The sequence below is a fragment of the Gobio gobio genome, assembly GCF_949357685.1.
Source record: "Gobio gobio genome assembly, chromosome: 6".
Classification (NCBI taxonomy): Eukaryota; Metazoa; Chordata; class Actinopteri; order Cypriniformes; family Gobionidae; genus Gobio; species Gobio gobio.
This window is the reverse complement of record NC_137102.1, coordinates 10,781,152-10,925,330: the sequence shown is the minus strand read 5'-3', so window position 1 is coordinate 10,925,330 and position 144,179 is coordinate 10,781,152. Positions and strand designations below refer to the sequence as shown.

The 144,179-nt window shown below is 38.8% G+C and overlaps 7 protein-coding genes across 16 annotated transcripts; 4 read left to right on the top strand and 3 right to left on the bottom strand.

Moving 5' to 3' along the window:
- Positions 1-31,361: 31,361 nt before the first annotated feature.
- dsela (dermatan sulfate epimerase like a) lies at positions 31,362-37,053 on the bottom strand. Its single transcript, XM_079819237.1, has one exon. It carries the CDS (start codon positions 36,267-36,269, stop codon positions 32,685-32,687), a length of 3,585 nt encoding a protein of 1,194 aa, XP_079675363.1. The 5' UTR covers positions 36,270-37,053; the 3' UTR covers positions 31,362-32,684.
- Positions 37,054-37,180: 127 nt separating this feature from the next.
- Positions 37,181-47,171, bottom strand: tmx3a (thioredoxin related transmembrane protein 3a). Of its 5 annotated transcripts, XM_079819232.1 has the most exons (17): positions 47,046-47,171; positions 46,862-46,919; positions 46,374-46,413; positions 46,131-46,254; positions 45,317-45,362; positions 45,131-45,211; positions 44,898-44,997; positions 44,587-44,664; positions 44,424-44,490; positions 43,674-43,763; positions 40,354-40,455; positions 39,637-39,694; positions 39,481-39,534; positions 39,313-39,369; positions 38,185-38,314; positions 38,024-38,092; positions 37,460-37,826 (listed from the first exon to the last, which is right to left on the bottom strand). In XM_079819232.1, the coding sequence occupies exons 1-17, from the start codon at positions 47,065-47,067 to the stop codon at positions 37,602-37,604; spliced, it is 1,401 nt and encodes a 466-aa protein (XP_079675358.1). In that variant the 5' UTR covers positions 47,068-47,171; the 3' UTR covers positions 37,460-37,601. The 5 variants fall into 5 exon arrangements, with proteins under 5 accessions (XP_079675359.1, XP_079675361.1, XP_079675360.1 ...); XM_079819233.1 differs by lacking the exon at positions 43,674-43,763 and having other exon boundaries at positions 37,181-37,826; XM_079819235.1 differs by lacking the exon at positions 43,674-43,763 and having other exon boundaries at positions 37,183-37,826; positions 46,839-46,919; positions 47,046-47,152.
- Positions 47,172-48,251: 1,080 nt separating this feature from the next.
- tesk2 (testis associated actin remodelling kinase 2) lies at positions 48,252-93,007 on the top strand. Of its 2 annotated transcripts, none has more exons than XM_079819228.1 (11): positions 48,252-48,324; positions 56,234-56,521; positions 63,028-63,149; positions 69,345-69,393; positions 83,771-83,917; positions 84,614-84,696; positions 86,052-86,136; positions 86,238-86,321; positions 86,469-86,555; positions 89,165-89,306; positions 91,019-93,007. In XM_079819228.1, exons 2-11 carry the CDS (start codon positions 56,306-56,308, stop codon positions 91,936-91,938), a joined length of 1,935 nt encoding a protein of 644 aa, XP_079675354.1. In that variant the 5' UTR covers positions 48,252-48,324; positions 56,234-56,305; the 3' UTR covers positions 91,939-93,007. The 2 variants fall into 2 exon arrangements, with proteins under 2 accessions (XP_079675354.1, XP_079675353.1); XM_079819227.1 differs by having other exon boundaries at positions 48,293-48,823.
- toe1 (target of EGR1, exonuclease) lies at positions 92,993-100,857 on the bottom strand. 2 transcript variants are annotated; one of them, XM_079819231.1, is made up of 8 exons: positions 100,672-100,846; positions 100,319-100,442; positions 100,173-100,213; positions 99,966-100,062; positions 98,502-98,660; positions 97,927-98,186; positions 97,671-97,833; positions 93,167-93,876 (listed from the first exon to the last, which is right to left on the bottom strand). In XM_079819231.1, exons 2-8 carry the CDS (start codon positions 100,430-100,432, stop codon positions 93,232-93,234), a joined length of 1,479 nt encoding a protein of 492 aa, XP_079675357.1. In that variant the 5' UTR covers positions 100,433-100,442; positions 100,672-100,846; the 3' UTR covers positions 93,167-93,231. The 2 variants fall into 2 exon arrangements, with proteins under 2 accessions (XP_079675356.1, XP_079675357.1); XM_079819230.1 differs by having other exon boundaries at positions 92,993-93,876; positions 100,319-100,857.
- An 819-nt stretch (positions 100,858-101,676) lies between these two features.
- On the top strand, positions 101,677-107,187 carry LOC307127292 (uncharacterized protein). The gene is made up of 4 exons (XM_079818425.1): positions 101,677-102,118; positions 102,245-102,398; positions 105,443-105,615; positions 105,697-107,187. The coding sequence occupies exons 1-4, from the start codon at positions 101,969-101,971 to the stop codon at positions 106,069-106,071; spliced, it is 852 nt and encodes a 283-aa protein (XP_079674551.1). The 5' UTR covers positions 101,677-101,968; the 3' UTR covers positions 106,072-107,187.
- selenop2 (selenoprotein P2) lies at positions 105,798-112,296 on the top strand. 4 transcript variants are annotated; one of them, XM_079819791.1, is made up of 7 exons: positions 105,798-106,083; positions 107,361-107,423; positions 108,165-108,189; positions 108,340-108,588; positions 109,818-110,030; positions 110,216-110,324; positions 110,419-112,119. In XM_079819791.1, the coding sequence occupies exons 4-7, from the start codon at positions 108,368-108,370 to the stop codon at positions 110,698-110,700; spliced, it is 825 nt and encodes a 274-aa protein (XP_079675917.1). In that variant the 5' UTR covers positions 105,798-106,083; positions 107,361-107,423; positions 108,165-108,189; positions 108,340-108,367; the 3' UTR covers positions 110,701-112,119. The 4 variants fall into 4 exon arrangements, with proteins under 4 accessions (XP_079675917.1, XP_079675916.1, XP_079675915.1 ...); XM_079819790.1 differs by having other exon boundaries at positions 105,940-106,154; XM_079819789.1 differs by lacking the exon at positions 105,798-106,083 and adding an exon at positions 107,002-107,251.
- A 260-nt stretch (positions 112,297-112,556) lies between these two features.
- On the top strand, positions 112,557-117,904 carry elovl8a (ELOVL fatty acid elongase 8a). Its single transcript, XM_079819034.1, has 8 exons — positions 112,557-112,779; positions 112,938-113,004; positions 113,284-113,471; positions 114,322-114,402; positions 114,531-114,587; positions 114,682-114,796; positions 117,244-117,371; positions 117,469-117,904. The coding sequence occupies exons 1-8, from the start codon at positions 112,777-112,779 to the stop codon at positions 117,634-117,636; spliced, it is 807 nt and encodes a 268-aa protein (XP_079675160.1). The 5' UTR covers positions 112,557-112,776; the 3' UTR covers positions 117,637-117,904.
- The last annotated feature ends 26,275 nt before the right edge of the window (positions 117,905-144,179 follow it).

Here is a 144,179-nt window from a genome sequence, read left to right as displayed (position 1 = left end):
CCCTTTCATTACCCGCATTGCTCCGTAGACTATAATACCCATCAAAATAGGAGTCCCTCCTTAGTAAGACAGATAATGCAGACCTTAAACATATCTAAACGCACAGAAATGAATGTGTTTTTTACCTACACTGTTAAGGCCTTTAACGTTACATGACGTGAGAACAGTTAGTTATTTCGGTTTGAATGTTAGCAGGGACTCACTAACTTTAATCATAACTTAATGAGTATGACAACTAAAAAAAATCCTCTCAGGATACCTGGAATCAGTGTTAAGAGTATCCCAGACACATCGTTTTTTTTTTTCATTTTTGTGGCATGAACACCATCAAACCGATGAGAGCTTTGGATTTTCCAATGTTTCTCTATGGCGCTGAAACCTAAAGATGTCCGAGTTCCGGTCCCAGCGCAACTAATACTCAACTGCCATTGGCTCATCTGCGTTTGAGAGGAGGGGCTTACCGATAGGTCAATTTAATCAGCCAGTGTAATTTTATTTACATTTATTTTATTTACGCTATTTAGACACGTTTTAAAATGTAACCCATCCCATCCCTAAACCAACCCATTTGTGTGTTATATGATATAAAATACAGTATATAACGGGCAGATGCGACTGCAGGCACAATTTATTCAAAAAGTACAAATATTCCAAGTGTTCCAAGTGGCCTAACTTTTTTTTTTTTTTTGTGTGAAGAAAATCCCCAAAAGTGATCAGCGTCTCCATCCGCAGAAGATCATGCACACATTTCAAAAATTGCCGCCCGAAAAAAACGTTACGTCAGATTTCATGCTGAAATTGCATTGGCTCTCGTATGTCTCGTGACCAATTGCGTCATTATGTCAGTTTTGATTGTAAAATGTCATTGGCTCTCGTATGTCTCGTGACCAATTGCGTCATTATGTCAGTTTTGATTGTAAAATGTCATTGGCTCTCGTGTGCCTTGTGACCGATTGCGTCATGCTAAAGTGCGTTGCCATTGCGTTCACGGAGCGGCGGGATCATCATTTCAGCAATTAAAACATTAAGATCAACTCTGTTTCTTTACCGAAAGATATCATATGACTTCAGAAAACTTGGAATGCAACATGAGTTAAAGAGCACCTATCATGGCATTTAAAATGTTCCAAATATTGTTTTAGAAGTCCCCAACAACAGTTTTGCATGCATGCAATGACAAAAAAGACTTTAGTTTTCTTATAATATGCATTTATTTTTACCTGTTTTGACAGCGATTCTCAAATGATTCCTTTAGTGATTCACTTTTCAAAACCCCGCCTTTACGTGACGCTAATCTGCGGTGATTGGTCAGATGACCCAGTCAGTTGTGATTGGTATAGTCTGTGCAGATATTTTCGGAAACGGAACGCCCATCAAAGTCTTATAATGACAGTAATTTGTTAATATGTGTCAGGAGTTATGAATATGAAAACCGCGTCGGTACTGTTTGATTGTAATATGAGCCTCAGCTGATCTCATTCATAAAAAAACTCCTCTATTCTCCTCACGAAGACTCACGACAAATCAACATCCCTCAGGGCTTTTAGTTCAAAAGTGTGCAGATGAGGAGACATATTGATAGATTCTCATATGTCTGTGTCAAATTTCTAAACAGAGGAGTATTTTTTATTCAATACTTCCTCAAAATGGGCAGAAATAGCCTAATCATGAGCGATTGAGTCTCTTATGTGTTGTTTTCAATTCATACTGGCAGCCGGAGGGCGCTCTGTGCACATGTAATCCATATATGGTACAGACAGACGAAGAAGATACCATGTGCCATAATAAAAGTCCATAATAAAAGCTTCCTGAGATCGCGAAACATACATTTGACGACTAATAATAAACACTCAATCGCGACGATGTATGGTTTGTCTTCAAGCCACTTAGTCTTCAAATGCTCATCCTTGGGCAGATGAAAAAAGTTTGCTTTTGAGTCGCACTTCAGAACACAGTGTCTCGTGGCCATGATGTTTTCTAGTTTTCACTGGCGTCTTGGAGCGCAATAAGTGGGCGTATCGTATTCAAATAACTTGACAAGTTGACGTCATCTAGTCAGAGAAAAAGCTTCGGTCTTCTAACGATTCTTAAAAATGACTCCGAGTCGACTCTTACTTTTGAAAGAAAATAACTATATATACGGTGCACTGTCATATTTCAAGCTATCACAGGATGTTTTTGTTCACTTAGATCTATGTTACACACTACATGAAAGGTAAATTTCAAAATTCCATGGTAGGTGCTCTTTAATACTTGTATACTGTTTTTAGTCAGTTTTTGCAATAAATACCTGTGACTGTACTTTTATTTTACTTTTATTTTATTTAGTTTTATATTGTTTATAAGTGGGTAGGTTTAGGGTAGGAGTGGGGTTAGTTGCTCCAAAATATAAAAGTAGCCTATAAATATTCATAAAATCATGTCTGCTTTTACAAATGCAAAGAATTAAATGCGTCTTGATCTGACGCATTGGGCAAACAGCCTGCGTGTCGATATAGTGATCATTGTGATGTGAAAGGCACTTGACCATGCTTCAAATTTTGATGCCTTGGGAGTGAGAATGGGTTGCAAATACATATAGTATTCATAAAACAGTAGGCGAAAAGTACTCAGACGGCCTACTAATTCTTCCAAGATTCTGAAGTGTGTATCCGATGGACACTTTACTATCCCATGAGGCCATGGAAGAGATTTGTAAATGGCAGTAAAGTGGACACCTGGTGGTGTAGAACATAATACAGTGACAACATAACACACCATAGATAAGTAGATGCCGCATTCAACCGCCCCAGGCACGCTGGTGTGTCCGCTATCTTGGAATGGTTAACATGATGCTGTTCACATCACTCACATTAACAAATCAATTAATTTTCATAGAAAATGTCACAGCACTGTGCAGCCTATGGCTGTAAAAACCACCGATCTATAAATTCCAGAAGAAATGGAATAACCTTTCAAAGGTGAGAATGTGCTGGTTTGTGTTTTTATGTAGGCCATAACTCAATCTGCAATACCCATGTGCAGAATTATAACATTATTAGTAAACGTTGTGAAAATTATATGTTAATGTATATTGCAGATATACACTACCTGTCAGAAGTTTGGAATCATTATGATTTTTTAATGTTTTTAAATAAGTATCTTCTGCTCACCAAGACTGCATTTATTTAAAAAAATAAAATAAAAATGAAAAAAACTCTAATATTGTGAAATATTATTAAAATGTAAAATAACTCTTTTATATTTGAATATATTTTAAAATGTAATTTATTCCTGTGATGCTAAGCTGAATTTTGAGCATCACTACTCCAGTCTTCAGTGTCACATGATCCTTCAGAAAGCATAATATGATGATTTGCTGCTCAAGAAACATTTATGATTATTATCAATGTTGAAAGCAGCTGTGTAAAACAATTTTTTTAGGATTGATGAATGGAACGTTCAAAAGAACAGTATTTATCTGAATAGAAAGCTTTTGTAACATTGTTCTACCGTTCAAAAGTTTTGGGTCGGTAAGAATGTTTTGTTTTTTGGGAAAGATATTTAAAGAAATTAATACATTTAATCAGCAAAGATGCATTAAATTGATCAAGTGACAGTTTAGAAATTTATAATTTGCAAAAGCTTTATATTTCAGATAATCCTGTTCTTTTGAACTTTCACTGTTGTTAGTTGCACTCAAATCATCCTTTTTCACATTACTTAAAAACTCCTGAACTTAAATTTACTGAGTTGTTTATACTAAAAATTTGTATTTTCAGCTTTACTTAATAAGTGTTTGTTCGGTCAATTTAACAATGCTGAGTGAAACAAACAAACTGGGCAGCAGATCTGTAGTTCCCAGCATGCTTTGCAAGGGACTGCATTAGGAGAGTACATTTAGGGATTAAAGTGTTATTTTATGTTTTTCAGTAAAGGGACAGATGTTGTTAGTTTATGTTAGTGTTTAATGTTCAGTTATGTTGGACATTTAGAGGAGTTTCTGTCATTTTGTGGTTACCATTATGCAGAAGAGTGATGCCTGTGTTTATGTGTGCACTCATATTCACCTATTTATTGGATGGAATTCCTGCTCTCAATTAAATTGAGTTTGTCCAAGGAGTTATTTTTGCATTTTGTCTCTAAAAATATGCTTGTTGTTATTTAATATTTTTCCACTTGTAGAGCAAATAGTTAATTTAATAAGGTAAATTAAATCAGTAAACATGTTCAACTTACACATTTAAAGTTCATAAATGTAACATTATTAAGTAAAATGTACATTTAACTAATGAGTAATAGTGACAAATCTAAATTGTTATATTTACTCAAAGAAGCTTTTGTCAGCTTTACTCGAATTTCTTTTGTTCATTCAACTAAATGGTTAATTGTAGAAACTACTCAACACACTTGCGTGGAACCACTTGACACTTATTTTCCAACATAAGTTTACACCAACCTCAGTTTACAATCATTAATTGAGTATTGTGAAACAAAGAAAAATGGTGTCATGATATTCCGATGCATATTTCGTGATTTTAAAGGGAGCACGTGTGCATGCGCAGTACTTCAGAATCTGACCACCTTTTTTTTAGAGAAATGCAAGAATAGAATACAAACAACATAGATTAAAGAGCATTAGAATTGGACAAAGCTTAAAGACTACTTTTGGGGGATTCAATTAAAGGTTTGGGGAATTTCATGCACTACTTTACGATGCAATCATAAATAATTAGATCAAATTGAAGTTGTTCAAATAAAGGACTATTTCCAGTTCATGATTATTCATCTTGGTTTGGTCATCTTAAACGAGTAATTTCCTCTGGGTTTGAGTGCAATGATTGGATAGCATTATAGACAAAAGTGTGAGGTTAATCATAATAAATATAATGCAAAATAAACTAAATCATATTAAAATGAAATTAAATCAGTGTGATTATTGCTCTGGCAGTTTCTTGAGCAGTGTTCTGCTCTTCATTTATCTCATGACTGGCAACACCAGGATGTCACAGGGTGTTTTGGTGTTGATTCATGTTTCATGTGTTTAGTTCATCACGTTTACTGTCATGTTTCTAAGTTTGTCTTGTCCTTTCAGTTTCCTGGTTTTGTCATGTGTTTCATTGTCATGTGATTCCTATGCCCTCATGTGTTGTCGTGTCATTGTAACCTGCTGTGTAGGTGAGGTTTATGTTTATCCATGTCAAGTCTTTGTTTTGAGTATTACCAAGTCTTTCTTTTATATTTTGATATTTTGATTAAACTACACTTGGGTCCAACAACTTGCCTCCAGTGGATACCGTGTTACAGAATAACAGACCGCCATTATGGGCCCAGCAGTTACCATTGCCCACCCTTGTCAAGGCCAGCGTCCCATTGAGGACTACGTCAGAGACTTTATTCGGTTCATGGATTTGTTGCCCTGGGATGAGACCTTGCTTAAGAGGTGCTTTTGTTCAGGTTTGGACTCTGACTTTGCAGCCCTCATGCCATCAGAGGAACACCCCTGCACCTTTTGGCAATACATTGACTTTGTTTTGTTTTTAAGTGGTCATGCTCCAGCCCACGTCCATGCTCCAGCCCACGTCCAGGCTCCAGCCCACGGCCACGTCCAGGCTCCAGCCCACGGCCACATCCAGGCTCCAGCCCACGAGCCCGCTCCAGCCCACGAGCCCGCTGTCCCGCCCAAGAAAATTTTGGGGAGGGGCAAGGGGTACATGGAGGCCACGAAGGCCACGCCTCTGTGGCCCCCTGAACCGCCGTTACCGCCATGGCCTGTTGAACTGCCGTTACCGCCATGGCTTGTCGAACTGCCGTTGCCGCCAGGCCTGTTAAACTGCCGTTGCTGCCATGGCCCACGCCACAGGGTTCAGGTCCACCCACACCACAGAGTCCAGGTCCGCCCAAGCTCCCAGGCCCGTCCAGGTCACGTCTGGGTCCGGTGCCCCTGCACGGGCCTGGCCCACCTTCCCTCCCCCAAGACCGCCCCCCAAGACTTTTTGTTTAGACTTTGTTGCTAGGCTATTGGTGTTCTGATGTTGTTACCTGCTGTAGAGGTGAGGTTTATGTTTAGCCATGTCAAGTCTTTGTTTTGAGTATTGCCAAGTTTTTGTTTTATGTTTTGATATTTTTGATTAAACTGCACTTGGGTTCAACAACTTGCCTCACCAGTGGAATATTGTTACACAGGACAGCGCAGATGACTGCCTCGCTTAGATGTTACACATTAAAATAAAAGATGACAATACATGGTATAGGGTATCATGTAAATCCAAATTAATCCATTGACAATAATGCAGCCGGAAATCCGATTACGCTACTAATCGGAGCCGGATATGACAACACAAAGACTGTGATAAAGGCCTATAAAACGAAACTATCAATTTTACTAAAATATTTGTTCTTGGACATTTAATTTAGATTCAACATAATGTGGTTAGTTTGAGCGTTTCCTCTTGTCTCATTTTTAATTTAGTGATTTAAACATCTGCTTGAAAACTGTGGACAAGAAATGTTTAAATGTTACAAATGTAGGCCTATTAGTAGTAAGGATAGAAACATTATCCTAGATGTGTAAATGTATTGTTCATTGCTAGGTTATATTATACCTATTGTAAAGACAACCGATAGCCCACCATACAATCCATAAATTCATTTTAGCTCAATGGCCAGAAAAACTGCAGCAATGCCCTCTGCGGATGCCAATCATCATAATTATTATTTATACTGATATCCTCATATAATCCTCGAGAACTGTAGCATGAGAGATTTGTTCTTTGTCCTGTACAACATTTTCACTTGGGACCTTTAAATTTGTTGCACTGAACCAAAAGGCTAGTGTGCATCACTTTAACTAGAGCGATGCTTAATTCTCATGGGAGAATCCGTCTACCATGACAGCTTATATACTGCAAATGACAAACTCATGTCTTGCCCTGCACATCGTTTGAGGTCTCGGCAACACTGTGATGGATCCTGTTTTTCACTGATCAAGCCTGAGGATCCAGGCCACAGCTCCCTTTTGATTCATAAAGAAATGTTTTTCGTGACAGAACACTGTAACTATCCAACAGGAAATTATCAAGGAGAATTTTTAGCACCCTGAAGCATACTTCAACATGTAAGTTCAAAAACATACATGATGTAACTTGACAAAATTTCTCGGTTTTTGGATTAAAGGTGCACTATGTAAAATTTTTTCAGTAAAATATCCAAAAACCACTAGTCTAGTGTTACATATTTTGCTCAGTTGAGTACTTACAATATCCCAAATGTTTCCAATTATTTGTAAATTGCTATTTTAACCAAGGAACCGGGACGTGTGAGGGAGTCGCCTGTCGATTGCATCATATCTGTGTTACCCTCGGATTCCGGTTTTATTTTGCAGAAACGCTTTACTCTCACTGCAGTGTGAACAAGTGTCATAGCAGCCGCCAAGAGAACGCACAGAGTAATGTCGTAACACAATTTTCAACACACTCAAATGTATCTAAAATGATAAACAGAGCTGCGTTACCTCATACTCATGACCGGAAAAGCGGAAATGGCGACTGTGGCATAATAAAAGTCCTGCTGCTCGCGAGGCGTGTGTTGCATTCATCTTATTAACAATCGCTCCAGCGGCCTTGCTCAGCTCCCACAACACTCAGTCCTGCTCTGCTTCACACTACAGTAACATTAATAATCGCATCCATGAACATGATTTCTGCCCGAGTCCTATCCCGATGCTTTTCCACCGGCTGTGAGGTGAAGACCACATGTGCCAAGATTCTGCGTTCAAACTTGCCGTTATCAAGCTACGTCTGTTTTGAAAAGGTGACCTCTAGCGGTCGGAAAAGTTACATAGTGCACCTTTAAATTTCTTCTTATGATTTATAAGATCTATAGAATCAAAAATTCTGTCATTATTTACTCACCCTTGTTTTTTCTTCTGTGGACATCAATCATTGTATGGACAAAAAACACTTTTTTTTTTCTAAATATCTTCTTTTGCATTCTGCAGAAGAAAGAAATGCATTAGGGAGAGTCAATAATGGATCAACTATCCCTTTAGTGAAAGGAGGATATGCCACAATGATAAATACCATTATATGTGGCATTATATAATTGATTCTATTATATATATATATATATATATATATATATATATATATATATATATATATATATATATATATATATATATATATATATATATATATATCCCTGCTAATCCCATCATGTTCAATTTACTTGTTGTACACCACACTCACACTCTAAGTAGCCTGCTGAAAGAGAGAGAAACACTGCATATGAAGGTGTAGGGAGAGGAGATGAAGAACGAAAGAGAGAGAGAGACAGCTCTCGTGAGAAGCAGAAAAGGAGGGGAATGCAAAGAAAATGGGAGGGGGAAAGGGGAGGGACGCACACAACAGAGTAAGATCGCCCCTGGCCCCCTCCAAGCTCTTGCTGGCATCTCACGCTTCATTAGTTTTCAACCATTATGAACAATATTTGTCATCTTCTTTGCCCCCTGGAGCTGTTAGTTTACAAGCCACCTGATAGAAATAAGTACAAGACTTCACATGGAATTACATGTGCCTCGCTTTTCTCCCTTTTTCCAAAGGCCATTTCTCAGTTTCCCCCATTTTTTATGTTCTGTCTTCTGCATGAATATTTTGTCGAGGGGATTTAGAGCATTTGCCCCGTGGTCTCCAGGGGCAACATTTGCCTGAGCTGCACTGCGCGTTCTGCAGCGGAGGGATGTGACGGCCCCGTAGCAGCTCAATTACAGTATAATCTCACTAATTAAAAGTGTAACCAGCATGAAAATCATCTCAGTTAAGGGTCAGACAGGCAAACACCAATCGCTTCTTTGCTGGAGCCACAGCGTTGTGTTGCGTTGCCCAAATCTCACCACTGACATTTCTTGAGCTCTATTCATTAGTCCGCATCAAAATTCCACCCACAAAAGAGGCTAACAGAGCGTACAGTGCCTTAAAACATAATTGATTTCATAAATAACCTTTCGCTGTTAAAGGAACTCCATCCCAAGCCCTGATTTGCTCATGTTATGTGCTGTACTGTAAGATGGAGCGATCCAATGTGGGTGTGCTAACAGATGGAAACCAACTGTTCTCTGTATTTACTCCCTAAGCCTGAACGTATCAGATGATCAATAAGACAGAAAAGCCATTATTATCATATCACAGTTCATAAGATTATGCTCTTCAGGATAATATCTTCTGCCTCTGCAAATTGATTGAGGAAATCTATTAGACTTGTCGCTTGGAGCTGCTATGAACTTATGAAAATGTATCTATTGGAATAACAGCCTATCCTCTGGGGTTTGTGCACCATCTTCCAATGCGATGACACTTACTTGATTTACTCCGCACGCTCGCTGTTGATTCGGGTTGTGAGGAATAGGCATTTTAAGACATGTCTTTACTAGCTCCATCTGCGAAATCACGCTTCAAACTATTCTTCAGGATTGATGTTATTTTGCTACTGGACCAAATTTGATTTAAAAAAGGGAATAAAATGTATAATTTCATAATGAAAGCCTATAATTTGGCATATTTCCTTAGCAGAGCTCTGAAAGAGGTGGGTAGCATCACAAAATGGAGAACAAATTGGACGAAATATTAAAAAAGATGAAGCGGTCTAGGAAAACCATTGGTCTAGAATTGGAATTGTCCTATTAGCATGCTGAATAGTCCTCAGATTTCCAATCAAAATGTCATATAGGCAAATGCAACAGTCACATTTCCAGAAAGAGAAGGAATAATGTAAAATTCATGACGTACAGATCAGAAGACACATTAGGTTTTAATCTTCACTGTTCCACCAGACGGCTATTGCTTTCATTCATGTCGCTGAGGATTTAAAAGCATCTATTTCTGAGCCTCATCTCATGCTTTTACATAAATGTGGATGAATATGTATTCATATTTCGAGCTAGAGTGGACTAATTGCATGTTTGCTATACGCTAAGATGCTAAAATGCAAAACATGCCGAACCCACACTGAGAATGCGCTTTGAACAGCGTGGTTTTGAAAACATTGATCAATTTAAGATTCATTTGTTTACATGTCATGGCACAAAGCATCCATTTTCATATGAAAATGACAGAACAAAACTGACACTGAAACATGATTCCCTGCCAACACGCGTACACCTGATGTGGCAACTTTTCCAACACACAAAACTAAAGCACATGTGCCAGCTTTCTGTGACAATAAGGCAGCTTGTGAAAAGATTTCATTTTCACAAGTTGGGTGAGTCATCACCTGAAGGGCCCTGAGTGCCGCAGAGCAGATAAAGTCCCAACCGTTACAGATGGGCTTTAAAGGAGTGTATGAATCCCCATTGCAGGTGAACCGCTGGGTTCTGCAGCAGGCTCGGTTTTATCCACAATATTCCTGTGGCTCCTGATATTTACACGAATTATGGCCGTGACTGCAAGCAACTTGTAAACAATCAGTGAATTTTTGACATAGCCTACACTCACCTAAAGGATTATTAGGAACACCATACTAATACTGTGTTTGACCCCCTTTCGCCTTAAGAACTGCCTTAATTCTACGTGGCATTGATTCAACAAGGTGCTGAAAGCATTCTTTAGAAATGTTGGCCCATATTGATAGGATAGCATTTTGCAGTTGATGGAGATTTGTGGGATGCACATCCAGGGCACGAAGCTCCCGTTCCACCACATCCCAAAGATGCTCTATTGGGTTGAGATTTGGTGACTGTGGGGGCCATTTTAGTACAGTGAACTCATTGTCATGTTCAAGAAACCAATTTGAAATGATACAAGCTTTGTGACATGGTGCATTATCCTGCTGGAAGTAGCCATCAGAGGATGGGTACATGGTGGTCATAAAGGGATGGACATGGTCTGAAACAATGCTCAGGTAGGCTGTGGCATACCCAATTGGCACTAAGGGGCCTAAAGTGTGCCAAGAAAACATCCCCCACACCATTACACCACCACCACCAGCCTGCACAGTGGTAACAAGGCATGATGGATCCATGTTCTCATTCTGTTTACGCCAAATTCTGACTCTACCATCTGAATGTCTCAACAGAAATCGAGACTCCTCAGACCAGGCAACATTTTTCCAGTCTTCAACTGTCCAATTTTGGTGAGCTCGTGCAAACTGTAGCCTCTTTTTCCTATTTGTAGTGGAGATGAGTGGTACCCGGTGGGGTCTTCTGCTGTTGTGGCCCATCCGCCTCAAGGTTGTGCGTGTTGTGGCTTCACAAATGCTTTGCTGCAACTGCCATGTGATTGGTTGATTAGATAATTGTATTAATTGAACAGGTGTTCCTAATAATCCTTTAGGTGAGTGTATATGAGTTTTCTTTTTTTCTGTTTATCTTGTGTGGAATGAGGTATAATCCTATAGCATTGAATAACCTCAAAAACCTCTGGAAATCTGTTCACATACACAAAAAACAAGACATAAGCAAAAAGTTTCTCTAATTGGCCAAGCCCTCTATAAAAACACAAAACGAGCAGTAAAAAATGTATAGAAGAACAGAAATTATACAGACAAAGAAATGCATATTAATGTACCATGAATGTTGCCAGCAGCAAGCCAGAACTACACTTCCTGGACTTTACAATTCAACCATGCATTGACAACATAATCAAGAAACAATACCACACACACAGTACAATTCTGCACCTTCACCTGACATATCCAGCATTTGAAGTTTTCCTGTGTGATTTATGTTTTGTATCTTGTATACATTTTATTGTAACAAATATTGTATATATTTGATAGATCAGGCTTTTAGGGCTCATATGATTTAGTGAGAATATGGAGCTCGCACTCAGAGGGGGAAAAAAACTAATTTTATTCAAAGGCCCACATTGAGAAAAGGTATGCAATTAAAATGTATGCAGATATGCAATTTGATACAAAAGTAAGATGAAATGTGGATTCCTTGTAATGTAAATCAATGAGATTTTTTTTAAAAAATGAATATGTTGTCACACTAAATAACTCAATGGGCCCTATTTTAACGATCTGAAACGCAAGTGTAAAAATGCGAAGCGCAAGTAACTTTGTGGGCGGGTCTCGGCGCTGTTGCTATTTTCCCGGCGGGATAAATGGCTCTTGCGCCCGGCGCAAATCTAAAATGGGTTGGTCTGAAGTAGCTTCATTATTCATAGGTGTGGTTTGGGCGTAACGTGAATAAACCAATCCGAGCGTCATCCAACATTCCCTGTAAAAGCAGGTGCGCAAGTTCCATAATGGATTGCTATTATTATGGCGTATTTACCAGGCGCACGCCAGGAGCGGTTCACAGCCGAGGAGACTGATGTGCTTGTAAGAGCAGTGAAAGACAGAGAAGTGAAGTTGTAATGTTGTACATTATGGTAAAGGTGATTTCACAGTCTTTTTTTTTTCAGTCTTTCAGTTTTTTCAGTTTTTCAGTCGATTTTTTTTCCTGGTTCTTGACGGACAAACCAATTTGTCAGATGTCCTTATATACATATATGTCTTGCCACTATTGGGCAAACAGGTCTTATCCTTAATTATTACAATTAGCCTGAATCATTTGTAAGCTAGATTTATGCCTATTTTTTCACATCTTCGTGGCACACCACAATGATTTCCGTCATCTCATGTGTTAATATTTTTTTAGTGTAACAATTTATGATTTGCAAAAATAACTGTTGCATCTGTGTAGATTACATGAGCAAAGTGTATGCGCGTTGTGCACGCTATACATTATGGTCAAGCATGCGCCCTTAAAATAGCATAATGAACAACGCGCAACGCGCCACTGACTTTAGACTAGGTTTTTTCTGGTCAGTGGCGCAATTGTTTAATGGAACAGCAAAATAGCACCAGGGATTGTTTGCGCCGGAACACGCCTCCTTTTTTGCGCTGAACCGCCCAGGGAGCGCAAGTGCATTCACTAGTTTAGCGACGTGCTTCTGTGGAGGGAAAAGCGCGCTTTGCGCGGGTGCAAAATAGGAATGACACATGCGTCGGTGTACAAAGTCAATTGCGCTGGGTGCAAGATAGGGCCCAATATGTCTTAAGATGATTAGATGATATTTAGGCTACATTTATTATTAAAGTTTTATGGTAGTTTTAAAGCAAAACATAGTTTAATGCAATGATTTAAAGATACTTTACGCCTTAAAAGTCTAAATATATTAATAAAATATGATACATATATTTAAACATGATTTTTATAAAATGCGATATATGGAAGTAAACTTAAAGGGTTAGTTCACCCAAAAATGAAAATTCTGTCATTAATTACTCACCCTCATGTCGTTCGACACCCGTAAGACCTCCGTTCATATTCGGAACACAAATGAAGATATTTTGGTTGAAAGCTGATGGCTGAGAAAGGCTTCAGATAGGCCTCCATTGGCATTCAGTACATTTACACTCCTAAGACCCATAAAAGGCACTTAAAACGTTGTTACAAAGTCCATCTCACCACAGTGGCTCTACAATAATTTTACGATGCGACGACAATAGTTTTTGTGCGCAAAAAAAAAAAAAAAAAAACACATTTATCCAACTTGTTCTTGTCTTCCGTGTGTGCCTCCACGACGCATGCGCGAGAATATGACGTAGCGCAAGCGTTCGGGAATCCATGAAATGCACACTTTAGCCTGATTTTGAGAACTACGCCGAGACCTAAAGCACGATCAATGTAGAATTCAACAGCTTAGATACGCGCGTCTTCCTCTGCTTGTAAACAAATCGCTTCTGGGTCATGTGTCCGAACGCCGTATCTGCGTCATATTCTCGCGCATGCGTCGTGGAGGCACACACGGAAGACAAGAACAAGTTCAACAAAAATATCTTCATTTGTGTTCCGAATATGAACGGAGGTCTTACGGGTGTCGAACGACATGAGGGTGAGTAATTAATGACAGAATTTTCATTTTTGGGTGAACTAACCCTTTAAGTTGATTCAGGCCAGTAATGTCCATCTTTCTTGAGTCATTACTGACAGTATTAAGGTGGACATTTTTACATTTATAGTAAAGTATGAACTGATTCATGATTCATACAATCATTCAGAGGGCAGAAGGCATTTAGAAGATTGTGACAACAGTTTTATCAGCAAAGTTGTGATCACGTTGAGGTCTTAAAGATGAATGTGTATTTAAACTGTCATTTATGTAGTAGAAATGTGAAATTACTTTTGAATTTGGTGCCTTCTAGACTGAGAAAAAACTTTTTTTTGACTTATGTAGATGAAAGACAACAACTCCCAGAATGCACTTGCTTCGCTGCCCTACGAGGCCACTCCCAAAGCCACGGCTATTGGTTATCACTTGCCCACCGCGGCACCGTCCCCAACATCGTTTTGATATTCATAGTAATAAAATCATTTTGTTCAGTTAGAGAAGTGTGAGTGAGCCGAACGAAAGTCACGTCATAGACGTAGCAGGAGTCAGATTTCATTCATCACGAGGATTTCATTCATCACGAGCTGAGCAGAGCTGAGGTAAGCACGGCTGTCATTCTTGGCACGTGTTCAGTCTGGCGCTTTATAAGATCGCATGTGGAAGCTTAACTTTCATAGGAATTCATTGAAAAGTTGAAACACTCTCTTTGCTCCGTACCGCTCCGTTATTAATGCCCGAGCCGAATGACCGTGTGCATTTACATTCTGTGAGTGAGATCTCTCTCCTGTGGGTGGGTTGAAAACATGCGGAACTAGCTCCTGTGGTCTTTAGCCTCCGGCCAAAAATCCTCTGATGACGCAAAATGACGATATTTGCGTCATCGGAGGATTTTTTCCAGAAATAAAATGCATAATTATCTCGTCTCAGGGGGATATGAGGGGGGAAAGTACCATAATTTGAATATACTACCAGGTTTCTACTGATACAACGCTTAATGCTAAACCACTGAAGTAACCCTTTAAAGGATTAGTTCATTTCAAAATGAAAATTTCCTGATATTTTACTCACCCTCATCTCATCCAAGATGTTCATGTCTTTCTTTCTTCAGTCGAAAGGAAAATACGTTTTTTGAGGAAAACATTCCAGGATTTTTCTCCACAGAGTGAAACGATCAGTTTTTTTTTTTTTTTGTATTAAAAATGATTATACCTTTAACCTAAATTGCTCATCTTGCGCTGATCTGCGCTCGCTAGTGATTGCGCAATCACGTCGGAAAGGTCACACTGGACGTAGGAAGAAGTACCGCCCCTAGCGAACGTGCAAGGACTAATACAAACGCCCTTTACTAAAAGACACTCCATCTTCAACTTCAAAATCGTCCGATATCATCGTTTTATCTTTTTTTTTGCTAAAGGGCGTTTGTATTAGTCTTCGCATGAGCGCTTTGTAAACAAGGGGGTGGTACTTCCGCCTACATCTAGTGTGACCTTTCCGACGTGATTACGTAATCACTGGCGAGCTGCAGAGCAGCGCAAGATGAGCAATTTAGGTTAAAAAGTATATTTATTTTTAATTGTTAAACTGATCGTTTCGCTAGATAAGACCATATTCCTGGTCTGAAACCTCTGAAGCCCTTTGAAACTGCATTGATTTGGACCTTCAACATTTTGGTTGCCTTTGAAGTCAATGGTGAGGAGAAAAATCCTGGAATGTTTTCCTCAAAAAACGTCATTTCTTTTCGACTGAAGAAAGAAAGACATGAACATCTTGGATGAGATAGGGGTGAGTAAAATATCAGGAAATGTTCATTTTAAAGTGAAATAATCCTTTAAGGTGCAGCCACAATAGCAAAGGTTTAGCGAAATGTCTGTTGTTTATACTATAGCAATGTATGAAGCACAGCTCAAACTTTCAAAACAAGCAGCCTGATCGTTTTTAATTTCACCTGTGAAATTCAAGTATCAAATATGAGAGGCTTATAGGGTTAAATATTTAAAATCTAAGCATTACATGTATAATATCTATCATCTTAACGTGAGCTTAAAAATATTGTGATACGTTCTGATGCATTGAAAGTGGTAAGGTCGCTCTTATTTTCAAACGCAGTAGGCAGGTCTGTTCGTCACACTGTGCATCGACAAGCTTGTAGTGCGTATCCTCGTAATTCTGGTCTCCGCAATTCCCCACTCTTAGCCGCACAGCAGGCCGAGGTTATGCTACCCGCAGAGACAGTGTAGGACATGAAACACTTTGAAAGGGAAGAAAAACACACTCTGAGATGGTTAAAGATGTATATGTCAAGGGGTTCTCGGGCCATTATGTTGTTATCAACTGCAATACATGGTTTCCTGCCATAAAGACACCTCAGGGAAGAGTAATAACTGCTTTAAGGCAAGGTTTAAGATATAAATATGTAGTGTCTCTGTTTGTTGGGTCTTGGTTCTCCTTTACATCTCCTTCATACGATGGATTATTGAGCCTCAGACACAATATATAAAGCTGTTCTGTTAAATGAAAAAAAAAATGTTGGCTCCTGTCTACATTGATCCTCATCACATTCCACTAGCATGGCTGCAAAGAGAAACGGATCACCCCATCAACTATATCACCTGTCTCAATGGCAGCCACTTCCAACATATGTGGTAAAAGCGACATTATGGCTCCAAAGTGCAATATTCACGGGAAAGAGTGCTCCATATGAGTGACCCACAACTTTGATGTGCAGAGGTTCCACTGAGTGAGTGGATGTGTTCAGCACTCATCACAGGCTGTGATTGATGGGTACACCGGAGTAGTTCTGGCCAGAGCAGTGCGGCTCTCACTCAAACGACTGCCATACCACAGCATCTCTGTTTACTCTTATGATTTACTAACGCTGATGCCGCCACTAGCTCCAAGTGCACTGCTGAGACCCGATGCTCTCTTCAAACGGAAAGCTTTTAGAGAGCTCAGTTTAAAGATCAAAAGCTTGTGATCCCCAAATTGCAGTGTGGTTGCTGTATAAATATTACCAACCGGTGCCTCTTTGTCATGACATTTTACATCTCACCAAATGCAGAGTGGTTGTCAGTGTGACTCATATCTATGATGCTTAAAGTCGGCATGAAACGGAAGTTGAAATGTTAATTTCTTCACTATTGTGAATTTGTGACATATGATATGAATGTTTCTTCAACAAGAAAAAAAGTAAGGCGGGACCAGAGGTTCAGTCATAATATATTATTACCCATCATTTTAAAATGAAAATTACCCCATGATTTACTCACCCTCAAACCATCCTAGGTGTATATGATTTTCTTCTTTCTGATGAACACAATCGGAGTTATTAGATGGGGGTTTTTTTTAAGAAAAATATCCATACTTAAAACTTTATAAAGTAAAATATCTAGCTGCCGCCAGACCGCCTTCCGTATTCAACATTCGCAGAAAGTGTAATGCCTCTCGCAGTTCTAGTGACACGTCATGCCAGTTTTGCTTTTTTGTAAGTTGAGATGTAAGTTTATAGTTAGATATTTTTCTTTATAAAGTTTTCTAGCGTGACTGAACGCATCAACCCCTATAAACATGAATGAACATCAGAAATCACGTTAAGATACAGTCCAACTTACCGAAATCCGTATCATGTCTCTCATGCAATCGCTCAATCAGTCACCTGACTCAGAAAAGCCCTTCATTGACCATTAACTTAATAGTCAGCAAGAGCACACTTGCTACCAAGTGGCCGGGGTTAGAATTACAGTTACAATTTAGACTGGATAAACCCAGCCTGATCTGCCAGCGATTTGATTTTGCCCGGCAACTCAGTCTTGAAACCCTTACATTCACTTCTATTGCTTCTGTTACACTTTTGCGGGAACCAATCACAGACTGGCTTATCCACCTGGCCCGCTATTGGAGGGATTATCACGATGACGGATAGAGAAGCGATGGGTCGTTGCCCGTTGATCACGCTTCTTGTGGTCTGATTGGTTGAAGGACTATCCGATTGCGCAGTACCGTCGCAAGGGCTGTGCCAAGTGTGCGACCGCACAGGGCCTCGCGCCTCACCAGGGCCTCGCGCAAAAGTAAAGACGACAGCTGACTTGAGGATGTAAAGCCAATAGTTAAAGTTCATGTTTTTGTCCTTCAAAATACTATAATAGTTTTTAAAAAAACATAGCTAAAAGAGTGTATCGTGATGCTTTATTATTCTGCTTGTTAAAAATGTATTATGCAGTAACTTGCAATAGCCTATTTCTCTGTGCGTGCAGACTGTGCGTGTGATGGTGATTAATGCGCATACATGTCAATCAGCGCGGCATCGCACGTCAAGTTCATAGAGATTTATTCCCAGTTCATTCAAATTTCAGATTTTGGCCATCTCTGACATGGGTCAAACCATAGATATTACCTACGAAGTTCAAGTAAATACGCTAGAAATGCGCGCTCATTCAAGGATGTGCATTTATTGCATGGACGGAGAAAGCGCGGACGCCTGCATTTCATTTGACGGTATGCACAAAAGGTTTTTTATTTAACACTATTAAAGTTAAATAAGCATAACATAACTATTACTCACCTGTCGGAGCATCAGTGAGACCAATGGCACCGCGGAACGAGTAAAGCCTACTCTATCTCTAGACGCTTTAAACGTTTTTAAATCTGAAAACTGCAAAAAGCAACGAAATTGTCAGACATCCATTTTGTTCATGTTCACAGAGGAAATACTGAAAAACAGCGCTGGTCCTCTCAATACTGTCTGTTTATAATTTTACCGACTGAGAAATCGCTTCTGATGATTCAGTGAGAGGGCAGTCCAAAGTAATTCAAGTGCATTCAGGGCGTTTTGCAAACGCGTTTGACCCATTCATAATTTAGAACATATTTTTAGCGTCAAAATGTGCGCACTGCCCAGTTCAGTAACACAGTTTAACTTCTTGAACCTGCTGTTAAACTGAATATACGATTTTTTCCCCTTAAATATCCACTTAAACAACACAATGGCAACAGAGTAGACCCCCGTTAATAGGCTATACCCCCGGGCCTCGCACATCACTTTCGCACAATTGCGTACATAGTCATTTGAATTATGCTTGTTTATCACGCCTCTTGTGGTCTGATTGGTTGAAGGACTATCCAATTGCGTACAGAGTGATTTAATTTATGCGCGTTTATGCTGGCGTGTGCAGTAGAATATACAGAGCAGACTCCCCAGACCAATGTTCAATCTTAAATTGAGCTTGGTCTGGTGATAGCCAGACAAGTTACAATCGATCACCCTTTGTAATCTGTCAAAATGCTTTGTTTTTTTCCATCCCTGCTATAAAAATATCGAAAATTTTCAGACTTGATTTTATCCATCTGCAATGGATTGGATTGTTGTGCTTTGCTATTGCTTTGACCCCATGTGGGTGACAGGTTGCCCCACCCTTACGCCAGTGAACACGTCATCAGAGAATAGATGTCGCTGCCAGAAGGAGAAGTTTGATTAAAGATTGAGGGCACATCATTTGTTTAATTTTTTATAATGGTGATCACTGATAAATCAGTTAATAAGCACTGAAATATTCCATTATTATTATTTTTTTATTATTAATATTAATATTGATTATATCAATTTTGATTTCATGGTGTCTATAATATTTTTGTCCACACATATTACAAATTTTGTAATATATTTATAAAAAAAATCCTAAATAAAATCTGACAACAATATTATCATGAATAGCTTGTTTTGCTCAAGCTCGAAAGCCTCAATCACCATTCACTTTAATTATGAAAAAGAGAGTGGAACATTCTTCATCTCTCCTTTTGTGCTCCACGAAAGTCATTCTGGTTTGCAGAAGCATGAAATAAATAAATGATGACAAAATATCACAAGTAACGATTCACTGACACAGAACTTGTTTTTGCATTCCACTCTGCTAATTTTCCATTGCTTTTCTAGGTAAACATGCACTAAATAGACGTGTTTGAACCCTTGTGCTTGCCTCTTTTACAGCGTTTCACGCATGACTCAATTTTCCACTGTCGGGCTGAACGGTTCTTAGGATGGTAAGGAACGGTTCCACTTGTTTCCACTTGAGCCTGGTACGGCACAAACTTAATTCTAAGCACGCGTAGAATGCGTGTAGTGACGTCGCCACTCAGGATGTGTCACTTGTTTGTTGCCTGGCTACCAGTTTCTCTGTAGCTGGCTAAACGCGCTATTTAAAGGGGTGATGAATTGATAAATCAACTTTCCCTTGAGCCTTTGATATATAAAAGTTCATCGTGATATAAGAATATCCTGTAAGTTTCAGAGCTGAAAACGTTGCTTGTTAGTCAAAGAAAAGCTTTTATTGACACCAGGCCCAGAAAACGCTCGATCTCAGAATATGTCGACCATTGACGTCATAGAATGCAGAAACGCCGCCTCAACAGATAAATATGTACGCCTGCTTTTGTAGCCCCGCCCACCGACTCGTGGAGCTAAACGGATCGCGCTACCGAGCAATAAACATGCCGGTTCTCGCTCACGTGTGTAAGACATTGCGCGTTTGTTCGCTTCATTTCACCCACAGAATCATTTGTTAACAAGATACAGGTCGAGACTGGATTTGCAGACAGATTGACATTAAAACACAATGCTGTGCCTCCTATATTGGATCTGACAGGAATGAAGCAAAACATTTATGTGAGTAAAACATGTTTTTTATTTGTGATAGTATTGCATTGTTACAGGTCGTATTGATTATGTGTACGTGTCTAACTGAACATACCATAGCACGCTGTCACAGGCTGGAGAATCCTTAATTTGAGGTGTTATTGGTTCATTCGTGATCAGACTCGGACTTGTAACGTTATGGGCCAGGGCTCGCAAAGCCCAACATCCCGGGCCACGGGCGGATCTACAGGGGGGCAAGGGGGGGCAGGTGCCCCCCCACTCTAGAGCCTTGCCCCCCCAGCTGCCCCCCTAACTTTGATGATCCAAAAACTGTACTTGTAAAAACAACCCACCAGTATGTCCAATACATTTACCAAAAGTAAACCATTTAATTTTAAATTTTAAATGTATTCAAATTAAAATACATAAAATGCCCCTCCCCCCGCCCCTCAAATACTTAGCTACGTCCCTGATTCAAACGTGCAGAGCAGCGTTCGCTCAGTCTGGCTCACACACAGCGAGTCTGCTGCGGTGCGGTGGCCCTACAACCCGACTGGAGAGACTGAGCTGCCCCAGAGCCCCTGAAGGTGAAGTGAGTTTCCCCAGGTGTAGTTTAAACACACGTTTAACTTAACATTACATTTGTAATGAATGTATTGTATGCTAAAGACGATTCAGCATCAGCAAAAACAGCGAGTCTATTACGAATTAGCCAAAATCAGCGGTTGTGATTCGTAAGAGCATTCTTCCCTTTGATTAGCCTAATTTTGATTTTAGTAAAGACAAGAACAGCTTAATAAAAAATATTGTATCCATAACTGCCAACTCTCACGCATTCACCGTGAGACACGTACGTGTCAATTGCGTACATGTGCGTACGCACGCAATTGACACTTTTCACACTCTCATGCCACACATACATTTTCTCACGCACAGAAAAATCGCGAAGCAAAGAGGACACGGAGACCGACAGACTAGACAGAGCAGGTTACTTATGATATAAATAAAATCTCAGCTCTCAGATGCTGTCACTTGTATTATGAAATTCAAACAATAAATGGCGTTTTGGCGCTTGTAAATGTTACGTGACAGATCCCTAGCAGCACGTGGACCGATCATCTCTTCTAGCTAATAGTAAATAAACACATTAATAGACGCTAATTGTTCACGCTAATAGACGAATGAACAATGTTGAAAACAAACAGTAGCCTACAACTTACCTAAATGTATATTCCTCATACATAATATCGACCAATCAATCTAACAAAGGGGTCAATAAAACTGGAGAACAATTATGTCACATAACATTTACCTCAGGAAAGCCAACTAATGACCATAATAGGCTATAGCACATTAGTTGGCTAGAAAAAAAGAGCAGTAGAGAGTATTGTGCTAAATATGTGTAGTGTACCATATTACATATGTATTATATTTTTTATTTATATCATTAAATAAAGTTATTATAATAAAAAAACGCATTATATGTAATTTGAGTTATTTTTAACCTTAAATAACACTGCCAGCTGATAGGGCTCTCTGTATGTTTACAGCATTAGGTGAGTTGTTTTTTCTTGAGATTAGGTACATCTTGTGTGCCTAATATTTATCCAAATGAGTCAATATTAAATCAAATCACAATAATTTAATTTAATTGAAATAACAAAAAAGCATAGCTTACCAGAAATTTTACCATGTAAACATTGTAACATGTTGTCACTAAACCTAATAAAATTCAGTTGTTACTAAAATGTTAGTGACAATCACAATACACTTATTGTGATGCAATTATTTATTTTTTTTACATTTGATTTAGCTAAGCAGTCCTATAAAATACAATTCCTCTCAGATATCACAGCAATGAAACCAGGTTACAACTGGGGAAATAACAAATACAATAGGATTAGGTAGTCTAAACATAACTGGTGTGTGCATGTGATAAATCTTTCTGATTTTATATTTGTTATTTAGGCCACTTATTAGCTACATGGCCCTACAGTGTAATGTAATACAAGGATAACCAGAGGTTTTCACATATTGACTTTTGCAGGCAAGAGTAGTTGAAGAAAGTAGCTGAAGTATACAGTAATATACTGTTTTCTTTTGTTTGAACACTGGGCTTATTCTTGTTGTGAATTAAAAACCTTTGTAGCGTGTAAGGGCATGATTAAACAATAAGTACTGTAGTTTAAAAGTGGTTTTGTGTTTGTTTTGTTAAAGCAATTCACATATAGGGATTTCCATGTACCGTCTACCCCTGCCACCCTGCCAAGACCTCTTGCCACCCCTTTGCCCCCCCATGTAAAATTTTCTAGATCCGCCACTGTCCCGGGCCTATGTGTTTTTCAGACGGGCTACCAAAACGTAAGCCCGCCCTGCCGACGGGCTATCTTACATAGAGAAATAACATTCCTTTCTTGCGCGCGCGCGTGTGTGCGTGTGTGTACGGGTCGCGGTTATTCAAAACCAGGGTAGAAAATAGCCTACTACTTATTCATTATGGTGTTTCTGAATGTAAAAACCATGCAAACGTCATAAGTTGACCTCAGACAACAGTATAAAAAAATTTAAAAGCCAGTTCATGACCCCTTTAAGAGACCTAAACACAGATTAATAATACAATTAAATGAAATACCTGATTGCCCTCCATAAGGCAGTCGCTATTTACATAGCTACTGTCTTGAAACAAACTTATGTTATCAAGGCAATGGCTGTTATCAGCCCCACAGTGGAAAATGAAACTTTCGGTTGGCCTGGACCGGCATGGAATGGAACGGTTACGTTCAGCCTGACGGTGGAAAAGCGGCTTATGTTGTACAAATGCACCGCTCGAATTAAAATAACAAATAACAAAACACACAAACACACACGTTCTGTGTGAATGGCCCTAAAGAGTGCTGTTAGTCAGATCTCAGCGGAGCTGTGATTCAGACATAGGTTTACGGTAATCACTGATGTCATAATTGCAGATTTATGTTTCTGCCGGTGGGTGCACACACGCTACACCTTCCCTCATTATAGTTAGGGTTGGGCATCGTTTTGATTTGAACGATTCTGATTCCGATTCCGATTCTTAGTTTCGATTACGGTTCTTTTCGATTCTCGATTCCGATTCTTTGAGGGGTGGAGTCACAACATGTCACAGGCTCATTTCACAGAGGAAAATTGTATTTTGATTCAATAATGAGTTTAAGTTTTGGGACTTTCTCCGCTGGCATTTTCACTTGCTTTGCTGCAAAGGTGAATGGAGTTTCACACCGAGTCCCGGTTTAACAATAGCATTAACAGCAGTCATATTAGGACTGCTACAAGCGTGGGCAATTTGCGTATAGCTACATTTATCTACGAGGGGGAAAAATAATTTCAGTAACGTTGTTGTTCACCACAATTCGCAATTTGGTCAAGGGCTTTGTTATTACACTACAATCACTTACCTGATTATGACGACGTGAGATAATGTTAGTTCAGCCTGAAATGAAAATAAAGCCATCTTTTACTCACCCAGCTGTTGTTCAAATGCGCGTGTTCCTGTGTGTGCGCACTCCAAGCCGCAGTAGCCTCGTGCAATATTGTCATGACAACCGGTACACAATATTCACTTAAGGAGGTTATATTATTAGTATTATTTCTTATCATATACGTTATAGAAAAGACGAGAATCAGGTTTTTTTCTATTGAGCTTGATTTCTCAAAATGGTGCATGTGTGTGTGTGCTTATCCTGGGTGCAATGACAAGAGTTATTATAGTAGGCATGAGCGCCGGCGGCTGCTGACGGCTCATAGTTTACACAGAGGAGCGCGCTCAGAATAACGGCCGAGCTTAGTGTTTTGACTGAATAATACGGTTTCTTTCTCGCAAAACCTTATAGTGTGCCCCCTGAACACTTTCCATATGGCGCGCGTCTCCCTGTATCGTTGCGTGATACATTCGTTTATTTTTTGTAATGTTTTAGCTGATCGCCATTCACTGCCATAATAGGAAGGAGCGCGTGCAGGAACAGTATTTTAAATGTCATAGGACATAGGGCACTGGGACAACATCAGGGTAAGTAAAAGAAGGCTTTATTTTCATTTCAGGGTGATCTATCCCTTTAATAAGGTTAGCGCAGGGTTGCCCGAGGAGGACAGACCTGCGCAGCATTTCAAACACGCTACACTCATTAATTGATACACCACATATTTGTAGTGCATCCTCCCATGCAAGAAATAAGTTTGTCATATGTGTTGAACTGTGCCGACCCAGACTTTTTAAAAAAAAAGTGAAATAAAGCCACACTTTTGAGCGCCGCTTACCATGCTCCATGGCTGCAACAGAACAAACGGGGGCGGCAAGCACTTCCGAAAACTTGCGCGTTTGGAACCGATGATCGGAATCGAAAACAAAATTTCTAAACGATTCCAATGGCATCGTTATTTTTTAAACGGTTCCAAGTTGGAACCGGTTCTCGATGCCCAACCCTACTCAAGAGGCAACTGTTTACACTTGTGTGCGCATGCCAAGTGTGCATGAACACATGTGACAGAGCTAATTTCTGAAAAGCAATGAAAACGCCATTGGAGACGAGGCTGGTTTTAAAACACTGTTTTAAAATTAAAATGCACTAGTGTAAACGGGGCCTAAGACAAGTCGTTTAACTCGGCGGCCATCTTTGAAACACCTCTCGGGCATGCAAGTGCAGCTCCTATCTCTTTGAATGGAGAAACATCAAATTTCCCAAAACTGTTCGCCCAGCTTACGATTACATTTCATATTTGAAATCACCAATGAAATCTGATATCAACTTTCTCATAAATGGTGTTTCTAAACGCTCGAATCATGATAAAAAATAAACAATTTTTGAGCCTGGACAAAGCTAAAGTGCATGTGCAATACTAAACGCGTGTCTTAGAACACTGCCTGTTTCTATAGCAACCTGAGCGGCAGCTCTAGTGACGGATTGACTTTACTAATCAACGATTGGCACTTTCATTTAGAAGGCGGGGTTAATTTGCCATTTTGGCCATTGCACTTTCCCCATTCACAAGTAATCAGAGTGCATATCTTCCTACAAAGTCTTTGCCGCAAGTTGCCAATTTACCCAATAGTATTTCACTACCACAAGTTGCCAGTTGGCGGAAAACACAGCATATTACAGCCAAGGCCGTAACCAGAGTTTGAAAATGAGTGAGGTCCGGGGTGGGGTGTTAAGAATTGTGCTATAATAATTGTGCATCTTCGGGTGGGACAATCCCTTTACAGTTTTTTTCAATTGCTAACAAGCATTGTTCAATACTGAAACCACATTTTCAAAACTTTTCACACATTCAGCGACACCCAAGTGTATACGGACCAAACTGTGAATAATTTTCCATTGCTTTCAGACAAAAGGCATTCAATCACCACATTTTTCAAAATCCACAAACACTTTTGTCATTCATACTCCACAAAGTCAAGTCAACTTTATTTATATAGCGCTTTTTACAATGCAAATTATTTTAAAGCAGCTTCACAGTGTTAAACAGTAAAATAATGCAGCAGAATTTGATTCGGCTGTACAGCCGCTCTGGAGAAAACGGTTATGTCATCAGCTCATTTCAATTATCATACAATGACAATGCGGGCAGATCAGTAATTTAGTTTAAAATAGTTATTTTAGTTTACTAATTAGATTTATTTGGATATTTAGTTGAAAATTTTGGGTCCCCAACTGAGCAAGCCAAGCCAAAGGCAACAAACTGCAAAAAAAAACTAGGCCCCACTTTTTATTAGGCAGCCTTAACTACTATGCACTTACATCAAAACATAAGTACAATGTACTTACTTTGTTCAAATTGTATTTCAAAACACCTTTGCTGATATTGAGGTGGGATATGGGGGTTAGGGACAGGTGTGGGGGTATGGGTAAGTTTAAGGGTAGGGTTAGGTGTGAGGGAAGTGTCAACAGTGTAGTTACAAATGTAATTACATGCAGGTATTTTTTTTAATGTAAGTACAATGTAAAAACATGTATGTACGCAATAAGTGCATTGTATCAAATGATTAATTAAAATGTTAGTACATAGTAGTTAAGGCCACCTAATATAAAGTGGGTCCAAAAACTATATATTTGCAGGATATTATTCATATGCTTTTTTTTCAAAACTGATAAAAGCACATTCAAATCAGAATGATGGCAAATTTCAAGCATTTCTGCATAAATTATTTTGAAATATAGAAAATCTAGCTCCCTGTTGCTAGTGTTTTTTTTAGGTCAGTGTGTTATGAGTGACATGCATGTTTTCTGAAGGAGAACTTGTTGCCAGTGATTGGTGGAACGAGCTTATGTTTTGTTGGTCTGAGTGAGTTTTGGGGGTAAGATTAACTGTTTGGCCAATATTAATCTTGGATACAATAATGTTAATACAATAATGTTAGTTGTAAGTTGGTATGAGAGGCCAAAGTAAAAATAAAATGGCATTTTGGGGTTACGGAAACAGCATGCAGTTACCATGGTAAATAGTACACAATATTAAGATGAACTGTTAATGAAACATATGAATAGGCTACTGATCCTGAGGATGAATGAACAACATCATAAACCTGCATGTAATTAATTCGCAGCTAACATACTAAGTTTAATTTACTGGCACTTTTTGGTAATTTCATGACTTACTAATTAACATGCATTGTTGCTGTAATCTAGTAACCTAGATTAAAAGGTAAAAAACCTAGCTACTAACCTAGGCTACTTGTTATACAGATATGTATTATGCTACTGGTTTTGATTGTGTTGATACCTTTCTTACAGACAATAATAATGATCATTGCGTTTGTCTTACCGAATGTGGCATCTTCCTGTCAGCAATTACAGTTTGTCTATGACATTTTTTTTTTATTAATGCTGGTGGCGCAGTGTTGCCAGATATAACTACGAAAGACCAGCAAAAACAAAAAACAAACAAACAATATAAATCCGAAATAAGTTTAAAAAAGCTTGTGTTTTGGGAATAAAATAAATATATCACTAACCCTAACATGCAACTTACCACTTTATTAACTTCCTAAAGTGTCACGTTAAGTGGGAAATCGATTCCAAAACCGCGTATAATAACTGGCTCTGGCACCCGTGCCCTCACTTACAAAAAGCTCTCGAGTCCCGTTCACTCTCCTCGCAGCGACATGAATCGCAAACACTCATATGAGCCTATAGGATGTGGTTCACATGGCTTATTAGAGAGCTTGAAATGTTATTTTTGAATATGAAAAAAATTACAGCGGTCCGGACCTCGGTGACCTCATAGCTGGCTACGGCCGTGATTACAGCCATCGAACCCAGTGAACGCAGATACCCGACCTAAATAAAGCCTCAGCACCCATCTAAAAATCTCTATGAATGGGAGCATATAAAAAACGCGATATCAACTCATCATAAATCAATAAATCAACTCATCAAATTAAAAGTTGATGAGTCTCCTGTTGAGTCTTTACGATGAGTCTCATCATAAATCAATAAATCAACTAGGAGGATAAATCAACAATGGAAGACGAGGAGACTTGGAGACTCTTCAACCTGTCCATTGTCAATTGCGCTCGTTCCTGTTGATTGTCCTTGAACTGGCATCCAGTCTGAGGAGGAGGGGGCGGGGCAATCAATATTTTGAATTTGGACTGCAGTACCCATTTCAACCACTAGCTGTCAGTCTTACATACTGCACCTTTAACAAAGCTCTGACCTTCATGGCCTCTGAAGGCGTGGCCTTTGAAGTCTGCAATCTTCTAAGGAGGCAGCCTTTAAATTGGGACGCAGCTATTGTGATACCATAGTGATATTGACTGAATCATTTGAGTGAATTAATGACGAAAAGACACCCACTTGTTTCTTTATTTAATTAACTTTTGAATAGTTTGAAAGAATGGGTGCATCTCAATCAGCTCCCTAGTTCAGTCAGGCCACGGATCAGGGAGTCAGCCATTTTGAGGACTGTCTCATTCGAAAAAAAAATCCTTCCAGCACACTGAAACGTTCGCTCCTTAGTCCCACTATGCACCGTGAAAACCAGGGAGCATCGATGCTCACTATGTTCCCTTAACAGGAGTTCTGAAGTGTGAAACATAAATCATGCAAGTCAGCTCACCACACATGACGACACACAATAAGATGTTTTGAGACGGGTACTGACAGGTACTGAACATAATCTAGCTAACATTTCTAATTGATTTACAGCTAAAATGTTGCAGGTATGCCTATATGTAACAATTAAAGTATTTATCATAATGTACTTTAGATAACATTAAAAAAATAAATGTTTAGTTATTGTTCATAAATATTAGTATGTTGGACAAAGACACATTCGTGTCCCATTGTGTAGTGAGCTTGGGTCATTACTAGTGCCCAAATTCGTGTACACAATATACTGATTCACGACCTGACTGAGACGCACCCAACTCACAACGACTCATTTTGTGAAAGAAATTAGTAAATGATTCGATGAGGACTACCATAGTCCTCATGATTATTACCATACGAAACTCTCTCTGTTTTTGTGTTATTTTATCCTATTTTGCCGAACCATGTGTTTCTTGTTAGAGAGGTGTGTGCAGATGTTTGTGACAGGTAACTACTGTCAGATTGGAGGGGCGACAGTCTGTCTCTGGGGTCAACCAATGGTTATGAGAGATTGACAGAGCAAAGCGTCGTTCTAATGTCGGCTAGAGTCTCTACGAGCACAGGTGAGAGCTGGAGAGATCTTGATGAAATATTAAAGGCCTGTGAGCTGATGCAGGACCAGGATGAGGGCACTCAGGGGGCACCGTCTCCTTAATTACTATGTGCGGTGGTTTCACTATTTCATTTGGGAAAAATCCCAGATTGAGGTTATGTTCAAATTGCCCTTCTTCTGCCACTGAGCGAACTGGACTACAGTGCCCGGAGGACACGGCTCCTGATTTAATTAATGCTTGGGTGTGTTATGCCCTATGTTACTGGGGGGTTAGACGAGTCATTAGGTAATAATAATGGCCCCAATCTCAATTCAACAGCATACTTAAGAAACAATGAATACCAATCGATGACATAAAGTTGCAATCAGCAGTATTTACAGTTTAAACAGCTCTTCACAGTAACGTTAATTATTTGCACAGGTGAAATTAAAGACTCAGTCCAACTAGGAAGGGGCTTTTAGTGTGCTGCAGTTTCAGAGACTGGCACAGTTAAAGACCCAGCCATGGTTATTAGTGTTATTAACGTAATCCCTCTCTCCTCATGCTCTCCTGGAGCATTGATCTTCCAAAATAGAGTATGGATCCCACTTTATCCACTGTCTTACAACAGCTCTACCTCACCTTGTGTGTTCTGCCTGTCCCTCCAGACTCTAGATATTCAAAGCCTTAATACATAATGTGATGTGGGTGCAGATGCGAAACATATCTTGACTGTTTTGTATTGCCGACATGACCTGATACTTGTGTTTAAACGCATTGCATAAATGTTATGAATGTGTTTTTTTTCTTCTTCTAGGATCATAATAATATTCTGAAAGCACATAGTGAAACTTTTTTTTACTCACGAGATGGTGTTAAAGGTCTACTGATCTGCTTTACGCCAACAAAGCCTCATCACGCCGGTCCCCCTGGACACCGGAGAGTGCGGCAGAAAATCCGTCAGCCCTAAAAGAGCTTGTTGCTGAAATTGATTAGCATTTAGATTGTATCTGGTTTGATTCAAAGGAGGAGAGGCTACAGATGGTTTGAAAGCAGCAGATTTAGAAGTAGATTTTGAAAACGCTCCGTAAATGGGTGCATTTACACGCAACTCATTACGCGTTTTCTTTAAGGCCTGTGTGTCCTCCAACCCCCGGTGTTTTTAATAAGAAACCCCGGCCTGTTAACTAAAGTCCTCCGAGGCCTGCCATTACTCACTAATCATATTTTTAGTTCATCGTATTTAACAGAGCATTTGTCTACTTCAGGAGAGATCCCTCTTTTGGGAGAAGCCTTAACCACGAGGTTTGATCTCAGATACTAATTTTATCACACAATACATTTATTAGTATAAATTTAACATCCACTAAAACCACATGACCATAAACCGAATGAAGTTCGTTTATCTTCTCCTTCCGAGCCCATGTGCATTCTTCATTGCGATGGATAATGCTAAAACATGTTCCTATCAGTATGCTCTTTCCAAGGGCTTGACATTAAGAAGAATAAATAGCACTGGTTTCACAACACCATCTAATTCATCAAAGTCGCTGCCACGGGTACATGCCCAGTGTGAATGATCAAACACTAGCTGGGCTTTTTGGCTCATGCTGAAGGCTCTGCTGCATTAGAAGGCAGTAGAACTGTCTGCTAATTAAGAAAACTATCAATCCCTTTCATGAGATGCGTTAGAAGGCCACATTTCTAGGGTTTCAATACAATAATCTGAAAACAAATCAATTTTCTGCCAAAATCTAGTGAGCTACATAGTCATGATTCGTTCATTTGAATGCATGAGCTGTTGCTGCAACTCTGTGTTTAACCCACAGCCAGTGTTCGGCTCTTCTGAATTAAACACATTTGCAAAGTATTAAGTTAGCACCTAGGAAACCACGGTAAGATTTACAATACATCACACTGCTCAAGGCCGGACTCTTCTAAGATTTATTAGTGTAAATGACAAGTTTTTCCAAGTGTAAAAAGGAAACGTGAAGTTGGCACTAATGAGCAAGCTCTTTTCAGTGATTTGCGGCTGATCATAGTGAAATACCTGATATTTATAATAAAATTCTGCTCAAACATGTTGTATGATCTTTATTTATCTGCTGCCCTCTGCTGGCGACATTTTGGTAGTAATTCTAGGTGTTGAATTGCAAGCAAAATCTTTCATTCCCGTCTTTTGTAAGGTCTGTCACTAACTAAACATGCAAGTAATTTTGAACCATTTATTTGTACATATAAACAAGTATGTTTACATTAATGAATTGCCACATTCAACTTGACACTATTGATACTGTTTTACATATGTGACAGATATTGCTTCACAGTTCAAATCATGCCTTTTACCATTGCTCATTTTCAGAAACTGAAAATCATGAAAAATAATTATATAAAAAACATATAGTAGACATGCAGGGACCTACATGATCAGCCATATGGCCTAATGTAGGGACTGGCTTTGCTTTTAAGCATTCAACTTAATATTCTCCATACAGACTCCATCCTATGAAAAATTGCTTGCTGAGTTTAGTTTGAAAGCATGCTGGGCACAAAGGAATGACTCCGCAAATAACACCACACACACACACACTAAAGCAGCTTTTTGCAAATGTTTCACATAAAAAGTATCACATAAATTGTCATTATTTTCCTCCATTTCAGTTATCCCACAGTGATGATTACACTCCATACGCATGTGGTGCCATGGAAAATCCATTTGCATTGTGGCTTTTAAAACATTTCGCGCTAGTAGTCTCTTAAAACTGCATTAAAATATTTCCCCATTAAGATGAGAAATATGATGTTTTGTGGTTTTACTTGTTTGGGTTGCTAAATGTTCCATTTATGATTCCATCATGAGCAAGTGATATAATTTCAGAAAAGTAAGACGGATTTGCTATTGGTGTTTGATATAGTTTATATAGGGATGCAAAGAAACAACAGCAAGAAAAGATGCTCACATGCACTACCAAAAAAAGACAACTGATTTGGCAAGATGATGTGACATTTGATGTCAATTGATGTGACGTTTCCCTTCAAGTCAATAAAACGATCTGATCGTACAGCCACACAAGTGAACACTTTTTTGCACATTTATAGACCTACACATGAACTGGCTCTTATAAATGCAAACAATAAGGTCTCCCGGTGGAAAAATGACTGAAAATTACATTCAGTTTACTCACAATAGCATAATTATAATAATGTATCTCACAACATAACACTGACAAATACTGTTAGCCGCCCATCTGGTGGGAAATACCATAATCTTGTCTTCCAGTCAAACTAAATGTGTTTGTGATCCAAGATTTGCATCTGTTGCTCATCTTCGGTGGTGAGCAATCACTTTTTGTTCTTTAGCTGATCTAGACATTCTAGCTTTGTCTGTATGGTTTAAATAATATATCAACTTTGCTTAAATATACTGGAATCAGAGCACAAAACAATTGGTCGTATGATGAACAAATATTGCAACATTTGGAGGAAACATACTGACAAACTTCCCCAAAAATGATCTTATGACGCAATATGAAAAATGCAAAAACATTTACAAAAAAGAATGATTGACTGTATGTCTTTTATAACCCAGCTTCTCCATCACGGGCCAACATGTTTCCTCGATGAGCTTAATCTCATCTATGGCCATATTCGTCTTCCACGTGTTGATTTTGGCAGGTGATATATCTCCTTCATATATCAGATTATACAAATTTGTGGACGTGGCAAAAGTCAGCTGGTTTAATGCAGCTGGTGCAATAGGTATTCCAATAAAGTTATGTATCTTTCTCGCTGTCTCTTCTGGAAAATATACAACGTCCTCGAATTTGACTATAAAGTAAGTGTGTGTGGGGACGCTTGCGCTCACCTTGAGCCCTGCTGAATTGTGAGCCAGCCATAGCTGAGCTAGCAGCTGTAGAGGGTTAGGATCTGGCTGGGAGAGGATCTTCTTTAAAGGAAGGAACTGTGAGTCCACTGCAGCACAGTCCTGATCCACACCATCGATGTTTTGCTTAAAAATGTTGGCGATGTGCCTTTTAATATTCTTACGCAAGTACAGGCTTGGCTTGCTGCTGTAGAGCATTAGATAAATCCATGCACGTGGGTCTCTGACCACATGAACTGAGCGAAGTGAGCGACCTATGACCTCTTGGAGATACGGCAGCTTCAAGAACCAGCCACCACTCCCCATGCTCATCACCGGCCGGGCATTTGGGTACTTTACCAGGTGCTGCCTGAGCTCTTGTATGTATCCGATGTCCATTTGAGTGCGCTTGACGCTTCCTGTCCTTGTTTGCTCTGACAGCAGCATTCTTCTATTTCTTTGTCCTCTCTCTTTGACATTATTCCCTGTTTCGTCATTGCTCTGGTGCAACTGAATATTCTGCAGGTGCAGTTTCACATTGTGGACTATGGAGTGGAACCATCCCTGAATAACTCGAAATCGGCCATTTTGCGCATCAGCTCCAGACCACTCGCAAGCGTCCACCAGAGAGACGAAAGGAGACACTGGGAACCGCAGGTAGGTGGAAGGGATCCGGAGGTATACAAAGTCAGAGCTGTTATCAAAAAGGTGCTGAAGGATCTCCGCGCCCGAGCCCGGCATAGATGTGATGGTGATGATGGGGAGGAGGTCAGGGACGCTAGAGTCTGTTCCATCATATACGCTGCTGTCTTTTGATTTAACTTCGCATGAGAGCTGTTCGCAGCCGTAAAAAACAGACAAAAGTTCAGTCACCCACAAAAACAGCACACAGATCAGCGTGCAATGAATTAGCATATTGAATGGCACATGAAATTTCCTCTTTTTTATTATGAAAGCTAAAGCAAAACCTAAAGCCAGTATCGCAGAGATGTTTATTGCCAATCCAAAGTCAAACACAAAATCTTTTGTGACTTGACTTGGCAAAGTTTGAATTCCCTGGCCAAACTGAACTATTCTTTGATCGTCTTCGGTTTTAGCAAAGCCCGCAAAGCCCAAGTAACCGTGTCTATCCTTAATGTCTTTGTAGTTTGTTACAACTGACACGACAGTCTCAGTGTCATTCAGAGTCACTGATATCTTTACTCCGTTTTTACTGTTGTCTATGAATCTACAGTCCGAGACCTTGACGTGCGGGCCATACATCAAGTACGCCACTCGGGCGACAGAGTTCTCCATGGGAAAGGTCACGTTTATGAACTGCGTCCATCTCTTTTTGAATTCCGCAGCCTGTTCTGCCTCTTGTATCCTGGCAACGGGGCTAGATCCTTGTGCGTCCAGCCAAAACATTTTGTAATGTGCATCCCACACATCCATCAGAGCCCCATTGTATTTTCCAAACGATCTGTGAGGAACGTATCTGAAATCAATGTCTAGGTTGTGAAAAAACGCACTGAGGGAACTGATAGGGGAGTGCTCGTGTTTCTCAATGTGGTCCAGCACGAATAACGTTTGAGAGTTGAGAAGCACAAGTGCCCGATACACACTCTTTAGCTTCATTGCGGATGAGTAGGCCGAAGCAGACTCTCCACTCACAAACAACATGTCCTGATGCGATGAAGCAGCGATGACCTCCCCGGCGGTTTCCCCAACTTCCTTTTCTCCCCATCGTAGCCACTTTGAACATTCCCCCAACTGTCCTTCCCATGGCTGATTACACTGGCTGGTGGGCGAGGGGGCAAATACCAGTACATTGTTAAGATAGCTGTATTTAGGACCGTACAAAGCTTCAGAGACAAACACCTGTCCATTTGGCGCAAAAGTGAAGGAGTTTTGATCAGGGTGCTCGTGCCCTGGGTTGAAGTTCGTCCAGCCTTCTACCCAGGAATAAGGTTGGGCATGGACAATATCGTACACGGCTCGCCCTCCTAATTTTCCAGATTTAAATGACACAAAGGTATTCCCCTGAGCTTGAGGTAACCCAGCCCCATACGTCACCACACCCCAATTGGAGAAAACATGCATGGTTGCTTTGTTAAAGTCAGGCAGAGGCTTTGAAGTTAAATCAGAGTCATACCATATGTACTCTGTATGCAAAGTAGCCCACCGTTGGGCTGCTGATTGCATCATGGGTCCATCTTTAGGACGGTGCTTCCTAATTTGCTCTGCCAGCCAGTTTCCCGAGCCATTTCGGAGCACGTATGCATCCAGAAATACAAGCTGGCTTTCTGGCCCATAGAACCAGTTGTAATTTGAGTCCGCAATGCCAACCGTTCGTTGAAATCCAGGAAGCAGAGTAGCGAAGTAAAACATGAAGTGTGCTCTGAGCCAGTTGTTCTGTGTGTTGTCTATCTGAAAATGACGCAACGCTAAGTAAACATACTGAGTGATGGATTTTGCTGTATAGCTCCCGTATGCGACACCCTCATCGAGAGAGCCGTCAACAATGTGGCTGAGAAGGAACATGGTCTTTTCCATGTAGTTTACTGATATTTGCTTCCATATCATGGTCTCTGGGTCATTATGTTCCCCTGCCACAAGAGCACCAATGAGAATGGCTATTATATTAGTTGTCTGGTGGTTCTGTAGAAACTGTTTTCCCCATCCTCTGTGCTTGGACAGCTCGAAAAGCTCCTCGGTAACAGATCGTATTTTCTTGAGGTATCGCAATCTTCTCCTCGTGTCAAGAGAGGTGTAAATGAAATCATATGCTGTGGCAAAACCAGTGAGAGAGTGGGCTATCGGAACTTCATCATTTGGGGCACTGGACACCATCCAATCGGGATACTCCACCATTCTGTCCATGTACTCAATCAAAAACTGAGAGGCGGACGCATCCTCAGGTTGAAGCAGACAGTATAGTGCAAGAGGTGGCAAATTGTTGCCATAAATCTCATTCCATTTCTTGCCGAAATCCTCATGGTTCACCGGAGGCTGGTAAGCAGCTGCATTGGATAACATAACAGAAACAGCATTTTGAATCACTTTGAATATGTGTCTATGCGTGGTGGTGGCCCTCTGTTTCATTAAACCCACCTCTGTCTGATCAAAGTATAGCTTGGGGTGAAGGTGTGTTGACAAGCTGGTATTGTCTGTTTGGTGTTCATTCAAAGACACATATCTGTCTGAGGCAGACGAAATTCCACAGAAAGCAAATCCCACAGCCAAGACACAGAGCAGAACCGCAGACCTCTGCATGTTCTCCATGACCATGATCCAAGAAACAGATGTGGTGCGTTTCTCTTTGAAAGCTCCTCCTCCAAAGCGCCCAAAAAATTGTATTACTCCAACTTAATTTACATGTAGGGCCGCAGATATTATTTCCCTTTAGGGCAAAAAAACCAAGTGTCTATAGCTGTATTTAGAGCGTAGAAAAAACGTTCATATTTCGTTGAGAAAACATTCTTTTAACTCCATAAATAGTGTTCCGTCTAAACTAAAACTTGATAAACCCACGCAAAACAAAAATCTTCCGCATTTATTTGTACGCTGTTAACTGGATAAAAATGTTAATATTATCTCTGGCTAATATTTACAATGATATCCGCGTAAGTGCCATAACGGAAATATCATAAATGCAGATGTGTCAAAGAAACTTCCGTTTCAGAATCCGTCATTACAAGTTTGATCCGCTGTTTCCAGAGAATGTCGCAGCGTTCACGACAGCATGTAAAGTCACTGTTAACGCCTTTTACTCATCTTCTGACACGAGAAGCGAGATAATCCATTAATCCACTTTGAGGTGAAGGAAACTTACCGCTTGCTGGGACGTTTGCCTAAGTGGGGATGTTTTCTCATTGAAGCAAAGACAGACTTGAAGAATCCATATGCTTTCAAGCCATTTCAGAGTCACTTTTTAGGTTTTAGGGTTAAGTTTCCTCCATCGAATTCTTCTTCCATGACAGAACTGTCTCAGTGTTATAAAGGCAAGTCGCTTTTTCCATCTTCCAAGTTATCTAGTAGGCTACAACTATCACTTTCGCATTAACACTTTTTAATATGCACGATAGATGGCGTTGTAATATCACATTGTGTGGTTTCCGGCATTCCTGCCGTATGATTTATAGGCCTATAACTGATTAAATCAAACGAAATTGCTATGCTAATATAAAAAGTACAGTTTTCTAGTTATGATTTAATGGAATTTAGGCACAAGTCACAATATAGCTAGTAAAGCATTGTGAATTTGAAGCAGACACAGATCACAGTTAATGGGTTGAGAACTGTCATACTTGGTCTTTTAAGAACAACATGTAAAGAAAAAAATACCCAGTGATCTCCAACATAGTACAGTAAAGTGTTCAACGTTGAACACAATTCGTGTACATACACTTATGCCCATATAGCCTATGTATTCATTAAATATTTTGGCCTACTTGTTTCTTATGATGGAAGCTTATGTTCATTCAAGTTATTTTAACTTTATTTGATAAAGAAACCAACCACAATATCCACAATAGACTGGGAAAACAATTTATAAAAATGGGTTAAACAGTATTACATGATATGTTACAGATTAACTTGATCCTAAATAAACAGTCCATGTTAATCCTCTTTCTTTGCTTCAGTGGTTTTTTCAGTGCTGTCAGGCTGTAATTCTGTTGCCTTCTTCCCATGTGCATCCAAAGCAGGACTGGCTGTAGCTCCTTCCTCAGATTTTTCATCATTTGCTGGTACTGCAGTACATGTAGCCCAGACAACCATTACTGCTATTATCGCAGGTACTCCACACACAAAACAGGAGAAGATCGGAGCTGTCTGGAACATTGACTGAGATCAAGGAGGTTTATATTAGTTACTGGGACAACAGTGACCTAAATATTAACCAAGTAAATATTTGATGAGGATGTGATCAGCCGTGTATTTAGGTTTTGGTGCGTTAAGCAGTTAGTAAATATTTGGGGGAAAATGAAATAAGAGTCAGTCTATCCTTCTCCTAAAATAATAAAGAGTGTTGTCAGACTTACCACCACAGTCGACTTCGCTTTATAGAAAGCTCTCTTAGTGCACTGCAAAAACCCATTTCCTCCGAGTAGCTGATTAAGATAAAATGGAATTTTATTAAAAGAAGGAGAGGGAAGTTAAATGACTGAAAAGATGGAGAAGAAAACACTTTCGCTCCTCATACCGTTGCGCTGCCATCCAGAACACTGTTGAGAAAGTGAAGTAAATCTTCCATGGTCTCAATCTTACTTTCTGGTAGACAGTATCCATCAATAGTCATATTCAGCACAATTATGGAGGGGATCGCAACTTCTCTGAGAAGATGAAACATATTAGTGGTGATTATACAAAAATATATGAGCAGAGAATGGACTTCTCTATAATGTGTAATAGGGATGTCACGGTACCAAAATTCCAGTAGTCGGTACCAATACCATAAAAATTTTACGGTACTTGGTACCAATTTTGGTACCACAACTAAATGTTTATTTTATTTGATTTGATTTAACTATTTAAAACAAATGTTTTAAATGTATTAAGTTTATTAGGCTATTTATGATGATAATCATTGTAAGTAAATAATACAAACATTTAAAGGCTGTATGCTGTTTAAAAGTAAACATTGTTTAAAAAAAAAGATAAAGTGAAAAATAATCAACCATCTAGGCATAATTATTATTATTCGTAGAGATGTATTATTATTACTATATGTAGCTAAATCTACTGTAGGTTACAACAGTAGCCTAATATATACTGTCAATTTCAATTTTAAACCAAACTTTTATTTTGACAGGTTGCCGTGAAGACCTTTGAGTGTCTGTGTTCATGATATGACAGTTTTCTCAAATAAAGCGGTAAATTCTCATGAAGTGACGGTTTATGCGTTCGTGTCCTCATATAGTGACACACGGCAGAGACTACAAAGGCAGCGAACGGCGCCAGCCCACGCCTCTGCGCCCCATCATTCACACAGAGATGCAGAACATGGAGGAGTAATATTTAATATTTTGCCGTTTAATATTCACAGACACTATATATCCGGCTAAAGTCTGGAGCTTGCGCTTAGATAAACACAGAAGCGACTGAACACAGCTTCGGGTACTGAATATACTCGCCTTGGGAGTCGGTACTACAGACATGTTGGTATCGTCACATTTTTATAATTTCAGTACCGACTTGGTACCAAAGTACCGGTACTTGTGACATCCCTAATGTGTAATATATATATATAATTTTGTATTCATCTATGTCAGTGGCTTTGAATACAGTTCTTGCACTTTGCACCTTCTGAAATCTGTCCAATTCAACTCACCCCATAATTAAACCGTTGATATATTCATTACCATCCACATAACCAAACTGGTAATCACTAGGAAAAAAAACAAAATCAATATTGCCTTTGATAACAAATAATTAGATTTCTCTAATGTCAGGTGCCTTCTCTTCATGTTTTTATACTTCTTATGAATTTGATACCTACCTTTTATAAAGATCTCTGTATTCAGAAGACAGCCTTTCCATCAGAGTTTTGTAACTAAAGAGAACAATTTTGAGTTTTCAGTGAAAATAATAGGGAAAAAACTGGCTATTGTCACGGTTTTGATGTCTTCCGTGCACATTTTCTAATGTTGCTTACCGAATGCTCTCTTCAGATGGATTTTTCTCATCTACTACTGCCAGTGCCACAAGTTTACCTTTGAGGGAAGTGTGAGAAATGAACAGCAGCACAACACATTATGTATGCACGAGAAGCTCACACAATCACAATCTGTCAAAGCATCTTTTTCACACATAAATATTGTATCTTGGCAGAAAGTCATCTAGCAGTTGTGTTTTATCACCTAGTGGCAATAACATTGAAATGGTGTTAATTAATGACAATGTGGTTTGTTAACTTTAATAGGTTAGTAGAAAATAAAGACCATAATAATACAAATAGAAATAATAATAAAACACACACACACACACGTATGTGTTAGTGTGTTGTAATGTCACTCCCTGTTGTTATCACTCTTACAAGCATATGTTCGTAGAGCCATACATAATGATGCCAGTAGACATTGATATCCGATAACTTTCCAAATTTATTTACATCTCCCACTTTTCGGTCACATACCGGTGACTCACTCGCGTACACTGTGCGTGTGTGCGTCGACGGCTGACGTCATAACAGAATAAATTAAATGCTTATACATTGTGTATGTGTGAGTTTTATTATTATTATCTAATTATTTATTATTGTTGTCTATATTTTCTAATGCCCCTATGTTCATAAAGAAAATCACATTTTATATACATATATATATATAAAATATATAAATGCTCCTATGTTCATAAAGAAAAACAGGCTTACTTTGTTGCTCTCCCATCTGATACAGACTGAAGCTATCGATTTGGAAGTAAGAGGGAAAACGTTCTCGATTAATCCAGGAAGACAGATCACCATCAACAAATTCTATAGAAATGATAAAACAAGAGAGATTACACTTTTTATTACTTCATGTACATTTCATGTATCCGTGTATTAAATGAGTCACTTATTAAATGTCACCATCAAGCCTGTGCAAACAATATGCAAAGTTAAAGCACTCAGAAATGTGTAACCTAAAATGTTTAATCATAAGAAACAAATGATCTTTTATTTTATTATCAAACAAAGTGTTTCTGTCCTCTGACTGTACATCAAATTATGCAAAAAGCGTTACTAGCGCACAGTTAAAATGTTGACTTAAAGGGTGTGTATTGGAATATAGCCTAGACGAAATGTTCAGAATAAGCCACATGACAGAGGAGAGCTGGAACACTTTGCTGTCTCGGTCTTCTCATGATTTGCAATAGAATGGTAAGAAACCCATTACTGTAATTATGATGTCTTCACAAATATCTTTTCACTTGTTTCTTTTATACATGCAAGAATCTGTGCAAAATCTTGAGTAAGTACTAACATAACAAGTACTTTTAATGTTAATAAAGTAACCTGAATTTTCAGCTGTAAAGTGCCCTATGTGCCAAATGATGTTGTGAAAAATGTAAACGTGCTTTCATATCAGGTATATTTGTGTGCTGTGACCTGTAATATGTCTGTTTATGCTTCTTTTTTTTTAGAAGGATTACCATCTGATCTCTGCTATGAAAAGAAACCATTTAATAACGTAAATAATGTCAGGTAAGCGATTCATAAGTACTGCCTATTGGTGGATGTCCTGTATAGATCAAGTAGTATCACAAACATGTTTGTGACCCTGGACCACAAAACATTATCGATTTTTCTTTTATGCCAAAAATCATTAGGATATTAAGTAAAGATCATGTTCCATTAAGATATTTTGCAAATTTCCTACCGTAAATACATAAAACATTTATTATTATTATTAATATGCCATGCTAAAGATTTCATTAGGACAACTTTAAATGCAATTTTCTAAATATTTCGATTTTTTTGTACCCTCAGATTAAAGATTTTATAGTCGTATAAAATTGTTTTATAGTTGATTTTATAGTCGTATCTCGGCCAAATATTGTCCCATTCTAACAAACCATACATCAATGGAAAGCTTATTAATTTCGCTTATTCAGCTTTCAGATGATGTATAAATCTCAATTTTTTTTAAATACCCTTATGACTGGTTATGTTCAACGGTGTTAAAGGTCCCATGGCATGGATTTTTTTTATTATTTTATAATGTTTCCTGAGGTGTACTAATATTGTTAGTATGGTTTTTACATCAAAAAATGTCATAATTTAGAAATAAAAGGCATTTTTTCTATACTGATATTAGCCCTCTGGCTTGAATGCCCTGTTTGAAGGGGCGTGTCTGCTGTGAGACTGTGAGAAAAACGCCCACTGTTGTGATTGGCTGACACCTTTGCATTTGAAATGAGTATTAGATTATGTGGTGGAGGGCGCGTGGTTTAGCGAGGTCTGTAAGCACTGCCAGAGAGAGAGACGGACTGCATGTGGACCAGAGATAGACGGAGAGCTGAATAAAGATAGCTGAGAAAGTTTTATTGTACCGAGTTGTTGAGAGCGATGTGAGCGCGAGTTTATTTTGTTTGTATCTGAGAGTTCTGAATAAACACGAGTCCCAGTAACGCGACCCTGTCTTCTTCCTCCTTATTCTACGAACTTTGTAACATGTGGAACTCTCTCGAATACTTTTACTACGTTTTTTTACCATTAAATCTGTCGAGATGAACGAATCGTCAGTGTCGATTATAGCATTATTTTTTAGATCTTTTCCCATCACATGAAAAGCTGCAGTGATGAGCATTGAGTACACAGACCAGAGTCCTGCACGGGTCCGATTTTGTAAACCCGCACCCGCCCGTACCCACAGTGCTTAAAACCGCATCCGACCAGTTTTCCGACAACAGCACAAAATAAAATCTGCACCCGACCCGACCCGCTTAAAATAGAACCGACACCCGACCCGTACCCGCAATAAAATCAGTTTAGCATATCACTTTATAGACACACTTACAAAAATGTGTATTGCCAGCATACAGAAGTTATTACACGACCATTAACACAAGGACAACTTCAGCCTTCGCTTAACGTGAAAAACGCTTAACGTGGCTTAATGTAGGTAAGACACTGTTATTAAGAGACCAAACTCATTTAACAGTAAACATAATACTAATAACATATACTATGTACAAAAAAATCAGATAAGCCCAGAATATGAACGCAGCGTGTTTAATTATACGTTAAGCGTTTTCTTCCCATAGAAAACCATTATAAGAAAACGCTTAACGTGGCTTAAAACTGTTAGTGCTTGGTTTATAACCACAGTTATCTGCGTGCTTCCTCAGCGATGAAGTTCCACATTTGCGGCTATCTTTTCTTCGACTCCTCATGATCCATCTTGACGACTGCAGTGCAGGCTGATCGCGCGCGCGGTTGTGACTCTTATGGGAGGGAGGGCGCGTGGCCACAAATAAACTGATATGGATTTGAAATTATTTTATCAACTTGAAATACAGGCAAGGTATTTTTTTGTATATGCATATATTTTTATTTATAGGCCTATATTCGTTTGCACCTTACTGTTCAAAACACATGTTTAGACCCGTGTTTCTCTCTTGTCCGACCCGCACCCGTATCGGACACAGTAGGATGTTTTTCACCCGTTTCAGCAATATTCGCGGGTCACCCGTCGGGTGTCGGCACCCGTGCAGGACTCTGACACAGACAGTCTGTTGATCGCGTGAATGCAGTGATCTTGTCATTGCAACACGTTTTCTCTCACAAAATGCTTTCACCACAACTAACAGCAAACACGACATCGACAGGAATACAGTAAGAGCTTCGTTGTGCAGCATAACAGCGTCAGTCATTATAACGGCAGTTTGGGCAAGTGTGCCGATACACGTGCGACGTGTGATTGACAGATCCGAACATTATAAAGAGTGTTCTTTGATCACTAATCTAGCGTCTAATCAAAATTGAAATAACAGATTTGTTTCATGCAACTAACAGAAACCATGTGAAGTTGATCATTTTAGTCAATGGCTTGATTCACTGATCCATTACGCTTAGGGCATCAAGACGGCCAGCGGCGAGACTGACAGTATTAAACGATTTAGAAAGAAAGTCTGCATGAACTTGAATGATTAGCTACACATCAGAAATCACTGATCACAGATCAGGCATTAATGAACACTGTTACTCACTGTTTGTGGCGGTGCTGTCGAATCCATATGGTAAAAGTCTGTTTGTAAAGCCTGTGCTGACATAAACTGAATCCATTTTCTCCAAATGCTCTGGGCGGGCAAAGCAGAGGAAGGGGAGGTAACCATAGAGGTAACCGTTCCCCGTATGACGGCATACAGGGGAGTAGTATTTAGTAAGTAGTAAGTAGTATTTTTTGTGTATTATTCTGACCAAATCTGTATTTCTTTTTAGGTAATCAAGAAGATGTTAATACATAATATCTGCTGCAGAAACCACATTCTACAACTTGTCTTTAACCTTTCTCCATGGATGTGCTAACTATTCACATCGTGGAGGACTCGTCTGACAGTGCCGCGTTCTGGGTCCAAGTTCAGTGTGCTGATCCTTTCCTGCTAAACTTCTGGCTACATAAGTCCTTCTTTAACAATGGGGAAGTCCAGCAGATCAACACCCTGAGGATAAACGGATGTCATGGGCTAGTGTTTGTTTTGAGGGTGCTGCATCGTTCTTCACGCCTGCCTAATTCCCATTATTGGTGCCCTTTCCTAGTGACACTCTGCCTCGACGCCCTAGCATTTCACTACCACCTCCCCTCTCTGCCTCAGTGGAACGGCACCCTTCGAGAGGCGATGAGAGGAAACAGCCTTGAGCTCAGACGCTGAGAGACTATGAGATTTTGCTGCTTACAGATGCAGTTAGTTTCAAATATTTGCTTACTAAAGTGATGCACTGCAAGTAGTACATCTTACCATTGTAGAGGTAGTACGTCCCATCTTTGAACACAGCAACAACTGGAACATCCTGCAGAGTGACTGCCTACGGAAAAAAACAATAATTAATTGATGTTGGTTTATTTTCTAAAAATATGATTATTTTACAGAGGTATTTTCCTCTGAAAAGAGAAAGTTTTACCTTTGGGAGGATTCCCTCAGATGCAGTGAAAAAATAAGTGTGGACAATATACTCAGCTGCAGCTTTATAGTATTCCTTCTGTAAAAAGCAAAAAACAACAAAAAAAATACATTACATTTCACTAGAAGTAGAATAGGAACCATTCCTGTATGACTTTTCACGACTTGCCAATAAATATATTCACACAGTTTCTTTATAAAACAATAAACTTCAATGAACTAGTGTTCAGTATTTTGCATTTCATTCCTATTCCATCGTAATTCTGTCAATCCTTATACATAATTACTGTATTAAATGTACATATTGTTTACCTTAAGAAGCGACTGCCCTCCAATGTAAACGAAGATGAGATCATGACGACTCATTACATGCTGGAACAACTGAACACTAGAGAGTGGTCTTACCACAGGACTAGATTGAATAAAAAAAGGACAAGGGGATAGCATGAAGAGAATTATAGCTAGCACTGACATAAGACTGAAGCCTATGCAGAACACGAAAAACACAATATGATTCATTATGGTGAGATTTACTCCAGAATTACCCTGAAACTCTATTGGTAAATTCAATAATAGCATCCTTTGTTCTTGGCCCTTTGTAGTCAAAAGACAGATCTCCTTTAAACCTAATTAAAAGAACAAAACGGAGTGAAATACAGCATGAACAATTCTTAGTTATTAAAAATTTATAGATTTATATACTGTATGATAATAAGTAGGCATTAACTCACAGTTTTATGGTTGGATATCCACGAATATTAAACTCTGAAGCAATGCCTAAAGACACAAAGAGATCAAGCTTTCTTGTTTTATTTCCAAGTATTCATTTATTATTATTTTGTATTATACATCAGTGGAGATATATTTCAGAATATATAGAGATAATAATGGTAGTACTCATATTTAAAAGATTGTTATCAGTTAATTGCTACCTATATCATTAGTAGATCAGAATAGATTTTTTTTTTAAACACTGCTATTCTAATCTAATTAATAACCCATGGTGTACCACGGTGGGGGGTAAAACACAAGACATGGGCTACGTTTTATTCAGCTAGAAAGCTTATGTGTGAACTTAATAAGAAGATTATTAAGTAGGGAGACAATGGCAGCAAAAGGCAGACACTAAACAACCTAATTCCAAGAAACTAAAAGGATTTCTAATTGCTGAAATGCAACTTATGCCATATGGCCATCTGGTTAACAAGATACAGACTCAATACAGACTATGCATACAGTTCAACGAACTGAGTCTCATGAGCGCATGAGGCCTGCTTAACTAATCCCATTAAACAGCAGGTAAGCCTATCCTGCCATTTAAGTAGCATACTAATTGGTTGCTAAGCAATGGCCTGGTGTGGCATTACCATTACTGTCTTCTCAAACCAAGCCACAGCACAATATATAACTTTCATCTATGTATCCTTAGGAGGGTATGGCACTAATGCAGTTCTATGTAATCTTAAATATAATTTTAGTAATGCATTCAGTGTAATCAAAGCTTTCCAACAAACACACTTTAGCATACACGTGAATTGAACCCACTTTTGTGCACTGTGGTATCCATCTTGCCGACATTAACAGGAGAGCCCAGACTCTTCAGCTCTGCACCGACTTCATACCATATTGGCTCAAATGTGTGACAGTATTCACACCATGGAGCATAAAACTGCAATAATAATAAAATACAATTTTTTTTTATATCACACAGTTGAAATGTTACAAATTTAGATGGCAAACATAGCCTATCACACAACATAAAATAGTATTTTTAGACTGCACTCTCACCTCCACCAGCCAGAGTTCATTCTGTCTGTATTCCTTAAACCTGTAAAAGTGAACTGTTTAATGCATTCAAACATTCATATCTATCTATCTATCTATCTATCTATCTATCTATCTATCTATCTATCTATCTATCTATCTATCTATCTATCTATCTATCTATCTATCTATCTATCTATCTATCTATCTATCTAATAGTAATATGAGTAAAGCACACAGGCCTTGATAGTGTTGCCTGAACTTTTTTAACTGGGACTATTTACAGTGCAGCAAGCCTCCTGTGGCTTATTAGGCCTACTAATAAAACGGTTCCCACATAATACAGTATAATGTAAACGATGTGGGACACATACTTTCATCAATACCACATCTTAAGCCATTTCTAAAGATCTCAGTACGTATGTGCAACAAACATGACTACACTGCATTGAAACACCTTCACTACTAAAGCACAATCAGTTCCTTTACAATGTGAAGCACTTAAGCCTAACTTGTCATCGTCGAGTTCCTCCACGTATCCTGACACCACAGCAATGACCGAGAGAAGCGCTATAAAAAAAATACGATCAAACAATGCAGTGACTGTACTTACGTGTCAGTCAGTCATGTTAATAAGATTAGTATTTTGCAGTTGTATGTTGGCGAACATGGTGTCCAATTACGCGTTCACCCTACCTGTAAGTATCATGTTTCTCATTCTTGCTATCCTTGTATCTTAACCGCGCAATATGTTACAGACAGCAGAGTCGGTGTTGGGTTAGTGACATAATCATCCGACTGGTAGTAAGCTCTTGACCGTCTGACTAGATTAACCCCATTGGAGGGGTAGGAACGTACAGATTTGGGCCACAAGTTGAAGCGCGCAACTTGTATTCGTTTAAATTAATTTTTCCAGCGTAGGCCAAACCCAAGAAAACACTGTATCAATCTCTATTGACCTAACATGCTGTTTTGCTGTAGGCAATTAAATACCGTAGTATGTTTGACATCATTCAATGGCAATATTCAGATCAGCCAGTTTAGCTAAATAGCAAATTCTCCCAATATTCTTCTTCTTCTTCTTATTGTTGTTGTTGTTATCATTTTGGTCCCACTTTATATTAGGTGCCTTAACTAAGCAAAACATAATTGCTTACAGCTAGGGTATTTATTGTGTTTGTATCAAAAGACTTTGCTGCTATTGAGATGAAATATGTCAAATGTTAGATGTGTTTTGTAGTATGGTTAAATTTAAGGTTAAGGGGTGGGGTCAACTGTGTAACTAAGAAACTATCAAATAATTAATGTAAATATTAGAACACTTAATATAAAGTGGGTTTATTTTTATTTTTATTATTATTATTATTATTATTATTATTATTATTATTATTATTATTATTATAATTATACAATTGACAACTCATATATCTTAGTATTCCTCTTGAAAAATGTTGCTTTGTCTCCCAAAAGATGGCGCCATAATCCATTTGGAAGACGGCTGCTTCGTGTTCGGAAGGCACAGCTGTGTTAAAATAAGCTGGCATCATTTCATTAATCCTATATCCATAATAATTTACGCACAGTGGTCATTTTGGAATTTCTAGCGGAATAAAGGTTTAAAATATTGTCAAGGCATTTCCCAATAGTTTTTTTTTTTTCAATTGTTTTCATAATATATAACACAATGGAATGCATTTAAAACATACAGAGGTCTTAAGAATACGGCCTAATAACCATTTATTATTGTGAATTTCCTTTGTTTATGTATTTTATTATGCCATACAATCAAGCCTGTCATTGGACAACTGCACAACTTGAGGAAACGTTTTGATTCGCGGAAACACATGTCAATCAGTCGAAATACCCGCCCACAGGGGTATCTGCCTCCCCAGTGATTGGTTCAAAATAGTACCGTTTAAGAAGTCTCTTGTATCTCTATGGCCGACGTTGACGTCTGTCTCCATCAAATGAAAACGTAAGTTTGGTCCGTGGGGAGAGGCAACTGTTATGGAAGTGGCTGTCTCTTGAATTTACTTCACTGTATTTTCACTCACCCTACGTGGAATAACGTCTTCGGGGATTCGCTGCTTGCTAAATTAGTTAGGAATGTAGAAACCGATTGAAGAGCCCGACAGGGACTCCATAGAAAGAGCTCGCGCTTTATTTATTTTCTCTTGACCGCTTCATGTTTGTGGACTGAACGACCAAACATACGCAGTTATCTACTTGTGCACGTTGAAATTGCGTTTCTGTCGGAAAGTTTGTTGTAGTTGCGGTAAATTTAATTTTAAGGCGCTCACTGTGCTTGTGTTGTTTAATTCAAATATAGCCTGGCGACGCTCGTTCAAAACAGGCAATTATATCTGCATGTAAATCTATGGATTGTAGTGTATGGCCCTCGTTTGCTATTGCAAAATGCAATGGGACTAAGTGAGGCCGAATATCTTCGCTTCACTTTCAAGCCTGATGACAAGGTAAGTAACTTTGTATACGATCTTTGTGTACGATCTATCCTCTTGGTTTTAAAGTACGTTAAACTTGATACCCAGGCGCGTGTATCAGTAAACAATTAAAAAGCGCTTTGGTGTCCACACACGAGTAACATTTTAATGACAGCAATGCAGTTGCACCTGATCACTATTCTCAGCGGTATTCTAGCGCTTATTGTTTTGCGGTAACAGAGTTCACTTTCGGTCAGCATCAATTATGCGATCTCGGATTGCAACACTTGCACTTCCGAGTTGTTTTCGCGGCCGCTTTTTTCTGCTTCCCTAGTAACCAAGCAAGCGCGTGTAAAACATTACAATGATGCATGACTGGTTTATCCTATACTCACAAGAAGTGTGTAAAGCAGTTTGCAAATTCACCCTGCTTGCTAGGAAACGTTGCCATAGTTCCCTTAACGTATGTGTTCTTGTTGATTAAATGATGGGGATGGTGTTGTTACAATTCAACACTATATATAATATATATATAAATTAGACCCTGTGAGGTGCATTATGTGTTTAAACCTGTAAAGTGTGTTAAGTATGGTCATTAATAGGCCTATTTGCGTCTAAGCACTTCTTAACAACATCTTGAGCAGATTTTGAAGTGTTAAGTAGATTCATGAAAAACACTGCCTTCCTTTTTCCCCACTGTAAAGTATGTCAGATGCATGCAAACAATGTCTGGTATGAGCTGAGAAATGTCTGTACGAGATGGTCAAGTCCTTCTCATTTCTTATTTCTAATCTTTGGAATGTTAGACATGCTTTGTTCACACCATCAATGAGGTCACGCTGTCTAATCGTGTGATTGTAAAATACCTGGAACCTGTAGTACGATGGAGGCATTACAACCTCTTTTGGAATTTGAATGTATATATGGCTGCTGGAGATCATGAGTCGGATATTACAGTAGTGTTCGATCAAAATAAGGTGGTGTTGTGCGACGTTAAGGATTAGTTCACATCAAAAGGAAAATTTCCTGATATTTTACTCACCCCCATCTCATTCTAGATGCTCATGTCTTTCTGTCTTCAGTTGAAAAGAAAATAAGTTTTTTGAGGAAAACATTCCAGGATTTTTCTCCACACCATTGACTTCCATTGCAACCAAAACGTTGAAGGGCTTCAGAGGCTCTGCGTGATCCCAGACGAGGAATAGGGTCTTATCTAGTGAAACGATCGGTCATTTACATAATTTTTTTTTTTTAAATGAATATACTTTTTAACCTAAATTGATTATTTTGTGCTGCTCTGCGACGTGCCTTGGATTGCGCAATCACGTCAAAAACGTCACACTAGACGTAGGCGGAAGTACCGCCCAAGCGAACGTGCGAGGACTAATACAAACGCCCTTTACCAAAAAAACACTCCACAACATTGTTGTTTTACTTTTTTGTTTTTGCTAAAGGACGTTTGTATTAGTCTTCACACGAGCGCTTTGTAAACACGGGGCGGTACTTCCGCCTACGTCTAGTGTGACGTTTCCGCCGTGATTGTGCAATCACTGGCGAGCGCAGAGCAGCGCAAGATGAGCAATTTAGGTTAAAAAGTATTAGGGGTGCTCTGATTGATCGGCAACCGATCTCGATCGGTCGATAATCGCTTTGGGATGATTGATCGGCGGTCTCCAAAAAGGCCGATCTCATGAACCGATCGCATGCTGACGACACTTAAAACCCGTGCCTGCCGTGAGAGCTAGGGCATGATATGCAGCGACACCGTCTCATTCTCTTTCCGGCACGGGTAAAATAATTATAATGCTGAAGGTGAGGTACAATTCATATTTCTATATTAAATAACTTATGCAGTCATTTGAAAACTTTATGTGGGACGTAAGTTCACAAACAGCGCGAGTGAATCACCGCGTGCGCACGCTCTCTTTCTCCCTTTCAAAATGCTCAAATGGCTTCACATCAGCGCATCGCATGTGCACTAAAATTGAGCTGCACAGTTGACACAGGATTTGCCACTTTGCGAAATCGAGGCAGTGTCGCATCGTCACTAAAGTTTATCATTTGCATTTATTTTTATGTCTTGCAAGTGTTCAAACGGCTCAGCACTCGCGCGCACGGTCTGGAGAGACAAGCGCGCACACACACACACAGGTCATCTCACAAAAAGCTTGCGAGTACAAATTGCGCTGAAATGGTCAGATACACACAAATGTATGTACTAAATGACCGTCTTGACGAGTATGCACGTAAACTCCGTCGTGACTTGCGAGTGAACGTTTGTGCAACTGCATGTAACTGTAACCGTGTTCGCTCTTAAAGTGACAGCTGTCGAATAAACTGCTGCTGTCTCTGAATTTCTCTTTGTCTTGTGTTGTTCGATGAACCTTTATGACACTCACTGCTCTTGAATGACTAACTTTTGCAACCTTAAGTGTAAGGATTAATCTAATTTAATTTATTCAGGGAAGACCAATATTAATTTACATTTGATTTCTTATTAAATGTCTTTAGTATTTCTTACCTCAATACTAGGGTTGGGCATCGTTTTGATTTGAACGATTCTGATTCCGATTCCGATTCTTAGTTTCGATTACGGTTCTTTTCGATTCTCGATTCTGATTCTTTGAGGGGTGGAGTCACAACATGTCACAGGCTCATTTCACAGAGGAAAATTGTATTTTGATTCAATAATGAGTTTTAGTTTTGGGACTTTCTCCGCTGGCATTTTCACTTGCTTTGCTGCAAAGGTGAATGGAGTTCCACACCGAGTCCCGGTTTAACAATAGCATTAACAGCAGTCATTAGGACTGCTACTAGCGTGGGCAATTTGCGTATAGCTACATTTATCTACGAGGGGGAAAAATAATTTCAGTAACGTTGTTGTTCACCACAATTCGCAATTTGGTCAAGGGGTTTACACTACAATCACTTACCTGATTATGACGAGGTGGGATAATGTTAGTTCACCCTGAAATGAAAATAAAGCCATCTTTTACTCACCCAGCTGTTGTTCAAATGCGCGTGTTCCAGTGTGTGCGCACTCCAAGCCGCAGTAGCCTCGTGCAATATTGTCATGACAACCGGTACACAATATTCACTTAAGGAGGTTATATTATTAGTATTATTTCTTATCATATACGTTATAGAAAAGACGAGAATCGCGTTTTTTTCTATTGAGCTTGATTTCTCAAAATGGTGCGTGTGTGTGTGTGTGTGTGCTTATCGTGGGTGCAATGACAACAGTGCGAGTTATTATAGTAGGCATGAGCGCCGGCGGCTGCTGACAGCTCATAGTGTAACTTACACAGAGGAGCGCGCTCAGAATAACGGCCGAGCTCAGTGTTTTGACTGAATAATACGGTTTCTTTCTCGCAAAACCTATAGTGTGCCCACTGAACACTTTCCATATGGCGCGCGTCTCCCTGTATCGTTGCGTGATACATTTGTTTACTTTTTGTAATGTTTTAGCTGATCGCCATTCACTGCCATAATAGGAAGGAGCGCGTGCAGGAACAGTATTTTAAATGTCATAGGACATAGGGCACTGGGACAACATCAGGGTAAGTAAAAGAAGGCTTTATTTTCATTTCAGGGTGAACTATCCCGTTAATAACGTTGGTTAGCGCAGGGTTGCCCGAGGGACAGACCTGCGCAGCATTTCAAACACGCTACACTCGTTAATTTATAGCTACACCACATATTTGTAGTGCATCCTCCCGTGCAAGAAATAAGTTTGTCATGTGTTGCACTGTGCCGACCCAGGTTTTTTTTTTTTTTTTGTGAAATAAAGCCACACTTTTGAGCGCCACTTACCGTGCTCCATGGCTGCAACAGAACAAACGGGCGCGGCAAGCACTTCCGAAAACTTGCGCGTTTGGAACCGATGATCGGAATCGAAAACAAAATTTCTAAACGATTCCAATGGCATCGTTATTTTTTAAACGGTTCCAAGTTGGAACCGGTTCTCGATGCCCAACCCTACTCAATACTAATGTTAGACCTACCTGAAAAATTGTTTTTAAAAACAAAAATGCACTGCATGATCAAATATTAAGGTGAGATAATTATATAAATGTATTATATACATTTATTTGGGAAATATGGCCTACAGTAGCCTTAAGTTATCTCATTTTCTAAAATAAACACTTGGTGGTTCTTCAAGATCTTGACTCAGTTAGTTTCATTTCTACAAATGGTGCAAACTCTGCAAGATTATAGATAAAAGATTGCCATTCCCCTGCCATTCTATGATCGGCAGATCATGATCTTGGTGATCGGTGATCGGCCCCAAAATGCTGATCGGAGCATCTCTAAAAAGTATATTCATTTTAATTTTTTTTTAAAAGACAGATCGTTTCGCTAGATAAGACCCTATTCCTCGTCTGGGATCCCGCAGAGCCTCTGAAGCCCTTTGAAACTGCATTGATTTGGATCTTCAACATTTTGGTTGCCTTTGAAGTCAATGGTGTGATGAAAAATCCTGGAATGTTTTCCTCAAAAAAACTTCTTTTTTTGGGGGGGTAAAATATCAGGACATTTCCTATGTGAATTGAACTAATCCTTTAAGTGAGCTAACTGTCATTGTTGTTGTTTTGGTGGAACCCCTTTGTAGTAGCCTAGCCCTAGTGCATCGTTTTTGACCCTGTGTGGCATGCTTATTTCCAGGCTCAGTGTTATTTTTGGAAATAAGAGATTGGTATATGGGTCAAATCATGCAGTAAGCTGAACATTGAGTATTTGCTGCCCTTAAGGCTGTCCCAAGGTCAAGTTTGAAATGAGCTCTGTGGAACGTTGCCACTGGAATCATGATCGAAACAGCTGTTTTAGGGCTTGTCTTTAGTGGTCAAGCCCTTCTTACGTACTCCAACTCTGAACATGTAGTAGTTTTGGTTGCTTTCTACAGTAAACCACATAATTGAGTGGATGTTTATGGAAACAAACAGAGGGACAGCCCACCTTAATTATTATTGATGGTTAGCCATATGATTGGCTGCTTCATTTCAACTGTGAAAATCACAGGGGGAATCTACAGAAATGTACTTGCGTTGATTTATCACAATGTAGTGAGTTGAGCCAGCTGTTGAGCGGCCTAGGGCCTGTGTAAATGTTCTGGTCCTTCTAAAGTGGCTTTTTACTGGGGTGTGGCACTCAACTATAAGCCAGTGTTTAGATCCTGGCAGAGTTTTGTTATTTATTTATTTCCCCATTTCGTTCCCGAGCTTATAACTGGAATGTCGCAGGGACAGTTTATTCCATAGCCGTCCTTTTTTGTGTGATAAATGAGGGGAAATGAGTGTGAATGACTTGACTCTCTGTTCTTTTACATATAATTTAGTCTAGGTGGTTCATTTTCATGTCACTGGACATTGTTTGTTTGGATAATGCAAGGAATTTAAAATTTAAGCCACTCAGCACTTTATCTGCGCTGGGGTTCTGTCTGCTGTGCATGCATGCCAAGTTACTACTTTATTGTTCACCAGGTGTGTTTCTGTTTACCGCCCCAACACTATTTCCACATTTGTCTTACAATTATCTTAAATAATTGTGCAAAAAAGGCTTAATATAGCTGATAGGAATGTCCCGAGCCGTTCTCAAGAATTAGTATTGGGCCGATTAAACTGGCTGTCCTAAACTTGATCCTTAATTTTACGTTATTTTAGTTGTTGCGCAAAAGGTGGCATTTGGATTGAAAAGAAGAGGCTCAAATGTCCATGTGACAAGCGAGAACCAGTGAGGTCTGTTCTAGCGTGTCACACAAGCTTTTGTGTTTAGAATATTTGATGCACACTTATGTAAAAAATCACTTGAGTCATTTATTTATAATTTATTTTTATCTGACTGTGTTGCCATAACATGTTGCTATGGTTTAGGGTTGCTTTCTTATTGCTTCAGACTTGACAGACTGGCATTTTTATATATATATATATATATATGAGATATAGATATAGATATAGATATAGATATAGATATAGATATATATAGATAGATATATAGATAGATATATAGATATATATATATAGATATATATATAGATATATATAGATATATATATAGATATATATATATAGATATATATATAGATATATATATAGATAGATATATATATAGATAGATATATATATAGATAGATATATAGATATATAGATATATAGATATATAGATATATATATAGATATATATATAGATATATATATAGATATATATATAGATATATATATAGATATATATATAGATATATATATAGATATATATATAGATATATATATAGATATATATATAGATATATATATAGATATATATATAGATATATAGATAGATATATAGATAGATATATAGATAGATATATAGATAGATATATATATATATAATAGATATATAGATATATATATAATAGATATATAGATATATATATAATAGATATATAGATATATATATAATAGATATATAGATATATATATAATAGATATATAGATTATATATCTATTATATATGATATATAGATATATAGATATATATGATATATAGATATATAGATATATATAGATATACAGTAATTGTTAGGCCTATATTGTAATTCGTGATAGATGCCCCCTTTTTACATTTTAGCCCCTGAGAAACTCTCTGCTTATCCCTGTATACATTAGATTGATTTTATTAACTTTAATATTCTTGAAGTGTGCACCAAACACTAAAAAATACTCTGTATCGGCAGTTGATCAATATTTGATGACTTGGATCGGATCAGGGCAAAAAAAAAACTTGATAGGGACATTCTTATGATTATGGGTTTACCATTAAAGAGTGTTTTTTTTTTGTCTTTAAAAGATTTAAAAGATGTTTAAGAAATTTAAGGCAGCACTGAGTGCACATGAACGGATCTTCTCTTCCGCCTTAATACCAGTAACAGCGCCAAATAAACATGAATGAGCATCTGAAAGTGTGTTAAAAGATACAGGACAATTTACCGAAATCTGTATCATGTCACACAGAATCCCTCAGTGTTTCAACCGCAGAAAGACGTCAGTAAAACAGCTTGTAAACAATGTCATGTAACGCCACATTTACCTCAGAAAAACCATATCGACCATATGTCCATAAACTCGTTAGTCAGCTAGAAAAATTATGTCCTAAGTGAATTGACAGATTTATCTCTGTTACGTATTACATCTCTAATCATTTACTACTTAAAAATGGTCCTTTTCTTACAATCTATTGCAAATCCACATTCAGATCTGCCTTCATCCATTCAACAACTGATGGATTGAACCAAGTTTCTACAAGTCACTCCTCAGTCTACTGTTTGTTTGGTTTTTGGTTTCCTTCACTATAGATTGCTTCTATTTGAGAGAAAAATACATATTCATTCAGTTGTTATAAGTATGGTAATATAATGGAACATACCATTATTAACAATATTTTACTTGTCTGTTTATTCCTCTGTAGGTCTGGAAAGGACCGTCAAAAATGTGAACCGGTGATTGATAATCTCCCAGATTAATTTTTGCACCAGTAGCAATGGAGCGGAGCAAACGGAACTCCATTGCTGGGTTTCCCACACGGCCAGACCGGCTGGAGGACCTGGATTGTGGAGGAGGAGCAGAAACGGCACCGCTGGACAGGGTGTGTCCCTCTTCTTACCGGGCTCTCATCAGTGCCTTTTCTTGCCTAACCCGACTTGATGACTTCATCTGCGAGCGGATTGGCTCTGGGTTTTTTTCAGAGGTCTACAAGGTAAGATGGCTGTCTGATGACAATAAGTAATTTCGATTTCAGTTAGTCACTTGGCCTTACCAAAGTCCACCTGCAGAGTTGAGTCGTCACTGTAGTCGTAAGTTAACATGAAAACGTTTTTTAGATGTTTCATCTGTTTTTACACACTTGGAGGTGAAGGGTACACAACATTTCTCAAACATTCAGTGGAAGAGGTCCTAAAGGAGGAAAAAGGTTAATCTTGTGATTTCAGCTGATGAGTTGTTATCCATGTTGCAATGTCAGATAGATGTGCAGATTTTGGCTTGTAAAATTGAATGTTGTTAGCCTAGTAATGATGATAGAGTACTTGCTATTTGATTACAATACTAACTTAACTTGTGCAAGTAATGAAGAGTATAGGGCTGATCCTAGCAATGGCAGTACTGATCCCTATGGTGACAGTGAAGATAAAACATAGTGGTTGAACGTTGTGAACGATTCCGTTTTCTGACCAGCTTTCAGTGTGGTAAAACTGGCTGCTTCAAGTCTGTTTAGATACCATTGGGCCTAAAGTATTGCATAACAATGCCTGTCATTGGCTGGCAGCGACAAATCTGGCCGGATTCATGTCCTGATCCCATTCTGTCCTATTTCATCCCAATAATATCCTCTCTTTCTCTACATTTAAGGGATTAAAAGTCGTTTTGTTTTGTTTTTTTATATAAAGTAACATTGCGTAAAGCATCTTTCAGATTTTGGGAGAGTTGCTGCCTCTTCTGATTTGTCACTGGTGGTCTTAATTGGAGCACATATCGGCAAGTATCGTCACAGTGAACATTTTCATGTCAGATAATTGCCATTGTTTTGTTTTTGGTGTTTACAGATTGCAGTGTTGATTAGAGTAATGTTAATTGTTTAGTTGTTAAGTAGTGGTGTAACGGTACACGTATTCGTACCGAACCATCTCGGTACAGGGCTTTCGGTACGGTGCACGTGTGTACCGAACGGTTACGAATGCAATCTTTAACAGTTAGCAGTCGGCTTGTTTGAAGCGCGGAACACACTTCAACCCGAGTTCACACATGAACATATTAAGTATTCTGTCCATTTTATCACGAAATTCAAACGAGAAATGCCGTTTTGACGCTCTTTAATGTGACGACTAATCACTGTAGACACGTCAGTTCAAGGGGCCGCGGCACGCATGTGAACGCGATCATCTGTGAACGTGATCATCTCTTCCTAAAGAATAAACATAAATATCTAAAGGTATGTTGAGGATACATTAACACTGAAACGTATCATATGTGGTGTAATCTTTCAATCAGTGTTTCAACCGCGGAAAGACGTCAATATTAAAACAGCTTCTAAACAGCATCACATTTACCTCAGGCAGTCATTCAGTGTCCACAGCTGTTAGTTCACTGGAGAAATCAACTATTTCGCTTAATATATGCACTATATTAGCCTATATATTCATTATATTCTACTTAACCTGTTAGTGAGGTCTTGATTATTTTATACATGTTTAAATAAACCTGTCATGTCCGACACTGAAATGATTAGCCTATATTTCATCAACGAACTGGAGAAAAAACATAATTTTATAAATTCGATTTAGAAATGAATGCAAAAACTGCCTAATGTGAAGCTTATGAGTGTTGATTATTATACCTAAAAATAAATAGCTACTGATTTTAGGCTAATAGTTTTGGCTCTGTTGTTAACCTTTAATATTAATGTGCAAGTAAGGGCTCCCAATATAGTTTACACAGCAATATCTTCAATAAACTTTTAGTTATAATTTAATTCATTTAAGGACAGACACTTTTTTTTCTTCAGTAAACCACTGTTTAATAAAAATTAATAAAAAACAGTTTTGTAAAACTGCTGTACCGAACCGTGACTTCAAAACCGAGGTACGTACCGAATTGTCAGTTTTGTGTACCGTTACACCCCTATTGTTAAGACCTCCTAAATTTAACTGAGTACTACCCTTGATGATGAGCATCAGTATTATGGTAGGCTCTGAGGGTTGATTTTCACTGTATAATGCAATGAAGTTTTGAGGTCAGAAAAGCCCTGGGAGAAGAGAGCATCATCATGATGGCCATTACTAAAATCAATTCTTCTGTCATAGCAGTGACAACAGGGGTTTTCCTGGGTCAAAAATGTTCTTCGGTGATTGCAGATGAACACGGTCACACATTTGAGTACTGACAATAAATCCTAAATAAATGCAAAAAAACTAATTTGTAATGTATACTTATCCTTTTTTTTCACGAAATAGAAAATAATCACTCTCAGGACAGTGCACTTCTCATATGTTGCCGGTACTTTGCAATGTGTAGTAGTTATACAGAAAGTGAGCAAAGATCGCTGCCATTATAATCAATGACACTGTCGATTACTACGAGAGGTACACAAAGCTCTTGTGAAAACTCCTGTTATAATCAAAGAAGCTGTCTACGCTGTGCAATGAATTTCTTATTGACATTATGTTGTGTTTATACTTTGTTGCTTATAATGAAAGGATTCACAAGCGTCCAGAACTCACACTGAATAAACTCTGGCCATTGTGTTCACGTACTCAACAGATATGTATCCTTAACAGAACAACTTTGCACCTTATAATAACCACCCCTTAAAAGTGCACATTAGTAGTACCTTAGACAACCTTTTAGGAGTAAATAAGGTGCAAAGTTGCCCCAGTGACAAGTTGTTGTACCCCGTACAATTTTTGAAAGTTTTTCTATTTGGCTCCCAGTTATATAGCTGGGGTTTTTTTTGTTTTTTTTGTGGCATTTGTTTTATAATGTGAACGCTCTCATTTCTGTGCAACAGATTAAAATCGATCTCCCTTTACTTTGCACCGCATAGGTTCTTTTACAAGGGGTGTGTGTGCCATAGTTTTTAATGAAGCAAGTGTCCAAGAAATGCAAATGATTAAACCTTTTGTGAACTTTGAAATGAACATGCAAAGTGTTCTTTCTTTTTTGGCAGTGTAAATATAAAAATATTGTTGCGTACTTGCATTCAATCAAACTTGTATTGCCTCAGGTGTGTGAAGCCAAAAACATGTATAACAAAACGAGGTCTGGAAAAAGTACTTTTTAAAAAATGTGTTTATTTGTTTGTTCATATTTTTTTTGTACAATAGTTGGGCTAATTTCCCATAGACTGGAATGAGACCATAAACTCGATCGCTCTAGCATTTCTGTTCAAGCGAAGCGGAACCGATCATCTCTTCCGCTTAACTAGTTACAACATGAAATAAACATGATTGAACATCAGAAGGTATGTTGAAAATAGGGATGCTCCAATCGATCAACCGAAGATCGGTATCGGACGCTATAATCACATTCTATCGGGAGTCACTAAAATAGGCCAATCTCACAGAACAATTGCAAATTGATAACGTCAGACTTTATTGGAATTATTACGTGGTCTCAAGAAACAATGGCTCTTTAAGCCTTGCATTTTTAGAACAAGTTGTTTGAAACCGCTCCCTCACAGTAAGCAGAGAAACAGTGCTCATTCAGTATGTGTGCGCGCTGTCTGAGAGACATACAGTCTGCCTCTCATACAGCATGTGAGTCATCATCTTACTGGGTTTGAACGGTGAAATACACACATTGTGTCAAAATGCCTTGTGTCTTTGTGAGTATCTTCATAAGCACAGTTATTTGTCTTAAGTGAACGTCTTAAGTGCGTTCGTGTTAAAGTGAAAGCAGCCTAATGAAGCTGCTGCCGTCCTTGCCATTCATGTTATTCAAACCGTCTCTCATTGCTCTTAATTAAATCACTTTTGTGAAGATTATGCACTGTTTTTGTACATTCGATTACTTTAAGCAATTTATGTTGTAAATCTTTTTCTTGGCATTTGAGTGTTGATGATGAGAGACTATTCAGTACAGCCGCATATATTTTGGATGAAAAGAGGAATAGACTTCCCCAAAATGCAGAAAAGCTCGAATTTATGAAGAGAATCCTGCCTTATCCACTTAAGTAGGACTTTGGAAGGAAGGACATAAATACTCAGCACTTGCTGGATAATATTCCTGATCATGTTTTGCATGCAGTGTTTCTATTGGTTTTTGTCCTCAGTCACATATTGGACAATGTTTCATTAAACCTTATTACACCCTATGGGTTGTTATTATGTTCATGTTAAGTATTGTAGGCTTTTTAATAAGCCAGAGTATTCTAATATGGATAGTGTTTTGCATAAGCCGTGTTTTCAAAGGCCTATTAAAATGTTCATTTTTTTTGTTGTGCTTATTTCTTTGATTCTCAGTTAAAACAAACGGACCCACTTTATATTAGGTGGCCTTAACTACTATGTACTAACATTGTAATTAATCATGTGATACAATGTACTTATTGTGTACATACATGTTTTTACATTGTACTTACATTTAAAAAAATACCTGCATGTAATTACATTTGTAATTACACAGTTGACCCTTCCCTTACACCTAACCCTACCCTTAAACCTACCCATCCCACCACACCTGTCCCTAAACCTACCCGTATCCCACCTCAATATCAGCAAAGGTGTTTTGCAATACAATTTGAACACAGTAAGTACATTGTACTTATTTTTTGATGTAAGTACATAGTAGTTAAGGCCACCTAATATAAAGTGGGGCCAAACAAAAAAACAATCTATAGCATTACTGTAAATAATGTGTGTGGTATTACTTAAATGTAAAAAAAACACTGACACAAGCTTAATTATTACTTGTATAAAGCTTGAATGATCGGGATCGATATCTGCCGATCATGATAACATAAAAATCGGTAATCGGTATCGGCTGCAAATTTGATTGGAGCATCCCTAGTTGAAAGATACAGTACAATTTACCTTTTTACTTGTCACATGTCATCGCTTAAACACTATTTCAACTGTGGTAAGGTGGCAATTCAGAAAAGTTGTTCAAAATTGTGTTTAGTCAGCTAGAAAAATTAACTTTGATGGGAGCATTTTGCTAAGTATATGCACATATTGCATATGCATTGCATTTACCTGTTCTTCAATTAATGCATGTTTGAATAAATCCATTTTATGACGTAAAAAAATGTTATTAAAAATATATTTATAACATTATTATAAAACCGTCCTTATGTTTAATTTAAATGCAAGTAACCTACAAATCAATTCATTTTAACCTTTAATATTATAATGTGCCAACTGGGGTTTCCTGTATATAGTTAACAGCATTGGTTGAGATTTTTTTTTTTTTTAACCATGTACAATGAGCAATATTGAATTAAAGTAAATCGAATTGCAAGCTTGCGAATCAAAATGTAATCCAATTGTGAAATTTATGCCAACGCACAGCCATAGTGTCAATAATTTATTTATTTTAATTAATAACATGTCACATTTTCACCTCTTCTGAGTTTGCATTTTTGGACTTTACTGGTTAGTGGTTTGTTATACAGTATATATCCAATAAGAATATTCCCTTCCTTCCCCACACAGGTGGCTGAGATTTAAAGCAGAGTGAATGACTTTAGGATGGCAGGCAGGGGGTGTCTGCATGTGGCACAGCCAGGGGTAATGTGCTGAGCCAAATACCAGCTGTGATGGGAGTCTGCAAGAACCAGTTTATTTAACAGTTTATTTCAGTTTATTTGAACGTGTGTTTCAATCTGTAACTATATGATTAGCTCAAACAAACATCCTAAAACGTCACAGCACTACGGAGGATCCCTAAATAATCATATTGCTCAATTCGGTAATCCATCTACATTTGAGGAACCAAAACATTTTCCTAGTATGCTGGATTTGTATCATGGGCAGCAAGCTGTGACTTGATATTAGCAGAACAGATTGAGAGTTTGGGTGCTGTAGAGGAGGCATCTGGGTCCATGTCTGAGAGGCGGCTCTCGCTGTAGGTGGCCACATGAAATGGGCTCTTCTTATGGGCTGATCCCCAAAGTGAGATTGGTTGCAGTACAGTAAGCAGCACCATGCATTTAAAGTAAAAGGAAATGCTCATAAAATGTTGCTATGTGTACATTATTCACAGAAGTTAACACAGAATTCAATGTTTTGGTTCCCTAGCACTGAATTTTGAGTAACCCTTCAGCTGTGTTGTCTTTTCCATCACTGCATGCAGTTTGAGGAAGTCAGCGTTTTATAGACCTACAAGATGATTTTTTTTTGCACTCATGAGGATATCCTGTGGTTGATTATTTGTCTTTTTATTGGTCAGTGAGATGAAAGCACAAAGAGGAAACTCGGAAAACGGATCTGCAGAAGCACGTATTTGAAATGTTGAGAAATCTCTAACTATACATGGCCAATAGTCATTCATGCACTCAATGTTTGTCTATTCTAGAATATCGGTTGTGTAATAAACATTTTTAACAATGATCTTCTGCTATGGTAATGTATGTCACACTTCCCAACTCGGTGGTATTGTTGGTCAAATGTTGTGGTTATTACTTTCTCCAATACCCATAATCATAGTCGACAGTGAGAAGCAATGGGCCAAGATGCAAGAGTTCTCATTTTCTTTGTTGTTGTTTTTTAGGTGCGTCACAGAGCTTCCGGCCAGGTAATGGCCCTAAAGATGAACAAGCTGAGCAGTAATCGTGCCAACATGCTGCGAGAAGTTCAGCTCATGAACAGACTCTCCCACCCCAACATACTCAGGTTTGCTTTCAGTTTAACACCATTATCACAGTGAGTCATCTCGTAGTCTTTCACTTCAATGTACATTTATAAAAGCACTGATACATTTTTGTGTGTATTAGATTATAGCTAGGCAGTATGACAATATATATATTGTGACGACGACGTAAAATGTCTATCATTAGAGATTTTTCTAAATCAGGTATATCGTCATATGGTATATTTCATATTGCACACCCCTTTGATTGTGTTAAAATGAGAGCCTTTTTGCAGTTTTTATTGAGATGGGACAAGTGAGAGGTGGAACATGAGTGCAAATTGACAGCTAGGCCATGGCTTCAACGAGCAAGAAAGATTTTATTATAAATGCCAGATTCACAAAACATTCGTAAGAATAAAATCCTTCTTAACTACAATTTTTTTTACTTTTCTCAAGAAAATGCTATGATGTAAAAATCATACTAACAATATAAGTACACTTCAGGAAACATAAAAAATATATTTTTTAAATCCTCGTCATGGGACCTTTTAAGAATTTTTTCAAGAATTGCACTTGGAAAAGGAATATTCTTACGGATTTTCTTGACTTCTTTAAGAAGATTTCCATGAATCCGGCCCCTAATGACCTTTGCTCTGCTGCCATGTGTATGTGTGATTTACTTTATGAAGTTGAAGATTGCAGTTGCGGTTTATGCTAACAAGAAACTAAAGAGCTGATGCCAGTAAAAGTACATTTAACGAGCTTGTAACTAAATGGGAAAATGGAAGTAACATGTGTTTCAAAGAAAAACACGACTGCAGTATTCATTTAAAGCAGTGACTGTTGTGGCTATAATATATATTAGGTTTCCTACTCTTTGAACAAGTAGTGTGCCTTGCTTTATGCACTGCCAGTGACTTGAAATTAATGCAGCACTTTAAATAGTGAGACTGTGGGAGTGTTGCTTTCAATGTGAATATTTCTGTCCTTTTGTAATGTAAACGCAGAGATGACCCCTTCCTCCCCGTTCCGCAGAAATCAATTAAAAATAGATGGAGTGAAACGACATCCTGAGTTCAGATTTCATTGAGATCAAAAAGCCTCTTCTTGGTTCTCCACATCAGCTCAGTGAAGAAGAACTAGTGAGCTTTGTCTCTTGAGATTGCCCACACCTACGGACAGTGCTGGGGGTATGCATTACTTATGTAATCAGATTACTTTTTCAAGTAACTAGTAAAGTAACACATTACTTTTCAAATTTGAGTTACTTTATCACATTCATTTGACTGACAGCTCTCCTGTCCCCATGTTGAGAAAAATTGAAAGTAAGTGCAGAGCCATTGTGTGTAAACATGATTGTTATTGTAGTTCTAGACTAAATGTGAGCATTTATTCATCTCACTTGCACAATAAAGATTCAGTACTCCTCAAAATGAATAAAATCAGTCAGATGCAACATCAGAGTACTATCCAAACCTCAAATAATTAAATGTTAAATAAAACACCTTATTTTATGCATTTAATCTACCTTTATTGACCAATGTCTTGCTGCTGACCTTTTGATTCAGTTAAACCATGAGCAAAAATTACTAGAATTTTTGTTTTTATTGGTAAAACTTTTTTTCTCCTGCATCCTATTCTTCCATTATCCAGAATGGCAGCACAGCAGAGCTGCGCCCTTTACTGTTCATGCGTGAATTTACATTTTTACCTCAGCCTGAGGCTTATTATTAAAATTTTGGTATGAAGAGGTCTTTACATTTGCACAAAATAGAACTTTTTTGTTATAAAAAAAACAACAACAAAAAACGAGTCAAGCCCAGGTGAGCAAAAGTAATATAATGCATTACTTTTCTTAAAAAGTAACTAAGTAACTCAATTAGTTACTTTTTAAGGGAGTAACGCAATATTGTATATTGTATAATATACTTTCCCCAACACTGCCTACGGATAAAATGGGGAATTGGTAGTTCAGATGTGGTGGGTTTTTTTGGGGGTTTTTTTTTACTTGTGTATTAGCTTTTTTTTTATTATTTATTTGTATATCTGTTTAATTATTTGTTTGTTACTTTATTTTATTTTATTTATTATATTATGTTTATATGACAAAATGCCACCTAGAATGATTTTTGTGATGCTTGTCTTGTTTGTAGAGCAGAATGTGAGTTTGTGGGTGGATGCAAGAGAGAGAGAGGGTCTGTGTGTGGTTTACAATCACACCATTGTTGCGTCTTATTGAATGGGGGTGGAGGGACTGTAGCGCAGACAGGAGAAGGCTGAGGGGATCTTTGTTGAAGAAATCCCAACACGGACCCACAATAAAAGCCAGGCCTGCATGAGCTTTATGGGGCCATAACTTTGAAAACACAGACAAATTTGTATCCTGTGTAATGACTCGTGTGAGGTGGCCATTCAGAGACATTGATACGTTGTGTCATGGCTGAGAACAAATTAGTGAAAGACTGCTGCATGTCTATAACATGTAGGCCTCACACTAGACATTTATCTGAAGTGTATTTTTCAATTCTGATCTCTCTGACAGTTCATACTGTCGTTTTTGCAATTGATGACTCTCTGAACGTTTTACTTCTGCTAATGGCCTTTTGTGACTTTTTGCTTTGGTGTTGGAACTCATGAGGCACATCAGACAACAAATTGACAGTGATATTTCTGTCTTTACGCATTCATACACTACCATTTAAAAGTTTGTGCTCTGTAAGATGTTTTAGGGCTGTCAAGTGATTAATTGCATCCAAAATAAAAGTTTGTTTACACAAAATGTGCATGTGTGTGTATATCAGTGATGCGCGGGTCAATGTATAAACAACCCGCACCCGACCGACGTTTTCAACTAACCCGCCCGCAACTCGGACCGCAAAAAAAAAAGAAGAAAATATTGTACCCGACCCGCTTCCTGACCCGCATTTTTTAAAAGTAGTAAATGCTCATCGTAGCTCATTGGGCCATTGAGAAAATGTTTCAGGCCATGGCGTGGTGCTCAGAGGTGCAGCAGCGAGAGCAGGAAGTTCTTGAGGCGGCCCATCATTTTCCATTTCAGCTCCAGATGCATATTATTGATGAACGCGATGTTTATGTTTCGACCCGGCTTGAAGAATTCATCAGCCCACATTTGGAAAACATTTGGAAAAGTGTGAAAGCCCTTAGGAGCGCAAACTGTTATTTTTCTGAATGCTGTATGATATAGCCTAGTGTTATGTAATACAGGCTTGATTTATTCATTTATTTCGTTTAATTTTCTTAACAATTAAGATGCTGCATGTGTTTATCCAGTCTAATCGAAGTGTGCGTCTCTCCCCCGACTTTCCCAACAAAAATCCCGCCCCCTCTCAGAAAATACATAAAACTGACTTTAAATGCGTTTAAAAGTAGCCTATTAAAATGGTACAATGGCATTGCTCAGTTCAACGTTTTGGGAAATCGGGCATTTTGTCCCGCGTCAGCATTTATTCAAAAGTTAATAACGCTCAACATTCAAAAGGTAAATAAATAAGGATTTATTGACGATCCGACCGACCGTGACCCGCAGGGCCGGCCCTGACCAATTTGCTGCCCTAGGCAAGATTTTACTTGGTGCCCCTTGTAAGGTTTAGCACTACATGTTATCAGTCTAAGTTGTGGAATTACTACTGTTTTATTTTTGTAATGCATTGATGTTTTTATTTTTATTTTCATTGTTGTTGTTCTATATGATGTCCAGTCCATTCTACCCCGTCATTATGTTCATGATATTATTATTATTATTTTATTTTTTAAAAGGCTGATGATAGTTAAACTATACAAAAATAGCACCTACGCCACATTACAGCTTAAACACAAATAGCAAGAGTAATAGCATCTAGCATTCATGCACAAACTATTCATTGAGAACTAGCAAAAGTGTTTGTTTTCCAGTAGATGGCAGCAATCTTCCACTAAACTATGCACATTCATGTTTTCACCTTGAATTAAACTGAGAAATGTAGATATTTAATGTGAATTTTAAATAAAATGTTGCTATTTTAAATAAACCTGTATATGAATATCATTACTAATTTTGGCAAATACATTTTAAAAGGGCCATATGTCCCCTTAAAACTGCACAACTGTAGAGTAAAAATATTAGGCTATTAAAAAAGTGATATTGCATGCGTTTTTATTTACAAAATTACACTGGCTGGCCTCTGGAGAACCCAGAACAGCTGTTTGCATAAAGTTTAAGGTAAAATTGGAATGAATTAGCGAACATAAGTATTTTACTACTATGCAATTAAATAAACTGTATTAATTCATCAAAAAGCCTACATCACGTTACCTCTGTCTTTACACTGCAAAAAATGCTCTTCTTATTTAGTATTTTTTTCTTGTTTCCAGTCCAAATATCTAAAAAATCTTAAATCAAGATGTATTTACTAGTAAAATGACATTAGATATTTTTTCTTGTTTTCTGGGGGGAAAAAACACTCAAATGAAGTGAGTTTTTGCTTAAAACAAGCAAAATTATCTGCCAAATGGGGTGAGAAAAATTATCTTATTTCTGTTTGGGACGGAAACAAGAAACAAGATTTAATCAGAAACTAGATAATTTTTCTCACCCCAGATAATTTAGCTTGTTTTAAGCATAAACTCACTTAATTTTGTTAATTTTATTTTCAAGAAAACAAGAAAATAGATCTTATGTCATTTTACTTATCTAGTAGGCTAAATGCATCTTAATTTAAGAAGTTTTAGATATTTAGACCAGAAACAAGACAAAAATACTAAGTAAGAAGAGCATTTTTGCAGTGTCTCCCTTATCTTCCCTGCATCAGAGGGCTTCTGTCTTTTTTGACACTACCATTCGGCCATCCATCATATCAGGCAACTTTCACCGTGTCTACACTTGGCGCGAGCGGCCAAGCACCGTAAAAAATGAAAGCAATCCTGTCTACATTAGATGCGGCGAGAGGCGACGCGACACAACACATTCCCAACGTTAAACTGATCGCGCGTTATATTTCTGACGCACTTCAAGTAGCTCGGCGGGGGGAGATTGATGAGGCGGACCGGGAAGAAGCGGGGCACTTAGTTAAGTTAATATTTCGAATTAATATTAATAAAATAGTATCAGTAATACATTTTGGCGCCCCTATGGATGAGTGGCGCCCCTAGCATTTGCCTATTCCGCCTATGCCACGGGCCGGCCCTGGTGACCCGAATATCATTAAAAATATTTTTGGATGACTCGTAACCGCGGGTAACCGCGGGTGGCCGCGGGCACCGGCTCATTTTGGATCAACCCGCGCATCACTGGTGTATATATAATTATTGTGTATATTACAAGAAGCAATTATTCTTTATTATTGTTATTATTAATGGTTATGTAACCGTTGTGCTGCTTATTTTTTTGTGGAAAGTGATGTTTTTTTTTTTTCAGGATACTTTGAATAGAAAGTTCAAAAGAACAGCATTGATTTGAAATTGAAATCTTTTATAACATTTATAAATGTCTTTGTCACCTTTTGATCAAATTTAATGCATCCTTGCTGACTAAAAGTATTGATTACTTTAAAAAAAAATCTTTCTAACCACAAGCTTTTGAGCTGCTCAATCGTTCACTCATTATCCTTTTGTTACATAGTGAATGCCACATGTGAATTCAGTCATAACCATAGACACTACCGCACCTTGTGTGTGGTGTTGCATCCCAAATAAAAGAAAACAAATCTTCAAATTAATGACCATTGTCAAGCTTGTTTTTGTAGAGATTGTCGAGCCTTGTATTTGTAATGTGTTGCTTCTCTTTAAAATAATGACACTTGTGTCTCTTTGCGCCCTTTGCCACATCTTCCATGTTTGAAAGGAAAATCTATGTTTTACAGCAGAAATCTTGCATTTACTGTGCCATTGTGTCTGTTCACATTGCAGTTTCACCCTCCAGTCGACTGGAGACAGTCTCACATTTTATAGCTACTGTTGATGTAGAGTGCCATAAACCTGTCTTTGAGTTATGATGTCATTTGTAAAAAGCCATTTTTGACACAAGAAATGAACGTCGGGCATAAAATAAGTCTATTGGACAGCAGCTTCAGAGAAAGTCAGCTTAGTCTCATCGGGATTGCGCGTATTCCACTGCACATTAACTTTTTACTTTTATGCAGGTTTTTTTGGTGTCCTTGAAAAATCTTGTTTTAAAAAATAGTTTTAGAGCATTAAACTAACATCAACCTCTCTCTTTGTTTTTTTTTTTGATGTTGTAGATTCATGGGGGTGTGTGTACAGGCAGGTCAGCTCCATGCTCTCACAGAGGTAAGCGACATTAGCTCAGGCTCAGATCTTTCATTCACCACACATCTCTTCATTTGACCCTTCATTATGGGCAGTAGGGGTGGGTGATATGACAACTTGTATCACAATAAAGAGTGAATTTATTTTACAAAAATGATACTTTTGCTTTAAAGGTTTTTATTCAAGCTGCACAGTATATTTATTAGGCTGCTGTCACTTTAAGAATGAATGCATGGATCCAATATATTGTTACACATGCGTTTTCTTTCTCAACCGTTTATGTTCACTTGCAAATGAATGACTGTGTTTAGAAAGATACTTGCAAAAACGGGCATTTTGACATAAGTTTATGTATTTGACCGATTTGGCAGCAAAAAGTACTCCGTTCAGTACTCGCGGTCTTTGAGCTGCAACTTCATGTGCGCACGTCTCTCAGACAGTTTTCTTTCACTGCTTATTGCACTTTAATGGTTTAAAACCAGTTGTTTTTAAACTGCAATGCTTAAAAAACACATTCAAAAGATAAGCATTTGTGACCAAGCAGCACAGCAAAGTCATGTGAGCTTAACCATGATAGAGACAATTAGAGATCGACCGATAGTGGATTTTACCGATAACAAGGTTGGACCGCACTCCCCGATAACCGATTAATCAACCAATTCGTTTTTAAAATGGATACTGGATAGAAAAACACTACAATAACAAAAAGTAACACTCCAAGTAAAACAGTGCTGAACTTTATTACAAGAAATTAAAAAAACAGTACTGAACCATGAAAATTGTGTTAAATTACATATGTAAATATGAATATATTAAAATGAGAAGTTCTAACAGAAAAAAATCTACAGAAAATAATAAAAAAAATTAAATATTGTAAACAAATGTTTCTTTAGCTATAACCTAGAAACATGTATGTAAATTTCATAGGTAACAGACTGCAAGTCCCATTTGTTAACAAGTATGTATTAGCTTACTAAATGCATTATGCAATATACATTTTACAGCATATATTAATATTTGAGCAATACAATTGTACCTTGATCATTCATGTTAGTTCATAGTGCATTAACTAAGGTTAACAGATAAAACTAACAATGAATAATACTTCTACAGCATTTATAAACCTTTAAAATTAAAAACCTACAAATGGAATATTATTGGAATAAAAATCCAAATAGTCTGCTTTTTAGAACACTTTTACTACATGATTATCTAATCAAAATAACAATGTATTGAAATCGAATGCTTCTGAATTGTTTATATTTCTGTCGGCTGCATATCGATTAGAGATGCTCCGATCAGCATTTTTGGGGCCGATCACCGATTACCGATCACCAAGATCATGATCTGCCGATTGCCGATCACTGCCGATCACAGAATGGCAGGGGAATCTTTTATCTATAATCTTGCAGAGTTTGCCCCATTTGTAGAAATGAAACTAACTGAGTCAAGATCTTGAAGAACCACCAAGTGTTTATTTTAGAAAATGAGATAACTTAAGGCTACTGTAGGCCATCTTTCCCAAATAAATGTATATAAGAAATGTATATAATTATCTCACCTAAATATTTGATCATGCAGTGCATTTTTGTTTTTAAAGACAAATTTTCAGGTAGGTCTAACATTAGTATTGAGATAAGAAATACTAAAGACATTTAATAAGAAATCAAATGTAAATTAATATTGGTCTTCCCTGAATAAATTAAATTAGATTAATCCTTACACTTAAGGTTGCAAAAGTAAGTCATTCAAGAGCAGTGAGTGTCATAAAGGTTCATCAAACAACACAAGACAAAGAGAAACTCAGAGACAGCAGCAGTTTATTCGACAGCTGTCACTTTAAGAGCGAACACGGTTACAGTTACATGCAGTTGCACAAACGTTCACTCGCGAGTCACGACGGGGTTTACGTGCATACTCGTCAAGACGGTCATTTAGTACATACATTTGTGTGTATCTGACCATTTCAGCGCAATTTGTTCTCGCAAGCTTTTTGTGAGATGGCCTCTGTGTGTGTGTGTGTGTGTGTGTGTGTGTGTGTGGGCGCGCGCTCACGGTCTGGAGAGCGCGCGAGTGCTGAGCCGTTTGAGCAAGACTTAAAAATAAATGCAAATGATAAACTTTAGTGACGATGCGACACTGCCTCGATTGTGCAAGTGGCAAATCCTGTCAACAGTGGCAAATCCTGTCAACTGTGCAGCTTGATTTTAGTGCAGATGCGATGATATGAAGCCATTTGAGCATTTTGAAAGGGAGAGAGAGCGCGCGCACGCGGTGATTCACTCGCGCTGTTTGTGAACTTACGCAGTCATTTGAAAACTTTCTGTGAGACGTAAGTTATTTTATAGAAATATGAATTGTACCTCACCTTCAGCATTATAATTATTTTACCCGCGCTGGAAAGAGAATGAGACGGTGTCGCTGCATGTCATGCCCTAGCTCTCACGGCAGGTGCGGGTTTTATGTGTCGTCAGCATGCGATCGGTTCATGAGATCGGCCTTTTTAGAGACCGCCGATCAATCATCCCCAGAGGCGTCGCAATAGGGCAGGCAAGGCGAGAAGGGGCTCGCTGCAGCCTGCGGTGGATGTCCAACCCGCCCCACATCCAAGTGTGACGTCAGAGGCCAGGCCAATAGAGTGCCGAAGTAATGACGTCACTTTGTAGGCCAAAACGCGGAAGTGAGTTAGCATTTTAGCCCTATGGGTTCCCTCGCCCTAAAGTCTATGGGTTTTTTGAATGGGTTTTTGCTAAATCGCCTGAAATAAGGTCTGTGGTTAACAAAGCCTCTATATATTTTCACGTTTTAATCTATGACATAAAACACACGTGTTAAAACCTGCTTGTGATTTTTTTTAAACTTTATTGTGTCTTAAAAACGGTGGTTGCTAACAAGTTGCTAAAAGGGACTACATCCTTTGGCGGGGACTTTAGACGTCATCGTGACAAACAGGCAATCTCTCACTAGCCCGCGTTTCAGCCTTATGAAGAACTTATGTGGCGTGAATAAATCGCGCTATTCGCGCTAAGTTGGATGCTTGAACATTTGGAGTTTACTCTCTTCACATCGTTGAGAAATGGCTGACATGGGCAGTGTTTACACGTCTTTTTGTGTTAAAATCTACTGTTAATGTGTGACAACTTAGTTTTAAGACTTTTTCAGACGATAATGTAGTTGTTTAAAGCTCAAATCTGTGGTTTATTTATAAGACGAGTGCCTATTTAAACATTTTATCTGGTGTTATCGGAGTTGTGAGCTCCAGTGAGTCAGCGGCGGTCAGCGCTTGTTTAGCCGGCGAGAGTAGACTTTCCTCGGCTAGTCCTTCTGCCGCTGGCTCTGATGTCTCTGTGGCGTCTCCAGCTATAATTCGTCTTGTGGAGATTTAACGGCCCATATTTGCTCTCATGGATCTATAATTTGTTCCCTGGCAAAGCGTTTAGGCTGAGTGCAAAGATAAGTTTCATTACTTTATATTTTTAGGCTATAACTGTACGTTACCGTTGTAAGTTAGCCGACTAGCACTGACTTTGAATGTTTGACTGAATTGTTTGCTTTATTTCATGTGTAGCTTATTATACGTTTTGTATTATTGATCATACATAAACTTGCATTTAACAAAAAGAGACTGGGTTGTTTCATGTCATTTAATGTTATCACAGTGATAATCATATTGTCTGAAAAAACATGAACAAAAGATAAATCTCAGAGAGGCAGGCATAAACAAAATTAGTTTCTAACATTTTTGGAAAAAACGAATGGGCAATATTTCTCATGAAAAAGTGGATAAGTGTTCATACACAGCGCAGATCATAATGAGCGAGCGTGCTTTTAAATAAAGTTTGAGGAAGCTTGATGATGACGTTGATCCGCGACCATGGTGTGCTGTAGTCCGTTTATAGCCTACCGTTAGCATTTTATATCTGACAGCTTTATTTGGGCTTCAAAATGTATACATTTTGGATTAACTTGTAAAGATTATCTTGGTAGACAAAACGTGTAAGGGTCATAACTCTTTGTTGAACACAGATCAGGTGTTCAGGCCAACCAGATTTGGCCAGATTTGTAGGCCAACCCGGAAGTTAGCGGCGCATGGGTTCCCTCGATCAAAAAGCCATACATTTTCCCCATAGACTTTTGGAAAATCGCAAAAAATAAGATCTGTGTTCAACAAAGAGTTATGACCCTTACACGTTTTGTCTACCAAGATAATCTTTACAAGTTAATCCAAAATGTATACATTTTGAAGCCCAAATAAAGCCGTCAGATATAAAATGCTAACGGTAGGCTATAAACGGACTACAGCACACCATGGTCGCGGATCAACGTCATCATCAAGCTTCCTCAAACTTTATTTAAAAGCATGCTCGCTCATTATGATCTGCGCTGTGTATGAACACTTATCCACTTTTTCATGAGAAATATTGCCCATTCGTTTTTTCCAAAAATGTTAGAAACTAATTTTGTTTATGCGTGCCTCTCTGAGATTTATCTTTTGTTAATGTTTTTTCAGACAATATGATTATCACTGTGATAACATTAAATGACATGAAACACAACCCAGTCTCTTTTTGTTAAATGCAAGTTTATGTATGATCAATAATACAAAACGTATAATAAGCTACACATGAAATAAAGCAAACAATTCAGTCAAACAATCAAACATGCGCTGACCGCCGCTGACTCACTGGAGCTCACAACTCCAATAACACCAGATAAAATGTTTAAATAGGCACTCGTCTTATAAATAAAACACAGATTTGAGCTTTAAACAACTACATTATCGACTGAAAAAGTCTTAAAACTAAGTTGTCACACATTAACAGTAGATTTTAACACACAAAGACGTGTAAACACAGCCCATGTCAGCCATTTCTCAACGAGACAAACATGTGAAGAGAGTAAACTCCAAATGTTCAAGCATCCAACTTTGCGCGAATAGCGCGATTTATTCACGCCACATAAGTTCTTCATAAGGCTGAAACGCGGGCTAGTGAGAGATTGCCTGTTTGTCACAATGACGTCTAAAGTCCCCGCCAAAGGATGTAGTCCCTTTTAGCAACTTGTTAGCAACCATCGTTTTTAAGACACAATAAAGTCTTAAAAAAATCACAAGCAGGTTATAACTAGTGTGTTTTATGTCATAGATTAAAACGTGAAAAAATATAGAGGCTTTGTTAACCACAGACCTTATTTCAGGCGATTTAGCAAAAACCCATTCAAAAAACCCATAGACTTTAGGGCGAGGGAACCCATAGGGCTAAAATGCTAACTCACTTCCGCGTTTTGGCCTACAAAGTGACATCATTACTTCGGCACTCTATGCCGCCCTGCAGCCGATTTTTAAGATTTTATTGGTCATATCAATCACAGTAGAGACTGCCTCTATACCAAACACTGATCCCTAAACCTACCCGTCACTGTAACGAATTAAGTACTGATTGCCTACACCAAACTCTTTTCCCTAAACCTACCCGTCACTGTAACGAATTAAGTACTGATTGCCTACACCAAACTCTTTTCCCTAAACCTACCCGTCACTGTAACGAATTAAGTACTGATTGCCTACACCAAACTCTTTTCCCTAAACCTAACCGTCACTGTAACGAATTAAGATTGCCTACACCAAACTCTTTTCCCTTAACCTACCCGTCACTGTAACCAATGAAATTAGCTGCAGGGCGGGAGTTCTGACGTCACACTTGGATGTGGGCGGAGTTGGATATCCACCGCAGGCTGCAGCGAGCCCTACTTGGGCAAGGCAGGCACTTGCCTGGGGCCCCGCATTTTGAGGGGGCCCCCGAGGGCTGATCATTTAAACAATCAGAAATAGTCATATAAACATGCAGCGACATCTCTGCATCCCCCTTAGTGGGGCCCCCTCTCTCGTTACGTTGGTAATGCTTTCGTTACCTCGCATCGGCCGCCTTCTTCAAACTGTAGAAAATGCAGGATTTGAGCGAACCAGACGGATAACTCTGAGGCGCCGTATATGACAAAAGTGAAGCGAACGCCGCGAGAGACCGACAGTGCACGAGAGATGAAACCGAGCGTGTCCGCGAGAGAGAGTCCTGTTAAATTCTGGCATCACCTCAATCAGTTATCAGTCTGATACTGAATCTATATATAATGATTAACCCATTATATTTGTTTGCTGTAGGCCTACTTCACATGTTATTGAATGTATATAATTGCAATTATTTAGATAAATGTGCTATAATTATAATAATTGCAATTATATAGGCTACATTCAATAATATGTGAAGTAGGCCTACAGCAAACGAATATAATGGGTTAACCATTATATATAGATTCAGTATCAGACTGATTGAGGTGATGCCAGAATTTAAAATTCCTATAATTATTATTAGAGATATGTTTACAATGACATAGCATTAGATAGATAAACAAATAAATAAATAAATTTTATTCATTTGTTTATTTGCAGGTGTCTACCCGTCTATAGCTGCGAGAGAGGCTTAAACAATAACACACACACACAAACTTTGTTGTAGATACAGACATTTTAAATATGGGTAACAAAACTTATATTGCTAGTTTCCTCCAGGTTTAGTTAGGGTAGGCTACATACTATACATTAGGCTATTAACCAGTGGTTAAAGTGGGATTTGGCAGGTGGGGGAACCCTCAAATTTTGTGTAGGTGTAACAGAGAAAAATGACTCACCGTGGGACAACATATTGAGTATTGTGATATAGCAATATTTTTGGGGATAAGAGTGTCACTGTGGCACCACCAAGTATCACAATACTTATTTATTTGATAGCTTATTCTAATGGTTTTATTTTGGTCCATCATCTACACTGATATGATGATGATGAAAATTGCTAAGCACCACAATATGAACATATTCACAATGTAAATTCAAACATAAAAATGGGAACTTTTGTAAACTTTTTTTTTTGTAACTTGTAGCATATACAAGTGCCTTAAGGAGTTTTAAAACCAGTAAGGTCCCAAATTTGAACTATTTAGGGGGGTTCGGGGGGCATAGTCTACATGCATCTACGTGCATTTTAAGACAGGTGAATGCTACATTTTTTTTATAATGAAGCAGATTATCTGTCATACCTGCTCTCTTCTCATTTCATCACACTCTCATTTCCATTACTCTTTCTGTTTCTCTCAGTCTCTTGCCCTGGCTCTTCCCCACACCTGAGCTTTGACTTATAGTCTTTTCATTTTTGTCTGGGTCAGCGAAGAAAGTAAACATATGGTCAACTGATGTTTAGCTTATGTTTTATTAAGCATTTTCTTAGACAAGTTAATTTAGGGAAGGTTACAAACGCTAGCTAAATACATTTAATAAATTAATTCACAAGTAGGCCTACACACCATATGCCTAATATGGGGAAATTATTTTACAACATTTATTATATGCACCTCTGAAAAATACTGAGGTCTGGACCACGGCAACTCCATAGCCGACTACATCATGTTTACAGTCTAGTTTACCTCAACACTTCCGTTTACATGGTCAGAGCTTCAGTCTGGTTCAGCATCTCTCGCGCACTGTCAGTCTCTCTCGCGCACGCTCGGCATCTCTCGCAGACTGTCGGCCTCTCTCGCGGCATTCGCTTCGCTTTTGTCATATACGGGCGCCTCATAGATAAGTTCTCTTCATGCTTAACAAATAAGCATAGAGAGAACTTATCCGTCTGGTTTGGCCGTTTGCTCTAATATTAACCTAGATAAATATGCGTTATTATTCGGCACATATCCAAGTGTTTGTGTGGAGTGTGGAAGCTGAAGTATAGCGCGCTTGCATGACATGAAGGCGCCGGCGCGGTCACTGGCATTTTTTTTCCTGACAGAGAAAACAACTTAAAATACTCCATAATTTATGGTCATACATAACAAACAGGACGTGCGCTTTCTTTCGTTCTATAGTCTGCAGCGCATCTTATAAATGGACTGAAACTAAGCGTAACAGGATTCTTGCCTCACATAGGCTATATGAGAAACATATCTAGCCTATAGAAAGCTTGAAATGTGTACTTTTAAACAAACAAATTCAAATCGAAAACAAATACTCTCTGCTTATGTAATCGGCTAGTAGATAAACTAATAAAATAAAGATTACATAATAATGATAACCATATATTTCTATATGCGGAGAATGGAATTTTCCTGTCACCACCACACAAAGCACCGTTTTTAAGGTGACAACTGGTTATCAATATGAAGCTTACTGTATTTTGAAGATATTATATTGTATCTTACATTACGAAGATAAAGATTGACATTTTGTTAATTAAACAAAAAGCACTTTAATGTTTTAAAAATTAAAACACTTAAAAAAATACATATATATTTTTTTTGTTAGATGTATTTTGACTACTTTTTGTATGTAGTAAAGTTAGATAACGAAGATATATTAACATAAAACAAAAACATTTAATAGGGCCTCATTGATTAATTTTGCCTGGGGCCCCCACTCAATGTTGGTTCGCCTCTGATCATCCCAAAGCGATTATCGACCGATCGAGATCGGATGCCGATCAATCGGAGCACCCCTAATATCGATACAGTTTGCTTTCTCACATCTAGTTGTTACATTGTTTTAACTGCTTGAGGTACTGCTAATGTTAGCGTCCTCTCAGTCTCGATGACAAGTTATATACAACTGCTGTTCTTTCCCTGCTAATGCAGCATCTAGTCAACAAATTAATTACTTTATAATGATTTGGCAACATGTACTGAAGTTTTATGTATTCATACCGTTTCGCTGTCTGTGTTTTAAACGTGCATCTGTGTCAGCAGCCTCACGTGTTAATATAAATAACATGAGGCGTCAGTGATAGTTATTTCGCCTCTAGAGGCCGCTCTCGTGCTATATAATGCCAGCAGACCCTTCTCAATGCTCTCGTACTGTGTAATGACAGCGAACCCTTCTCAGCCGCGCCAGCAACTGATGCGACCCAGAAAAACTATCGGTATGGATTTTTGCCAATAACCGATTGTTTCACCAATCAGCTACCGGTGCCGATTAATCGGCTGACCTCTAGAGACAATAGTCCAAAATCTCTACCAGTTGACACATTTCTACCGTTAATCATGTCTACTGGTATATCACCTACCCCTCATGGGCAGTACCTAAAAAAGACTACTTTATCACATTGTTTTAAAAGTGATCTAGTTGCAATGCCATCAAAGGCTTTTGTGCCGATCGTGCTGTGTTGAATTCGTTCTTGAATAATACTTGTCTTGCACTTCTGGAAAAAGTTAGTCTAAGAGTGCCCGAAGTGTACCATTTGATTCCTAAATCTGTGGCATTTCCCCCTGTGAATCAAATGACTCGCTGTGACATTGAACAGTTTACTCTTTGTTCGCAGTGGCCCGAGGGGAAGTGTTCTATTAGAGAGCCCACTGGCAGTCCCCTAAGGCATGATGTATTTTTACCATCTCAAACTGTGTGAGTGTTTTATGGCTGTATGAATGTTGCTGTGCAATATAGTCCTATGCCAAAGATTTACATTGGTTACACAGGAAAGTGGGGTACATTTTTGTACTTTTTATACTTTATATTCCCCCCATATATATATATATCTCTCTATATCTATATATATATATATATAATATATATATATATATATATATATATATATATATATATATACACACACACACACATATACACACACATATATATATATATATATATACAGGTGCTGGTCATATAATTAGAATATCATCAGTCAGAATATCATAAAGTTGATTTATTTCACTAATTCCATTAAAAAAGTGAAACTTGTATATTATATTTATTCATTAACACAGACTGATATATTTTAAATGTTTATTTATTTTAATTTTGATGATTATAACAGACAACTAAGGAAAATCCCAAATTTAGTATCTCATAAAATTAGAATATTACTTAAGACCAATAGAAAGAAAGGATTTTTAGAAATCTTGGCCAACTGAAAAGTATGAACATGAAAAGTATGAGCATGTACAGCACTCAATACTTAGTTGGGGCTCCTGTTGCCTGAATTACTGCAGCAACGCAGCGTGGCATGGAGTCGATCAGTCTGTGGCACTGCTCTGGTGTTATGAGAGCCCAGGTTGCTCTGATAGTGGCCTTCAGCTCTTCTGCATTGTTGGGTCTGGCATATCGCATCTTCCTCTTCACAATACCCCATAGATTTTCTATGGAGTTATGGTCAGGCGAGTTTGCTGGCCAATTAAGAACAGGGATACCATGGTCCTTAAACCAGGTACTGGTTGCTTTGGCACTGTGTGCAGGTGCCAAGTCCTGTTGGAAAAAGAAATCTGCCTCTCCATAAAGTTGGTCAGCAGTAGGAAGCATGAAGTGCTCTAAAACGTCCTGGTATACGGTTGCATTGACCTTGGACCTCAGAAAACACAGTGGACCAACACCAGCAGAGGACATGGCACCCAAACCATCACTGACTGTGGAAACTTTACACTGGACCTCAAGCAACGTGGATTGTGTGCCTCTCCACTCTTCCTCCAGACTCTGGGACCCTGATTTCCAAAGGAAATGCAAAATTTACTTTCATCAGAGAGCAAAATTTACTTTTTTCCCTTTTTGTCTTGAGCACAGGCGAAACGCTTCTGACGCTGTCTGTTGTTCAAGAGTGTTCAAGAGAATATAAATGTATATATATAAATATAAATAAAATAACATCTAATTATTTAATTAAATTAGATTCAACATGCATACATCATTATCTTACAACCAGTTGATTTAGTTGGTGGATGAGTGGGGATTCAGCAAAGCAATAGCCTTCTATGAGGTTTAATAAAAGCTTTGTTTTTATAAAAAGTCAAATGTACTATGGAAAGATCACACATCTCTCCTGTATGCATCCACAAATGCACTGTTTGTATTACACACGTGTATTTGAAGTAGCCTAAATGTTCAGGTTATGTAGGCAATGCTTTTCCTTGCAAGTAACCTTTGCTGCAATAAACAGTCTGAAGTATTGGGTTTTTTTAAAGATTCTTCTAGCATGTGTCAGACTTGTAAGCTGTTGACGCAGTGTGAACAGTGCTTCCTAGTTCTATGGCAGAACGACTCCTGCTCATGTGAACCGCGTCGGCCAATGGTAAGGTGACGTTCTGGAAGTGGACAGTGGAAAACCTGGTTCTCCTCAAGAAGTTCTTTTAAGTCATCTTGAGGCCCCCTTGGAAGTTTGTTGAGGCCTCCATGGTTGAGAGCCACTGGATTAGAGGAATATTTTTTTTAAGAATAATGACAATGTATTTCAAAAAGTCTCTGAATCGAATCGCCATTGTCGTTTTTAATGTACAAAAATCGCCTTTTAATAAAAAATGAATCGATTGGCTATCAACCTCACCAATTTGCACCTTAAGGAAAACTGAATAATAGTCAAGAAAGATGAGTATAATCTATGCAGCTGCAAAAAGATTTAGTTTTATATTGTAGTTCAATACAAAAAAATTGTAAATACCATGTACTAGTGTGTCTGTGACACCCGTTCTAGATATATTTGACATGATGGTACATTAGAATTTCCATTATAGTTTAAACTATTGCAGGTCCCTTGTTCTTGCCATAGCCCTGTGACCTTTGCTCTGCTTTTTTGATGCATGTTGACAGAAAAGGGTATTAGTGCCGGGACTGGCTTGCTGAGGGATTATACTATTTTTCAAAGCCACTTGGGCCTTATGTTGCTCATGCCATTAAGAATTCCTAGTCATTTTTCCCCATAAATACGCTTCATTTAAAGGACGCTGAGTGAGTTGACAGCGTATTAAATGAGCTCTCTCATCACTCAACAGTTCTGAAATCAGCCCTGCAGGAAGGTTTATATACTCTTTTGTAGCCTGCATCAGCACCCAACACACTCAAGGTTACTGTTTCACCAAGAGGATTTGCTCTATTTAGGCATACACATCATTCACCTAATCACCTGGAGTAACACCGCTTTAGACATAACCTGGACTGTTCCTTTTTGTTCAGTTTAATCAGTCTGGCAGTATGTCGGATAGTCAAGACTGATCAAATGGTGCGATGTAGGATTAGTTTGAACCCTCTGAGAGATGAAGCCAACAAATAACAGAATCAGGGCACTTCCAGATGAAAGATTTCCTGACCTGGGTTCAGGATAGATGTTGGGCATGAGATTAGGTATGTAAGAAGAGCGAGAAATGGGATTAAACGGGGCAGCTTGCCACATGGTGTGATTTTGTCTTAGCTAACCATTTACCATGTACAAATGGTTAACCATGTAAACATGCAGGTCTTCAGTTCGTACATTGGGCTTCTCTTAATTTTTATTAGATACTTACTATTTGTATTTTATACACGTTGCGTCCCTCAGTAAGTAGTACAAGTTTTGCACTTGTTTGGACCCGTGAATAGTTTACTGATTGGCTGTGGTTTGGCTACCCGTATGCTGACTGAGGTAAACAGAGCGAAAATAGACATTTCCAAGGAGCTGAAGAGTGGACCTGCATATTTAGCCCAGGATATCCAAGACTGTGTGTCAGTTTTTTTAGGAACAACATAAAAAGAACACTTTCCCTCCTAACATCACTGTTGCATTATTTATGCCTTTTTTTTTGTAACAATGTAAGTCTTTACTCTCAGTTGATGCATTTATTGTTTTTGCTGAATAAAAAGTATTATTTCCTTTTTTTTTAAATGTTTAAAGTCATGTACACCCACAAGATAAGAAATCCAGTCATAGTAACTTTAATGAAAGCTGTTATGTTTTACACAGACTAGATTGTCTCATGAGTCACATCATGAGCAGCTAAATACTATTTGCCTTGTCTCAGTAACCTATTATCAGACACTTTAGCTTACAGAATAAATTACCGCTGTGAATTGTGCTTGATATGCCCTTTATATATATTTTGTTACCAACATTCCATGTAGAAAAGTGTTAACTCAACGGAGGACCATGTGGGCTGAGTGTGCCATTTGGGATGGGGCAAAGTGTTCATTTTGTCAATTTGAAGTTCCAGGGAGTTCAGATAATTAGATGCTTTGCTGGTGTTTTTTGTAAACATTGATCTCAAGGTTATGCTGTATCCAGCAAATTTTAAGAGTGTGACTAGAGAGTGAGTTGTACCTCAAGATTTTACTTTTGCCTTTTAATGTGAGTCCTCAAACTACAAAAGCATAACCTATTTGGTTATTTTTTTCAAGGGCCAAGGAGCAGGTCTCTTTGTTACCTGAGCCGGGTCACGCCACCAAAGCGTTATGGGAAACTAGAAGGTGCTGTCGTTTTGACTCAGCCATCTTGTCTTCCTGTTGATATCTCACCACACTTCCCATGTACTAAGGTCTCCTCTGTTTAGTCAGCCATGGCTAATTTTGTTAGCTAAATGTGGAGCCCTTTATCTGTCAGCAAAGATCATTTCAGGCGGCCCAAAATTAGGACACTGTTGAGATCAGTGCCCTGTGGTGAATGCATCAGGCTCCTAGCGAGTAGCATGTGTGCCACATTAACTAATATCTCAAAGACTTGTTTTAAAGTTAATCACACATAAAACATTCACTGATGCAAAATAATAGTTAACATGTCTCTTGCAGAATAATTGCCTAATTATTAGATGGTGCCTTCATGCAAATTCACTATGTGAAACAGAAGCACTTAAAGGGCTCCTACTGGGCTCTGCTAATTTGTGACTTGAACACCAATCCACTAGAGAGTTTGCATGGAATACTTTTACCCACGGGAAGCTGATTGGATTCACTTTTGTATTGTAAACACAAAGTACTGTGACCATAAAAATAATTATAATCCCCATGATGCAGTTTGTCTTGAAGCCAATACGGAAGTGACTTAAACTGCAATTCATCGACTGGCCGCTAGGGCTCCAGAAGGGAGCAGAATCTCATTGAGCCTCATGTTAAAATGCCCAACTTTACAGCAGAAAAACACATGTTTACAGCCTGGTACAAATTGTGGCTTTGGTCTATATAGCTAATTTTGCCCTTCATGACAACTGTGAGGGGGGTACATTTTTTTTATAACTCATTCGTTTACATTATATAAAGCCTTAAAGTTCTGCATAATTAAGGGCGTGGCCACTTTGAGTGACAGGTGGATAGCCATTTATCTGCTGTCTGTTAGTCATCGCGACGCAGCGGCCAGCTCGTCCCTACTTTACGCTTCAAAACTGCTCTTCAGAATCCTATCGGTGACGTCACGAACACTATGTCCATATTTTTTTACAGTCAATGGCTGCTACAGATTTAATAGTTGCCCATTATTGTTGTACATATCAGATTATTTTATCAGATTCTTGTGCATTGCATTTGTACCCAGTCAATTTGTCCCATCATTCTATCTACTGTACCCTCTTAACTACAATATGGGCCATTGGAGGATTTCAAAGAGATGGAAACAGTGATTTTCTTCTCTTTTTTTTCCAGTACATTAATGGTGGAAACTTGGAGCAGCTGCTGGACAGCAATAAGTACCTGAGCTGGGCCACACGGGTCAAGCTGGCCTTAGAGATCGCCATGGGTCTCAGTTATCTACACTCGAAGGGCATTTTTCACAGAGATCTCACCTCCAAGGTAATCATGACCACAATGCAACAGTTTGGGTGCAGTAAGGTTTTGTTAATAAAGTCTCTTATGCTCAACAAGGCTGCATTTAGTTATTCCTTTGATGGCAAAGCTGAATTTTAAGTCATTGTTCCAGTCTTCAGTGTCACATGATCCTTCAGAAATCATTCCAATATGCTGATTTGCTGCTCAAGAAACATTTCTTATTGTCAATGATGAAAACAGAATAAAAGTCTTATTTAAAAACCAAACAAAAAATCTTAATGGCCCCAAATATTTGTGAATGTTAGTGTAATGTCGTAAATGGTTATTACATTGCTTAATTTTATTGGCCTCATGAAGGAAGGCAATTATTGGATGAACTCAAGGTACACTTGTCCTGTGGGTTTAATGCTGTTATTTATCAACAAGAAGACTATATCAGTTCACACTGAAACGGGTGCTTTTGATTTAGTCTTCACGGTGCTCTTGTTGGTGGCATGCGCTGACATGCTGTCTCTACCTCCAGCTGTTGTGTTCTCTTCTAAGCACTTGTGGGACTTCCCATAATTATACGCTGTGGGAATCATCCCTGTTGCTTCCTTGCTACATCATTACTTTCTGTTTAAGTGATTCTAATTGACTGAATCTCAAGTGTAAGGTATCCTGTGGGAGGAGCAATATGTTCTCCTAGTTACTGTTTCTTTCCTTTTGATGTTCTTTCAGAACTGCCTGGTCAAATCTGATGAGACCGTATACACTGCGATCGTCGGAGACTTTGGCCTTGCTGAGAAAATCCCCAGTCATGAGTGAGTAACAGGCAACGTTGAGACCTACAAAAGGAGTAAAACATGCACTTGTGATAATTTCACCTTTATGCTTTACTATAGCAGCTGCTGCAGCTATGATTAATGTGGCTTGTTTACATATAAAACAGTACAGTGGGCATCCTTCTGTTTGCTCATGGCAATCTGAAAAGGAAGCAATGGTGAGACGCAAGCAATACTGACAGGGGGTGGTGATATCTAATTTGGAAGGAACATACCGTCCAAAGTCAACTTTTAAGAGGGCTAATAATACCAAAGCAGTTCAAGACCCTTTCTCTCCCATAACCTCCTCACCACTAGGATGTTTTTTTTTATTTTTATCGAATAGTCGGTTGGTTGCCTGAACAACTAGTCAAATAATCTCTTTTATTTGATTAAACTGAAAGCTCTGTATAATTAGACCAGTTTCAGGATCACTGGGCCCCAATTTGACCCCAACTGGACGAATGCTTGCATAATTTAGATGTGATTTTCAAAATAAGCTGTACGGAGATGAATGGAATGGAGTTGAATGCAGAGGTCTCAAGACACATTTTCAAAAATGGTTATATTTTTTAAATTCACAGCATCTTAAAGGGTTAGTTCACCTAAAAATTTAAATTGTTATCGATTATTCACCCTCATGTCGTTCCATCACACCTTCATCTTCGAAACATATGTTAATGACACCTGAGAGGTTTCTGTCCCTTCATTGAAAGTCTACTATAACAAACATTTGACTGTTCCAGATGTACATAAAGAGATGGTAAAAGTAATCCATATGAATCAAGCTCTTTAATCCACGTTCACATTATATGATGAACACAACACATTTAATTCAGCCTTTTATTCTCATAAGCATTCATTAAAAGACATGCATAGAGAACATCAAAAATGTGTAAACATATTTAAGCTTATGCAAGAAGAACCAATTAGGTTTGTTCTCATGTGCCTAAATTATCATCTAAATTGTCATCTAATTACTATAAAGCAATCATGTCAGATTTCATTTAAAAAATATCTTCATTTGTGTTTTGAAAGATGAACGTCAGAATTTTCACATGCTCAATAAACATGGAAGACCATTCTGACAGCTACATTTCTATTTAAAACACTGCCACTAAAAATATTGAATTGTTAAACAAAGGAAAAAATTAGAAACTACTTGTCAAAGCTTGTCATGTTGTTACCCCTTCTCTATTCCGCATACATTGTTAAAAGGTTTTTCATAGTACTGCTTCCTCAACTGAACTTTCTGGTGCCATTTAGTCATTGTTAGTGCTTAAGTATCTGTATTTATATAATGTGTGAAAGCATTTTGGCATGTCAGTGTTTTGACCACTATTCTGTGTGTTCAGTTTTGAGGGAGAGAAGCTGTCTGTGGTGGGATCCCCATTTTGGATGGCTCCAGAAGTGTTAAGAGACGAGCCGTATAACGAGAAGGTTAGATTCTCAGCTGCAGTCGGCACTCGGCACCATTACAAGGCTTGTTTTATGCCAGCATCTATCAGGACACATAATCATTTCTCTGTATTCATTTCTAGGCTGATGTGTTTTCATATGGCATTATTTTGTGCGAGATCATTGCAAGGATACAGGCTGATCCTGACTACCTACCGCGCACTGAAGTGAGTCCACAGCAGCAGTAAATATCATAAACCTCTACAATAAATGTTTTGGAGATGCAAATTTGTAACTACATGACTTGTTTATGCTAGTCATTAAAACCTCTTTGTCCTAAGTATGACATTTACCCGCTCATGTGCTCCTTGCAGAACTTTGGCCTGGATTACCACGCCTTCCAGCACATGGTTGGAGATTGTCCCCCTGACTTCCTTCAGGTCGCCTTCAACTGTTGCAATGTGAGAGTTTCTCTTTAACAATCCATTAATGATTCTTTTAGTTCTTTTTTTTTTAGAGAGCACCAAATAATAATAATCATTTCTCATACTTTTATAATATAAAACTATTCAAAACTACTATTCAAAAGTTTGGTGTCAGTAAACAATTTTTTTTGTTTGAAACATTAAAACATTTTATCAACCCAAAACTTTAGAATGGTAGTGTATATAATATAACATAATGTAATTTCATATCAGTTTATCAACAGACAAGCAACTACAGCACAAAACCGTCCCACTATAATTAGGGATGGTATTGAGAACCTGTTCCAAATTGCCCAGAACCGGTGATTCAATAAGAAACGTGCATTTCGATTCCGCTTATTGGTTACTGTGTGCGCATTTTATAGATTTTTAACCGCTACACACACGCACACACACATGCGTGCTGTTTCCTGTGCTGCAGACACACACGTGCACACAGAAAGACTTCTCATAGTGAATGAATAGTGCGCGATAATGAACTGAGTTCTCTTCCTCGTCTTTTTGCACAGCATGCGAATGGACAAATACACAAAACATGTCAAAAACACAGTCTGATATGCCGTTGACGGCAGACTTTCTTGATGCCGTCTTTATGATAACGTTAATCAAACAACAAAAGCGCTGTTTTCTGTGCTGCAGACACACTCGCTGCACACAAAGCGTGCGCACAGAACGGCTTCTCACAAAATACACACAAAAATGTCAAAATACTCTCATAAATACAGTCGGTTATGTCATTGACGGCAGATTTTCTTATGATAACGTTAATCAAACAACAAAAGACGAGAATTCACTCGCTGTTCTAGACTGTAATGTAGAGCCTATATTTGATCAATAAACGGGGTCCCCACGCTTCTTGAAAGTACTTGAAAGTTCTTGAATTTCAGACGCATGGATTCAAGGCCTGGAAAGTACAAACATAGGTCCTTGAAAGTGCTTGAATTAAGCATGAACTGCATTTTGGTAGAGTAGCATGGTGCTATTAAAAAAAATTGGCCTTAATGCTCTACCAAAGCCAGCGGGGGAAACTTGAAAAAATGCTGCGTTAGCGGATAGATGGTGATCATGTGCAGACAGCTCTGCATAATGAGCACATAACGTGGAGCTTTTTAATGAGCTTAGTGCCAGGGAAGTGCAAATTTAGTGATGCTTGGCTCAGTGTTGAGCTAAAGAAAAATGTATTTATCAAAGTTCCAACGAATAACGCTTAAAGTAGTGTTTATCACCGGGGAAACCAATATATTTCTGCTGTTCCGTAAGCGGCATCTACTGTCAAAAGCCGTATTTGGACGGTAATTGTTTCTGGTGGGGTGATAAGGTATTTTTTAGTAATATACAGGGGCTAGTCTGAATCCGTCTGAATCCAGAATGTCAGTGTTTTTCTCCCACCACCCGCATAAAAATCCCTGGCCGAATGACTTACTGTTTTTAGCCAAACACAAAGGTTGTGTGGTAATTTAATTGCCGTCCAATTCCACATTGTTTATATCTTTTTTGACTACTGCAGAGCACCGTACGGTTGCGCTTCGCTGTAATTTGGATGCATTTTAAAGATCTAGCCTTTTATTACTGAAATACTGGCAAGTATTTACAAGAGCGATATATTTCATCACCGCTCAAAAAATTTGAAATGGGCCGTTATTACGGCAGCAATTATATATATTAAATATAATATGTGCAGGTCTTTAAAAGCCTTCAAATTGATTTTTAAAAAGTGATTTAATAAATAGTTTTGCATATTTTTTATGCCTAACAATTAACTTGTCCATATCTTTTCATTTAATTGGAAAATTCATGTATAGAATATTCTCTATATTTTGATGTTTTAATTAAGTAATGATTTATTTTTTTAAAAAAGAACCTAAAACTAGTGTGAAATAAATGTTAAAAGCAGGATTAGGAGCACTGCAAACGGCATCTCTCGTTAAAACTTGCTCGCTCTTGTACACCAGCTTCTTTACTCATTGGATTTTTAAAAAGTCACAGTAGGCCTAGTACAGTACAGCAGGTATTTGATATACTGTCCAGATTGGCATTAACACACCCACCTTTATGGTATTTATTGTGCTTGATTTAAATAAAAGGTGCTTTTAAAAAGTCCTTGAATCTGGTGTTCATGAAAGAGTGGGAATCCTGAATAAAGTGCAGTGCTATTTTACATTTGATTACAGTTTCTGTACCTGAAAATGTTTATTTCAATCATCTTTTGTTCAATTGTATTTATTTGTGCAATTGCTAATTTGTTTATTTGTTCTTTTTTTAATTATATGATAATGATTGACATTTATATATTTTTAATATATGTTATTTTTAAACCATAGGCAAAAGTTCCTAGCCTGTTGATTTTTGTTCATGGGATTCAGCCACAATGAAATGTTTTGCAATAATAGCCTAATAATAAATGTGTTTTTTACCCTTTTGGAATCCAAATTAGGAATCGATAAGAATCGGAATCGATATACCCAACCCTAACTATAATATCTGTGCGGTGTAACATTCTTAGAATAGAAATGAGAACACGGAGCTCCTCCAGATTTAGATGCTGATGATTTTTTATGTTCTTGTTGCCTCCACATATATCCCAGATGGATCCAAAGCTCAGGCCCTCGTTCACAGATTTAGTAAAGAGGCTGGAAGAAATCCAGAAACAGCTGAAAGCTGATGATTCCGAGAGAGAGAGGATGCTACTAACTGCCGGAGAGGTTGAGAAAAAAAACATCCCTAAAGGTGCGTGTTTATTTAAGCAAACACATTTATTTCTCTCCTAGTATTCGTTTGACTAACCTGCAAACTGTGGATATGATCATGAAAACTATAGGTGTCCATTCCATAATATTTCGTTCACCATTTCTGGCACCAAGCAAAAGCTTTGATGCGCTTTGAACGCATCTTTGATGTGAGTTGCTTTGACAGAGTGTTAGTACATCCTGCCGCCCCCTGAGGCTTTGCTCATACCATCCAACACACTCTTTCCATGTAATACCGCAGGGCCAATGAGTTCTAAGAACAAGGAGACTGGAAAACGAACAGGATTGGAGACAGTAACATTGTCTGTCTATGAGCTTTATGGATTGGACGTTCTTTCCTCATGGGGATTACTTATAATGCACAGCTTTTACTTTTTCTCTCGTTGCTTTGCAATCTCACAGCCCAGTTTCCGTATAGTGATAATTCATATCATATCACAGCACAACTGAGAAATGTTTCTTGAGCAGCAAATCAGCATATTACAATGATTACTGAAGGATCATGTGACACTAAAGGCTGGAGTAATGATGCTTAAAATACAGCTTTGCATCACAGGAATAAGTTATATTTTTAAATATATTAAAAGTATTTTAAATTGTGAAATAATATTTCACAATATTACTGTTTAACTTCAAATAAATGCAGCCTTGGTGAGCATTAATCAAATCTTACTGGCTCCAAACCTTTGAACTGCCAACACTGTAATACACTTTCTTAAAAGTTTTAATGCATATAGGCACATTTTGTATTCCATGTACTGTACATTTTTCAGTTCACTGTATTTTGAGTTTTGATATGTTAAATCTGATTCATGCTCTTTGCCTTGCACATATTCAGTCAAATGAACAATACAGATTTTGCCACCCCCTAGTGTTCAAGATTATTAAAGCTCAAGTGTGTTGGTTCTGTTTGGTGACTAGCAGAAATATTGTTTTTAAACCGGTTGTTTGAACATTTCTTGCATCTGTCATTGGTCAACAAACATTTAGCCCCACCCCAAACTCATACCATTAGTTGTGCCAGTGTTGTTCTGGCTGGTCATTATGCTCACATTAATAGATCAATGTTTTATATTTGACACTTGACAAGGAAATCAATATATATCAGTATATTAGGTAATGTATTTGGTATCATCATGAACTAACAATAAACATCTATTTTTACAGAATTTATTAAAGGGTTAGTTCACCTAAAAATGAAAAATTATCTCATAATTTACTCACCCTCAAGCCATCATAGGCTAGGTGTTTATGACTTTTTTCTTTCAGCCAAAAACAGTTATATTAAAAAAATATCCGGGCTCTTCCAAGCTTTATAATGGGAGTGAATTTATTTTTTGAAGCCCAAAAAAGCCCAAGAAAAACATTTATTTTAAATGGAAATCCTTTGGTAATAAATGTCTTTACTGTCAATTTAATGCATCTTTGCTGAATAAAAGTATTAGCCTGTAAGATTAAAATAATAATTTGTGTCCCCAAACATTTGTATGGTAGTGAAGGTTAATGTTAATTAAAAGATTTTAAAATGCGTTAATATACATAGAAATTACTATTAACAATGAACAATCTTCAACAATTACTATTCTTGCTTGTATATTGTTACCTAATGCGCTGCCTAATGTTATCATATAGAATCTAGATTACCATAGAAACACTCTAATGTGGTCTCTACCTCTCTTATTGTTGTTCTAGGTCCATGTGAAAAGGGAATAAAGAGATTAAATCCTCTTGGTTTTCAGGATGACAAGATTCCACCCAAGTCCCCCCGTCCACGTCGCAACATCTGGCTTTCCCGTAGCCAGTCCGACATTTTCTCTCGTAAACCTGCCCGCAAAGTGAACGTCCAGGACCCTTACTACAACCCAGGACCTAAGGGCTTCACACACGGGCTACCAAAAGTCAACCCGTTCAGTGCCAGAGAGGACTTAAAAGGTGGCAAGATCAAGTTTTACGACATGCCCAGCAAGTCGGTCTTCTCGCTCATGTTTGACTTGCACTCGCCTCACAGCAGTCAAAGCTCATACCAGCCTCATCCCAACGTCAACACTGGTGCCTCTGGCAACAACTGCTCCACCTCCTGGACGGAGCCCTGGCAGCTGCCCGGTCGCCAATGCCGTTCACTCCCTGTCTCTCCCCTGCTGCCCCCCTCAGAAGTCTTATTCTCATGTCACCCCATGTCTAGGAGCGAGGCCGGACAGCCCAGCGGCGAATGCCGGCAAAAAGCGCTGAGCAGCTGGGCTAAGAAGTACGCCGTAACCGAGATCCCACCATACAAGCCGCGAGCTGACAAGGAGGAGGAAGTGGAGGCGGCAGAGGACTGGTCTTTTCTTGTACCCTCTGATGGAGGAGAAGCAGAGGCCATGGACTGCTCCAGCAGCAAAGGAAGCCCTGCAGATGATAAGGACCCGATCCTCAGCCAGATGCAAAACGGAAACCTCGGTGGCGTCTTTGAGGAAATGGAGGCTGAAGACCAGGATGGCATGATGATGATCCCCAACAAAAACTCGCTCACGCTAAGCATGTCTGTGGAGCCTGAGGAACTCTGTCCGATAGTCCTCACAGCCTGCAAAGCCTCGTCTTCAGGAGGCCGCATCTCCAGATGTGACATCTAGATGGGAGCTTGGTCACGCAAACAGAGATTCGTTCAATATTTAATATGATAAGTTGTGTATGTTGTTCCTTGCGGGGGGTGGAAACCCTTGTAACTTAAGCTAAAATGGCGGCTTGGACTGAACACGGGAGCAGGAAACAGAGGTGTGAAACACTGATCCGGTGCATGCGTTAGAAGTTAGCCATCACACTATGAAGAACTCAAACAGAGAGATGCAATGGATGTCACTTCACACAGGGCTAATGATGAGACACATTCTGTTTTTCTGCATAATACATTCTAATGGTTGCACCACAATAGTTACCACAAATGCTGTGTTTATTTTTTTATGTTATGTTTTGTCCACAAACTGTATCCATTGTATATTTAATTGAGCAGCTTTGGTCATTTCTATGCGTTTCAAAAGTTAATGAAGATGAAATCTCTTGGAGAAAGGTGATTCGAGTGTCGTTTTGCACTGCATGGGCCTGTCGAAAATCCGCAGCAAACATTCCATGTTGACTCGCATCTTAAAAGCTCCCGTTTTGATCCTATGCTAATGGTGTGTGCAAAACAAGGACAATTTACACACTTTGACCTCTCAGGTCTTCAAAAAAAAAACAAGAAGTCCATGTCTATCTACTTAAAATCGTAATTGCACTTGAAATAAGTTAATGGTTTGAACTTGTTTTTAATCTGTTATTTGTCACTACATTTCTATGCAATAAATTTAACCAAGGCATGATAGTTTTATAGAGAGGATTTATTTTGATATTTATAAGGAGAAAAAATAATTTTACCGTCTTCATTGTCTGTGAACTGTTTAAACTGTTGTTGTTTATACGATATGATGAATAGATATTTCTGTACATGGTCAGTTCTTGCTAGTTTATCAGTAACTCTATTTTTCTGCGTTTTCGGTCCTGACTGTTTTCTCAACGCTTTTAGATTGTAGATTTGTAAATGATTGAGAGAGATGTATATTTCTACCAAAGACAGATCAGGACTTTTCCCCATTTATATGGCTTTAATTGATTAAATGCATGTGTGTATTCCCATTTGTTTAAAATAAATTCAAAATGTCTTACTGATTTTTATTGTGGCTACTGTTCATTAACCATGTAGTAGACCTAAACCATCATTATCCTTACTTTTAATGGCTCTTTCATAATGTCCATCCAGTCTAGCACACTTTTAAGAATACAGCCTACATGTACATTAAACCAGAAAGGGGAAAAAACAGGCATTTTAAGAAAAGGAAAACTTGGATTTTATTTGTCCCAAAATGTACACAAAATCTTAAAATCAAAGGTTTTTATGCATTTCCTTCCGTTTTTACAGCAGTGATTTTCCCCCAGACGTAGTCCATCTTGTGCACATGAGCCTTTGAAGACTTTGAGAAGGTGCTTTTGGCTACTTGTAGAGGAACAGACTTGCCACTGAGGAACAGCTTATTGATACATGTGGGAATGAGAGGAGCAGTGCTGGGTTCTTCTGTGTTTTTTGTCAGATTTCTGGCATAAGCGAAAATATACCCAGTCATGAAAGCATCAAATCCTGCTCTGTGAGTTCCTCCTTCAACTTTCTTCACTTCTGGTCTATCAGGAGCTTTCGCAGATGCTTCTGGCTGAGATTCCTCATTTCCATTCTTGCTGGCTGTTTTCCCAGGTTCAAACGAATGCGTGGCATCTGTTGGCTCAGCCTTCGCCATCGTCTCCTGATGTTCAGGGAGTGCTGGTTCAGACATGGGCACTGCCTGGTCCAGCTCAGCCCCTTCAATGCATGATCTTTTGCCCTGTGGGGAACTGCACGCTTCAGGGGCCCCTTTAGAATTGTTCTTTTTGTTCTTGCGCTTCCTCCTCTTCCTCTTGTCTTCTTTGCTCTTCTCATCGTGCTGGATTATGAGGTCTGTGTCATGTGACATGGTGCACTGAGAGCCATTGGGACACCATCCATAAGCCTAGCAGAGCAGAAAACAATTAGCAATGTCGCATATAGAATTTAAGGAATACGATCATGAAGGGGTGAGTTTAAGTGAGACCTCTCCTCTCATTACTTGTATTTATATACATCTTCACAAAAATAAATACACTGCTTTTTATTTAGCATGAAAATGAAGGCTTCAAAGAAGGAAAAATTAAAAAGACAGACAGCTCTCATTTAAACAAAACAGATGGAATATTGACAGAAACGTTGTCTAGAATTATTTCTCACTAAAGGCAAAAGTAAATTCTGCATTTATTATAATGGGTTTATTTAAATTATTTCAATTTAATAAAATGTATTTGTTAAATTTAACAATTTATGTAATGTGTAATTTTACACATTACAAAATAGATCATATTCTGTAAACAATACTAAACATCATTAAATGATAAATAAAAAATTGGCATTCAAATACAATGTTAAATTGCTACAAATGTCTCATTTTAACCTCAGAAAACTTCAGAGGTATCAATATTAAGATGAGACCATAAAAAGATGCCATTATTTTAAGGTGTCTTTGTTATAGTGTAATTATAAAAATAAGTACTAATATAAATTAACGTACTTACTATATAATTAGGTTAGTTTTAGGGTTAGTTGCGTGTAATTATTAATAATTTACTATTACTATAGTAGTACATGTAAGATGTGTAACAGGGACACTGGAAGGCCCTGTTTGCACCTGGTATTGAGATGCGTTTTAGTCGATTCGATCACTAGTAGACGAGGGATTCTTCTCTCTTTTGTCCACTTTCAACCATAGTGAATTGGACGTGCGTATAAATTGAGCGTTTGAAGCGAAATAGACGCGTTCAAGGCACTCCAGGAGAAATGTCTTAAAACACCACTCTGCCTCTTTTCATTTTCATTAAAAATATATATGAATCATTAATAGCCACACAAATGTGGTCCAGTCAACTCCTACATTATCTTCACTGCATGAATATTTAAATATCCTTAAAAAATTAAGTTATGAAACTTATCTTTGCCCTCAGTCAAAACGATCTGGCAGACAACAAAATTATAGATTCATGACACCAAAGATCGCCCGTTAGATCCACACAAGACGAACCACTACAGGACATCAGAGCCAGCGGCAAACGTCAGAAGGACTAGCCGAGGAAAGGCTGCTCTCACCGGGGTTAATGAGCGCTGAGTGCCCGGTGATCGCCTGGATCTCACAACTCCAAAAACGCAAGATTATTTTTTTTAAATAGGCGCTCTCTTTATAAAGAAACCACAGATTTGAGCTTTAAACAATTACATTCTCACCTGAAAAAGTCTTAAAACTACATTTTGTGACACAATAGTAGTATTTTTAAATTATGCAGGGTTTCTCATCACGTCACTTTACCACGTGACAGCAGAAAGCAGGCTCCTGATTGGTTAACGCGGCGCGAATTGACGCCAAAGTACACATTTTTCTACTCGGGCGTCAGACGCAAATTCCTTGTTTATACTTTTGCCTGGCTCTGCAGCGTGAGCCTCCGCTGACTGCGCGCGCTCCTCTCCAAACGGACGAGGCGTTTATACTCGACGCGCTCGCTGTTGTGCTATTCTTTGAAACGACAGAGGGCGACTCGGAATAATTGTTCTATAAACCATCAGGAAACAGCGCCGAGAAGAAGTGGGTTAATGTACACAGGTGATATTTATTTTAGTACACTTCACCGAAAACGACACTACAAAAGAATCGTGTAAAACTCAATAAACCTTGATATTACTTGTGACATGAGAATAAAATATATGCACACATGTATACAACTAAATTAACGATCTCTTAAATATTTCATAATTTCACAAAACATTTTCATTTAGTTTCGTGATTTTTTTTTTAATTAAACATGGATCTTTATTTAAAAGAGCTTATTTCTGCTTTTGTAGGCTCATTTTGTAAATATAAGCAACTCATTTGTATGTGTAAACTGGGTGCCAGTGTGATGAGACATCATGCTCGGCAAGATTCGCCTAGAACTCTTCGGATGCTGAGTCGCGCGCGCTGTTACAAAAAATGCGCTGCACACCGCCAGGCGAAATGGGGTCTTGCGCACCCAACGTGCATGACCGCCCACTCCGCATTGACGTCATTTTTGCCGCGCGCACCCTCGTGCTTGTGCGGATGCGTCGAGTATAAACAAGGCTTATCGCGCAAGACAATTCGCGTCAAATTCGAACTGGATGCGCGAATGAGGCGGAATCACGTCCATCGCGCCGCAGGACCTCCAGACGCGCGTCAACGCGCCTTTCCATTGACTTAACATTGAAATCACTCGCTCCCGACGCTCTATTCGCGTTTAGGGATGAAACAATTACCGGTTTCACGATAAACCACGATTAAATTTTGTGACGGTTAGTAATATCGTATAAAATTGAATTATCATTAAAACCGCGTGTGATTATCACGATTTTAAAACTCGCGGTAAATCTTGTCCAGTCAGCGTCAGTCTGGCGCAGCACTGCTGTTTTCTGAATGAGAAGAAATGGCAGAAAGCAGTGACAGCGCCGGGAGATTTTTCAGATTTCTAAAAGGACCAAATCTGAGGTGTGGTCATATTTTGGCTTTTACAAAAGTCTGGAGGGAAACTTAATCGAAGATGGTCACCCTGTCTGCAGAACATGCCAGAAGAAAGTCACTGTAATAGAGGGAACACTTCAAAACTATGAACGCAAGGCAAGTGGACTTTGACCTCAATAGCAAAACTGCGTCTGGGAAATAATAACGTGAAGCGAACGAACAAATTCAGACAAGACTAGGGTGGCATTTAAGGGATAATAATCAGGGCTTGACATTAACAACCGCCATTTGCGGGTATAACGTTATTTCGGCTGCACACTAGTCACTCTGGCTGTTGAACTTATTATAGTCTTCTCAAAAGCCATCTGTTATAATCGCGTTGCGCATTATAACCAATAACACGTGTTTATATTGAGTTTATGAATGCAATGTCTCATAATCAGAGGCGTTCAGATTAGCGGAGTTTTGTTCAGAGCGCGCGCCGCTCACACGCTGAAATCTACACTAAAAGCAGAGAATGTGTGTGATGTACGCAGGAGATTCATTCATCATACAGTGATTGACTGTTTTTGTTCTATTTCAGCAGCGAAAATAGTTTTAAAAAACACAGCATAACCACAGCGCATCTAATATGACTGGCATAAAGTTGGCGAATTTAGGGACCGTCTCTAAAGTTACACACAACATTGGTAACGTTATACGCGTTTGAAACTTCAATAGCATTTGAAGAGAATGACAGTCATAAAACTGACTGTAAAGTGTTCATCTAGGTGTCAGGTATGATGCACACATTTTGATATTTAATCAAATAAACTGTCAAATCATATGGAAATATGGATATGCATTATTTCACTAGGATACTGTTTGGGCTCTTACACAAAACATGCTAGATTTAAATGCATCATTGCTGAACACTGATGAGAATATTGCTTGAGAATATATTTACAGAGATAATATTAGAGATTATATTTACGAGAAATTATTATTATTTATGCGTTGCTATTGACGACGGCCATTATAAGGAAGGAAATCCCAGAGAATCTTGCTTAAAAAAGTGCTTAGAGCTGCTTTAGTTTGTTTGTTGATTTTCAAATATAAAACTTGAACAAAACCGTGATAATATTGATAACCGTGATAATTTGGGTCACTATAATCGTGATGTTAAATTTCCATACCGTTTCATCCCTATTCGCGTTAGGTGTGAACGCAGCATTACTGACTCCAAACATTTTGAACAGTGGTTGAAAACTCACAGAGAACTGAATGCAGATGTTGAGGGCACCATCCTGATTCTGGTTGTCCAAGCAAGGCCTGTAGTCGATGTAGCTCTCCATGTTGCCTGTATATTTACAAAACTCTAGGAACACGCGACTCCCATTACCACCTCCTTCAGTGTCTCTGCTATTTTGCAGCTTACTGTGGAGGGAAAGAAAAAACCTTAAAGTTTAGGTACTGAACAGACATGTACATTTTTTTTTTACTTTTGGCATATTGAGGCATTATACATACCACTTCTTGTAGGCATATTCCAGGTATGAGGCTGTAAAGCGCAGCTCATACTCTGTTGCATATTTGGTGTCATAGATGCCTGAGGGAAACATCTGGGACAGATCGGCAGTGAAGGTGCCCAGTCGCTCAGGTAAATGGGCATAGAAGCACTGGTACAAGAAGACCATGTCTATCAGTCCATTATGGACCACCAAGGGCTTGTCGGCCCTAAGCAGTTCTACGAACAAGGACCGCATGTTTACCCCATGGGCATCACCTCCCTAAAAGAAGCACAAACACACCTAATTGAGTCTCTAAACCTGAACCCTCTACATCAGGGGTCTCCAAACTCAGTCCTGGAGGGCCACGGTCCTGCAGAGTTTAGCTCCAACCCCCAATTAAACACGCCTGAACCAGTTAATCAGTGTTTTGCTAGGGCCTTGTAAGACACTGATTAACTGGTTCAGGTGTGTTTATTTGGGGTTGGAGCTAAACACTGCAGGACAGTGGCCCTCCAGGACTGAGTTTGGAGACCCCTGCTCTACATCTTGATGAAACATTCTTTCGTTTTTCTTAAAAAGCTCAATCATACTCACTTTATCATTACCCTTATAATAAGAAATGCCTTCAGCATATTGTTTGTTGAAGTCAAATCCATGTTGCACGAGGAACTGCACCGACTGAGGTTCAATGATGTATTCCTCTGAGCAAAGCAAGGTTAGATTGTAAATCTGGACCATGTATGTGCGCTCAGCCTAGAAACAGAAGATGCACAAGAATCAATGCAATGTCCGTTTACATCGGCGTTCCTCAAATCCGGTTCTAGAGGGCCATTGCCCTGCAGAGTTTAGTTTCCACCCTAAAGCCGGGGACACACGTAGCGATTGTAAGGTTGATTATGAATGTAATTTGATAGTCTGTGTTTACAGTCAGCATTAAAAATCATATAGTGTGTTCAGTTCAGTCTTGGAATGTTTCAGCTAATCATTAAAGGGTTAGTTCACCCAAAAATGAAAATTCTGTCATTAATTACTCACCCTCATGTCGTTCGACACCCGTAAGACCTCCGTTCATATTCGGAACACAAATGAAGATATTTTAGTTGAAAGCTGATGGCTGAGAAAGGCTTCAGACAGGCCTCCATTGGCATTCAGTACATTTACACTCCCAATACCCATAAAAGGCACTTAAAACGTCGCTACAAAGTCCATCTCACCACAGTGGCTCTAAAATAATTTTACAATGCGACGACAATAGTTTTTGTGCGCAAAAAAAAAATCAAAATAACACCTTTATCCAGCTTGTTATTGTCTTCCGTGTGTGCCTCCACGACGCATGCGCGAGAATATGACGTAGCGCCAGCGTTCGGGAATCCATGAAATGCACACTTAAGCCCCATTTTGAGAACTACGCTGAGACCTAAAGCACGATCAATGTAGAATTCAACAGCTGAGACACGTGCGTCTTCCTCTGCTTGTAAACAAATCGCTTTTGGGTCATGTGTCCGAGCGCCGGATCTGCGTCATATTCTCGCGCATGCGCTGTGGAGGTACACACGGAAGACAATAACAAGCTGGATAAAGGTGTTATTTTGATTTTTTTTTGCGCACAAAAACTATTGTCGTCGCATCGTAAAATTATTGTAGAGTCACTGTGGTGAGATGGACTTTGTAACAACGTTTTAAGTGCCTTTTATGGGTCTTGGGAGTGTACTGAATGCTAATGGAGGCCTATCTGAAGCCTTTCTCAGCCATCAGCTTTCAACAAAAATATCTTCATTTGTGTTCCGAGGATGAACGGAGGTCTTACGGGTGTCGAACGACATGAGGGTGAGTAATTAATGACAGAATTTTCATTTTTGGGTGAACTAACCCTTTAAGTGTGTCCCCGGCTTAATCAGGAACACCTACACAAGCTAGCCAAAGTACTAGAAAATTGCAGGTAAGTGAGTTAAATCATGGTTTGAGCTCAACTCTGCCAGACAGTGGCCCTCCAGGGATGGATTTGAGGAGCCCTGGTTTACATATTCAACGGGAAAATAAATGAACAAAGATCCTTACCTTGTTCTCAAGCTCTTTATAACAAGCAAACCCCAATGAAAGTATCGAACGTGTGCGGGCTGCATGGCATATGGCTTTGTATCTGTCTTCAATGGATCTTTGAAGGCAAAATATAAATATATATAAATAAATAAAAAAACCTTTACCACTTTTCCAGTCCTTGATGATACTAGATAAGAATATGTTAATCACACAACATGAACATACTCAGCCAGAAGAGCTTTCCTTGATCCAAGACCACTCAGTTCCTAAAAGAGACCACACACATGAATCAGCTTGTTCCATGCGGGTAGTAAACACGTTATTTTTCTCATTCGGTTCAATTTCTGAATAGAGAATGTGTTTTATCTCACCGTATCAATGGCGATGAATGAAGATGTTTTAATGGCTAACACCATTGCTGCCCATAACTCCTTAAAATTGTTTCCCTGCACATCTATCACTGGGACTATCATTGAGGATGACATTTTAAATCTACTAGATAAATGAACCAATACCACACATCAGCTGAAGACAGCGATTTTCTTCAAACTAACTTATTTCTCAAATCAAAGTCAACTATCTACGTCACCGTTGTTACATATATAAGTTTTTTATTATTATTATTATTATTATGCTGTCAATGCAGATACTGTAGACGTGCAGAAAATGTCATTGCAGAGCGAGTAAGTTAAACAAAACACAACTGAATATATCTATAATGTACCTGGTAGCATTATAATAATTGTTTTACTTTCACCTTTCCCCGACTGTTACTATTTTAAACGTCAAATTTGTGAATGTGTTCCTATAACTGTAATGAGTTCAATCGCCTGTGTAACATGTGAGTGTATATTTTCTTTCCGGTTGGAGTTTCTTCTACGTTTTATGGCGGTGTGTGCAAATAATGTGCGTGTCCACCTACTGGACTGGAGCATTACTTTTGCATAAATATATAATACATTATCTAAAAACTATTCACTTTAAATAGCTCTCAAAACATTCACAAGTCAAGAATAACGAATTTTGGATTTGCTGTAAATAATTCATAATTTTAAAACTGAAAATTGGAAGAAGATTATTCGTTTATAGAAGAAATGTAAATTACCAGAAGACATATAAGCTGCTTATTTTATAAATGTTTCTATTATTATTATCTCTTTCTATTTCATTTCCCTTTTTACATAGCTTAGTTGTGCGCTGTTCTGTTCTTTAAGAACCTTATATGGGTTTGTATTATTGCCTGCCTTATTGTAATTTTTAGCTGCAAAAAAAAGCATAACGCGAAAAAATATATATATATTACCTTCTGTAACAGATACGTTGAAACCGGTTGAAACCATAGACTGTAAAAAAAATAACATGAATACCTTTCAAACATGAGAACACAAAATAAGAAACTCTTGAAAATGATACAAATTTTAAAGCTTTTTAAATGTATGTAACACCCACGTGTTAATTTTTTGTTTGTTTTATTGTTTTTGTTGTTCTTGTTCTTTGTCTCACATTATCTAAACTGTTATAAATGATGGCTATCTACTGTATTTGACTGTTATTACTGAACTAAATACAATACAAATCATTTTAATCTGGCCACTATTTACTATAAATATACTATTAATATGATCTTAGCTTAAAATGAGGAACGTGGGTAGCGCATACATTTTTTTATTTACATTATGTACATTTGCTGTGAACGAATTTCATACAGGCAAAACTAAAGTCAACTGTCACATAATACGTCATCAAGTCGCCTACCGCCGCCATTTTGGCTCAAACAAACTCTGCATTTCACTTACTAGAAAAATATATTCGTCTTAAGTAGTCGCATTTCTATTCAAATACATTAAAGAGACCTCCCGTAAAGCCATTACTTACGTCTGCTAAAACAACTGCTATCTCTTTTTCTGACGTCTAAAGTATCTTTAATAATACACCTGCTAAGTCCTCTGCTAGCAGACCGCTACGTGTCATTGTTGTTTTGGCCAGATGGTAAGTTAAACATTTAACGAATATAAATAAAAATGGGTGGATGCTCCGCTCCAAACTGCTCGAACTCTACGACTATTGGAAAGCAGCTCTTTCGCTTTCCGAAAGACCCCGTGCGGATGAGAAAGTGGCTTGTAAACTGTCGGCGTGATTTTGTACCAACTCCCTGCTCCAGACTGTGCCAGGCAAGTGAAAAGCATGCGAGTATTCAATTGTGCAACAAAAAAAAAACAATGAAGTCATTCTTCTGGTATCCTCTTGGTATCACTGTATATCTATATTCTTGCCATAAAGCTTTATTTCCATGACAGGACCACTTTGAGGAAAGCCAGTTTGAGGAGATCGCCAGATCACCAGCAGGGGGAAGGAAACTCAAACCAAACGCTATCCCCACACTGTTCAATGTACCCGACCCTCCCTCTCCTGTCACCCCTCAAGTAGCGTTACCTGTTAAAAATGAGCCAGGTAAAGTTATTAGTATGGAGACCCTAAGGGGACACGGTGATGGAAAAAAAATATGGAATGGGAGGAAAAAAATGCTAAACATTTTCAATGGCAATGCTATTGCTTAAAATATCTGCAATAGGTACTGCATTTCCAAAAGAAACTGCATTCGCCCACAAAACTTGTGCGTTCTCTCGCAGTGTTGCATTTCACATAGTATCTTTACATTTGCTCACAAAACTCTTGCGTTCTCTAGCAAAAGTCTCGCATTTCCTTGAGAAACCTTGCATTTGCTCACAAAACATTCCCCCAAGATACTTTGCATTTCCTCGTTCTTTTGCAAAGTATTACATTTCCCTGACAAACTTGACTTTCTTTCACAAAACTTTTGTGTTCTCTTGCAGTGTTACATTTCCCCTAGAAAGTTTGCATTCATTTGCAAATCTTTTGCATTCTCTAGCAGAAGTATTGCATTCCCCCGAAATACTCTGCATTTATATTGTGCTTCCTGGAGCCCCTAAAAGGAAAAAATATTTGTCAATGCTTTTGCGTTCACTTGCAAATGTTTTGCGTTTCACTGAGAAACTTTGCGTTCGCTCGCAAAGAGCTCAAAGGGTTTTTCAAGTGAATGCAACGTTTTTTGGAGGAACGCAAGTGTTTTTGCGAGGGACCTTTAGGGGCTTCGTAATACTAAGGGCCAGATTTACTGGGTTAATTAGCGTGAGAACGCAATTCCATAAAAGCGCCGATGGGAGTGGACAGTTCTGCGCGTGATCTACTGACGACACAAATTAATGGATCATCCGGATCATTTCCATAATAACCAGAGCAATCTACCCGATAGCGTCTGGTTTAAGACGTGCTTTTTTGGGCGGTAAATAATGGTGCAAACACCAGTAAATTGACTAGCTCAAACCTTTGTAAATCACCTCGCATAATTCATTTAAAGGAACACGCTGACTTTTTGGGACTTTAGCTTATTCACAGTATCCCTCAGAGTTAGATAAGTCCATACATACCATTCTCATCTCTGTGTGTGCCATAACTCTGTCTGACGCACCCACCGCTAGCCTAGCTTAGCACAAAGACTGGAGGTAAACGGCTCCAGCTAGCCTACTGCTCAATAGACTCTTTTCTCATTTCCGGGTTTCTCAGAGCGGAAGTCGTCATAGTTGGGTTAAATATTAGCTGTGAATGAGAGAAAACGTAAAAAAAAACTTGTGTGCCAATTTGCTCAAATAGCAAAAGAAAAACGCCCCAATAGGGATTTCACAACTTTCAAAAAGAGGGAAAAAATAGTGAGATTAAAAACGGCAGTCAAAAGAGAGAAAGATGTTCATTTTTACCATCACTCCCATAGACGCTGTATTAGAAACACCCTCACAGCAGCGCTAACTTGTTTTTTGTAATTTAATGCAAAAGTAATAAAATGCAAATTATTAGTGTTATAAATGTACATATATAAAAATAAAAAAAAACGTTGCAGGATTTATGATATTGATGACCGTTAAAACGCGACATCACTGTCTGTGAAAAGGGTCTATAAGTGACAAAATAATGTCTACGTTTTCCTATATACATGTTGTGATGTGTATAGTTACATCGTGTACTAAGACCGACGGAAAATCAAGGAACTTTGCTGCCGTATCATGGGTGCAGCGGCGCAATGACATTACGCAGCGCCTGAAAAAAGGCTAACTTCCGTCAACATAACCAACGTTTGCACAGAGAGCGTGCTGGGGACTATTTTCAGGCGCTGCGTAATGTCATTGCGCCGCTTCATTAGCCCATTTCAGCGCTAATTTATCACTGCGTGTCTTTAGTAAATCCTGACAGTATTTTTTTTTTTTACACCAAAAGAAGGTTTGCGCTGGCGCAAGCTGTTTGTAAATCTGGCCCTTAATCCATAAAACTTTTACTCTGCATTCTCTAGCAAAGTATTACATTTGCCTGAGAAACTTGGCTTTTGTTGACACAACTTGCCTTCTATAGCAAAGGTACTGCTTTTCCCTGTGAAACTTTGCATTCGTTCATGAAACGTCTGTGTTCTCTCGCAAAAGTTTTGTGTTTCCCCCAAGAAACTTTGCATTCGCAAAATGCATTTTTTCACAAAAGTATTGCGTAGCCCCGCCCACAATATTTGAGGTCGGGAAGTTCGGTCTGGACTTGATCCGTTGTGGAGCAACTATGCTCGAACCAGAGCTGTTCGGACCAATCAAATTGTCAGGGTGGGCTTTATACGATGATGGACAGATGATCAACAGTGACGTAACCATTCACGTCACCAAAGAGCACTTGGGTTGAATTCGTTAATCCTAAACGGAGAACTTGTTCTTATGCATTCACCTTTACTATTTCTCTCAAAAATGATGATCGTGTTGTAAGTACTCCGTGTATCCTTAAATTCTTTTACAACACCGGCAAAGATAATTTACACTCATCTTCTTCTACTTCTTCCAGCGTGCGTGAAGTTGAGTTCTGTTGACAACTATGCGTCGTTCCATTGCTCTGATTGGTTGTTGGTCTATCCAATTGAGTGCAGAGGCATTTTCTTTCCTGGTTCGGTTGGAACGCCCCATTATCACAGTCCAATGAAGCAGTATCAGACTCATATTCTGACTAGAATCTGAGTGTGACGACGTCAGGCTAACATTTTCCCTGAGAAACTTAACTTTTGCAAATGTATTGCTTTTCCCAGAGAAATATTGTATTGACTCGCAAAAACATTCAAATAGTTGTCCCCACCTCATATTATTTCCATTACAAAAAAATGTATGAGTGAAAGCAAAGTTTCTCAGGTGAACAAATTGAAATTCATAATTTTTTTTGCACATCACCATGTCCTATTAGGGGCTCTGTATATTTGAGCCATTTCCCTGAAAATGTAATTGAAATAAAAAAAATGTAAAGCTTTTTTGGATTTTTTTTCTTTTGAATGCACCTTTAAGTAAATAAAAATAATTAATTTGTGATCTGTAAAACTTTATACAGCACATCAGTAAGAATAATGACAAATCCCTTTAAGGTCACTTTGTGCAAATGACTATATTATGTTGTTACTGCAGTGGAAAAGGACTTGAACATGGGGGATCATGGTTATGCCCGCCGACAGCCCCCTGTGGATTCAGAGGAGGATGGAGTTCAGAGGGCAGAGGAAGAGCGACCCTGTTCTCTCTGCCAGCATTATAAAACCAAGCTAGAGCAGCAACAGCAGCACACAGTCAGACTACAGAGAGAGGTAACATTTATTCTTATGAATCCTAAGAACGTTAGCGATTGAAAACACCGGTAACACTTTGTCATTTCTTCTTTTACACAGGCAGAGGAGATGAAGAAGCGTCTTTACAAACTGAGTAAAATAGAAAAGGGGCTGCAGGTGTTCCTGTTTGAGGATCAGATTCGCGCTCTCACATTAGCCAAGCGTTCTCGGAGGGCAGTGTGGTCCCATGACACTTTACTGACAGCCCGAAAAATCCGCTGTGCAGTGGGGGTTAAAGGATACGAGTACCTCAGGGAACTGGGCTACCCCCTGCCTTCTTACAGGACGCTGTGCAATCGCCTGGAGCCCAAAATGATGGTGACCACGAGTATGCAGGACGAACTGGCAGAGCTCGGCCTGGGCATCATAACAGCTTGTGACAGTCCAGAGGGCAACGTGACGAGCGACGAAGGACTGATTGGGGTCATGACCTGAGACACCGTGTTTGTAAGAAACCGCACTAATGCTTGACTGTTAAATCGGCCAAAGGCGAAGCAACGGCAGGACTCACAGAGGATGTGTGTTTACTGGTTTAAGTTATTTTGAGTTGTTGCATTTTAAAACCATTTACATAAATGCCACAACTGTCTGGAGCTGATTCACTATTACATGTGTACGTTTCTCTAAGAAAGAAAGGTTTTGGTCTTGCTGCATCGGGGCTGTGTGGTTGCACTCCCTTGATGCAAATATTGCACCTTTTATGCATATTGAGAAAACGTCGGTGAACATGAAATGTGCCCTGAAATCCAAATGTTATCACTCTGAACTTGATTTTTGCTACTGAGACAAAGATATTAGAGAAGATCGTGCTTGTTCCTGCGAGAGGACGTTAAAAAATGAAATGTCAAAATTGTCCTTTAAATCGGAATATTGGTAGTGGTGCTATTTTACAGTGGTGTAAATCTGCTATATGATGCATAGTGAAGGAGTTTAGCAGCTAAAAAGATTGCACATATTTATAGACCCACCACACAAATGATTCATGCAGCTGCCAAACTGAGAGCACTGTTCTGAATAATAAACTTCTGTCTGCAAACCAGAGTTTCTGGTTTTATCATTTGTATTCATTTAGTCTGAAACGGCTCGGTGATGGATCACTTGTCTTGACAATGGATCAATTGTGTGTCTTAAAGGGCTAGTTCACCTAAGAACCTATGTATTTCAAGGTTTCAAACCTGTAAGATGGACTTTCTTCTGCAGAACACAAAATCTTGTTTTGGAAGAATGTTGATAGCGAGACATCTCTCAATGTATCTTCTATTATGTTACACAAAAGAAAGTCATACAGGTTTGAACAGCATGATTATAATCTTTTTATTTATTTATTTTTAGTTGTTGGACTGTCCCTTTAAGGCAACGTGTTTTACTGAGATCTTCACAAAGAACACATTATTAGGGATATTTGAGGAGCATGTAGGATTTAAAGAAAAGCTGGATATTTAGTGCTGTTTAACAGTTATTTTGTGTGTGTTGGCGCTCGTCGCTGCTCAGATATTTGAAATGTGTACCGAAGGTTGTTGCTCCGTTGATTAAAGCTTGTACTTTGACCCAATCATTTCAAGGATGAAACACTGCTGTTTGCAAAACTAAAATCAATTCCTCTGTCCATGAGATGGTATAAGATCTTTCAAGAATGTTTTCTTGAGTGTAAATTTCTGATTTTTTGTGAAGTACATACAGAGTCCAGAAAAAAAAGGCACTAATGTATTTTCTCATTTATTTAGTGTGTGGCTGACATCTGAGACCCTGTGAATGATCCTATGATTTCTAAGGGAAAGTATGAGCAGGCAAGTATATTCTCATAGATTTGAAAAATACCCTTGCTAAATGACTTCTCAACAAAGCTGGATAGAAATGGGTAAACGTTGTTGACTGAAGGATCCATTGCATCATTTGAACAGGACAGTAAATTTACTGACATGCACTTGTTTTTCACATGATGTGATCACTGAATGTTTAGCTCTAGCAAACAGTGGCACAAACTGGCAGAGACTCAAATACAACACTCATGGACTGGCCCTAAGATTTTAAGACACTCCAGTATTTGCGTTTCAATTGAAATCTTTGGTTAAATGTCAATTAAATTATCTGAGAGGTCAGTCGAAGTATTGCACCAGTGATTAAATGTCATTTGAACACTTTAAAAGGTTTAAAGGAACAAAAACATATGACTGATCCAAGAACATATAGCATGATTTAGTGTTTTGTTAAAAGCTGTAATCTTTTATGAACTGGTGTTATGTGTCATTCACCCAACATTTGACACAAAACTTGTTCTATGTAAAAACACTGAAGATGTCACTAAAATGTTGTTTAGTTTGTTATCAGCTAGTGTGTATCTTATTTATCTTAGATCACCCACACACAAGAAAGAAAACTTTGTAGTACGCCAGTCCCAAATCCAGTCCCAAATCCCCTCTTTTACTGGTTTGTTCTGTTTGTTGAGGGGGAGGGTTTGTCCAGAAGAGACCTTTAAAAGTGTGGACAGTCAACTTTTCCTCATTTCTGTATTTTTATTTTCTTCTCAGAAGAGGCAGAGGGCCAGAACTTCAGGTTTGTGCATTGTGCAACTATGTCCTTTGCTCTTTGTCTATTGTTTATTTTGCATGTGTGTGGATGGGATAAAATAGAGATGTCAAACTAATGACGCACCAAAGTAGTATTTTATTTTTATTTTGAGGAACTGATTGTTTTTGTTTGTAGCTTTTGCAGTGTGTGAAGTTCTGCAGGCATGATGCAGGCTCTCTGGGCTCTGTGGTTGTCTGCTTTTCCAGCTCTGCTGGGAGCTTCACCGCTGTTTGTGGAGAACGAAAACGCTGGCTCCAAGATCTGTAAGCCTGCCCCACAGTGGGAGATCGATGGCAAGACGCCGATGAAAGACCTTCTGGGAAATGTAGTCGTTGTGGCCCTTCTTAAAGCGAGCTGACACTTCTGTCTCACGCAGGCTGCCAGGTGAGAGATCTTGTGCTGTGTGTTTTTCTCCTTCTATAAAGTGATGTCTTTTAGTTAGAGAAGTTGATTTTAAAGAACTTTTTGGGCAAATTTTAAACAAACAAGGAAAGAGACATAATGCTGATATTTCTACACTTTTTAATTGATCACTATACAAAATCATTGTAACAGTGGGTGGTTGATTATGATTTCACTTTTTTTTAACTGTAGTGTGTGATGTTGCTGTTTGAGCATAAACAACACTTGCAAAGTGACGACGCTCAAAGTTCAAAGCAAAGGGAGATATTTTCTTTTAAAGAAATCGCTTTTTAAGGACTACAACAAACGGCTGGTAGGAACTACAACAAGCTTATTCGTGTGTTAGTGACATCACTAACCCTAAAATTGACATAATCCCTGCCCCTGGGAAAACGCAACAAAGGCCACGTTGAGAAGAGGATGAGTTGTCGTGGTAGAGCACATTTAGAGTCTGCTCAAGCTGTCGCATCCGTCTTTTCACATTTATTGCAATACAGTACGAACACAAATGCAATAGCATTCAATAAAAGCAAGATGACAACATAAGTTATAACCGTATTTAAACTAAACTATACCTGTTCTATCTTCATGCAGCAGATATTCTCTGGCTCTGGATTTATAGATTATCATGACAGAATATGCTAATCAATGACTTGAAGATATCTCTACATCAGCTACATAAATTCATCAACTAACCATTCAGAAATGTCCGGTTGCATTCTGCATGCTGTCATGTTTCTCCATCATTGTCCGACTCCGATTTGAACATGAAAGCCCGAACAGTTTCAGACATTTTCGGTGCGTGTCTGCGAAGCTGCTAGCTTGAGCTCTTGAAGCTCCGCCCTCTTCCAGAAAGGGGGCCGGGAGCAGCAGCCCATTTGCATTTAAAGGGACACACACAAAAACTGCGTTTTTGCTCACCCTCAAAAAGTGACCAATTTAACATGCTATAAAAAATTATACGTGGGGCATTTTGAGCTAAAACTTCACATGCTCACTCTGGGGATATTATAGGACACCTTTAAGATGCAGTATAAAATAGGTGACTTTTATTGTTCCATTCTGAAAAAGGATGATGCAATTATTACAGTTTTATGGACAGTTTTATCTTTAACTTTTTTTTTATGAATCTATGGAATATATTATGCAATATATGAGGTTTTTTCAGTCAGCTAAATCCTTGCTTTTGTTCTCTTCCTTCGGTTTGTAAGGTTGGGAGACCTGCGTGACAAGCTGGTTCATGGCAAGCTGACTAACATATCATTCCTGGTCGTCAACGAGCAGGATGCGCAGTCCAGAGCCATGTACTGGGAGCTGAAGAGGAAGACGGCAAAGGGCATCCCGGTGTATCAGCAGAGCCCGCTGCAAAACAATGTCTGGGAGCTCTTGGAGGGAGACAAGGATGACTTCTTAGTGTATGACAGGTAGGAACAAAAACTTCTAAATCCAGTACACAGTAATATGACCAGTTTGACTAGTTTCCCGTTATGACTCTTTTTGTATTCATATGCCGGTTCCCCAGAAGAATGAACTTCTGAGATATATTTTTTCTCAAGCTTTTACTATGTTCAATATCATGGATGTTCTTTTGTATTCCTTTTCTGCACAGATGTGGATATCTCACCTTCCACATTGTCCTGCCCTTCAGCTTTCTTCACTACCCGTATATAGAAGCTGCCATCAGGGCTACATACCACAAAGATATATGCAACTGCTCAGTGAGTGACACTAATATCTGACAATATGCATCTTCAGAAAGTGCCATATTTATGAAATGTTTGCAAATGTTCATTTATTTAAACTCTCTTTCAGCTAAATGCCAACTTCATATCAGAAGGCTCCAACAACACCAAAAGCAACGCAAATGAGCCCACAGGAGAGAACAATCAGCAGGCTGACAATACAGAGCCTGTAGTTGTTGAGCATCATCATCATCATCATCATAATCATGAGCATCGGCATCAACATGAGCATCATCATCATCACCATTATCATTCAAATAACAGAAACCGAACGGGTTATTCAGATGTGGCCAGTGTACCAAAAGAGCCAACCCAGCATTCTCATCATGAACATCCTGGACATAGTCATTAGAACAGCCTAATTTTTGTATTATGATTTTTGAAATGCTAAAATGTTTATTTTTTGTAAATATACAGAGCTGCTCTTGTGTCAGACCTTTATATTGACCGTATAAAGGGAGGTTTGAGTTGGATCTCATTGTTCTTAATGAAGTGTGCACTTTAAACCTAAGTCAGGGGTCTGCATACAGATGTTGAGCAAAAGAGTCCTTCACATTATACTTCTGTTTTCAGAACTTCCTTTTAAGGAATATCTGACATTGCTGAACTAAAGAGTCTTCTTTGTTTATGTTAACTTTGTATTTGTTAATGGTTTAGCTTTATGATATGTTATGGGAATGTGTTCGAGTGGTGTAAGATATGCAAAGAGCTGTATAAAAATAAGTTGCATCATCATACCCTCCTGAGAACAATGGAGTTTTTTTTCCCCCTCTGTAAAAGACATTATATTTTAACTAATGTTTTGAGAGCATATAAGCCACAGTTTTAAGTCTGGATGTCCTGTAAAGAGCACATTCAGGGCTTTTCAGAGAGTCTTTAAAAATGACTGAATGACTACATTTAGCCGTCTTATTTAAATCAGACTTATTTTCATATTGTTTGTCGTAAATGTACAGTAAATTAACAATTCAAGACAACTTTAGTGGGGTTTCGAATCAGAATATGACTTTCTGTTATGATACATGCATTAGTTTCATACATGTCAACTGTAGAGGACACCAGAACTACAGGATGCTTTTCAGGCATTTTAGGGAGACATAAGTTAATAGGGAAGAAATTATATATCAATATGAAATATTACGAAAATGTTGGCAAGTTATTACTTCCGTTATTATAGCTACTTTTTTCATTGTATGTTGCCCAAAGAAGACATTAATATGCTAATTAGATACATTGTATATAATAGGAAACCCCATTTTGGGCCATGTTTACATATTGTGTAAAGTAAAATAGTATATCAAATCTCTAATATCTTTCATCCCATAGTTGAGAATCTTTGTGTTTGTTTCAGGTGGAAGTTTTCTGGAGCTGTTGAAGTCCTGAAAACCCTGATTTACATTAAGCGTTATTAAAAAAACATATTTTTCCAACATTATTCTCATCTCTGTTTTACAGAGGACACGTTATAGAAAACAATTGCATGGAACCTAAAAAATGACTTATACTGAATATAAAAAAAGTTTTGGTTAAATAATCTTGTTTTTATTTTCTTATTAACTGTCATAAATATATTATATTAACTGAGTCCTGGTCATAAAATAGGCTATTACTGAAGAAAAAAAATATGCCGCCTTGTGTTTCTTATAGCTAGGCCTATTCCAAACAATGTAATGATGTAAAAATATTACACTTGATGATGATATCCCACAGAATCTACCATGTGTTACTTTTTCTGTCATAAAACCTTCAGCTTGTGCAGCACTTCTAAACTAAATTCATTTGTTTGCTAAATTAGTAGACCTAGGCTGTGGTTTTACATGGTTGCTAGCTGTCATTTATGGTCATCCAAATTGTAAACTGATCTAGAGGATGGGTCTGGAACTGACCTGGTTAGACCCAATAAACCTTTATTTATCGCGAATAAAATAAAATACGTAGGCCATTCACCATATTTCGTTAAATAATTTGTAGCCATACTAAAAAAAAGTCATTTGTAGGTTGGTTGCCACTTTATAAGCGAATTTAAAAACAATAGGCCTATTACTTGCGTATTAATTAAGCTTCATTTATAGTCTCTGATTCTGAACACACAATCGTTAAATGGACAGCAGACTGCTCAAAATAGCTGATGGTAAAGAATAAAGTTATCCAGGGGATTTTGGTAATCCGTCTTGGGGAAGATGCCCTGTGTAAACTCCTTAACTCATCACTGAGCCTCTGATTTATGCTGAACTACAGCTCTGTGTCGTAATTCCGAACATGATAACTCTCATGAGTTCTCTCTCTCTCTCTCGTTGAACTTAAATAACGATAAAAATTCACCTTTTCACGCCGAAGTTTCAGTTACACCCTGAAATGAACTCTCGCGCTGTTCCTAAACCTAACCGATAGATGGCGTTGTTTGGGCATTACTGACTGAACCAGCGCAATGGTAAGCCATTTACTCCTAATTGTGTAATATGCCATTTCTCGTATATTGATTGAGTGACTACAATACCTTAGGGTTTGGTTTGGCTTGTTTGTCTTTTATTTTCTTTTTACAAGGGCTACATTAACAGACACGTTTCATCTCCATTATTAATTGCTCAGGTGTCCGTATCACCGTCGACATGGCAAAGGCTCCAGATACTTTACCAATGGGTCCTAGAAAACGGAGGTATTTTTTCAAGGAATTGCATGTCCTATCTTTTACTTTAAATATGCTCTTTATTATTTTCATACGACACAGGCCAAAGAACTACAATGTATGCTATAAAACGCAAAGTGTAGGCTACAATAGTTTTGTTTTACACAGTTAACTTGCACCGACACCGGTGAGGCTGCATTTGATTGACTGGTCCAGACGAAACCAGTATTAAAACATTTTTATAAACTACTTTAACCACTATATTAGGCAGTTTAACGAGCTAATGATGCAATTCGTTCATTCCCACAGACAGGAGGACAGATGAATGGCTATTGGTTTATTCTCCCCTGCCTGTCGGTGGCATCTTCCTGTGTTACCTCGTCGTCGTCTGGCTTGGCCCCAAACTGATGTCTTACAGAGAACCAGTCAACATCAAGGCTCTTCTTATTATTTACAATTTTTCCATGGTGTGCCTTTCTGCTTATATGTTTTATGAGGTATGGTCTAAGTGAACTAACATAGGCCTATTTCCTATTTATTTATGAAATTAATTTATTGTATAAATCAAGGCGCAACCATGTCTTGAACATTGAGGGGGACCAACGTTTTGTGTGTGTGTGCGTGTGTGTGTGTGTGTGTGTGTGTTTTAGGCGAGGGGTGGTCTTTTTATTTAAAGAAATTAAATAAAGGATTAAAAGGGATTTAAGGGAATAAAGAAGAAATAAGAATGGTAAAATAAGTTTCAGGTTTAATTAAACATATCCATCATAAAACAGTTGACAAATATTAGCCTAAATGTTTAGCTACCTGTATCTCGTCACGCACGCACCCTTTCACTGTAAAAACAAAAAGCGCTGTGATGGAATTCACACTCGTCTTCAGTGAATGAATAGTAAGTCCTGCCGTCTTTGATCTGATTGGCCATTATTTTGACTTTGACAAACGCTGTTAGACCACCAGGGACGTTGGACTGGGGGTAAAACCAGTACAGATTACCAGGGCCCCAAAGGGAGAGAGGGCCCTTGAAAAGTCTGAAATATATTTTAACATTGGAACATGGGGGCCCATCAGGACTGCCTGCCTATGCATAGGGCCCGGGATCTTGTGCTACGCCCCTGCTCCGGCAGACCAGCCTAAAAATTTTACATTTTAATAGTCTGTCATCCTAACAACAAACAGTGCAGTGTGTAATGGAGAGCAGCATTAAGTAATATAAAATATTGGGGGGACAATTTAGCCATTTATAAATATCGGCTTCTCCCCCTCAATGCCTATGGTGGTTACGGCCCTGGTACTTTCATATGCTTTTATGTATGTTGCCTATATGTATGTCTGTTTTGCTTTTAGTTCACAGCATCATCTTGGTTGGCAAATTACAACTTGCTGTGTCAGCCTGTGGACTACTCTGAAAACCCCCTTGCAATGCGGGTAAGCTAATTATTTTAGTATAAATTATTATAATTTTTCCACACAAGTGTTCCGCAATAATAGAATAAGAATTGTCATTATTATAGTTATTGCTTGTGTTAATGCTTTGCGATTGTGATGCATTGCAGATGGCCAGAGTGTGCTGGTGGTTTTACTTCTCTAAAGTCATTGAACTTACTGATACTGTAAGTAAATTATCTAGTCCTTTGATTTCAGATCACATTGTCAATGAATGCCTTATGATGTTTTATTACATTAAGTAAATGTCATTATCATCAGATGTTCTTCGTTCTGAGGAAGAAGAATAATCAACTGACCTTTTTGCATGTGTACCATCACGGCACCATGATTTTCAACTGGTGGGCAGGGGTCAAGTATGTTGCGGGAGGGCAGTGTAAGTGTTGGAGTAAAACACATTACACTCGTGTTTACACACAGCATGCCACTTGTAACAATGCCACACAACTCTCAAACAAGACAATACACACGTTGTGTACACAGGTTGTGTTTAGTTTTTGAATAGACTATTCAATTAACTATTCGATTGAATTCATGTATAGGTCCAAAAGTCTGAGAGAACATTTCAAATATATGTTAAACCTGGAAATAAACTTGTAAAAGATTTCTGCCTGGATTTGGCCTACCCTAATTGAAAAGCTTCCCATGCCCACATACAGTGGTCTCTAAATACACCATTTTGGTGTCATTTTAAAGGAAACCCTTTGAAGTTTCATAAACCACTGCTAAAAGTGATAAGTATATGTTGTCTGAACTGTAAAAACTGCAATAATAGGTCCTGTGTGCTCTAGCACCCTGCAGACAGTTTTGGCTGTTTCCACTAGATTCCAGAAAATACTGGAAAAAATAATTTTGTCTGTATCATGTTGCATGCAAGATTTATACACATGGATCTGAAGTGCTGGACCCCCCTGTAATTTTTACAGAAGTTGTAGCATATTCCTTTTGTAAAGCTACAGAACTTGTTTGACTCATCAATGTTTTATAAGTTTGAGCCATGTGTTTATTAAGGTCTGAAATAAAACAAGATAACAAAATTAAATTATTCCCAGCACTTTCTGTGATGTAGTGCTTGCTTATCACAGGAGGTAATAAGAAATGACTCTTTACATTAAGGTAGTACCCTAATGAGAACAGGGTGTTGGGGAAATCACTTTTTTTCTCTTTTTCATCTAACCGCAGTTTTTGCAAGTTCCCGCAATTTCATTGCATAAAATTGCATAAATCTCCCGCATAATCCATTGCATTTTTTAAGAAAGTTTGCTGCATAATCAAAGATTTTTGCCCGCAACAATCACTAAAAAAAGCCGCATTTTTCTGGAAGGACTGACATATACTTACATGTTTATCACTTTTAGCAGTGGTTCATGTAACTTCAAAGAGTTTCCTGTAAAATGACACCAATATTTTGAATTAAGACCACTATATGTGGGCATAGGAAGCTTTTCAATTTGGGGAGGCCAAATCCAGGCGGAAATAGTACCAGAGTAATTTAGTGTAAATAAGTAACTTTGTGTAAAACAAATGCCAAAGTGATGCATATCTCCAGAAAGTAGAGACTCTCTAAGCTTTCAAATGGAACCACATATGAGGTCAGAGCTCCTCCACAGACATTTCAAGTATATACTTGATGTCATTCCAGACCCTGTACAGGGTCTGCACACTGTAAAACAAAATATTGTTGGTTTAACTTAAAAAAGTAAGTAACCTGGTTGCCTTAAAAATTTGAGTTCATTGTAATTAAAAATTTGAGTTAATACAATGACGGAAATTGGGATAATAAATAGACACTCAAAATATTATTGTATCTGAACCACATACATTTAAAAAAATGTGATAAATCATGAAAATAGCACTGCATTATTACAAATAAAACACAATTACGCAATATGCTTACAAAATCTTTTAATAATATTTGAATAAAGGGTGATGTCGATTCTCAAATGTTCATTATATGGCCCCTCTTTATATTAGGTGGCCTTAAGTACTATGTACTTACATAAAAAAAAAAAAAAAATTGTATTGCAAAACACCTTTGCTGATATTGAGGTGGGATACGGGTAGGGTTAGGGGCAGGTGTGGGGGTATGGGTAAGTTTAAGGGTAGGGTTAGGTGTGAGGGAAGTGTCAAAAGTATAATTACAAATGTAACTAGAGAAATTAATTACAGATGTAATTACATGCAGGTATTATTAAAAAATGCAAGTACAATTTAAATACATGTATGTACACAATAAGTGCATTGTATCAAATGATTAATTAAAATGTTCGTACATAGTAGTTAAGGCCACCTAATATAAAGTGGGTCCCAGTGTATTAAGTAAAATTTTTAATTTCAATCAACTCAAAAGTTTAAGGCAATCAGGTAACTTACTTTTTAAATATTTTTTTTACAGTGAGAGTTTAAGTGGTTAAGAGGCTGATTGGATCATCTCAAATCATGCTGGAAAACATGATCTTGTGAAGTTCATTAAAGCAAATTCTGAAATTCGTGTTAATTTTCACTCAAACTGTGTTATGATTACACTATAATTTGTAATGAAAAGATATAGTAAATTAGAAGCATTTACTAGTGATCTGCTTTTGTACACCACTGTATTAATATAATTAGGAAATGATTCAGCTCTTAAATGGACATTATACACATTGGGCTTGATTGTAATGGTGGCACTCTGACACCACTCCAGAAATAGGCAACGAAACATTTCTGAAATGTTTGTGGTATTGTCTTGATGTTAGGCAATGGATAAAATGACAAGTATCTCATCTGCTTCAGGATGACAAGGCAGAGAGTGAATTGCTAAAGACGTTCTCTCTTCCTCAGCGTTCCTTATTGGCCTCATAAACTCTTTTGTGCATGTGGTGATGTATATGTACTATGGCCTGGCAGCACTGGGACCCCAGATGCAGAAATACTTGTGGTGGAAACACTACCTCACTTCCCTCCAGCTGGTGAGACTCTCATTATGATTTTTTTTTTTTAGGGAATAATACCTTCATATAAAGGATCGGTCACTTTTGTGTGTTTGTCTTTCTCTGCCCTCCTCAGCTCCAGTTTTTTATTGTGACCATTCATACTGCGTTCAACATCTATGCTGACTGTGACTTCCCTGACTCCATGAATTTGGTGGTGCTCGGCTACGCCCTTAGCCTAATTGCTTTGTTTAGTAACTTTTATTATCAGAGCTACCTTTCCAAGAAGACCAAGATGACATGATAGCATGGAGATGGAACACACTTATATACTTTGATTGTTTGAATAAAAATGTGTCGTCCATTGATCCCTCAGGCCGACTGTGGTGGCTGTGTCTGTCTTAAGGACTGTTTAATCCTGTATCTCAGATCCATTTGTCTGTGTATTCTCCCCTCCTCCAAACAGAGTCCATACAATCTCTACACCCCCATCCCCCTCTGGTCATTAGGGATTGAGACCCTGCAACGCTCTAGTGATCTGGCCAAATTGAAATAAACCCGAGTCCACCTTCTGCTCCTCACTCACTTATTTATCTAATCTCCCACTGTGACACTCCATTTGTTTTACCACTCATTGGATCAGGTCAACCAATCACAGTGTAGCTGGGGGGAGTGTCTTATTAAGGGCCCTGCCTTCTCTACTGCTGCCCTCTAAAAGGCACAAAACATTTACATTTGTATGAAGATATAAGACACAATATATATCTTTGTATCTCAAAATATTTTATTATGTTTTGAAATCTATTGAGAAACATTTAACGTAATATTTCATGTTTATTTACATTACATACATTTATTACAACACATCTAGATACTATATCTTAATGTCCTACTGATAATTATTATTAATAAATTCTTCTATCTGTCTATCATCTATCTATATCTATCATCTTTCTATCTATCTATTATCTATCTATATCATCTATCCATCTATATCTATCTACCATCCATCTATCTATTTATCTGTTATTTATTATCTATCTATGTTATCTATCTATCTATCTAATATATATATATATATATATATATATATATATATATATATATATATATATATATATATATATATATATATATATATATATATATATATATATAAATCTATCCATCTACCATCTATATCTATCTACCATCCATCTATCTATCTATTTATCTGTTATCTATCATCTGTCCATCTATATCTATCTATGTTATCTATCATCTATCTATCGATCATCTGTCTATCTATATCTATCATCTATTTATAAATGTTATCTATCTATGTTATCGCTCATTGGTCTATCTATATCTATCATCTATCTATTTATGTATATCTATCTATATATATCATCTATCTATCTATTTATCTATCATCTATTTATAAATGTTATCTATCTATGTTATCGCTCATTGGTCTATCTATATCTATCATCTATCTATTTATGTATATCTATCTATATATATCATCTATCTATCTATTTATCTATCATCTATCTATATATGTTATATTTCTATCTATCTATGTTATCTATCATCTATCTATCTATGTTATCTATCTCTATCTATCTATATTATCTATCTATCTATTTATGTTATTATCTATATATATATATATATATATGTTATCTATCATCTATCTATTTATGTTGTCTATCTATCTATCCTCTATCTATCATCTATCTATCTATTTATGTTATTATCTATCTATATCTATGTTATCTATCATCTGTCTATTTATGTTATCTATCTATCATCTATCTATTCTTTGGATTTAAATTCATTTTAATTTTGCTGATTTACATTTAAATCAAATTGCAATTCTGCATTGTATTTGCCATCTTAGTTCAAATTGGGTTTTGTTTAATTTAAAAGGCATTTCAAATGAATTCTGAATGGTACACAAGCGTGCTTATCACGCTGAAATAAAAATGGTGTGGCAAGAAGATTTCTCCTGAAAAATTGTTCCTGCCAGCTCTGAATAGCAAGTGTAGGCCTACTCCAAAAATACTGGGCAGCACCCTGTCACCTGAGTGACATGTGTCAAAACAGTGAAAATGTCCTTTCATTACAGGGGAAGGTAATGGCATGGAATTGCAGACTATTCTGCACTAGAACATTCTAGACTCCTGAATAAAAGTAGACATTATAGACAGCTAAAATTGCTGTGCTCTTCCAAATGACCTCTTAAATGTAATGCAGTTTTATTAAATGTTCTACTGATAGCTCAAAAAATACAATTTTGTTTGTGAGCAATATATTTTCACAGAACAGGCATATGTTTGGGCCTCGGGTCCAGCTTTAATGCATTCATTGCATCCTCATGAATATGTGAAAGCTCTCATTGAAATAAAAGCAGCGCAAGCTCCTCTCCAACATGTCAGTCATCTGACAGAATGTGCCCAGGTTGCATTTCACCTGTTGAAGTTTACGTTCCCCACAGTGCCATCGACGTGATGTAAAATGGCCACTCTTCTTGCATTCCATAGGCCAGTGCAGTAAGGCAGTTCTCAGGGTGCACCTCTAAATGTCACTTTCCCTGCAAGATGCCAGATGAAGGCCATCCTTTAATGTCGCTGTCACTTTACGTCACGTCCATTCTTTCCTTTGCCTCTCTTTGTTAAGGCATATAAAGAGCAAGAAGTGAATGTCTCATGCAGGTTGACAGAAATAGAAGTGCTTGTAAAGATGAAAAGAAGCTGAGGAATCTATTCACCTCCCTCCCTCCCTCCCTCGGATTTCTTTTGTTTTCCATTTGGCAGTCGCACATTTTTTCATACACATTTTCCTGTTTCAGATAGATGAAATGTGTGTTTAGTTTATATATTTATTAAAGAACACTCAATTTCCCAGAATGCATCACCTGTGTTGAATTTCTTTAAAGTAAATTCTTCTTCCAATTCAATTCCCTGTGGAGTGTTGCCAATTCAATTTAGATTTACACGCATGAACTGTAATGTAGCAGTCCTCGTGTGTAATTGATGTTGTTGAGCAAAATGTGAACTTCTTCAAAAAAAAAATTTTACCAAGGACCTTATTTTACTGATACATCTAACTACTATGTATAAACTTATTGTAACCAGGTGTTAGGGCTACAAACTCAACACCTCCATTATTCGTCTGCTTTCACACCACATATAAACCGCAGTGAACTTTTAATGTGCCGTGGTGTTCTGGCTGGGGTCGGTCTCCACTAGCAGCCGCCCTCTCGGTCTGAACTGTAATTAGTAATCACTCAGAGAGGGGCTGAGACCTCCTCACTGCTGCCGGTCAGTAATCACACATGCCCTGAGTACCAGCAAATGAAATGCTGATGATGATGATGATGCTTTAGGTTCGGCACGGTTTTGTCACACAAAGAGGGTTAACAAGAAGGTTAGCAAACCTCAGCCCCTGACACACTCAGATTGAGAAACTCCAGCAGCGGTCACAGCCACTGCATGATCAGAGTGGTCTGGCGGACGCGGTGTCAGCGAGGTTGAGGGCTAATGTAGGGACATCACGCTGATGTTACTGTATTTCATTTCGGACAGCAGGAAGATCTGCTAAGAATAGTAGTAGGAGGGTTTTATGGAAACGGTGGAGAGGAAGCATCCTGACCTACAGACACACAAACGTATGGGATGCTGTTGATAAATGTTGTTGTTTAAGTGCTCTTTATCTAAAGAAAGCAGACTATAGACTATAGGAAATATTAAAAACATTATGACCACTGACAGATGAAGTGAACAACACTGATGATCTCTTCATCACGGCACCTGTTAGCGGGTGGGATATATTAGGCAGCAAGTGAACATTTTATCCTCAAAGTCGATGTGTTAGAAGCAGGAAAAATGGGCAAGCGTAAGGATTTGAGAGAGTTTGACAAGGGCCAAATTGTGATGGCTAGACCACTGGGTCAGAGCATCTTCAAAACTGCAGCTCTTGTGGGGTTTTCTCAGTCTGCAGTGGTCAGTATCTGTCAAAAGTGGTCCAAGGAAGGAACAGTGGTGAACCGGCGACAGGGTCATGGGCGGCCAAGGCTCAGTGATGCATAAGGGGAGCGAAGGCCTGCCTATGTGGTCCGATCAAACAGATGAGCTACTCTAGCTCAAATTGCTCAAGAAGTTAATGCTGGCAAAGCATCAGAACTGGTCTCTGGAGCAATGGAAGAAGGTGGCCTGGTCTGATGAATCACATTTTCTTTTACATCAGGTGCTTATCTGGGGAACACATGGCACCAGAATGCACCAAAAGGTAAGCTGAGGCAGTGTGATGCTTTGGGCTATGTTCTGCTGGGAAACCTTGGGTCCTGCTATCCATGTGGATGTTACTTTGACACGTACACCCTTTCATGGAAACGGGATTCCCTGGTGGCTGTGGTCTCTTTCAGCAGATAATGCGCCCTGCCACAATGCAAAAATGCTTCAGTAATGGTTTGAGGAGCACAACAACGAGTTTGAGGTGTTGACTTGGGCTCCCAATTCCCCAGATCTCAATCCAATCGAGCATCTGTGGGATGTGCTGAACAAACAAGTCCGATCCATGGCGGCCCCACCTCGCAACTCACAGGACTTAAAGGATCTGCTGCTAACATCTTGGTGCCAGATACCGCAGCACACCTTCAGGGGTCTAGTGGAGTCCATGCCTCGACGGGTCAGGGCTGTTTTGGCAGCAAAAGGGGGACCAACACAATATTATGCCTGATTGGTGTATGACAGTGACATAATTGTCACTTTTATTGTTAATTACAATCATAGACGATCCTTACAAAAAGTAGACCTACTGTTACATGGAACAGTTATGAAATCATATACTATATTGATCCACAGGATTGAAACATTGCTGTAGGAATGGTACAGACAATTATGGAAACTATTCATGACACAATGCAGCAAAAAGAGTTCACTGATATTATCGCTTACAATTTTATTAGACAAAGTATTTCGTCCTATCAACAATACCATGGGAACACCCGTTTATTTATCTTGTATTTTACCATTTTCAGCATATGCTGAAATTGACCTATTGTGCAGTTCTTCATTTAGAATACAAGTTATATACAGTATCTGTTCAATGTATACATTACAGATCAGTTTGTCAACATCTGCTCAGTTTCATTTGCTCATTTCTCACAGGGGAGGTTATTTTATAGTGCTTTATTAAGGAAGAAACAGGAATGTTACGTACATTAGGGTACAAATTAGACCACTAGAGAAACCATTGAAAAAACGAATGCTGAGACAATGAATGCAATATGACCATGCCATCCATGATTTTGGAAAGGAAGCGGTGATCTGTGGATGAGTCATCTCTCTTAAGTATACCACAAGTTTGTGCAAAAGATCAAAATGCAGGTATTGCATAATGATGTGCTCATACTACACAGCCCATGGCTGTCCTGGGGTCTTTTGATAAGGACACTGATTCTCTGTCTTGACTGTTTTTTGATTCACAGACAGTTTTGTCCTATCTGATGCCATGCTTTTTCAGGCAGCGGAAATCATGTGCAACTAATTATTTCCCTCTTGTTCTAGGCTTGAGGTCATCATTGTCATTCCAAAAGTTATTCCAAATTGATCTTTGCTCATAGGTTAATGTGATGAATAACTTTTGTGCCTAATGTTGCCAAAATAACAAGAATTTAAGGATACACAGAGTACTTACCAACACAATCATCATTTTTGAGAGAAATAGTAAAGGTGAATGCATATACGAACAAGTTCTCCATTTAGGATTAGAACGAATTCAACCCAAGCGCTCTTAGGTGACGTGGATACACTCACCTAAAGGATTTTTAGGAACACCATACTAATACTGTGTTTGACCCCCTTTCGCCTTCAGAACTGCCTTAATTCTACGTGGCATTGATTCAACAAGGTTCTGAAAGCATTCTTTAGAAATGTTGGCCCATATTGATAGGATAACATCTTGCAGTTGATGGAGATTCCCGTTCCACCTCATCCCAAAGATGCTCTATTGGGTTGAGATCTGGTGACTGTGAGGGCCATTTTAGTACAGTGAACTCATTGTCATGTTCAAGAAACCAATTAACCAGAAATTATTCGAGCTTTGTGACATGGTGCATTATCCTGCTGGAAGTAGCCATCAGAGGATGGGTGTCTTCAACTGTCCAATTTTGGTGAGCTCGTGCAAATTGTAGCCTCTTTTTCCTATTTGTAGTGGAGATGAGTGGTACCCGGTGGGGTCTTCTGCTGTTGTAGCCCATCCGCCTCAAGGTTGTGCGTGTTGTGGCTTCACAAATGCTTTGCTGCATACCTCGGTTGTAACGAGTGGTTATTTCAGTCAAAGTTGCTCTTTTATCAGCTTCTAATCATTCGGCCCATTCTCAGACACAGACACGTCAGGTTCCACCCTCCACCAATCACAGCGCACTCCATCCCCAGAGTACTGATCACCATCACCTGCACCTCATCATGGCACTCATCACCAGCACTATAAGAAGCACACTCACACAGCACTCCGTGTCCGTTCTCGTTCGCATATACGCAAGGCTATGCTTACCTCAAGGACTTCGCTACACTTACTTGTCTCCAGCGTATCTCCTTCCTTCTGTTTTCCTCACTGCTGTGTGGGTGTGTTCCAGTCCGTCCCTCAGTTCTCCAGCGATCTCCAGGCTCCACCGTCCATCCATCTACAAAACAAAGGACAGTAACTCTCTCTCTCATTTCACCTCTAAGTCTACCAACAACCAGTTCACTCACCTGTGTCATAACATCTGCTCTACTGTGGTCTAATAAACTACCATTACCAGTTACGTCTGTGTCTGCCTCCTGTGTACTGTAACAATTTGAAGGTAAATCGTACTTCATTTGTCTTCCGTGAAACATGCAAGTATCTTCTGTTGCTTCTGAAGGGCAGTACTAAATGAGAAAAAAATTATATTTAAACAAAATAAGAAAAAATTGGACATCATTATCCTGTTCAAAAGTTTTCACCCCCCAGCTCTCAATGCACCGCGTTTCCTTCTGGAGCATCAGTGAATGTTTCAACCTTTTTTAATAGTTGTGTTTGAGTCCCTTAATTGTCCTCGATGTGAAAAGATGGATCTCAAAATCATACAGTCCCTGCTGGAGAGGGTTCAATTATGCAAAAGAGGCTGAAAAACTGAAGGATTTGCAGGACTTGGAGGATTTTTCTGAAGAGCATCGGGCAGTTTAACTGCTCAGGACAAACAAGGGACTCAAGAACAACCATCACAAAACAAAAAACATCCAGGTACCTGCCGGTTTACCAGCCGGAGCAAACTTTTCCCAGAAAGTTCACTTTGGCAAAGGATTATGGGAGATGTAGTCCTTGATGGAGTGACAGTCTGGGGTGGAGTGCCCTCAGGTGGTAATCAGGGGCACTCTCACTGGTCCTGTAACACATAGGAATTCATTGAAAAGTTGAAACACTCACTTTGCTCCGCACCGCTCCGTTATGAATGCCCGAGCCGAGCGGCCGCTGCCGTGCGCATTTACATTCTGTGAGTGAGATCCCTCCCCTGTGGGCGGGTTGAAAACCTGCGGAACAGCTCCTTCTATTGGGTGTAGTCTCTAGCCTCTGGGCAAAAATCCTCAGATGACGCAAAATGATGATATTTGGGTCATCAGAGGATTTTTTCCAGAAATAAAATGCATAATTCTCTCGTCTCAGGGGGATATGAGGGGGGAAAGTACCATAATTCGAATATACTACCGGGTTTCTACTGATCCAAAGCATAATGCTAAATCGCTGAAGTAACCCTTTAAGCGTTAGGTTGTGCCTCGCTCTCCCCTATATCAGCTGTGTTTCTGTTTTCAGCAGGGATGTTAAAGATCTATATTATGATTCGAAATGATCTCTTTGTGATCCACAGAAGAAAGTAAATCATAGCCTGTAAATAATGACTTTGTTATTGGTAACCTAGTTATTTGGTGCACTGTCCCTTTAAGACCTGCTGCCACACTTATCTGATTACATGTGGTAAGCACACATACATCTTAATAATTGCAGTTCTAAGACTGCGAAATGTTGTTTTCAGTACATTAAGCAGATGTAAGGAAATTGTGTGGGTCAGCTCTCAGTGGGCCTGGCCTTACTAAGGCCTGGCCTGTTTGTGCAGGCCCAGTCGTTATCTCTCCCCCCTTTCTGCATTATTCACCATGAGGTGACCAAGGGAAAGCTCTCTCTCTCTCTCTCTCCTTGTCCTCCATTTGAAATGATTTTTGCCTTGCATCGAAGCACATTCCGCTTGACACAAAGACAAAGGACCTTGCTCACATGTGCATCTCCTGAGTCCCTGGCAGTATTAAACATTAATGCTAGCATAATTTCTGTGGTTCCCAAAGAGCTGAGGAGTGCAGGCCCGCAGTCATCAGTGAGTTATGTGTTTTTCCCAATGGCGAAAAGATTGTCAAAATCAATTGTGCGTAGGGCAGTGAGATAACTCAGTGTTTAAAGCCGTGTTTAAGAGCTTAGCATAGCCCAGAGCAGGGCTAATTGTAACACACTTTACTGAGTTTTGCTTTGGGTTTTACACAGAAAATGTTTCATCTAAAACTTCAAAGTTTTATATTTGAATATATAAAATGTAATTTATTCCTGTGATGGCTAAGCTGAATTTTCAGTGTCCCATGTTCATTCAGAAATCCTACCAATATGCTGATTTGGTGGATTTCTTCTAATGTTGCTTAATATTTTTGTGGAAAGCGTGATATTTGTTTTTCAGGATTCTTTGATAAATAGAACGTTTTTGAGGTAACACTTTATTTTAGGGTTCAATTCTCGCTCTTAACTAGTTTCTTATTAGCATGCATATTACTAGGATATTGGCTGTTTATTAGTACTTATAAAGCACACATTAAAGCTACACTATGTAACTAGAGGTCGCCTGTCCAAAACAAAGGCGTAGTTTGATGACGCCACGTTTGAGCACAGAATCTTGGGACATGTGGTCTTCACCTCACAGCCGGTGGAAAAGAGTCGGGATAGGACTCGGGCAGAAATCATGTTCATGGATGCGATTATTAACATTACTGTAGTATGAAGCAGAGCAGGACCGAGTGTTGTGGAGCTGAGCAAGGCCGCAGGAGCGATTGAAGAGCGGGACTTTTATTATGACACAGTCGCCGGCGCCACTTCCACTTTTCCAGTCATGAGTATGAGGTAACGCAACTCTGTTTATCGTATTAGATATATCTGAGTGTGTTGATGACGTTACTCTGCCGTTCTCTCGGCGGCCCCTTATGACACTTGTTCACACTGCAGTGAGAGTACAGCGTTTCTGCTAAATAAAAGAATAAAACCGGTAACGGAGGGTAACGCAGATATGACGCAATCGACAGGCGACTCTCTCAAACGCATAGCTCACACGTCCCGTTTCCTTGGTTAAAATAGCAATTTCTCACGATTTACAAATAGTTGGAAACATTTGGGATATTCAAAGTACTCAACTGAACAAAATATATAACACTGGCCTAGTGGTTTTTGGATATTTTACTGCAAAAATCTTACATAGTTCACCTTTAATGCCTTATTCTGCATGACCTTATTCTACATCCCATAATTTGACCCAATACGTACTTAAATGCTACAAAAACTACCTTACTAACTATTAATAAGCAGTAAATTAGGAGTTTATTGAGGCAAGTGTTGTAGTTAATAGTGAATATATGTTCCCCATACGTTTTTGTAAAAGTATTAATTTCCTTTTAAAATCCCCAAACTTTTGAACAGTGTGAGCAATCAGATGTGCGAGTGCACATTTCTTTGTATGTGGATGAACCCGTGCGTCCACCTCAGGCCCCGCACGCCGACCGTTCTGTCAGTTCTCCAGCTGCATGAGTGAGCAGATTCCACATTTAGCCAGCCATTATTTATGTGCTGCGTAGACCCAGCCCCACCGAGCACGGCAAGACACTTTAACATCAAAGCCAAATGAGCAGGGCCTTTACTTTCCCGTAGGAACATGCTTTTTTGATTCCCTTCTATCTCTATCCCTCTCCTCCACGCTCCCTCTCTATGTCGAGTGTTTCCCCCTCACCCCAGCGCCGGCTTCCAGGGTCACCTGACGCAGAGCAGGGGCCTGCCGAGGGTTGGTGTCTCCTCCCGGGCCTGCCGTGCCTGTGAATTACAGAGCCGTTCCACGTTATTAAACATGACACTCCAGCAAGATAATGGAGGCTTTCTTCATCCCCATTTGAAATCCTAATCTCATTTCTTTGATTAATAGGCGCTGATCTGCATATCAAGGGCTCTTGTTAATTTACTCCAGCAAAACCCCCATTTTTATGATGCACTTGCAAAAGAGATCGAGAGAGATTGTGGGGGGGGGGGGGGGGGGGGGGGGGGGTGTTAGAGCCCATATCAGTGCTCCCAGTCTCTGCCCTCCTCCTCTTTCTCCTCATGGTGATATGATGCATGCGGAGTGAGATGAAAGTGCTTGGGTATAAACATGGGGGCAGCGCTTTTGAGTGATATGATGTCTTTTTGTGGATGCAGATCTCTTCTGGATCATCACTGCAGGTTTCGCATTCCACGCAGCGCATTATGTGCGAAGAGACAACGCCTCTCAATTCTGCCTCCTGAACATTTCAAATCACAAGGAAGAGTGCCTTCATTTTATCACGGGCCTTCAGCAGTTTTCAAAGACCTTGCGCACATCTCCATTATTCTCTTTTATGTTATCTAGCAGTACTTCTCATACTAACTCTCTCTTCCTGTATGGAACCTCAGAACCGGCCGAATCACGTTACAACCTTTCCTCAGATAAACTAAGTACACTGCATTCTCTGTTTATGAGTCTAACATATTTAACATCCAAAGTAATTTCATTCAGCGATATCACAGCTTGCTCTTGATGCAATCATCTACGTTTTATATATTGTATTGAATACAATTCACAGCAATGAATGCACACACGATTTTTGTAAATATAGCCAAATCTAAATTTAAATGCATTTTCAACCCAATCTCATGGCAAGTCGTACATATTTTACGAGGTGGCTAATCCGTACAAATTTGTATGACCTCGCTTGTACGAATTCGTAAGATTTTTCCTAAATCGTATGTATTTGACGAGTTGCCAAATTTTTATGAATTCATACAAAAACAAGCTGTTGATAGAACTTGATTAAATTAAGGAAAACTTTTCCACAAAATTTTATTACGTTTTTCCCCAAAAAATCTGATTGGTTTGAAGTGATTTGTTGTAATCTTAAATTTTAAACTTAAATTCCTTTAGTCAAAACTACTAAAAAAATCATGTCATTCCAACTAAAGTAGGATAAAGAGAGGTAGAACTGATGACCATATTTAGAGTGTGGGAACTGTCAAACTAATTTATTTTCTTTATTTCTATAAAAACTAACAGTCAACACAACACTTGCTCACATGCTAAGTGTAACATTTGTAGCATGCAAGTAAAACATTTCTTATCACTGGCATTAGCACAGTTATAGCTCAACAGCATTGCCTAACCACAAGGTCTACACTTCACAAAAATTGACACAACATAAGATAACTTTTAAAGGAACACGCCGACTTTTTGGGACTTTAACTCAGGGTGCTTTTACATCTCTAGTTCGGTTCATTTGGTCCAAACCAAGGGCAAACAATTATACATTGTAGCATTTTTCAGCTTTTTTGGTTCCTTTTCACACCACACTGATTGCTTTGGTCCGAACCAGTTGAAGCGAACCAAAATGCAGTCACATGACAACATCCACATCACTCATTGACCATGGCGTATTTCCTAAACTGCGACTGCACTGGCTGGTTTTGACCCTGGCCAAATCTATTACACTGTTTGTATACACCACAATATGCAAACAATACATTTATATAATGAAGCGCTTGCAAATAACGTTCTTATGCACTGCAAACGGCGAGCGCGCATCGCTCGTCACTTCAAACGAAAATCGCGCTGTTCTTGTGAGGTTTTGAAAGTTGGGACCTAATGATGACCAAATTTCTATGAGGCTCCGCACCTCCTCACTACTCCAAGTTTGTCCGCGAGCTGCCATGCTAAAGTGCAAACTGTCAACAAACACTTCCTCAACCCATAATGCACAGCACAGCTGACTACCCCAGCTGGTTTAGTCCAAAAGTGATCAGTACTTTTTGCAGTTGGGTCTGTTCGAGGTCGGATCACGTTCTCACCACAAACGAACCGCTCCAGAGTTCGAGAAGTCCATACATACCAGTCTCATCTCCGTGCGTGGCATAACTCTGTCTGACACACCCACCTCCAGCGGCTCCAGCTAGCCAACTGCTCAATAAGTGACTAAATAACACCAACATTTTCCTATGTTGTTGTGATGTGTATAGCTACAGCGTGTACTAAGAAAATGAACAGTTGCGTACCCATGGTACGAACTATAGGCTACACATCACAACATGTAAATAGGAAAATGTTGGCGTTATTTTGTCACTTATTTAGCGGTAGGCTAGCTGGAACCATTTACCTCCAGTCTTTGTGCTAAGCTAGGCTAGCGGTGGGTGCGTCAAACAGAGTTATGGCACACACGGAGATGAGAATGCTATGTATGGATTTTTCTAACTCTGGGGGATAGGGTGAATAAGCTCCCAAAGAGTCGGCGTGTTCCTTTAAATGTCAAATATAACACCAAACTTGAACAGGTCTTTCCCTTTTCTAGAAAAAAAACATGTTAAACAGCACTTCATTTCAACATTTACTCTCCTTATCTATCCCTATGCAAAGCATGCTGGGAACTAGAAATACACTGCTCAGTTTCAGTCAGTGCAACATAAATGATTCATGTAGTCCCAACACAAATGGTTTAGGTTAACTTAACATTTTACAAATTTCATTTCATTTAAAGTAATACATTTGAGTAAAATGGCAATTAAGTGAAAAACTAAAGATTTGTGTTGTTGTGTTGTATTTTATTTAAATAAACTGAGCAAACAGCTACAATCATTTTTTTGAGTGTACGAATGACCTACCTCAAACCCCGCCCCTAAACCTACCCGTTACTGGGGTTTAAACAAAACGTACAAATTCATGCGAGTGAGGTCATGCAAATTCATACGAATTGGTCGTGAGATAGCGTTGGCATTTTATGAGTCCTGAAATAATATCTTATTGGTAAAAAGTTAGGGTCGGTACGAATTTGTAATGTTTTTGAAAGAAGTCTCTTGTAATCACCAGGGCTGCATTTATTTGATCAAAAATACAGTAGCATTATTACCATTTAAAATAACTGCTTTCTATGTCAATATGTTTTAAATGGTAATTTATTAATTTTCAGGATCATTACTCCAGTCTTCAGTGTAAGAGGATCCTTCAGAAATCATTCTAATATATGATGATTTGGTGCTTGAGCAACATTATTCTTATTATTATCAATGTTGAAAACAGTTGTGCTGCTGAATATTTTTGTGGATTTTTTTTTTTCAGAATTCTTTGATGAATAGACAGTTCAAAAGAACCTTACTGTCACTTTTTGAGCAATTTAACGCTGAATAAAAGTATTGCTTTAAACTGACCCCAAACTATTTATTTATACTTGTAAAGAATGTCCTTCTATTTTAGATGGACAGGGAAAACAAACTGGATAGAGACTTTTGAGAACATATTTTAACAGATTAAATGTCTTTCAAACGTAAACGAATTTGTTGATTATAATGGAAGCAACCTTTTTTTTGTTTTGCAGGTTCTCGATCGGGCACTTGTCCAGCACCAGCATGCTGTTGGTGTAAAAAAAATGGCATGCGTGACCTTTCCAGCCGAATGGAGCCATCCAGGGTATGAGATGCCTTGTGCTCCTCAACATCTGATCCCCCACCTGAAGGCCTCGACAGGCAGGAAGGGCCAATAATAACACTCCTCACTCAAACGGGGTGATGCTCAATCTCAGTGGTACCTTTTTTAGTCTAAGGCCTCAGTGGCGCAGGGGAGACATAGCTGCATGTTGGTATGTTCGCATGTCTGAGGAGCGGAAGGGCAGGAGCTGAAGCTTGTGAGGAATGCAGACGTGGTCGAGAGAAACTCCTCAACCGCTCAGAGACTTCCAAGCATGTTGAGAGACTGGTGGGGGAGGGATGCTGCCTGTCTTCTCCCCCTGGAGGCTGAACTCCAATCTGAGAACTAACTATTGTTTTGAGTACCTTCATCTAGCGCACCGTGATTATCCCTCTCTTGCAGGAAGCGTAGCTACACTTCACCTATCAATGGTTCATCTTTCAAGTATGTCTCCATCTGAATGTTCTCTGATTTGTTTTGGTTTTCAGGCGCAGTGAAGAGAATGGGTAATGGTCATGCTGTTGGGTGCTCTTCTGAGGAAAAGGGCCCTTGATAGCCAGAGGAGACATTTATGGAACAATCAGGACAAAATATGTAGTTAGTGTCATTACAAAGGGATTCTTAACACTTTAGCTATTGTCACATCCATTGTGAGTATCAGAGAAATTTAGCCATTAGCTTCTTTTTTTTGAAAGCTGAAGCATAAACAAAGAAAAGATGTCCAGCTGTCTGTCTGTCTTTGACAACAAAGAACAATCTTAACAAAGTGCCAACACCATGCAATTTAATGGTATTTTTGTGTACATTTTATAGATTGATTGTGTAATTTGTGTAATTTTGTAAGTGCAAAAATAATGACAGGTCTGCTTTTGATCGAAAAACAAATAGTCCCGCCCCCAAATAGTCTCGCTCTCAAACTCAGTCAGCGTTGCTGTGATGGGCTGTGTGGAATGCTCAATAAATATTATAAATAGAGTACAAATTGAGTATAAATATTAGACGAAAAATTGTGCCTAGGCAGTTTGCACCTTACTAAAATAAGTGCTAAAATTACTAAGGCCGTGTTTACACTAGTGCGTTTTAAAATGAAACCGATCCTCATCTGTACTGGCGTTTCCACTGCGTTTCAGAAACAATCTCCGTCCACACTACATGACCGAAAATGCATGTCATGACCATTCATGCACACTGAGCATGGGCGTACAATTGTAAACAGTTGCCTCTTGCTCATGTAGTTGCCATTTTGAAAGTCTCCGTTTTCGAGATTCGACGTAACAGTTACAGTTTTACAAAATGCACTAGTGTAAACAGGGCCTAAAACGAAAAAAGATTTTTTTGTTTTTTTATAAAATAGCAATAAAAACTACTAAACTAATACAAATGACAAAAGCACATAACAAAAGTACTGAAACTTAAACTAAAGTTTAAAGAATGAAAATATAAAAAATAATATCTAATTTAAAATATTAATAAATGCTAATAATACTAAAATAACACTGCATGTTAATTCATTAGCACGATGTCAATATGATTCTGTGTAATAGTAATAGTTGTCCAACTCCTGATAACCAACTCAGTGGCCAACTTATTCAGATAATTTTTTTTATTAAATGTAGTAAATAAAATGTGATTATTTTGATTGTTTTATTGAAGAAAATATTCAACGTTTATTAATACATTTAATACTATAAATTAGTGCTGTCAAATTGGTTAATCGCATCCAAAATAAGATTTTGTGTTTACATAATATACACTCACCTGAAGGATTATTAGGAACACTATACTAATACTGTGTTTGAGCCCCTTTCGCCTTCAGAACTGCCTTAATTCTACGTGGCATTGATTCAACAAGGTGCTGAAAGCATTCTTTAGAAATGTTGGCCCATATTGATAGGATAGCATCTTGCAGTTGATGGAGATTTGTGGGATGCACATCCAGGGCACGAAGCTCCCGTTCCACCACATCCCAAAGATGCTCTATTGGGTTGAGATCCTGGTGACTGTGGGGGCCATTTTAGTACAGTGAACTCATTGTCATGTTCAAGAAACCAGTTTAAAATTATTCGAGCTTTGTGACATGGTGCATTATCCTGCTGGAAGTAGCCATCAGAGGATGGGTACATGGTGGTCATAAAGGGATGGACATGGTCAGAAACAATGCTCAGGTAGGCCGTGGCATTTAAACGATGTCCAATTGGCACTAAGGGGCCTAAAGTGTGCCAAGAAAACATCCCCCACACCATTACACCACCACCACCAGCCTGCACAGTGGTAACAAGGCATGATGGATCCATGTTCTCATTCTGTTTACGCCAAATTCTGACTCTACCATCTGAATGTCTCAACAGAAATCAAGACTCATCAGACCAGGCAACATTTTTCCAGTCTTCAACTGTCCAATTTTGGGTGAGCTTGTGCAAATTGTAGCCTCTTTTTCCTATTTGTAGTGGAGATGAGTGGTACCCGGTGGGGTCTTCTGCTGTTGTAGCCCATCCGCCTCAAGGTTGTGGATGTTGTGGCTTCACAAATGCTTTGCTGCATACCTCGGTTGTAACGAGTGGTTATTTCAGTCAAAGTTGCTCTTCTATCAGCTTGAATCAGTCGGCCCATTCTCCTCTGACCTCTAGCATCAACAAGGCATTTTCGCCCACAGGACTGCCGCATACTGGATGTTTTTCCCTTTTCACACCATTCTTTGTAAACCCTAGAAATGGTTGTGCGTGAAAATCCCAGTAACTGAGCAGATTGTGAAATACTTAGACCGGCCCGTCTGGCACCAACAACCATGCCACGCTCAAAATTGTTTAAATCACCTTTCTTTCCCATTCTGACATTCAGTTTGGAGTTCAGGACATTGTCTTGACCAGGACCACACCCCTAAATGCATTGAAGCAACTGCCATGTGATTGGTTGAATAGATAATTGCATTAATGAGAAACTGAACAGGTGTTCCTAACAATCCTTTAAGTGAGTATGTGTGTGCACTGTGTATAATTTTTATATACTTATGTATTAACACTGTGTATTAATATATAAATAATTATATTCACAGTACACACACATATATTATGTAAACACAAACTTTTATTTTGGATGCGATTAATCACGATTAATCGATTTGACAGCACTACTATCAATACTAAATAAATGAGATTCAGCTCTTTTACATAGCAAAAACTGCTTTCACATGCTGTGTGTAAAAGAGGTGTGTATGAGCAGCTTCTTTATAGTTTTCTCTGCGTATTAAACTGGGATAGCAGAAAGTATTTTAACATCATAAAATGACACACTTTATCTTTAAAAGAAAATACCCCCGCCATCATCATCACCCACAGAGTTGCTGTTAGGTTCACTGACATTCATAAAAACAAGAGATGTTATTATATGCTTTTAAATGATGTACAGCTTTCCTCGTCTTCATCCGTGGCTCATAGCCAGATGTATGATAAGGTAATTAACCAGCTCATTTCAGGAACACCTCAGAGGGACTTAAAGCCAGACAATGGCTAATTTGCGGGTTAATTATTAAGACAGGGGAAAGGTAAACATCGTAAGAATCAATTTGCCAGCTCCCACTGCACTGAAGAATCCTGGGGAAATCTGTTCAAAGATGCTTCACAGCAGACAAAACAAAGGATGGGCTCGCAGCCACAAAGCTGAAGATTGCTATGGAATAAATGGAGGGTGGGCTCTTCTGGCAGCACAATCACAATTATGTCCGCTCAGACATCAAAATCTTGAAGGTGGTGTCGTACGGCCAGGCGAAGCTGTCTCATAAAAGAGGCTCCTCTGAGAACAGATGTTACAGACCAAGTGCAATACAACTGTCAGTTTTACCCCGTGAATAATGCCAAGAGATTTCTGTCGCTCCTAGATTGCGCTTTTAATCAGACTCTTCCACAGCAGCTGAATGCTTGGAATTATAAACAGCTCTTTAGGCCCATTCACGTGTCATTAAGGAGGTGATGACATTGTCAAAGAAAGGTCTATATGACTTCTGTCTGTTTGATGATGCAGAGGCTGGCCACCTCGAGAGAAACACATTTTTGTTATCCGCAAGTCTCGGAATTGTGATTATAATCGCAGTGCGGTATGTGAAAATAACCTGTATAAGATAATTAATGGGTGAGTCTCCTGTGTGACTGGCACTCTGAGCATAAATAACCTGGAAATATTCGTAATAACCATGGCAACGGAGAGGTAATTGCTAGAAAGTTCTTGTCTCTGAGATGTGATTGGAAGAAAAGGACGGAAAAATTAGCCCTGGCTCACAGTTAAACCTCCATTAATTGTATGCATTGTGTGCATTTATTTGTCACAAAAGACGGTCTCGGTTTCTCAGGGGCCCTTTCTTATGGTCAGTATGAGGGCAATTAGCCTTAAGGCTTTCCTCTTGTTAAAAAAAGGAGTCAGATTTGACCAAGTGCACAGATAAGAGCAGTGAAAATCATGTCAAGTGCCAGCTTTTAAAGCTGTTTAAATTAATGTTTTCGTTCTATTGATTATAACCTCTTTCTGGAGCCACACTTTCAAAATATTTTGTCCTCATAAGCGGATCTTTTTTTTAAAGGTGTCATGAACTGGCTTTTTACATTTTTTTATACTGTTCAACTTATTACGTTTGTGTGGTTTTTACATTCAAAAACATTATAATGAATAAGTAATAGGCTATGTTCTACCCTGGTTTTGAGCCTCTCTCCTGGAACGCTCTGTTTTTATGGGCGTGCTGCACTGAAGACTTGGAAGCTATCGCCCACTGTTATGATTGGATAACAGTTTTGCATAACAATGAGTTTCTGCTCCCCCATCAGTACATGTGGGTAATTGTTTTGAAAACATCCAATGTGGAAAAACAGCAACCGGAATGATTCGCCCACAGGGCTTGCAAAATGTCTTTATCAGACAAACACAATTATTTATCTCTCATCCACCCGCAATTAATATGAATGTTATTTTTTATTACTTGGCCCGCCCGATCGGTGGATATATTCGCGAACCGCTCATCACTAACACACACACACACACACACACACACACACACACGCACACAAGCCAAGCATGTGCATCAGCAAAACTTCACTGCAGACAAATCAGCATGTTCAAAACTTCCGCAACGTAATCAGTAGATATCAAACGATCTGTAACAATGCAATACTATCACATGTAAAAAACATGTTTTACTCACATAAGTGTGTTGCCTCATTCCTGTCGGATCCAATATAGAGGGCACAGCATCGGGTTTTAATCTCAATCTGTCTGAAAATCCAGTCTCGACCTGTATCTTGTTTATAAACGAATCCGCAGTGAAATGAAGCGAACAAAAAATATAGCGAACAAAAAATAATAAAAAATAAAGTTCAACCACACATTCCTAATATTAGAATCCGAAGGAAGCTTATGCAGCGACTGTGTTCTTCCACAACCAGGCACAGCGCAATATCTTGCTATCTTCGGCATGTTTATTGCTCGGTAGCGGGATCGGTTTAGCTCCACGAGTTGGTGGGCGGGCTTGAGGCGGCGTTTCACCACACTCAGACGTCACAGCCTGGCATATTCTGAGATCGAGCGTTTGCTGGGCCTGGTGTCAATAAAAGCTTTTCTTTTTCCATCAAGGACTACATCTCCCATAATCCTTTGCCCGGACTCATCAGCACTCATTGATTACATCCACCTGCACACCATTACCTTGTTAGCTCACACTATTTATACCATGTTCACTCTGTCATTCACTGCGAAGTCTTGTTAGTTGTATCACTGCATTTCTAAGCTTTTTCCCGGGTTTCATGTTTCTGGTTTTGGATTTCTTGCCTGTTCCGTGGATTACCCGTTTGCCTGTTTCTCCTGTCTTGTTTGCCTGATTGGACTGATTACCTGATTACCTGTTATTACCTTGCCTGTTTTTGACTACGTTTGTGGATTATGCGTTTGGATTCTCAGCCTTTGTGTCTCGGAGCAGTTCCGTTACAACTATATATATATTTGTTAGGGGTTGTCTTGGCACTTAATGATTGTCATTGAACCGTGAAGGACAGTGTTGTGGAAAGTTACTTTTAAAAGTAATGCATTAAACTATCGCGTTACTCCCTGTGAAACTAATTATGTTACTTGTTGCTTTTTGCGTTACTTTTTCTCACGTGGACTGGGCTTGCTTTTATATATATAAATATATATATATTTATATATATGTATGTGTGTGTGTATATATGTATGTGTGTGTGTATATATGTATGTGTGTGTGTATATATATATATATGTATGTGTGTATATATATATTTATATATATATGTGTGTGTGTGTATATAAGGCTTTGGTAAATGTAAAGGCCCTTTCACACCAACTGATTGGTTGAATGTGATCAGTGAAGGTCGGCAGCAAAGACATTAGTTAATATAGTGAGATTAAATACAAAATATATTTGTATATTTAATATATTCAATTACAGTTGGGTTGCGTAATATTTTGCATTTTTTGCAGAGTTTGCATTCCACAGTTTTTATACATTTTTTACAGAATACTGCAAAGCAAATTAGTAAATGCATGCTTACATTTAGTCTAGAACTACAACAACCATCATGTTTACATTCGCGTTGCTTCATGAAATTGAGGTTAAACCACTACATTCACACGGATTCACACACATTACTTTAATGATGTCTTTACCTTCCTGGGGCCCATCTCTTCATCAGGGCACTTGTTAGTGGGTGGGATATATAAGGCAGCAAGTTAACATTTTGTTCTCAAAGTTCATGTGTTAGAAGCGGGAAAAATGGGCAAGCGTAAGGATTTGAGCGAGTTTGACAAGGGCCAAATTGTGATGGCTAGATGACTGGGTCAGAGCATCTCCCAAACTGCAGCTCTTGTGGGGTGTTCATTGATGCACATGGGGAGGGAAGGCCGGTCCATGTGTTCCGATCAAACAGACAAGCTACTGTAGCTCAAATTGCTCAAGAAGTTAATGCTGGTTCTGATAGAAAGGTGTCAGAACACACAGTGCATCACAGTTTGTTGCATATGGGGCTGCATAGCCGCAAACCAGTCAGGGAGCCCATGCTGACCCCTGTTCACCGGCGAAAGCACCAACAGTGGGCATGTGAGCATCAAAACTGGACCACGGAGCAATGGAAGAAGGTGGCCTGGTCTGATGAATCACGTTTTCTTTTATATCACATGGATGGCCGGGTGCGTTGCTTACCTGGGGAACACATGGCACCAGGATGCACTATGGGAAGAAAGCAAGCCGGCGGAGGCAGTGTGATGATTTGAAGAAATGTTCTGCTGGAAAACCTTGGGTCCTGCCATCCATGTGGATGTTACTTTGACACGCACCACCAACTGAAGCATTGTTGCAGACCATGTACACCTTTTCATAGAAACGGTATTCCCTGGTGGCTGTGGTCTCTTTCAGCAGATAATGAGCCCTGCCACAAAGCAAAAATGTTTCAGGAATGGTTTGAGGAGCACAGGAACAAGTTTGAGGTGTTGACTTGGCCTCCAAATCCCCCAGATCTCAATCCAATCGAGCATCTTTGGGATGTTCTGAACAAACAAATCCGATCCATGGAGACCCCACCTCGCAACTCACAGGACTTAAAGGATCTGCTGCTAACATCTTGGTGCCAGATACCACAGCACACCTTCAGGGGTCTAGTGGAGTCCATGCCTCGACGGATCAGGGCAGTTTTGGCAGCAAAAGGGGGACCAACGCAATATTATTATGAATTTTAATATCATAATGTTATGCCTGATCGGTGTATATCTTAATTTAGTGTAAATAGTTTGTCCTTAATCCCTATTTTTATTGGTTTATTTGTAAGTATTTAATGATCTAGAGAGGTATATTTATAATCTACATTTCTGTTCTCTGCACCCAGGATGGATTATAACTGAGCCGCTGTAGTGCATTATGGGATTTCCTTCTCCTCGAAGGATGTCAGGTCCTTCTGTTGCTGGAGCCCACATAAAAGATTCTGTCAAGCTAACTCCTCTGTAAAGCATGTCCTCGCTCAACCACACAACAACAGGTTTGAATCATGCAACACAGCGAGGCGCTGGAATCTCGTGATTAATAAAGATATTATTCAAGTCTGCATTCTCTTTGCTCTGTACAGGCGAAGGAGAATTCCTGGCATGTGAGCGAGTGGGAACACTCAGTGTGAGCTAGCGCAAGGTAGACGTGGAGAATGCCGAGTGAGTGGCACCATGTTGGAGGAATGGTGGCCAGAAGCACAGAGAACGAGATCACCCAGATACTGCTCATTCCTGCTCCGATGTTGTGCACTCAGGCTATGTCCTCCTCCTTTGTCGTGCAGCATACAGTCACGAGGAACTCAAACAGCGTGTGTGATTGCCACCCATCACAGAAAAGCTAATATTCCGGATTCTTTGGAGGAGAGGGGCCGTTTTGAGCGCCTGTAGTGCCCCACCTCTCTATGGGGGACAGTGGAAGGCTTTGTTCCCCTCTCATGCCTTGCATTCCCCATGCAGCCAGGCCTATGCAAGGCAGAGTTCATAGAGTGGGGACAGGAGCCTTTTCTCTTCTGCTAAATCCAGCCCCAGGCACACCCATTTAACACAAAATGAACCTACGGTTCCGGGATCCCTATAATTAAATAAGAACAGCCTGAGACAATGAAAGCGGAGTGGGATGCTGCAAGGTGCTGGATGGATGTTTGGGTGGGGATTAATATACGCCTCGCAGCAGGAGGAACAAATATTGTGTAAGATGCTTTTGGCTTAGTGATTATGACAGAGAATCACACATGAATTTATGGGTTACTCGGAGAAATAGCTGCTTGTGGGATTGTTGTATTTGCAAACAGTTCCCTACATATCAATTAATTTACAGTAAGACCAGAGACACCAAAATCCTCAAGCGCTTCTTTGTACAACACAGTTACAGATACAGGAAGCTTAAAGTTGCAATGAAATGGAAGTGGCGACAGATCTTTTCTTCTGTATTGTAACACACACTCTTACTTAAAAATAAAGGTTCTTTATTGGCATCTATGGTTCCGTGAAAAACATAACAAAAATATGGCGGTTCTTTATGGTGGTTATTCAGATTAATAAAATGTTTTTCACACTGAGACAAAAAAAGCTCCTAAATGGTACTCTTTTCTTAGAACCTTTATTTTTCGGGACTTGGTTCTATTCATTGGTGACTGGATTTTGAGATGTAGTCACTGTCCTCAAAAATGGGATGGGGGTTAAATTAATAAAATGATTGGAGAAGTCCTGCATATATCAACAGAGCGTTTGTTGTTTTCACCCTTTATGACATTTTGATCAAATAAAAAAAAATTACACTTGCATGGATGAATCATTCACATGGAGATCTATAACATGCATTTAGAAAACAGATTTCCATTTCATGTGGACTTTAACAAAAGAAGCCAGCTACGATTAGCTAGGAAAAGATATGATTAACGAAATAACTGCTAACCACTGCATTTTGTAATGTGGCTACACAGATTTGACGTTCATGGGTTTTGCTTGCTTGTGCTGTCAAATATGGCTCTGGTTGCCGCTCTGTGATTGGCTGATTCTTTTTCGCTGAGAGAAGAGTGGGGAGTCGCCCCCAGGCCGCTGTTGTTACCTCCATCCAAAAGAATTGGAGCAGACATTTCAGGGCTGGCTGTGCTGCAAGCTCCCTGTAGAGGATTTGTTTAATGGAAATTTGGTGTAGGCAACATCCCCCAGAGGGACACTGAGCTGTAACAAATCACAAGGACGTGCGCAGAAATATGACATTTTACCCGCCACTGGCATCACTAATCATTAACACCATGATGTACCGCGGAAACAGCCTGTGAGTCCGCACACCTGCTCATGCCTCCATTTTGTGTTGCCCATTAACGTGCAAGCAAAGGCCCTGACTGGTTTATCAAAATGCTTGAGGCATTGATGATCAATCTGAACATTTGAAGCTTAGCTGCTGTTGATATTGTGTGTTTATCATTTCAGTTTTAATCATACGATAATACACAAAGTGCACTCGCTGACTGCATAGGCAGCATCCTAAATGTAATGGATGCTCCCTACATAGTCAGCATCTCAACTTTAAAGGTCCCCTATGTAAAAAAAATTCAGTAAAATATCCAAAAACCACTAGGCTAGTGTTATATATTTTGTTCAGTTGAGTCCTTACAATATCCCAAATGTTTCCAACTATTTGTAAATCGTGAGAAATTGCTATTTTAACCAAGGAACCGGGACGTGTGAGGGAGTCGCCTGTCAATTGCGTCATATCTGCGTTACCCTCGATTTCCGGTTTTATTCTATAGAAAAGCTTTACTCTCACTGCAGTGTGAACAAGTGTCATAGCAGCTGCCGAGAGAACGCACAGAGTAACTTCATAACATCATTTTCAACACACTCAGATGTATCTAATACGATAAACAGAGCTGCGTTACCTCGTACTCATGACCGGGAAAGCGGAAGTGGCGCCGGCGACTGTGTCATAATAAAAGTCCCGCCGGCGACTATGCCATAATAAAAGTCCCGCTGCTCAGGAGGCTTGTGTTGCACTCTTCTTATTAACACTCGGTCCTGCTCTGCTTCATACAGTAACGTTAGTAATCACATCCATGAACATGATTTCTGCCCGAGTCCTATCCCGATTCTTTTCCACCGGCTGTGAGGTGAAGACCACATGTCCCAAGATTCTGCGCTCAAACTTGGCGTCATCAAACTACGCCTTTGTTTTGAATAGGCAACCTAGTGGACGGAAAAGTTAGATAGTACACCTTTAAGTTTATTTCAATACAAGAAACTAGGGATGTTTCCCGATACCAAGCGCATGTACTTACTCGTACTTGTAAACATACCCCCGAAACCAAAGACAGATACCTCACGTGACGTAACTGACAGAATTTTCCGTGCACAGAGACACCTGTGGCAGCAGCAGACACAATGTCAGCCTCAGGGCTGTGGAAATACTTCAAAATGAATGACAACAACCCACACATTGTGAACTGAATGCTTTTTTTATTTATTTTGTATGCCCTTTGAAGGTTATTGGACACTGAAATTTGTGCTTTAAAGGTGGGGTAAGTGCTTTTTGGTAACCGATGTCGATATTTTAAATCACCAAAACAAACACGCCCCTACCCCAAAAGGGTCTCGCCCCCTATTTTGATAGCTCCGCCCCACACATATGTACGCAATGCAGGCAACAACTATGGCGGTATCTGCTGTGCCAGCCGGCCGAGGGTACGATGCCATCAATAAGTGAAAGAAATGTGTGTTACTAGGGTAATCCAGATTGAATGTTCAATGAAAAAGTATCCCTTACATCCCAAAAACACAAACAATTCTCATGAACAACTCGATAGCACAAGCACGACAGTCCAACTAACAAATATATTACAATTATGACAAGATTAGAGGGTTATATCGATCACGAAAAGGGGAACCAAAGGAAACAAACATATACACTCACCTAAAGGATTATTAGGAACATTTGTTCAATTTCTCATTAATGCGATTATCTATTCAACCAATCACATGGCAGTTGCTTCAATGCATTTAGGGGTGTGGTCCTGGTCAAAGGCAATCTCCTGAACTCCAAACTGAATGTCAGAATGGGAAAGAAAGGTGATTTAAGCAATTTTGAGCGTGGTATGGTTGTTGGTGCCAGACGGGCCGGTCTGAGTATTTCACAATCTGCTCAGTTACTGGGATTTTCAAGGGGTTTACAAAGAATGGTGTGAAAAGGGAAAAACATCCAGTATGCGGCAGTCCTGTGGGCGAAAATGCCTTGTTGATGCTTGAGGTCAGAGGAGAATGGGCCGACTGATTCAAGCTGATAGAAGAGCAACTTTGACTGAAATAACCACTCGTTACAATCGAGGTATGCAGCAAAGCATTTGTGAAGCCACAACACGCACAACCTTGAGGCGGATGGGCTACAACAGCAGAAGACCCCACCGGGTACCACTCTCCACTACAAATAGGAAAAAGAGGCTACAATTTGCACAAGCTCACCAAAATTGGACAGTTGAAGACTGGAAAAATGTTGCCTGGTCTGATGAGTCTCGACTTCTGTTGAGACATTCAGATGGTAGAGTCAGAATTTGGCGTAAACAGAATGAGAACATGGATCCATCATGCCTTGTTACCACTGTTCAGGCTGATGTTGGTGGTGTAATGGTGTGGGGGATGTTTTCTTGGCACACTTTAGGCCCCTTAGTGCCAATTGGGCATCGTTTAAATGCCACGGCCTACCTGAGCATTGTTTCTGACCATGTCCATCCCTTTATGACCACCATGTACCATCCTCTGATGGCTACTTCCAGCAGGATAATGCACCATGTCACAAAGCTCGAATCATTTCAAATTGGTTTCTTGAACATGACAATGAGTTCACTGTACTAAAATGGCCCCCACAGTCACCAGATCTCAACCCAATAGAGCATCTTTGGGATGTGGTGGAACGGGAGCTTCGTGCCCTGGATGTGCATCCCACAAATCTCCATCAACTGCAAGATGCTATCCTATCAATATGGGCCAACATTTCTAAAGAATGCTTTCAGCACCTTGTTGAATCAATGCCACGTAGAATTAATGTAGTTCTGAAGGCGAAAGGGGGTTAAACAGTATTAGGATGGTGTTCCTAATAATCCTTTATGTGAGTGTATTAGGAGTTTATTGTCTTACTTTTTCGGACACACTGTGAGCTGACTCTTGACAGTGGTTTATATAGGATGTGGAAATGAATGGGTCTTTATCATCGCTGAAGTGAACGGCGATACAATCAAACAAGCGAACATGACACACGAGCATAATCAAGCAAAAGGCAGCATATTTTAGTTCTGTGAAACAAAACAAAATCAATGTTCTATCGCCCATCGAGAAGAAATAAAGCAACCTCGGCGTCAGATTGCAGGCCTTAGCGCTGCTTGAGTTCTCTCCAGCGCTGGAAAGCTGATCCGATATTTACACTGCTCCTACTTCTTGCCTGATCGTAAGCCTTCTTTTGTTCCACAGACATTTTAAACATTTGTTTTTTTATCTGCCATCTCTCTCTTTCTGTCGTCGGTCGGCTAACACAGTCCTGTGTGTCGTGTCTTTTGAATAATGAC

Coding starts and splice junctions, on each gene's coding strand:
- tesk2 (XM_079819228.1), top strand. CDS start 56,306: ATGGAGCGGAGCAAACGGAACTCCATTGCTGGGTTTCCCACACGGCCA. Junction 63,150..69,344: donor TCCCACCCCAACATACTCAG/GTTTGCTTTCAG, acceptor TTGATGTTGTAG/ATTCATGGGGGTGTGTGTAC. Junction 89,307..91,018: donor GAAAAAAAACATCCCTAAAG/GTGCGTGTTTAT, acceptor TTGTTGTTCTAG/GTCCATGTGAAAAGGGAATA.
- toe1 (XM_079819230.1), bottom strand. CDS start 100,432: ATGTCATCCTCAATGATAGTCCCAGTGATAGATGTGCAGGGAAACAAT. Junction 97,834..97,926: donor GAATATGCCTACAAGAAGTG/GTATGTATAATG, acceptor TTCCCTCCACAG/TAAGCTGCAAAATAGCAGAG. Junction 93,877..97,670: donor ACATCTGCATTCAGTTCTCT/GTGAGTTTTCAA, acceptor CTGCTCTGCTAG/GCTTATGGATGGTGTCCCAA.
- dsela (XM_079819237.1), bottom strand. CDS start 36,269: ATGGTCATGGAGAACATGCAGAGGTCTGCGGTTCTGCTCTGTGTCTTG.
- tmx3a (XM_079819232.1), bottom strand. CDS start 47,067: ATGAGAAACATGATACTTACAG. Junction 44,998..45,130: donor TTTACCAATAGAGTTTCAGG/GTAATTCTGGAG, acceptor TATTCAATCTAG/TCCTGTGGTAAGACCACTCT. Junction 44,491..44,586: donor CTGAGGGAATCCTCCCAAAG/GTAAAACTTTCT, acceptor TTTTTTCCGTAG/GCAGTCACTCTGCAGGATGT.
- LOC307127292 (XM_079818425.1), top strand. CDS start 101,969: ATGGGTGGATGCTCCGCTCCAAACTGCTCGAACTCTACGACTATTGGA. Junction 102,399..105,442: donor ACCTGTTAAAAATGAGCCAG/GTAAAGTTATTA, acceptor TTGTTACTGCAG/TGGAAAAGGACTTGAACATG. Junction 105,616..105,696: donor CAGTCAGACTACAGAGAGAG/GTAACATTTATT, acceptor TCTTTTACACAG/GCAGAGGAGATGAAGAAGCG.
- elovl8a (XM_079819034.1), top strand. Junction 114,403..114,530: donor AAAACCCCCTTGCAATGCGG/GTAAGCTAATTA, acceptor GATGCATTGCAG/ATGGCCAGAGTGTGCTGGTG. Junction 117,372..117,468: donor ACCTCACTTCCCTCCAGCTG/GTGAGACTCTCA, acceptor TGCCCTCCTCAG/CTCCAGTTTTTTATTGTGAC.